The 144,179-nt window shown below is 40.1% G+C and overlaps 1 protein-coding gene and 1 long non-coding RNA gene across 2 annotated transcripts; one reads left to right on the top strand and one right to left on the bottom strand.

The window, feature by feature from the left end:
* Positions 1-24,446: 24,446 nt before the first annotated feature.
* LOC149187115 (vesicle-associated membrane protein 721-like) lies at positions 24,447-139,414 on the bottom strand. Its single transcript, XM_089411289.1, has 5 exons — positions 138,966-139,414; positions 136,616-136,757; positions 136,396-136,516; positions 24,880-24,942; positions 24,447-24,727 (listed from the first exon to the last, which is right to left on the bottom strand). Exons 1-5 carry the CDS (start codon positions 139,153-139,155, stop codon positions 24,578-24,580), a joined length of 666 nt encoding a protein of 221 aa, XP_089267415.1. The 5' UTR covers positions 139,156-139,414; the 3' UTR covers positions 24,447-24,577.
* On the top strand, positions 47,325-48,844 carry LOC149187116 (uncharacterized). The gene is made up of 3 exons (XR_016256182.1): positions 47,325-47,481; positions 47,705-47,846; positions 48,398-48,844. It is a non-coding gene; the product is annotated as an uncharacterized LOC149187116 (long non-coding RNA).
* Positions 139,415-144,179: the final 4,765 nt, after the last annotated feature.

The raw sequence follows: 144,179 nt of genomic DNA, 5'->3' as shown, positions 1-144,179 counted from the left end.
ATTCTTGTTCAAGTATTAATCTCATCATTAGCATGTTTTGAGCTCCTTTGAAGTGTTAAGTTCTGGAAGTCATCATAAAGGACATAATTGCCTTAAAATCTATACCCATACTTGCCTTCTAAAGTATTATTAAAACTTAGGAATAGGATTTCCATTTGCATTAGGAGACAAACCAAGATAAAACCCCCAAAAACATGATAAAATTGAAAACAATAAAAAGTAAGAAAGAGGTTGTCTTGCACATATAGTGTGCCACACTTCATCAGTTTACGACTCCCAAATTGATAATTAATGTAGCAATTTAGGACATACTAAATTGACTAAACACAAGCCTCCTATTTCCTTGCGCAGTTTTCCCTGGGTCCTCCAACTGTAACCTGTGTGATACTCACCTCAAACACTGCTCTGACCTCTGTAGAAACTACACAATCTTTAAGGAATGAATTCCTTTTGCATGTAAGAGATCTCCTCATGGGAATATTCTTGCAACTAATAGTACACTGTCCCTGCCTTTAATCTCAACTGGGTCTTTGTTTGAACTGACATGCATGAGTTATTTATGAGAGAATATTCAGTTATTTGGACTACACTAGTTTCATGCATGCATACATTAACTGATTGAACTCACAATTAGTTCCATAAATTGTTTGGAACTAATTTAAGTGGACTTAACTCAGTTAACTGAGCTAACTAATTACAACTCAAATACAACTCATCCTTATCTCCTTAATTAAGGGATAACTTCCTCAATCAAAGGGATAATTGTTGCATGTCTTCTTATTTTGCTAAGGCAAGAGCAGATCCTTCTATTCAGTTGGAAAAAAAGAAATAGTGTACAAATGGTTTAACCCACAACTAGTTGTTAGATCCTGAGCTAAAGATCCAACGGAAGAGAAACATTTCGAGTGGCCAAAAAGCGCACCGTTTAACAAGCAAAACGGACCCGATGAAATCATTAGACCATAATTGATAATTCTATCGGGTCCATTTTTGACATAACCTTTGTTCAGTTTCTCCTCTCGAAATCCGCCATATGCGTGCGATTCCAGAAAGGTCGAGCGAACAACTCGAAACTTAACCTTTGTTTCGGACCCACAAACAAGCGCGATCAATCTTGGCCATAGAATGACCGCGATTGATCCAACGGTTATGAATCATATCGCATGGCCTTAACTCACCGATGTTTACCGCGCGATGAGGGCAGTATTTCCTCCCCACTCTGAGCCATGTGTTGTGTGGTGAGTGGAATCGCATCCAAAAGAGAAAAAACTGCTTCTGGCATGAAGGTGGTGCGATACACCGGAAACTACTTCGAGGGTGGTAAAGTTACTGCAGGCAAAAAAGCGGGGTTTTGCAGCTGCCGCGAAAGACCGGATTCCAGCGCCTGGGCCAAAGGAAGGTGAAGATCCCTTCTTTCAGCGAACCCCATAAACCTTCTGGTTCGGTGTTGCCAATCAAAGACTTGCATGCCTAACTCTGCATAAAAGTCAACCAGATCCCATCTCTATGGCTCTGTTTCAGTATACCTTATTGTCCTCTTCCGCCTGACTAAAACACTGCTCCCTTAATATGTTCTGAGGCATCTCTTGCCAAATCCACTTGACCCTGTTCTTAGTGCAAACCACTCCTTGATTGGCCAGAATGTCTACCAATTTATTGGCTGTCCTACGCACATGTGTGAAACTCACTGTGCATAAGTCTAGGAGGTGAAATTGGATCCTTTGAAAGACCTAGATCAGCCTCCAATGACTAGAGACTTTTTCCGGCTCTATGCCACAGCAAATTCTTTTAACCGAGTTAATGATCAACTCAGAATCGGCTTCAATAATAATATTATGGAGATTATCCTGCTTCAGGAAATCTAAACACTGTTTAAGAGCCATTAATTCAACCATATTGTTTGTAGCTCTTCCCAAATGGCAATGGAAAATAAAAAGAATACAACCATTACCATCTCGTAGCACTCCTCCAAACCCAGCAAGACCAGGGTTGCCTTTTGAGGCCCCATCAATGTTGAATTTCATAAAACCTTGAGGGGGGGGATGCCAATAATATGGCTTATTTGTCGGATTCATAACCTTCCTATCCATTCCCTGTGGTATAAGCCCCTGCATACCTAGCTGACGAAGTATCTGCATCTCATTTTCTAAAGGTGGATTTTTTGAGGAATTTTGCCTAATAGTGCCAACCGTCTCCTTGAGCTGTCTTAATATCTTCTAAAAAATGTGTTGGGTGGTGCTGCAAACATTTTTGAAGATTCTATTGTTCCTTTCTTTCCAAACATTCCAAATTATGAAGCCTGGAATTAAAACCCAAGCCAAGCGAAGAAGCTCGTACTCAGAGAAGTTTCGTCTCCAGTTAGTCAGGGTGTTGATAATGCTTTCTTTGTCCCTGTTCGTCTGTTGGAAAATTGAGGCAAAGGTATCCCACAACCTAGAGGTAAAGATGCAGTCATTGAGAAGATGCTCCATTCTCTCCTCTTGAGTTTCATAGAGCTGGCATCTAGAAGGTCCCAGAACACCCCTCTTCTGGATATTTTCCCAAGTCAGAATTTTCTTATGATGAACCAACCACATGAAGAGTTTAATTTTCATCCAACCTTGATGCTTCCAAAGGTTTTGCCAAACCCTATCCGGTACTTAGGAATCCAGCTCAAGGAATATCTTCTTGGCTTCCTTAATATTGAAGGTACCTTCTTTATTGTTGCCCCATCTAAGTTGGTCATGCCCCTCTGAAACAAGAATCTTCCTTTGGTCCAAAATTGTCAGTAGTGCATCTGCTTTTGTTTTCAAGGGGTTGTCATCCCCAAATTCTATATTCTTCTAGGTTCTCCATTTGTCTTCTATACTGGTTTGTTCCAAAAAATCTTTAACCCTGAAAAGCCCTTTGTTATCCGTTTCTTTCTTGAGGTCTAGAAAGTCCTCTCTTAATAGTGTAGGTTCTTATTTCCATTTATCCTCCCAAAACAGAGCAAGGTCTCCTTCTCTGATTTCCTAGAAACTGTTTTTCTGCACCAAGCCTCTATTCTCCCACGCCTTATTCCAAATGTGGGATCCTTTTATGGTTTCAGTCATCCTTATGTGATCATTATCTTGCCAATTGCTGGCATATTTTTCTTTCCATACACTAGCCCACTGAGCCTGTGGATCTTTTACCCAACACCACCATAATTTTACCCCTAAAACCTTGCCGAGTACATCTGGATCATCCAATCCAAGACCCCCATGGGTTTTCGGTTTGCAAATCTTATCCTAGGCTACCAAGGCCCATTTCTTTCTCCTCCCCCTTACCCCAAAGAAAGTCTCTTTGAATGGTTTTAAATAGAGGCAGGTGATCAGGTCATAGGGATGGTCGATTCCGATGCTGGGTCACCACAACTTAGATCGCTATCTCGAAGATTGAACTACTCATATTGCAACTAGAATCAAGAATCACAAAGTTGAACAACTGAGAGGACCTTTAGGTGCTCGACCATAAGGGCCGCCATCGAGAGGGAGAGGGCTGCCATCAAGAGGGAGAGGAGAGAAAGATGTTCAAACCTCCGCCTCAGGGGATTGGGTGGGTAAATAGTGGTCGAGCATGTTGTAAAACTCCCTTTGGAGCAGGAAGTGTTGAAAGCATGAAAATGGGGATTGATTGCAAAACAACTTTTGTAAGCACCAACCTGCCTGCCAAGTTTAAAGATCTGATAGTCCATTTTCTGATTTTATCCTGCATCTTATTAATTACCGACTCCCAGATGCCTTTGTGCAATGGTTTATCAGTTAGAGGAAATCCCAGGTACTTGAAAGGAAGGACCTCCCTTTGAAAGCCCAGAATTCTGGAGATATTTCTCTAAATAGTGATATTAGTATTAAAGAAAAAAAATCTTAGATTTGGATAGATTTACCTCCATACATGTGGCCATAGCAAAGTCACACAATATTTGTTTATAAACAAGAGCTTCTTTTACCGTGGGGACTCCCTGCAACATAGCGTCATCAACAAATTGTTGATGGGATAAAGCCTGTCCAGTTTCAGAAATTTGGATACCCTTGATGTTACCCCCTTCTTTCGCATGCTTGATAGACCGCCCAAGTCTTTCCATCATGAGGATAAAGAGAAAGGGAGAGAGCGGATCTCCCTGTCTGAGACCTCTTGAAGGAGTGAAGGTCTTGGAAGGAGAACCATTGACCAAAATTGAAAAGATAGAAGAAGTGACCAGTGCCATAACCCATCTCACCCAATTGTGATCAAATCCAAAGGCTAGAAGGACCTTCCTAATATAGGTCCAATTCAACTTATCATAAGCTTTGGCAAGGTCCAATTGCATAATCATTCCCGCCTTCCTATTGCTTAACAATGAATGCACCACTTCATGTGCTTGAATGATGTTATTGAGTATTTGTCTACCCTCCACATAATCCGATTGCTCCACAAAAACTAGAGTGGGAAGAAGGGGTTTGAGTCTATTAGCTACAAATTTGGATATAATTTTATACACCACATTGCACAAATCTATGGGTCTAAACCTGTCTGGAGTTTGAGCATTATCCTGTTTGGGGATCAAGGAGATGAAGGAAGTATTGAGTGCCTTTAGAAGGGTTCTATTCAACTTGGAATCCTCCACTACATTCATAATATCTTGTTTAACAATGCTCCAACAGGCTTTAAAGAAATCCACATTGAAACCATCAGGGCCTGGCGCTTTGCCATTCTGCATTTCCTTAACTGCCTCATTGACCTCCTCTTCAGTCACTGGCCTGTTGAGATTGAAATTATTCTCTCTTGATACTAGCCTAGGTATATGCCTTGTTAAATCCCTGATAAAGTGATCTTTGTCTGCCGTACTCTCCTTTACAATACCTTGAAAGTGCTAGACTAACACAATTTCTATCTCTTCATGGGAATTGCGAAGATGACCTCCCTCATCCTTGATTGAAGAGATCCTATTATGGGATCTCTTCGCCATGGTGGATTTGTGGAAAAAACTAGTGTTTCGTTCCCCTTCTTTTAGCCATTGAACTCTAGATTTTTGTCTCCAATATAGTTCTTCTTGTTTAAATAATTTCGCCCAGTCTTGATGAAGTTTGCTGACTTGTTCCTCTCTGACTCTATCAAAGCCATCTGTAATAAGAGTTTGATTGAGTGTTTGCATTTTTCCTTCAACCTCTGTTTTCACTGCAAAAATGTTACCAAATTCCTTCTTGTTCCAGTCTTTGAGTCTGAGTTTGATGTACTTTAGTCTTTTGTGGAGCAGAAACATTCTTGTTCCCTGAATATGCAGATCTTCTTTCCACCATTTTGCTATATTGCTGATAAAATCGGGGTGGGTAAGCCATATATTCTAAAATCTGAAAGGTCTGTTCTTGGGGTACCAATGCCCTGTACCTCCATTTGTATAGGCCAATGGTTCGAGCCACCAAAGGGGGGGATTCTCACTATCGTTTCCTTGTCTGTGAGCATAAGGTCCTCTGAAATTATGAATCTATCCAACTTTGAGGCTACTTGAGACTCCCTTCCTCTCTTATTGTTCCATGTAAAGAGGCCATTATTCATTTTAGTTTCAACTAGCTTCATATTATCTATGAAAGTTTGAAATGCTATAGAATCTTTGCTTAAAGTTCTTGTACCTTTTTTTTCCCTCTTTTTTTTTTTCGAAAGTGATTTGATCATGTTGAAGTCCCCGCCCATTATCCATGGAACTCCTGCATGTCTATCTCTTAGTTCTACAAGAGAATCTAGAAATTTGAGTTTATCATCCAGTCTTTGTGGGCCATAAACATTCGTGACCAAATAAGTCTCGTTGTCTCCCACAGGTTGAATAACCACTGATAAATAATTCCTAGATGCCTCAGCATCTATTATGCCAATCTTTTGAGGGTTCCAAAGAGTGAGTATGCCTCCTGCTGTGTTATCTGCTTTAACTTCTAGAAACTCAAATCTATTGAGCCATTTTCTATGAATTTCTTTGATTTTTTGAATGGAACATTTAGTTTCCTAGATAAAGATCATATCCGGAGCTTCTTGTTTCATTTTATTGTTAAGTATTCCTTGTTTTCTTTTACTACCTAAACCTCTGATATTCCAAGATGTGAACTTCATTATTAAAGATTTGTAAAGGAGTAGCTGGATAGGTCTTTCATCTTACCTGAATCTATCATTAGCTTTCCACATTCCATCAATAGCTCATTCTGCTTTTTCCTGCCTCTTTTCTTTCCTGGGTTTCTGGGAGCTAATCCTGGTGTGGTTTTCATAGTTTTCACTCCTTCGTTGCCCTGCCTTTCATTGTTTCTTTGCTTTTCCAGCACTTTGGCCTGAGTTTTCCATAGGAACAGCTGTTGTACTTTGTTGAACTCTTCTTGAGGTAATGAGTCTACTTCTCCCATGGTTCCCCATTTCAAGAATCCTTCTAGATCTAGGTTTTCTCTATCCAGAATCTCCTGCAGTTCATGATCCTCCGTTTCCATCTCACTCTGAGTCATTTCTTGATCCATCTCAAGTTCTCCATCGCTCACCATTGTTTCTTTCTGTTTAGTAACATCCTGTGCTTGTTCCTTGTCTTCTTCTTTCTCCTTCTCCCTTGAGCTTCCTTCCATTGCCTGATCTGCTTTTGATATTCCTTCCTCTTCTTCGAGAACTTGGAATCTGTTCAGACTGGCCTTTTGCCCTTCTGTTTGTTGTTGCTTTGGCCCCTTTTTGCCCCCTTTTCCTCGATGTCCCACTTTGTGAAAGATTTCAGTGTCTTTCATTGTGGTTGCTTTACTTCTGTTCTCTATTTTGTTGAGAGAGTAGCCTCTAAAAGTGCCCATGCTCATGGCATCTGCGACATCTGAAAGGAATATGTTCATAATCTACTATTTGCACCCATTCTTCATCAAAAGCTTACAAGATGACTTCATCTGGTAGGGCTCCCGATAGGTCCATCTCCACGCATATTCGTGAGAAGGAGGTGTATTTTCCCCTTCTGGTGGCCTCAAAGGCTTTAACAAAACGCCCTAATTTATTTCCTATGGTAGATAACGATTCTGTTTGCTAGTAATCAAGAGGTAGGGAGTAGAGTCTTACCCAGGCCGGGACCGAAGTAAAATTTTCTCGCTCTGGGAAAAAATTCATCATCCACGGTGGCATTTAGAGCCCTGCTGCTGCGTAGAAGTAGGGTCCTCCTTCAAACACCCTGTCTTTGTCCTCAATATCTATACAAACCACAGTGAAGAAACCCTTTGACCCAAGGTGTAGGTCTATGATTCCTTTCGGTTTCCAATGGTATTTAATCCATGCTTGTAAATCCTTTTCAGTGGGCCACAATCCCATGAATTTACAAATGATAGCATAGGTCCGCATGTGGTCCCTATGCGCCTGCAGAGCAGGATCATTTAAAACTACTCTCGGAGTGACCTCAGCTTTGGGTTTACATGGTCCCTTGTATGCCTTGTTTTCTGCTCCCTATTTTTTGTCTTCTTCCTCATTATCTTTCATGATGTTGTCCTCCCTTGGTTTGGTAAAATCTTGATCCTCTTCCAGATTCTTTTTCCTTTTTTCTGAAGGTCCTCTGACAGATTCTATAGGTTTCTTACCTCGGCTGGCCTCTGCCTGCCTGTAGGAGGGAGTGGAGCTCCCCCCTTTGCACGCCTCCATGGAACTCAGAAACCTGAAACCCTAGTTGTTCGTCCGTTGTTCGCTCTTTTCGCTCCTGTTTGCCTCATCAATTCATGTCGAGAGAGGGGAAAGTAATTCCTAATTGTTGCATGTCTTCATAAAGACTTCATGTTTGAATTTCACCAACTAATTAACTCAAGATGAATTAATTAATTATTTTTCAAACGGCTGGTGAGACTAAATTCAAATTTTAATTCTCAATTTTAATTAAAGGAAAAATTAAAATTGGAATATATCCTGAAATGCTATCTATAACAATGTTATTTATAGCATTTCTATTTCTAGCATTTCTTGTTGCTTTTTTCAACAATCTCATCGTCGCATTTGGCCCAAAAATGTAACCCATCTTTATGCATTAACTTGTGGGTGCATATATTTTCTAGTTCCTTATTTTAATTTTGTAGTGTATTTTATTTGCGAAGAATACATCAGTGAGTTATTTGATATTTGTCGTAGACAAATAAACTGCAAATTAGTGAGGAGAACAATTTCCAGTGGTCACATTTAAGGAAATTTCACAATTCCTTGCCTAGGGTCTTGCAAAAGGTCTCTTCTAACCCTTCTAAGCCTTAGTAATCTTTTATAAGCGTTTTAATTGAATTACTGAAATGTGTATAGTTTGGGATACTCCCAATGGCATTCTATGAGTTGGCCAAAAGTGAGAGGAGAGTGTGTTTAGGCGACAATAGGTGCATCTTTTGTGTGCTTACCATTTAGCACCTTGATTGGATCATGCCAAGGCTACTAATCTGGGCAATAACACATCCCACAATTGTTTTCTACAAAATTTTGTTTATATGCACTAATAAAAACATTTATTTTTTATTTTTTATTATTATTATTATTATTTTTTTTTAACTTTTGAATTACCAACACTCTTCACTCTAATTATTGCCTTTGCTCTTAAACTTTTCTACGATAACTACTTGGATGGTTCAATGTCATGGTTATTCCCATTGCTTTTTCCGTCTATCTCACTTCAAGAGCTTAGTGCTCAGCTACTCAAATGCCAAAGCTTTATTAGCACTAGTAATGTTAAGGTTTCAATAAAAATTGCATAGAAAGAAGGCAAAATTTTCATAGTTATAAAAATCATATCTTCTTCTTTCATTGTCCCATTAATTGATCTTTAGTATTCTTGATTTTTAACAAATGATGATGCAAGGGATTTTAATTGTATGTAACATATTTTTAAGGAAAAACACTACTTTTGTATGAGGTTTCATGCATCTTTGACGATTCCCCGCATGATAAATGCATCATTACAATCTTGAGCTTCAAGAAGCATCTCATTTGTTATTGAGAGCTTTAGCAACTTCATAGACTCTCAATGCTTCACTTCATACTTTTCTTGAGCATCTACATGATTTTCACTCTATATTTCTTTGAGCATTAAATTTTTTGTTCCATCCAACATTGTATAAGATAAATTGGCCATCTCTCTAAGATTTGAATACACCAAAGAGTTTTAGAGCTTCATACCATGTAAGGAAATTAGAATGGTCAATCATCTAGATCACCCCTTTATACATGTCAGAATGCCCAAAACATTAAATAAAAGCACATGATATCAAAATGGTTAAAACACTAGCTGGGCGATGACCCACCTTCCTTCAAAAGGAATGTCAAATGATGAGAAGTGTCTGATCGGTGCAAATGGTAGAGGAATGCGACATATTATCATATACTAAGCAAATATAGGGTTGTTGGTTGTCCAAAGTAGTGTTCTTAGAACCAGTGGAACTGATTGGTCCAACTGGTTTGAGGGTCAAACTGGTTTGTTCGAGGTCTGTAACCGGAAATGGATGGTTCCGTACCAAACCGACCATTTTCCACTGAATGGGTCGATTTTGTACCGAACTAGATGGTTTCGTACAATGTGACGAAAGACATTCCAAACACGATTAAAAAAATAAAAAATTGAGTGGGGTAGCCTAATATTCAAGCCTATGGCCTTACTATCTTTCATTTTCATCCTTTTACTCGAATATTTAACATTACCATGAATTGACTTAGGATGCTTGAGAGTGGTTTTGACCTCATTGGATTTCATATGGAGAAAGTAGGATTTTACATCTCACTCAAAATCCAATAGACACTGTTTCAGGATTTCAGGATTGGGGGGTTGCAATGTTTCCATTGGATTTTGTCATGTACGAGGATGTGGAACTAGTATTTAATTGAGAGCACCAAGGCCTCTATGTACCTTGATGTTAGTGGCATTGGTTTTCGAACTTATCCATGATGATCTTACTAAAAATGTGCCCATTACTCAAACAAAATTTTGAATTGACATGCTACATTTTTTCTATCATATTTTAATGATTAGAGGGTGATATTGATACAAAGATCCCAACATAGTGAATGATTTTGATAATATGTACGCATTTGTTGTAGCATGACTTTTTTTGGATGCTATAGGCCATCTAGAGCTTGTTTTTTGATGTATTTTTAGTTCAAAGATGGATTGCCTTTAATGCTATTTTAGTTGTATACACCTTTACATGCTATATAAATGAGAACTTTTGCTTATTTGTGTATAAATGGTTTGGATTCACACACACACACACACATATATATGTTTTTATTTAAAATTTGAATATTTTATGTGCTTTTGGTTGACGAGTTTTCTGATAGAGTTTTTTCACTGGTTTTGGTTTAGTTCTGATAGGTTTGGTTCAGAGGGTTTTTCAGTTCGATCACCAGTATGGTTTTGATAACATTGGTCCAAAGTATGATTTTTTTTCCCCTATGGGGTTACCCACTTTTGGTGGGTAACAAGAATAACAAAATAACTTAATTAAGCTAAATATTAACGCGTAGTACCTTGGCCTTGAATTTTCATTAACTTTACAAAAGTTAAATAATTTGCAATGTCATAAATCACAAGATGTGTTCTCATTGAGTCCACATGAATTAACATCCAACCCAAACTTATTGCACCGAGAGACACTTTCCAACACAATATGGTAGAGGTTGTAATGTAATGTTTAACATTTTGATTAGGTCAAATTACATAAAAATAAATTAAATGTTTTAAAAATAAAATTAAATAAAAAGATTAACTTAATGTAATGTAAACATTTTAACAGGAATAAAAAATTTATCTTTAATAGTGAACTTGTTGAGCTCCCTATAATCCGGACACATGCGCCATGATCCATCCTTCTTGTGCACCAATACTACTGGAGCAGAGAAAGAACTTTGACTAGGTTGAATTATACCAGTCTCTAGCATTTTTGCAACCATACATTCAATTTTACTCTTTTGGGCATAGTGATATCTGTAAGGCCTGATGTTTGGAGGAACACTTCCTAGAATCAAATGAATAGCATGATCATGATCAAGAATAGGTGGGAGGCCTTTGAGAGTCTCAAATACCTTGGAATGATTGTCCAAGACTTTTTGAAGATATGAAGAAATAGATGATTTTGATGTGGGACCCTCTAGCGAACATAATTGTGCAATTACGCTTCGTTGTTCTTTCTTTAGAAGCTTTGTTATTCCGTTGGAGCCGATTATCTTTCTCGGTTTCCCTGCAATACCATTTAATTCAACTTCCTTTCATTCCGAACAAAATTTCATGAAAGGTTCTTGAAAATTAAAAGCTATTGTACCTAAGGATTGTAGCCATTTGACTCCTAGTACAACATCAACACCCCCCATTGGAATGGAAAACATTGGGCTATTCAATACATATACTCCCATGGATAGCTCAATATTATGGCACTTTCCAAAGCAATTTATGGTTCCTCCACTTGCAACCATCACTTGACACTCTGGTGCTGGATATATGAAGCAATTCAATTCCTTGGCTATCTTACAATGAATAAAATTATGGGTACTATCCGAATCAATCAACACTATTACCTTTTTCTTCTTGATATGTCCTTCTATCTTGATAGTTTGAGGAGTGGTAATTCCAGCCAATGCATTACAAGGTATGGTCGGATTCATTTCTTCTTTCTCTAGGGTTTGTTCTTGGTGTATATCCTCTTTTTTTGACGTTTCTTGTTCATTTTCTTCCTCCTCTTCACAATCTATGTAAAATAATTTCTTCTCAACACATTTATGACCTTTAGTGTATTTGCTATCACAATTGTAACAAATCCCCTTTGCTCTTTTTTGCTTCCAATTGTTGTGGTGTCAACCTTGTACGTTGTGGAAGGCTAGGAGAAACAACACTTCCATTTTTATAGTTGTGAGTGGTAGGCTTCCTGGTTGCCATAATTCCGCTTTCCATTTTTCTTGCCAACCTGAATGCCTTCTCCAATGAATCAAGTTCCCAAAGGTGAACCTCATGTTAGATGTTATCCTTTAAAGTCCCTATGAACACATTAATCATATGCTTATCTGGAATATTTTTTACCCTTATATTCAATTTTTGGAAGTCCTCAATGTGCTCCATCATTGAACCCTTTCGTTTGAGATTTATCAATTGGCTAAAAAAAGTGTTGATTTTGTACCCTCATAATATGCTATCATTTCTTCCGTAAAAATTGCCCAAGTGACAATTTTTCTACGAGAGCAAAGCCATCGATACCATACAAACTAATTTGGTTCCAAATATAAAATTGCAATATGTACCTTTTGTATGTTTTGCACATTACAGAGATCGAAATATTACTCCATCTGTAGTATTCATGTTACGAGATCCTTGCCATCAAACTTCCTCATATCGATCTTTCGAACATGGTGGGTCTTCAATCCGACGTTAGACTCTATGAAATCATGATTAACATTTATTTTGTTCTCATCATGAATTTCCTTTACTACTTTTTTCACCATTAGTAAACATTGCTTGTAGCAACTTTGTGAAATCTATCTTCAAAATTTTCATTTTTCCTTCCATCTTAACTTCCACGTCATCCATCTTAGCTTCCATGTCTTTCTTTAAACCATCCATCTTAGCTTCCACGCCTTTCTTTAAACCATCCATCTTAGCTTCTGTTACTTTTTGTGAAAGTGAATTTTGTTGCACTTGGTCTCGTAATTTTGATATATCATGTTGCATTTCTTCCTCTTCTTCATGAGTCATGCTAGAGATTTCAGGTTTCTTACTAGGTGTTTCCATTTTCTTTCTCTGGGGCATCAATTAATGATAATTATTCTTCACTATGCCCTTTGAATTCCTTCAAACTAATTTTTCAAACCAAACTTATGCAAAATTTAAGAAAAAAAACTACACACTTTTTTTCACTTTGTAGGAGCTCAATATTGAATATGATGTATTTCTTAAACTTCGGATCTCCAAGGTCTGAAATTATGAAATGTGGTAGCCCTTTGAGTTCTTTTTCCAACGCCACCAGTCTGATCGAAATTGGATTCCCCAAGAAAGAGTTATGCCCAATATGCCAAGATGACCTGATTATACATTTTTTCAGTAGAACAAACTTGTACGATGTGCCACGTGTTACTATTTTAACCTTGGGACCTGAAAACGATGCAAAGAAAACTACAATCCATCCTCATTCTATAACTTCTTACGAAATTTCAATTTGATACTTTGAGAGAAAGTTATGACGATTTTCCCAAGGTCACCTGTTTGGGATGTAATTCGGGAGTTTGCAAAAAGCCTAACTTCCTTCGATCATATCTCCAAAAATATAGCGAGACAAGATCTGGTATTCAGACTTGAGGATCATCGAGATTTCGGTTCAATGGGTTTTTTTTAGCTTTTGAAACGCTACAGAAATTTTTTTTATAGCAAAAATGGCACAATGCCTTGTTTGGAGCATCGAAACCCTAGAATTCAAAGCTTTGATACCAAATGTTATGAACCAGCTCACAAAAAGATAGAAAATATAGATCAACAACTTCAAAATCAACCTCTTCGAGGGGGCAACCTCCTTTACATTACACAAATGAACAATTCTTTGATGATACAAATGACTAAACCTCATTTCTGTATATAAGAGTCTAAAGGGTTCCAATATCATCAAAGCCGACATAACAATAATAATATAAGGACACAACAACAACAATAGTGGGCTTTTATGGAGCACACTCATAACAATACGTGGACAATAGGGACACAATAATAATAATAAGAGCTACAATGACAATAGTAATGGGGAATCACTAGTATTATAGGGACCTAACAAAAAATGGATTGCATTTAGTGCTATTTTGGTTGTGTGCACCCTTACATGCTATAAAAATGAGAACTTTTGCTTATATGTGTATAAATTGTTTGGATTCATATGGATGCACGTAGATATATATGTTTTTCTTTAAAATTTGAATATTTTATGTGCTTTTGCTTGACCAATTTTTTGGTCTAGTATTTTTACAAGTTTTGGTTTGGTTCTCATAGGTTCGGTTCAGAGAGTTTTCCAATTCGATCAACAGTTTGTTTTCGATAACTTTGGTCCAAAGTATGAGAATTTTTTCCTCCTATTGGGTTAACCACTTTTAGTCTGTAACAAAATAACTTAAGTAAGCTAAATATTAACTTGTAGGATCTTGACCTTGAATTTTTAGTAACTTTACAAAAGTCAAATAATTTTCAATGTCATAAATGGCAATATGTGTTCTCATAAAGTCCACATAAATTAACATCCAACCCAAACTTATTGCGCAGAGAGGCGCTCTCCAACCGAGTACGGTAGAGATGTTGTAATGTAATGTTTAACATTTTGACCAAGTCAAATTACATAAAAATAGAATAGAAGTTTTAAAAATAAAATTAGATACAAAGATTAATTTAATGTAATGTAAACATTTTAAATCGATGAAAATAAAATAAAAATAACTAAAAATAAAAATAGAAATAAAAATAACCTTATGAAAATAAAATAAAAATAAAAATGGCCCATAGTATTGAGAACCCATGGTATTCATGTGGAATGTAGCTTATTTAAAGGGGGAAATTAAATCAGTCTTGATCCATCTTAACTCTAGATACCAAGCGCCTAGAGGGATCAAATCTCTGGATATGCAAACCTATTTTAGAGTGAAAAACATTTGATCCTTCTTGAAGCTTGATAGATCTGGAATTAAAATGTATCTAGGCTAGTCTATTTACACATTAGTACATGCACAAAATAGACATAAGAAAAAATATTAACTAGATGATGGACTAAACCACGCTTCGCTCTCTTAGGGACATCGATAATAGAAGAGGAATTTATTTATTTATTTTTAAGAAGAGGATTGATCTTTTTTTTTAATATCACTAAAATGTGTTGAAATCTCCACACATTGGCTAATTGGCTTTATGCGAAGATATACCATCCAATGCCAAAAGGTTAAATGTTCAGTAGCATTATTCGATGCAAAAATATTGGTCACTCAGTAAGGTCATCAAGATTCAATGAAATCCATACCTACCTCTAGTTCAAATCTACACATTGCTCAATGCAACAGATCTTGGGTCATAATAAAATCCCTTTTCCTTGTGTTCAATTGAAAAGCAAGGGTGCCAAACCATATCAAGTTAAATGTTGTTATTGTCAAGAAGCCTATTACTTTAACTCGGTATAGGAAACTAAATTAATGCTCTAAATAGGATAACACATTACGCCCTTTCCATCGGGGTCTTGTAGACCCTAAACATTCCATAAGAACACTTTCATTGGGAGGGGATGTTCTTGTTCCTCTATTTTCATCATCCCCTGTCCTGTATTTACTCCATCCATCTCCTTTAGAAATTTGAAAGGGTTGGTCTACATGGCTAAGTCGTATAATGATGTGTGGTTTGACAGTAAGTCTACTTGGGCGAAGCCTGGGACCATAGTTCAAATCTCATTGAGTAAACTGGCCTGTTGTGGTGGATGCTCGAGAAGCAGATTCCCCATCCCCGCCTTGGTGGCACGATAGTCTCGCTTTGCTAAAACCATAGGATCTTAGTATATTGACTTGCAGGTAGTTGGATGTACTCTTGGTGTTATAGTGGCAGCTACAAGGATTGATCTTGGGTCTCCCATAGATTAGGACTGGCAATTACCGATTCACCATGTGGTTAAAAAAAAAAAGTCTACATGGCTAAGTCATTCAAGTCAGGCTTCGTGGATGCAATTTTTCCTTTTTCCGTAGGTGATGCAGTCATTTGAAGGCCATGCCCTTTGGAGCTATTGTCTCGATTTTCATGTGCCTCTTAGGATCTATTGAGCTCGGTTTGGGCTAAAAAGCAACCTATGACGGGCTCTGAGGAGTTTATTGGCATGCTAATCTACTGTGTCCCCAAATACCAACTCTCTTGGTTGGTATTTAGAGCCACAGGAACCTAATTTTCCTACGTGGCCTGAGGCTCAACTAAGGTTGGTGGTGTTTTACCCATAATTGATCCGGATTTAAACAGGGACGCAATAAAATACAGAGATAACCATAAAGACAGATATGCAGCGGAAATAATACCTCATTTCATTACTGTAAAACACTGAAATATGCTTACAAACAGAAATGGAAATAAACCAGCTAGGGTAATGGTAGCTTATCTCTGAGAAGAGATGTGGTGGCTACATGCCTCTGAACTGTCTTACAATGAGGCTCGAAGGCCTATTTATTGTTGAGAAACAATGGAAAACCCTTCACATTCCAAAACCTAACCCTAGAAGATGAAACACCAAGTTGTGGGCCTCGTTTTTGGGTAAGTTGGTACATCAACTTCCCAGGGTCGCGAATTGGTCGTACTATCTCCGTTTGACGTGCATGATAGCCCGTTGGAAAGATCTCTCCGAGGACTACGACGAGAAAGACAATTTTTAGACAGAAAAATCGTTGGCGGTAGATTTCCCAAAAAACGTCGTTTAGGGCCTCAAAACGGCTCCAAAAGTTTAGGACCCAAAAAACTGCTAAAAATAGTAAATTGTGCTATAATTAAGGAAACTAAAAAAACTGTAAGAAGCACTAGAGGGGATCCAAGTGGAATTAGCGGGTGGCCACCAATATTCACCTGGATCATTCCTCCCCCCTTAGGAAGCAATGGTCCCCATTGCGTTGAGTTCCTCCATGAGATGAGGGAACTTCTGCTGCACTTGGTCTCTGGTGAGCCACTTGCCCTGGTGAAGGAGTTGTCCTACTTTGACAACTCGATACAGTTGGATATTCTGCTAGCGAGTGTGCTTGATCTGTGTGTCCATGATCCGATCAGTTGCAACTTGTTCCATGCAAGCTGGATTTAACTCTGTGGGTGTGAGTTGTTCTGCAATGTCGGACGTGTCTAGTAATGGTGGAAAGTATGGCCGAAAGCGGTCGACATTGAACACCGGGTGCAGGCCAAGGAATGGGGGAATGCTGAGCTCAAATGCATTGTCTCCCACAGCCATGGTGATGGTGTAAGGGCCATATCGGAGTGGTCTGAGTTTCTGATAGGCTCCAATAAGGCGTTCCTTTTGCAAATGCAACCAAACTTTGTCGCCCACTTGAAACTTGTGTGGCACCCGATGTTGATCATGTCGCTGCTTGTACTTGGCATTTGATTACTCCAGAATGTCATGGACCTGCTGGCGAATATGTTGGATGCGCTCAATGAAGCTGTTTGCCTTATCTGTTTCGGACTGGACATGAGCAAAATCTGCGTGAGTAGCTGCAAATGGCATGGCCACATCGATGGGACATAGTGGCTGGAATCCCAATCCCACCTGAAAAGGGCTGTGGCCAGTCGAGCTGTGGAGAGCCCGGTTGTAGCTGTGCTGAACATAGGGGAGGCTCTCGTCCCATGTGCGTGGATGCTTTGAGTTGTACATGTGCAGAATGTGTACGATCATCCTGTTGACGACCTCAGTCTGGCCATTAGTTTGAGGATGGAAGGCTGTGGACTTAGTGAGTTTGGTGTCCAGCATCGACCAGAGGCTAGACCAAAATGCACTGAGGAACCCGCTGTCCCGATCTGAAATGATAGACTGTGGGATCCCAAAGTGTACCCATACTCGTTCAAAGAAGAGTTTAGCAGTGGCTTCTGCTGTGATATTCTTCTTGCAGGCCACCATAATGGCCATCTTCGAGAACCTGTCGACGACCACAAAAACACAGTCATTTCCATGCCTAGTGGAAGGGAGGCCTGACATGTAATCCATGGAGATGGATTCCCAAGGTCGACTAGGGGTAGGCAGCGGGGTATAGAGGCCTTGCTTCTTGATGGTCGGTTTGGCAATGGCGCAAGCAGTGCATGATCTGATGTACTTCCCGACATCCTGTCGAAGATTCGGCCAATAGAAATATTTCTGCAGTACTGCCACCGTTTTTTCGACCCCAAAATGCCCAATGGCCCGACTGTAGTGTGCTTCCCAGATCATCTTGGCACGCTCGCTTGAAGGAACAAAAAGGTGACCCAAGTGGCATAATAGGTCGTCCTGGAGGTGAAAATCTGGAACATGCTGACCCTCCAAGAGTGTCTAGTATGTGTGGCTGAATTCCGGGTCGCTTTTGTAGAGCAGTGGCCAATCAGAAGTCTCGTGCCCACAAGAGTTGAGCACGGTGGTTAACGCCATGATCGGTGGTCGACTGAGGCAATCTGCAACATTATTGGTGCTGCCCTTCTTATACTTGATATTCAAATGGAACTATTGCAGGTATGTGGACCACTTCTGATGGCGATCATTCTGCAATTTCCCTTGGGTCTGTATGAACTGCAGGGGTCGGTGGTCTGTGTGGATGACCGTTTCCTTCCCCAAAATGTAATGCTTCCATTGTCGGCAGGCCTGCACAATGGAATACATCTCTTTGTCATAAGTGGGATACTTCCGGACTGTGTCTGAAAGTGTCTCACTGTGATATGCCACTGGATGCCCGTGTTGAGTAAGGACTGCCCCAATAGCATAGTCAGAGGCATCTGTCTCGACCTCAAATGGTTGTTGCAAGTTTGGTAATGCAAGAACTGGTGCTGTGCAGAGTCGATCTTTCAACTCTGTGAATGCCTTCTGTTGAGATTCAGACCAAATTTTTTTTGCTTTCGCTCCTCCCTTGGTGACCTGACTCAAGGGCCAAGTGATATGAGAAAATCCCAACACGAACCTGCGGTAGAAGTTGGCAAGGCCTAGAAAGCTGTGAAGCTCTGTCAGAGTGGTTGGAGATGGCCAATCCCGAATGACTTGGATCTTGGCTGGATCCACATGCACCCCCCGTTCATCAATAATGTATCCCAGATACTGAACCTGGGTCATGCCAAAAGTGCATTTCTCCAAATTGGCACATAACTTGTGTTGTCGCAGTGTTTGGAGAACCTATCGGATGTGGTGGAGGTGCTCTTCCCAAGTCTTGCTAAAGATCAAGATGTCATCCAAGTATACCACTACAAATGAGTTGGTGAATGGCCGCAAGATGTCGTCCATTAGCCTCATGAAGGTTGCAGGAGCATTCGTCAATAAGAAAGGTATAACCAACCATTCGAAAAGGCCCTCCGTTCGATTGGTACCTGGTGATATCCTGACTTCAAATCGATCTTGCTGAAATATTTTTCCCCCTCGAGTTGGTCCAGGAGGTCATCAATCCGTGGGATTGGGTACCTATTACAGACAGTGATCTTGTTCAGCGCCCGATAGTCAATACAGAGTCTCCAAGTCCCATCCTTCTTTTGTACCAGCACGATCGGGCTCCCACAGGGCGATGAACTCGGACGGATGTGACCTTTTTGCCGCAGCTCCTGAATCTGCCTCTTGATTTCATCGTTCTCCAGAACAGAGCGCCGATAGATTGGTCCATTGGGCAGCGGCGAACCTGGGGTCAGATCAATGGAGTGCTTGACCTGACAGTACAGAGGAACCCCTGTGGGGGAGGTGAAGATGTCCTCATACTCCTCCACGACCTTGTCCATCTGTAGTTGTCGTGCGGAGTGGCCCTGTCTGGAGGTCGTGGCCACCGTCTTCTTCTTTTCTTGAGGGTGTATCATCAGGAAAACAAACTTCCCGGTTTTGGAAATAAGCTTACTGCATTGTTTTACAGTAACCAAAGAGATGGCGGTAGGCGGTGCTACCTCTGGTATCCTGTACAACTTATTTCCTAAAGTAACAATAACAGCACGGGGCCTTGACTCATACACAGCATGTCGCTTCCACAAGTATGGTTGTCCTAATAACACATCACAAACTTCAAGGGGAGCAATGTCACACAATACCTCATCCGTGAAGGGCTTGATGTTGTATGGAAGGCGACACTGTTGGCTCACGCGAAGATCCCGTCCTTGGTGCAGCCACCCAATGGTGTATGGTTGTGGATGTGCTGTGGTCGGTAAGCCCAGCCGTTTCATGACCTCTGTCGAAATGAGGTTCTTTTGGCTCCCGCTGTCGACAATGAACTGTAGCGGGGAGCCCTTTACCCACATCTAGGAGTGGAAGAGACGCTCCTCCTCCTCTGGATCTTCAGGTTCCTCCTTCTGGATCTTCGTGGTGGCAACGGCAGCGTTGGGCTCCGCATCGATAATCTGCTTCCCTTTGTCATTCCCCTTATTGGGTTCTGACTCAGAGTCAGAACATGCATCTGATTCTGAAACCTTTAGCTCGGCCACCAGTGACTGCTTGGCCCGACACTCACTTGTGTTGTGAGTGGAGCTCTTATGGAACTCACACCACTTTCCGGTGTCCTTTTTTGGCTTCGCGGCGCTGTTCTTTGCTTGCAGCTTTGGCGGGTTGTCTTGGGCCGACCCGCCTTGGCTTTGTCCTTTGTTCTGCGGTTTGGGGGCACCTTTCCCTTGTTTCCGATTCGCAGACCCAAAGTCTCGCTTCTTCTGTTTAAACTTTTGCTTGACCTTGACGGCATATCGATATGCCGTGCCGAGCGAGGAGATGTTCAGGAATTCTATTTCTTCTTGGATGTACTTGTGCAGGCAGCCACGGTATTTGAGTACCAAATGCTGCTCTGTATCCTTGAGATACCCAACTTTGTGCGAAGGGTATGGAAAATATTGGTAAACTCTGGTACGTCTTGGTCCCTTCCCTGCCGTAGTGTGGTCCACTTTATGTATTGATCCTCATAGCTTCCGACAGGGTAGTATTGCTCCTTGATGGCATCTCGGAATGAATCCCAAGTCGGTGCGACTGAAAATAGTGAGCCTGTACTTTCATCCTTCTGCTTGCAGTAGGTTTCCTACCAATCCTTTGACGTGGGGGGCTGCTTTGAGAAGAGCGAAAATAATCTTTTCCCGACTGGAAAAATCATGAACAGAAAAATAACCCTCTAGCACCTTTAACCATTTATCGACAACATCTGCGTCTATCTGACCCTCGAATATGGGGATTTCAAAATTAACTTGTACCTTAAATGGTGTGGCGTTTCCAGAGTTGTTGTTGGAAGCCGATGCGTCGCCCCTGGGTAGTCACTGAAGGATTTGGGCAAAGTTGTCCATCATCGCGTTCCTTTGTCGCTCGAGGGCTTCTTCAAGCAAGATTTTGATAAAATCCCCTGCCCCGTCGTCTTTTTTTTCATCCGCCATGGGAGGCCGTCGGGATTTGCAACGCTGGTCTTGCAAAGGTTCGACCAGTTCAAGCCCTAACTCCTTATATCCCGACCTCGTTGGGGACATGCAAAGAAAAACAGAGAAGAAAAGCAGACTGCTCTGATACCACTGATCCGGATTTAAACAGGAACGCAATAAAATACAGAGATAACCATAAAGACAGATATGCAGCGGAAATAATACCTCATTTCATTACTGTAAAATACTGAAATATGCTTACAAACAGAAATGGAAATAAACCAGCTAGGGCGATGGTAGCTTATCTCTGAGAAGAGATGTGGTGGCTACATGCCTCTGAACTGTCTTACAATGAGGCTCGAAGGCCTATTTATTGTTGAGAAACAATGGAAAACCCTTCACATTCCAAAACCTAACCCTAGAAGATGAAACGCCAAGTTGTGGGCCCCGTTTTTGGGTAAGTTGGTACATCAACTTCCCGAGGTCGCAAATTGGTCGTACTATCTCCGTTTGACGTGCATGATAGCCCGTTGGAAAGATCTCTCCGAGGACTACGACGGGAAAGATGATTTTTAGATAGAAAAATCTGGCGGTAGATTTCCCAAAAAACGTCGTTTAGGGCCTCAAAACGGCTCCGGAAATTTAGGACCCAAAAAACTGCTAAAAATAGTAAACTGTGCTATAATTAAGGAAACTGAAAAAACTGTAAGAAGCACTAGAGGGGATCCAAGTGGAATTAGCGGGTGGCCACCAATATCCACCTGGATCAATAATGGGACAATTCATGATCCAATAATCAAGACTCTGACAATGGAAGCACATACACAAGATGTTAATAAACTGATACAACTTGGCTGATAATCTATTTCTGACCTAAAATTCTATGAATTCCTTCAAGTCATATGACAAGTTAACTTGCACACACATTCTCCAGGCCTTTGTTGAAACATTCTCCCGAAAACATGGAAAACATATTTTTCTATTGTCTAAGCTAAGCTCTCTAAAAGGGGCCAGAATTGGACTAGCAAACCTAGGAATTCCCCCCACACGGGGCAATGAAACTCAATAGATTTCTCTATTGAGAAGTTTTCAATCCAATGAGGACACAACCAATGGATTGTGGTAGACACTTAGGTGGGGCTGCATAACAGTTATGCAGCTCACAACTTCCTTGAACGTAAACATAAAGTCCATTTGGTCATATTTCAGATTCACTTTACATGCCAACCACAGGACTCCCGTCTCGTCACTCTCTAAACCAAGCCCTAGTTGATTATCAAACGAGATTCAGCCCACAAAATAGTCCACTAAAGCATGCTTGTCATCAGAACAAGCGTTGCTCAGAAACAGATTCAAAACCATTACTTCGTGGTAAACTTTTGGAACAAAGTTTCTAGCCATTTCCAGTGCCATTATTGGGCAGTTAGGTTGCCTAACTCATAACGGTAACATCTAATGAGGAAGGAAACATCTAGGCCTAGGCAACTTATATCATGATACAACAAAGGAGGCAAGTTCTAAATAAATATTTGTAAATCTTTTTAAAAGGTTATCAAGCCTCGTGATAATAAAAGTGGAGATTAGAGTCTTTTATCTCATCTTGTGTGATTGTGTGTGATTCATTTGTTTCTGAGTCGAGTTTTTGGAAAATCCAACTGGGAGGTGAGGCTTAGAGAGCCTCACCTCTGATCAATTGTAGATCAATTGGTATCAGAGCAAGTCGCTCCTTGGGGTCTGATCTAAAAAAGAAATTATGCTCTAAATTTTTGCTTTTAGCATCGTCAATTTTCAGTGGCTACATGTTCTTATTTTCTAGCCATTCTACATTCACCTTCTTTCTTAATATTTATCTTTTTCTTCACACATTTCCTAGCTATGATGTCTCAGTTCCTCTGCTTCATCACAACATCTACAACATCCATGGTCACTTTTGTTACAAATTCTGCAATACATTTATAGTTCAGGTATATCTCTGGTGTGGCTTGGTTCCGTATCCTACCTAGAATCCATGAGTTTTTATATCAGGAGCAACATTCGGAACAGGTTTCTTTTGGAGACGTGTCATCCCACCCCGCTTTAGTAGGCCCCTGATTCACATTTATCAGTTCAACAAAGTAGCATCCGGCTTGAACTCATTTGGAGATGTGCCCTCCCACCCTAGGCTATGTAGCCACCTACTACTTCATCAACAGTGAGCATCACAACACATCAACTCTAGCATCTAAAATATTTCAGCGATGGCTTCACACTTAAACCAGGAGACGGAACGCAGGGGACACTTTCCATCTAAACTGGGAGGAATTGGGCAACCAGGCTGCCTGACTCATAACGGTAACATCTAATGAGAAAGGAAACATCTAGTCCTAGGCAGCTTATATCATGAAAGGCAATATTTAAATAATGTATTTAGCTTTTTCCTGTTTGGTAACTGACAAGAAAGGAGACAAGTTCTAAATAAGTATTTGTAAATCTCTTTAAAAGTTTATCAAGTCTCATGATAATACAAATGAACATTAGAGTCTTTTATCTTATCTTGTGTGATTGTGTGTGATTCATTTGTTTCTGAGTTGAGCGTTTGGAAGATCCAGCTGCGGGGTGAGACTCTCTAAGCCTCACCTCTGATCAATTGCAGATCAATTATCCTCCAAGGTCACTCGTAGAATGAGCAATATTCAGAGCATGGGCTATTTTTAGGCCCTAATTTACTTGTAGGAAAAGTCAAATATGCAAAATAGGGAACTAAATGCTGACTGTAATGCATTAGATATAGCATAAGAGAACTTAGTTCCCATAGAGAAGCTTTAAGGTCACAGGACATCATGCAACCGCTCAAAACCCCGACATCTGCTTTGTCTAACTGGGATGCATTTATAAATTCAATGCATAATGAATCTATCTATTTTTCCAATTCAAGAACCAAAGACAAATAGCAAAGATCAATGTATTGAATTCTAGCAGGCCATCAAAGTTAAATTCAAACTTCTAATGGCATAAATCACAATCTACACTGAAGAGGATAAAATGCAATACATAGGAATCAAGGTGTCCCAAAAAGGTTTTTAAACTCAAATTATTATTAGCATTAAATGGATTCCCTAGAAGACTGAAAACCAAAACATGGTATATAAATATTTAATTTGTGTGTTCATTTTCATTCATCATCTGGAAAAGGTCATTTCAAATAGTTCTCACCCTTCAAAATTGAGAAATACAAATAAAATGGACGTTCTTGCAATGTGCTCCACTATAGCATTTGAACTTTTACAGCGAGCAGGCAATGATAAAACTTAACCACCTCTTAACCAACTACATTATTAACGCCAAATGAAACTAGAAACAAGGCCTTAACCATGATAAAATACAGTGCATCTAAGCAATCTAATCATGAGAATATAAAACCACTTGCCCCCAACCACCATGTAACACAAATTTTGAAATAAAGAGTGATACTCTGAAGAAACAGGAAAAAGAATTACCTTTCCAGCAAACACCATTTACATGTAGAGAGAACAACAATAGAAGAATAAAGATGCATTGTATAGCCCTTCACTAAAGGTTAGTCATGTTGATAGCTACAAACTTATTAGTTCAGACATGGCATTTGAATCCACGGCATAGAGAGATCCATATCATGAGAACTACAAAAAGCAAGAAACTAAGACAAATTAGCTTGACTTTTGTATTCCGGAACCACATTTTCCTGCGTATCTTAGTACCCTGATTCTGAAAATCCTGAGCCTGCAAAAGTCATGAAATACTAAGTTTTGAGATCTTTTGAATCTTAATTAAATCATATCAGAGCACAGAGACTTTTTCCCTTCATAACCAAAACAGATAACACTGTAAAATCATTAAATCTTGTAGAATGCTAGGTTAAACTGATATTGAACCTGGAATTGAAGTTGCTCTGTTTTATCAACCATCAGTTCTATCTTCTCACCACGATCAAGGATCTGCAACTCAAAGATGTTACATCAAATTTAGCAGTGGAACTCACAGGAAGAAAGGGAAAAAATGCAACCCTTACAATTTGCCAGCCCTCAGAAACATTTTACTTCAAAATATTTTTCCCAAGGACGTTAGCCTCCCCTAATAAAAATCAACCATGAAAATACCATTTGCACAAGAATACTGGTTGCTTGCACACCTAGGTATACTGTAGTTTTCAAAGTAAAAGTAGCACAAAATCTCTGATAAGTAACAAATTATACCCAGATTTGGAGCAGAAATGACAATATGTTTTTCAAGACATCCCATTAAATTGCTTTTACTTCTTTATATAGTTCTGTCTACTTCCTAGGAACATTCTAAAGGAAATTTATAGTAGGAAGAACCTTCTAATAAGCCTTATTACAAATAACTCTCACACCATATCTACTACATGGGCCTTATTTACTAGAGATGGTCTAAATGCATAGCAACCTATCTATCTACTTAAAGGAGTTGGAGTAGGACCCTTAAATGCCCTCCTGTTTATAAAGTAGCACTATCCTCAAGGCTGGAGATGAGGGAATTGTCGAGGGATCTCTGTTGGTTCCTGTTACCCACCAAAAAGTGGGTAACCCCTAGGAGAATTTTTTTTCTTTTCTTTGGACAGCCAGCTAGTTAGCAGCCCTATATGATCAGCACATAACATTATGTTAGGATCCTCCACTTCTTGCTCCAGTCAGATTTCTCTCCCGTCTGGCATTCCTTCTTGAAGGAAGGTGGGTCATCCATTGGAAAATACTTTAACCATTTTTGCAATCATGTGATTTCACTTAATGTTATGGGCATAGTAATATGGATCAAGTGGCAAACTGCATAATTGACCAATCTTGACTGTATTCTTGTTCCCTCACTTCACCTGAGGGGCTAGCCTTTGACTCTAGTCCTGTGGGACCTCCCCTAAGGTCTTAGGAAGGATACTACTGGAGAAGCACTGATTGATGTAGCATGTCCAAGGCAATACAAACTTACCACTTTCCATCTTTCCTTGTTATTCATCTCCATTCTCAGGGCTAGTGATCAATGGTCATTGGGATTGGCACCATTCATCCGCATCCATGAATTTGGGCCTAGAAACCTAGCCCTAGAGGTTGTTGCAGCTAAAAGAAAGGCAAAAGCGTAAGAAAGGCACAATGAAAGAAAAATGTAAAATGCAAAAGATGGCTGGGACATTTGTTTAGCGCATGGGGAAAAGCCTAGCATGAACTCTACCTCTCTCATTAGCCATCACCTAGTTCCTCAAGCATTTAATGCTTCATCTGTAGAAAGGAACTTTTGTTTGTTCCAACCCTAATGAGCAATAATCTGCCTCATCTTAAAGGGGTAATGAAAAATCTCAGAAAGCAAGCTTGGGCCCCTAAGCTATGCATCTTATAAAAACAAATCATAGAAAATAAAAGGTGCACTAGGGTGGAAAAAGCTGGATGCAGAAAGGGGTAACCCATGCCTCCACGATTGCTCCTTACATCTATACACTTAGGATGTTAAAACTCCATTAGCTGGTCACATGGCTATGGCACCTTGCCTCGAAGTCCTTCCCATTCTACAACCATCATTATCACACACACCTATAGATTGATGGGCTAACCTGAGACATGCCACTCCCCTTGGGAGCTGGAAGCACTTAATAAGGTTGTTGATTTAATCATCCCTACTATAACTGAGATAACTTGTTTATATGTCCTAATCTAATTAGACATTTGAAGGTTTTGTGTGAAGTATATTATTGTGCCCCCAACATTACGTATGGTCCACTATGATGCATATATGATTATTATCCCTAATGATTGATGATTTCACTTGATCCTGACAAGGTTTTTTCAAGTAGTGTTGTTACAGCAACACAGGTCTCTTGAGAGATGATTCTCATCCCATTCAGAAACACTCCAAGAGGCGTTTTACCCAATCCAAAGAGTAATTATGACTTTGATGATGCAACGTTTCCCATCAAGAGGTGAGCACTGGGTTATGAGATGCTTCCACATGGTACTTGACTCACTTGAGTACCCCTAAATGCAGAAAAGTTGAACTACTAAGGTTTGGAGTTGGATTTATTGATGATGTGCCCCCCACAACCACCACTAGTTAATGATATGCCATATATCTCCACTACTTGCATCAACCATTTTCTTCTCACTCATCTGGCAGAGCACAGGGATGAAGGTGGGCTTCCACTCAAAAGGTACTTTGGTCATTTTGCAATCAGGTGCTTATATTTGTTTGTTCTTGGGCATTTAGTATGGATTATGGGGTGATCTGGAAGCATGATGGGATTTGATCATGCTCTTCTTCTCTCACCTTAATTGGGGGGTTAACCTTTGACCCTAGTCCAGTGGGACCTCCCTTAAGACCCAATGGGTATAGGAGGGGCACTACTTGAGAAGCCCTGATTGAGATAGTGTAGTTCCATCTTCCCATATGTCATACTTAGAACTTACCATCTTACATTACAAGCCCAAATATCACCTCCATTCTTCGAGGTCAACTTGTCATTGGTACTCTGGGATTTGGCACTCATCTATCCACATACACAAATCTAAATAAAGAAGAATCAAAATGCAAAAGATGGCCAGGGACCTAAAGATTAACATGTGGGAAAAAGCCTAGCATGAGCTCTACCTAACCCATTATGGCCATCACCCAATTCTTGAGCATTCATTCCTCCATCAAATCAAAAGAAGGAACCCTTGCATGTCCCAACTCTGATCAACGATAAACTGACTCATCATTAAGGGGTAATACAATGCTACATCATTCAAACCAAGCTTTAACCCTTGAGCTATAAGTAGTAATACAAAGAAAAATCAAGAAGAAGTAAAAGGCACACAAGAGGGGTGGAAAAACAAAGGCCGAGTTGGTAACTCATGCATCCACGAATGCTCCCTCCTCACATCTATACACTCAAGATGTGGACTCCCACATTAGTTTGCCTCTTTCACCATGGCACTTGGCCATGAATTATTATCCCCTCCATTACCATCATTATTATTCACAAACACCTATCAATTGAAGGGTGGAAAAGGGAAATGTTACTTCCCCTTAGGGGTTGGAAACACCTAATAGTGTTGACCTTTAGCCACACCTACCAAGGGAGAAAACACCATTGCAAGACAGGGTCTTGATTTTGGAAGGGGATCCTTGTTTGAAGTATTAAATAGCCCATGACATTCAAGTTTGGTTCACTTAGATGCACTAATGATCTTTGTCCCTAATGATTGGTTGCTTTCACTAGAATTCATGTTGTTCTTGTCAGGTGGTTCAGTAGCCTAGGTCTTGGGCACCTTCTCCATAAGTACCCAAGTCCTCCAGAAAAGCATATTGGCACAAACAGGTGAAGCGTTGAGACTCTTGGGCCCCATAGCAACAACATCAAATGACATGTATCCTGGGACACTTCCTGCACCCAAGATGTTGGATGACTTTGTACCAGATTTGATGATTCTTCAAGAAGACACAGTTGGATCCAATTTGCCCTAGGTTGGCCTTGACACCAATTGATGGATGATAATTGATTCAGAGCCTAGATGAGGTTGGCCTCACCATAAGAGACTATGGAGGGCTTGTTGCACTTGAAAAGCCCTCAACACTGGAGTAGAGGAGGTCACTTTGAGTAGTTGAAGACCCATGGAGACCACTTTGTGGTGCCCCAATTGGATCTTAGGACACCACAAGAGGCAATGAGGTAGATTTGAGGGCCAACCCTCAAATTATGGACTTGATGTGTTTCTACACCACTTTGGACACCTCATCACCTTTAGATGTGCTATTTGGAGCCTTTTCATTGGATGACGTCAACCCTAAAGAGCTTACGGCTCACACGTGTGGGCTAATTAGGGCGTATTTACATCAAGTTAGTGTATTGGCTTGTAACCCAAGTACATTGTGGCATCAAACTTGTTTTAGAGGTGTTATTAGGCTAACTAGAATTCATCCTCTTCATATAAATAGATGAGACTATCATTGTATCTCATTATCATCACTTGTGACATAAATTCGACCCTATTAGATATTACAACATCTTGGATTCTTGTGGAGATGTGACTCTATGGTGTATTTTGGCATATTGGAGCTATTCCTTGGCATTGAAGATATTATCTTGGATCAATAAAGGATTGTTCATGCATTTTGTCTTGTGAGTAAGCCTTGTATTGGATAATTTTTTTGATTCTATGTCTAATGTATGGAATGAATTGATTATATAGGGTTTCTCTATTGTGCTATTTATTATTGAAGATCAATTATATAGAATCTAGACACTGTAGATCTTTATGTAGATTCAACAGCTCATGTGATATACTTAAACATAAGACAAGAATCTACTCCACTCTTTACAACAGAAACCAATAATGATCGATGAAAACAATAATCAGAAAGAGGAAGAATATCAATTGCACACAACACAATATTTCTCTGGGGAAAGCAAATGCTCAAAACCCTGACCATCTATATTGCATTAACCAAAAGATCTGAGATTCACACTAGAACAATCCTCGCACAAGTGTGATCTAACTCGCTGCCTCACAAGCCCTCTATAGCCAACACTTAGCCAATTCTGCTGCCTGCTAAGCCCCTACTTCCTTGTGCAATTCTTGAGAGAATCAACCCATCTTTAATTGGGAAATCCTTCCTCCATAACTACGCAATCCAAACTTAGTTCCTCAACTGATTGCATGCACCATCTGTATAACTCGAAAAATTATACAACTAATAGTACATTGTCCCTGCACTCTAGTCTCAACTAGGTCTTCCTCTGAACTAACATGCATGAGTTATTATTGAGTGAATCTTCAGTTAGTTGGTGTGGCACTGAGGATGCACTGACTCACTACTAAACCTCTACTAGTTCCTCCAACAGTTAGAACTAGTTTAACTGACTATAACTCAGTTAGACTGAGTTATCTAATTACAAATCCAATAAACTCAATCTGGACCCCTAAAATTTAGGGATCACACTTACATGACTCCAAATAGACTTCCAACTCGAAATTCCTAAGTCAATTAAGTCAATTTAACTTAATTAACTATTTACAAGTTGCTATGAGAATAGAATTCGATTTTAATTCACAATTTAATTCAAGGACAAATTAAATTGAAATTTCTTGTTGCTATTTTTAACACCCTCTCAGCAAGAAAGGGATTATCAGCTACCCCAATCCTATCTCTGTGAAACTCAAATTTACATCTTGACAATGCCTTTGTCAAGATATCTGCATCTTGCTCCTCTGTGGGAATGTACTCCAACAACATAATCTGCCTCTGCACACAATCTTGAAGATGATGATACCAGATATCAATATGCTTGGACCGATCATGAAAAACTGGATTTTCAGAGAGTTTGATACAACTCTGATTGTCACAGTAAATCACAGTTGGATCCATTTGCTGACCAAACAAACCAACCAAAATCTTCCTCATCCAGATGGCCTCACAAGCTGCTTGACTAGCAACCATGTACTCTGCCTCTGCTGAACTGAGTGCAACTGATCTCTGTTTCCTGTTGTACCAAGAAACAACTGCTGAACCAATACTGAAGATCCCTCCTGATGTGTTCTTCCTGTTGGATGGACTCCCTGCCCAATCTGCATCAGTGAAGCCTTGAAGCTTCGCTCCCTCGTCCGTCTGTACCACAATCCATACTGAGTAGTGCCTATGAGGTATCCCAACACATGCTTGGCCACCTTCCAATACAGCTTGGTCGACCAAACCATTGCTTGACTAAGCCGGTTAACTGCATAGCACATGTTCGGTCGTGTGTTCACCAAATACATGAGTGAACCCACAAGCTGCCTATAAATAGTAGCTTCCACTACTTCACCCAAAGTAGCATCCTCATTCGTCTAGTTACTTGCTAGAGGAGTCTCCATGGGTTTATTGCTCGCCATGTGGAACCTTTTCAGTATCTTGTTGGCATACTTTCCCTCAGAGACAAAATGTTCCCCATCACCTTGCCGTACTTCCATGCCCAAAAAGTAGTGCATGAGGCCCAAGTCCTTCATTTCGAACTCTTTTGCAAGATCCTCTTTGCAAGACTTGATCAGCTTATCATCACCTGTTAGAATCAAATCGTCGACATATAAAACAATAATCAACAATTTACCTTCCACCACAATATGGTACAGGTTCGCATTCGCTTCACTTTTGGTGAAGCCCAACCCGGTGAAGTAGTTATCAATCTTGGTGTACCAAGCACGGGGTGCTTGCTTCAACCCATACAACGCTCGCTTGAGTCGAAACACATGCGACTCATGGTCAAAGGTCTCAAAACCTTCAGGTTTCTCAATATACACCTCTTCCTCAATCATGCCATTAAGGAAGGTTGTCTTTACATCCATCTGATGTATCTTCCAACCCATTTGCATTGATAGTGCCAAAATGGATCTAATTGATGAGTACCTTGCAACAGGAGCAAAGGTCTCATCGTAATCAATCCCCTCTACCTGAGAAAATCCTCGGGCCACAAACCTGGCCTTATGTTTCTCCACACTACCATTTGCTACTTGTTTTACCTTGTAAATCCATCGGGAACTCACCACTAACTTGTCTGCCAGTCTTGGGACCACATCCCAAACATTGTTATGAACAATGGAGTCATACTCCTCCACCATGGCATCAACCCAAATCGGTTGCTGCACTGCCTCCTCAAAAGAAGATGGCTTTGTCTCAACACATCTGCTCATAAGAGCCATGTATCCAGTGTACCTCTCAGGTGACCTCCTCTGCCTGCGTTGTGATGTGGGTGCTCCCACATTCTCTCTCGCATCTTGCAATAACCTGTCAGCCTCTCTAGTGTGCTTTCTCCCATCTCTAGAAGACTCTGCCTGAGTGGATGTCTCCACTCCCAGATCCTCTACATGTGGTTGCTCCACATCAATCTGAGGCTCCTCCTTAGGAGCTAAAAGCTCCTCAACTGCATGTAGCTGAAGCTCCCTCTCAAGGGAACATCTCATGGCCTTCTCTTCATCAAATTTGACATCCTTGCGAACCACTGTCATCCTGTTGGTCGGTAGATACACCCAATAGTTGTGAGGTGTATCAGTGTACCCCACAAATATCCCCAACTCTGTTGTCGGCTCAAGCTTCTTCCATGCATCTTTGGTCACATGGCAATATATTGATGACCCAAAAATCCTGAAGTGACCCACATCTGGTCTCTTCCTTGAGAAAGCCTCCTTTGGTGTACTCATCCCAAGAATCCGATGAGGGCTTCCATTACGCAAATAAACAGTTGTGTTGCATGCCTCAGCCCACAAGTGTAGTGATAGGCCCTAATCATGCAACATCGACCGTGCTGCCCCTACAATGCTTCTATTCTTCCTTTCAACCACCCCATTCTGTTGTGGGTTATGGGGTGTTGTCAACTCCCGTTTAATCCCTTCTACCACACATAAGTTTTTAAACTCATTTAACACATACTCTCCACTGTCATCACTCTTGAGAGCTTTAACCTTCCTTCCAGTATCTTTCTCAACCAGTACTTTAAATTCACAAAACTTTGCAAAAGTCTGAACTTTCTTCTGCATGAAAAGGATAAAGTATTTACGAGAAGAATTGTCAACAAATATAACATAATACCTATGTTTGGTCATGGATGTTATCGAGAATGATCCACAGACATCTGAATGGACTCGATCGAGGATCGCATGAGCTCGACTGTCTTTGTCGTGAAAGGAAGCCTAGGTAAATTTTCCCAAAGTACACCCTTTGCATGTGTCAACTTGCTCTAGTGTACCTTTGGGAAGACCGGTAGAAATTTGCTGCATGATTTTCAAAGCGCCATGATGCAAGTGACCCAACCGCCTGTGCCACAACTCACCTATGTATTGGCTCTGCACCTTCTCTTCTTTCGTGCTCAAGGCAACACAATCTTCTACCTCTAACTTGTAGAGATTCTTCACCCGAATCCCTATCCTCTTTACCTGTCTTGTGGCTATGTGATGAAGGAACGCCTTTCCTTGCTAAATATCACATCATAGCCTCTATCCTCCAACATGGCAACAGATACCAAGTTCTTCTTCAAACCAGGAACATACATAACATCTCGCAAGGTGAGAGGAGCACCCGACTCCCTTTGAAATGTAACTGTACGCAACCCGGTAGCACTATACCTCCCGTCATCACCCATCTCAATATGCATCTGGAGATTCTTCTCTTCAAAGTCACTGAAGAGCTCCTTGTTACCAGTCATGTGGAAAGAAGCTTCAGTGTCTAGGTATCATACACTACCCATCATCGATGACACCATGCATGCAATGAGGGTAAAGTCAAATTTGAGTTGTGAGGCAAGAGCCTCACCTGCCACGCCTCTTGAGGACTTCTTGAATGGACAATTTGTAGCAAAACGTCCCAGCTCGTGACAATGAAAGCACTTGACTTTCGACATGTCCTTCTTCTTGCATCCATGACAAGAGTCCGATTTGGAATGGTATGCCTTCCCTTTCCCTTTCTTTGGCTTACTCGCTAAGGCACAATTTTTCTCATCATCAGTCTTTGATGAGAATCCGTCTCTGGTGTTCCTCTGAATCTCTTCCTGCACCAAATCCGACCATAATCGTTCCCAATCTGGCAACTTCTGCCTCCCATTGACAGAGTCCTAATAACTATGCCAACTCTTAGGGAGTCCTAGAAGAGCTAGGTTCACCATATCATCCTCAACAACAGTAATCCCAACACTTCCAAGTTCATCACGACAATGAGTGAACTTGGTCAAGTATTTCGGAATAGAGTCGCCCTTCTCCATCTTGATCTTTCTAAGTTTGTCCTTCATGTTGAGTTTGTCCCAAAATTTGCAGGGAGGCTTGGACACATGTATTCCTCAATACCTAGAAATCGTTTTGGGAAATTCCACTCGGAGACAGTTTTATTAAAATAATTAATTATTTTTAATGGGTGTCGAAGCCTAAACTTAGGAAATTAAAATAATTCAACAGTATTAATCTAACTGTGGGTGAAACTTCTAGAAGAAGACGAGGATCAAGCCAAAATGATCTGAGCCATTGATTAAAATCTAATCTGGGTCGTTGGTTCTCAACTGGGGGATTATAAGAGGAGGCTTGATGGGCGTTTGGAAAAAAATTCGAGTGGGAGATCAGAGATCAAATTTCTGAAGAGAGCAGCGCTGCAATTGTTGGAGAGAAGTTTGAAGTGATTTCTTGTAGAGAGGGGTAGGGATAGTTTCGGTTGGAGATTTCTCTTGATCCAAGAATACTCAGCAGAGGAGGCAGAAAGAGATCCGGGAGAGGCAACGCAGAGGAGGCAGAGAGAGATCCGGGAGAGGCAACGCAGAGGAGGCAGAGAGAGATCCGGGAGAGGCAGTACAGAGACTACGCTAGCCAGCTAGGCTAACACAAAGGAGGCGCAAATCCTTGTGTAGATATGTATTTTTTTTGGAGAGATCGATTTCTGAAGCCGGAAGCCGGGGTGTGAGATCGAGAGGATATAATTGAAGTCTCAGAGAGGCAAATCGATCAACAAAGGGAGTGACGCAGCCCTTAGGAGCTATGACGCTGGGCTTACATAGTGATTGCGCAGAGGCAGCAAGGGACTAGCCATTATGTGGTTGAATTAGTCAGGATCGCCAATGATAGTGTGAGGTATTTCTCACTAATCTTCTGTCAGTGATATTCTTTGTACTTGATAGTCATCAAGGCATCCAGAGATTGTATTCAGAAAAACTATTGCTTAATAATACAAACCCTCAGCTGCTGCACCGATTTTCCCGAATTGGGTTTTTCTGGGGACTTTTGTCCAAAAACAATGGTGTAATGTGTCGTGTATTTCTTTTTTGCTCAGTTTCTTGTTTCCGCTTATAATTTTAATTGGTGAAGACCGCAGTGTATAAGTTTCGGTGTTTACTATAGAAAATAATAAATAATTTGTTCAGTAATTAACCAATTGAAGGAACTTAATCAGTTGTTGCAGTGGTGATTCGGCTAATCGAATTTTCACATGGTATCAGAGCTGCAGGTGAAGCAAGAGAACAACGCCAGAAGAGCCCAACACTGAAGAGAAGGAGGGTTGAAGTGCTGAGTAGGCAGCAAATCGAATCCCCAGAAGGATTGAGCAATCCAAGCCAGGAGGGCAAAATTTTCGAGGAAGGTCTCTCTCTGAGTGAGTCGACAGAGAGGTAAGGCTTCTAGATCAAAGTTTGCTAGTGTCAGAGGGAGAAGCGCAGAAGCTTCAGCGAAGAGGTGGTTTCTAGTGTGACGCAGTTTTCTACAACAGTTGCTGGGGCAGAAAATCATCAGAAGGAAGAAGGGAGACATTGTTGGGGGAATTATTCTTCAGAGCATTTCCAGCCAAAAAGTCCAAATTCTCATTTGCTGAGTAGCTACAAGGAGCAACAGATCTACTAACTCCAGCTGGGAGTGCATAGGCCAGCTTAGTGTTGCGCATAGGAGAGAGGAAGCAGTTCGACACTTTCGTTGGCAGAGATGGCAGCTAGTGAGTTACGAGATCAGGATCGGTTGGATGGTGCATCCAACTATGTGATCTGGAAGGCGAGGATGTCATGCCTTCTGGATGAACATTTTCTCAAGATCTACATCGACAGTGTGGTAGTTGTACCCGCGAATCCAGATCTGCTCAAAAAGTACAGAGGAGAGATGGCAAAGGCCAAGCGGATGATCCTCGATGGAGTGAAGGATCATGTAGTATGTCACATCTCTGGCAAAGGGACTACCAAGGAGATGTGGGATGCCTTTCCACGCTATACAAAGGATCTTCCGAGCAGTGGAAGATGTACTTGGAGTAGAAGATGAGATCCACACAGATGCAAAAAGGGGAACGCATTGATCTGTTCGTTATGAAGCTTCAAGAGATCTGAGACTCATCGGTAGCTGTGGGGTCAACACTTCAGCCTATCGAGATGGTGAGGCTGGCCCTAAATTCAGTCTCAGAAGAATGGCAAGTGTTTGTCTAGAGTATCCTGGGTAGAGAGAGATTGCCAGATTTGGAAGGAATGTGGGCCGCTCTTCAGCAGGAAGAGATGAGGATAGACTTAGTCAAGTGCAAACTTAATAGTAGCGGCAACAGCAGTGGGACAAAGCCAAAGGAGGAGGATGAGAATGCAACCCTCGCATCTAAGGGGCAACAGGAGCAGCAGAAGGAAAATAAAGTTGTTTCAAAGATCAAGTGCTTCCGGTGTGGTGAACTTGGTCACTACGCTACACAGTGTCCTCTCAAGAAGAAGGACGAGGGCGAGAAGCATGATTCAAAGGCTGCATCCGCACAGATCGAGGAGGAGGAGTTTGCCCAGAGGTGGGGTGATATAGAACTGTAGTTCGAAAGAACTGCAAATGGGCAAAATCTTTGAGGAGTCCACCTCTTAGATCAATACCTTGCTACGGGAGCCCAGATTAGAAGTAGTAAGATGGACCAGTGTCAGTTGGTGCAAAGGGGTGCCAGAGTGACAGTTGCAGTGGCTAGGAGTGCCAGAGACTGAGCAACGCAGAGCTATAGTTGGTAGCAGTTGAATTGGCACAGAGCAGAGTCAGCAACAGCGCAGAGGCTTCAGAGGGTCAGTGCAAAGACTAGCAGCAGTCAGAACTCTAGCAAAAGATGCATCATGTTGAACACCTATTTAGTAATTTTGGATGATTTTCCGTTGTTGATGCAGTAGCAACAATAGTTGTAGAAGGCTGCAGTGCAAATGCAGTATTGGCAGTGGTAGCGACAGCAACAACACGGATGCAGAATTTGAGAGAGAGTTGCAGTACATATACAGTGTTGGCAGTGGCAGGGTTAGCAGCAATACAGATGCAACATTTGCGCGGTAGTTGATGGTCAGTGATCTCAGACATCAACAATGCAGAGGGAGATGTTACAGAGTCTCGGTGATGCTTCAACAGGTTGCATTACTAGAGCACATTCCTCGCTAAGAGGGAGCGTTGATTTCTGGTAGCATAGGATGTGCTCTAAGCCTCAAAATTTGTAGGGAGGCTTAGACGCATGTATTCCACAATATCCAAAAATCGTTTTAGGAAATTCCACTCAGAGACAGTTTTATTAAAATAATTAATTATTTTTAATGGGTGCCTAAGTTTAAACTTAGGAAAATAAAATAATTAAAGGGTATTAATCTAACTATGGGTGAAACTTCTAGAAGAAGATGAGGATCAAGCCAAAATGATCTGAGCCATTGATGAGAATCTAATTTGGGTCGTTGGTTCTCAACCGGAGGATTATAAGAGGAGGCTTGATGGGCATTTGGAAAACAAATCGAGTAGGAGATCAAAGATTGAATTTCTAAAGAGAGCAGCATAGCAGTTGCTGGAAAGAAGTTCGAAGTGATTTCTTACAGAGAGGTGCAAGGATAGTTCTGGTTGGAGATTTCTCCTGATCCGAGAATACTCAGTGGAGGAGGCAGAGAGAGATCCAGGTGAGGTAGCACAGAGGCTATGCTGGCCAGCTTAGGTTGACGAAGAGCCTTGTGGAGATTTGTATTTTTGCTGGAGAGATCGATTTATGAAGCTGGAAGCCGGAAGCCGGGGTGTGAGATTGGGAGGACAAAATCTAAGTCTCAGAGAGGCAAATTGATCAACAGAGGGAGTGACGCAGTCCCTAGGAGCTGTGATGTTGGGCATATGCAGTGACTACGCAGAGGCAACAAGGGACTAGCCATTCTGTGGTTGAATCAGTCAGGATCGCCAGTGATAGTGTGAGGTATTTCTCACTAATCTTCTATCTGTGATATTCTCTGTACTGGATAGCTAGCAAGGCATCCAGAGATTATATTAAGAAAAGCTATTGCTTAATAATACAAACCCTTAGCCGATGCAATGATTTTCCCGCATTGGATTTTTCTGGGGACTTCCGTCCAAAATCAACGGTGTAATGTCTTGTGTGTTTCTTTTTTGCTCAGTTTCTTGTTTCTGCTTATAATTTTAATTGGTGAAGACTGTAGTGTATTAGTTTCGGTGTTTACTGTAGGAAACAATAATTAACAAATAGAAGGAACTTAATCAATTGCTGCAGTGGTGATTCGGGTAATCAAATTTTCACACTTTAGTGCCAACTTCCTATGGTCATTGCTATTTGAAATAGGTTCGTCAATGTCTTCCACATAGCATACATAGTTTCCTTGCCATGGAGACTTGAGACAATGTGGTCTCGAACTCCCTCAAGAATAATCCGCGTTGCCTTTGCCACACACTTTCTTCATTCAGCCATATCATTAGCATCCATTGTTGGAGGCTTAGGAATGTCTTGATCAATGAATTCTTTGAGGCCATTGTCTTCCAGCATTGCTTCCATCCTATCCTTCTAGGCTATGTAATTCGAGTTGTCTTCCAAGGCATACTCAAATCTCAAACCGTAGAAAGCCATTTGCCGACTCTAAAGTATGAAATGCAAATTTGAATATAACAACCTCGAAATCTCCTCTTCTATACTATCTTCAGCTCTCATACCATGTAGATTTTTTTATAGATTCAACAGCTCATGTGATATACTAAAATATAAGACAAGAATCTACTCTACTTTTTACAATAGAAACCAATAATGATCGATAAAAACAATAATCAGGAAGAGGAAGAATATCAATCGCACATAACACAATATTTCTCTAGGGAAAGCAACTGCTCAAAACCCCGACTATCTATATTGCATTAACCAGAAGATCTGAGAAGAAAATACAATGCTTGTTCACACTAGAACAATCCCTGCACAAGTATGATCTAACTCTTTGCCTCACAAGCCCGCTCTAGCCAACACTTAGCCAATTTTGCTGCCTGCCAAGCCCCTACTTCCTTGCGCAATTCCTGAGAGAATCAACCCATATTTAATTGGGAAATCCTTCCTCCATAACTGCGCAATCCAAACTTAGGTCCTCAATTGATTGCATGCACCATCTGTACAACTCAGAAAATTATACAACTGATAGTACACTGTCCCTGCACTCTAGTCTCAACTGGGTCTTCCTCTGAACTAACATGCATGAGTTATTATTGAGTGAATCTTTAGTTAGTTGGTGTGGCACTGAGGATGCATTGGTGCAATGACTCACTACTAAACCTCCAGTTCCTCCAACAATTAGAACTAGTTTAACTGACTATAACTCAGTTACACTGGGTTATCTAATTACAACTCCAATAAACTCAATCTAGACCCCTAAAATCTAGGGATCCCACTTACATGACTCCAGATAGACTTCTAACTCGAAATTCCTAATTCAATTAAGTCAATTTAACTTAATTAACTATTTACAAGTTGCTATGAGAATAGAATTCGATTTTAATTCAAGGACAAATTAAATTGGAATTTATTGTTGCTATTTTTAACAAATACATCATTGTATGGCTACTCATGTATGAAATGTGAATGGAAATGCCCTTGGTGAATATTTGGAATAACTCTCCAAGTGACCTTGATCCCTCACAAATATAATAGCTAGGGTTTTGAGCTAGGGCATCAAAATTCCCTTACACCTTACCAAGATTTAGCAAATATTTCACCTCCATAGACTCTATCATGCCAAGGACTAGGCACTGGCCTTGTCATTTTGGTGATCACTCACAAATTTATCCCCAAACACATGTTCATTCTCCCTTTTCTGATTTCGGCCCTCTTAAGGTCAAGTCACTAGCTAGGGCTAGGGTGCAAGTTGACTTAGAGGTGGAATTTTAACTTGTGGAAAGATTCAACATTGAGGGGAGATTTGATTTCCTCAAAATCAACTTCCTTTAGTGGCTAATCTATCCATCTTAAGGCCTAATTCTCTTGCCCTAGGTACACTTTACCCTAGGAAACCCTAGTTAACCCTAGGTTTCTACTTGGGTGCGTATTTGAGGTTTCTTGTTCATTTGGTTGATGGTATTCATTGTTGAAAACCTTTTCTTGGCCTCTTGATTCTAGGCTAGTTCATTTGTCTTGCTATCTCTCAAGCCCTAGATCAATTATGCCCTAATAAGGCCTTGTTAGAGGATGTGAGTTACCTTTCTTTGCTTGTTTGAGCCTTGTACTTAAGAAGAGACATCCTCTATTAGCCTATCTTGTCACCTTGATCCTTAAACCTAGCATACCTCTCATAGGTGACTTATCTAAAGGGAAGTCGCCCATTGGTGAAAGTTCATAAGGAGCAGAAGGTAGTGGTTGTGGTGACAGTGGACCACACCTCATTGTTGTCCCTTAGTCTAGTTTTTGCCTTTTAGGTTATCCTCTACAAGACCTTCTGATTTTGAGGCAAAAGTTCCGAAGATCGATTGTGATCCTTCTTCAGCCATTGACCCAGTGTTACTTGGGAGCAGGAGCGAAAACGGGTGCGGGAGCACATTTTCAGAAGCTCTCGGTTTGGGAGTGAATCCCTAAGCGTTATATATATATATATATATATATATATATATATATATATATTATATTTTGATACATGTATGTCAACAAAAACATGTAGAATGATGAATTAGATATAAAAAACATAAAAAAACATAGATTGAACCATATAACAACAATCATCTAGAAGTTATAATCTTCATCAACCACGTCCACAAGTTAGTAACATAGTAACATACAACATATTGAGTCTCATGATTCATCAATCTTAAAGTTTCAAGCTTTCAAAATTCAATATATAACATTTATCATCATTGATCACCAAGTTTCTACTTGTAAGCTAAATGTAACCATTACAACAAATAATATCTAACATGAAATGAAATGTTATAAAATGAAATGAAATGGAACAACCTTCAACTTTCATGAAGCATCATATTCATAATTCATTACTAATGAGTTATAATTGCCAACTTCAAACTTAAATTGTCATATATTGTTTAAAAAAATATCATAATAAATATGAAAGAGTCAATGGTTATAAAAACTACTAGAAACTAGAAAAGACAAGTAAATCTATTATCTATTTCTTATGCTTGGGCCTCTTGCCACCACAAGAAATGTCTAATTTTTTTAGTCTTGTTGGAAAATCAGGATCTTTGTCATTAATATCACCCTCTACGCATTAATATCCAGAGGTATCTTTGTCATTACCTCTGTATCTATATAGGGATCTTTGTCATTAATATCACCCTCTAAGCATTAACATATGATAGAAAAAGCATAGCATGTCAAGTCTAGATTTTGTTTGAGTGATGCGTACATTTTTAGGAGGGTCCTGATAGAGGAGTTCGACAACCAATGTCACTAACATCAAGGTACATAAAGGGATTCATGTTCTTGATTAAATACGAGTTCCATACCCTAATACACGACAAAATTCAATGGAAACATTGCGATCCACCAATCCTGAAATCCTGAAAAACTGGTAAGTCTGCTGGATTTTGAATGAAATCTAAAATTCTACTTTCTCCATATGAAATCCAATGAGGTCGGAACCACTCTCAAACATCCTGAGTCATTTCATGGTAATGTTAAAAATTTAAGTAAAAGGATGAAAATGAAGATTAAGGAGAATTAATCTTCATTTTCACCATTTTACTTTAAGAATTTAACATTACCATGAACCGCATATCAATACTAGGGCCATAGGCTTGATCATTAAGCTGCCCCACTCAAAACTTATTTGTTTCTTTGAAAACAAACTGCATTTGGAACATTACTGCAAAAAAAAATACAAAAAAGGCTAAACGCTCCCGAGTCACTCCCGCCCAGAGTGTCGATTGGAGGGGGGTGGGCGCTCCCCCGCAACACTGATTGACCATGTGGTAAAATTCAAGCATGCTTCAGGGATCAAGATGGTTCATGAGAATGCTCTAATGACGTTGTTCATCAATTCTCTTGGGAAATATCAAAGTGAATAGGTTAAATACTCTTGTGAACCAAAAAGTAACTTTTCTATTAAGGTATTTATTGAAAAGTTTCTTGAGTATTAAGGGGCAATGTTTCAGAGTTGTGAAGATACCCTTAAAGATTTGGCCAAGGCCCCTCAAAAAAGTGTCTTTTAGATTCTTTTGAAGATGTAAAGGAGGAAGTTGAAGAAGAAGATCACAGTGATCAAGAGAAGACCTTTCTTGATAATCAAATGAAGCATGTTGAAGAAAATCATGATCTTTTTATCTATGAAAAAAGTCATGGTAGTGATGAAGAGGATCCTATTAAAGATTCACCTGCACATAATAAGATGATCAAGAAGATGATTGCTAATTTGTTTAAGCCATTTTCATTTCATTTTGTTATCATTCCTCAATCATATTCAGATTCCATGGATTATGAACGTGATGAATCGACTTTGGCTGCCCCTTTTGAATGTGATTTTTGTGACGAGCAGTGTGTTTCTGGAGACCTAATCCTTTAGTCATCTCTCTCCACATGCCACTCTCAGCATGTCCCGAGTGACATCAATGAGAGTTGTACGCCTGAGATAGCCATTGGACAAGAATGTTTAGAATTGATCATTGATTAGTCCATACTTAGGTTGCAAGAGAGGATCCAGTGGTGTGGGCAAAGCTTTTCTTTTCCCTTTTCATCTTCAAGCAAGGGTGAGCAATGTTTGTTTTATGACAATTTTCCCACAAGCCACCCTTATTTCTTTAGCTTAGCATTTAAGTATTATAAGATAATGTTTGTTGATTGTGATATTTCCTTGTTCTATCTCATGATTAAGCATAGGGGAGAAAGGTTGTCAAGGTGACAATGGCAACCCTTTATCTTGTTGCCATAAGGTCTCGTTCTACCCACTGGAGCTTTGCACTAGGCCTCTTAGATTTTGCAAAAACAGTTCCCATGTGACATCCTTAGGCAATGTATCCTTCCATTGTATTAGGATCCCTTGGATAGTGTGTTGGTAGAAATGAAACTCTATTTTATCAAGGACAACCTCAGGCTACCACTAAATGGAACCTTATTTTTCTAGTTATGGAAGGTTAGTATGAAAATGGTAATAAGATCCAACCACTTTTTTTAAGCAAGGGACATGAAATATTGGATGAATTTTTGAGTGGCTAGGAAGCGCTAATTTATAAGCCATTGGCCCAATAAGTTTAAGGATCTTACAGGGACCATAAAACTTGGAAGCAAACTTTTAGTGGTCGTTGTCTTTGAGGGAGGTCTACTTATAATGTTGTAGATAAAGGAACACTTGATTCCTGTTACCATGATACATTGTGATAATCAGAGTTGCATTAAGGTCTCTGAGAATCCAGTGTTTCATGATCGCTCAAAGCATATCGAGATCCAGTATCACCATCTTAGAGATTGTGTGCAGAAGGGGATAGTCAAGCAACCGTACATTCTAACAAGGGAGCAGACAATATACATCTTGACCAAGGCATTGGCAAGACACAATTATGTAAACACACAGATAAATTGGGAGTTGTATAGAATCCATTCTTCGCTAAGAGTGATTGTTGAAAAGTAGTGAAGGAATGGATTCCTTGATCTATGCCTTGATTCAAGGAATCGATTTGGAGATCTTCTTAGTCATGTATGAGTTCCAATGATGAGGACGAGTTCAAGAAGCAGTTTGACTAGTGCAAGTTTGTGGAAGACCAAGTTAATTATCTTCTAGTGTGAGTTAAATTGGGAACTGAGTGAACAAGTGGAGTTAGCCTCCTAAATTTTAGGAGGATCTAGTTAACTAAGTGTGTTGACTTTTGTTAACTAGAAAAGCTCCAATTCAACTCCTAATTTAGAAAACTCACTAACAATAGCCTAATCGAAAAGCTTATAAGGAGATCGAAGACACACAATTGATCATAATTCTTGAGCACGAGTTTGTGAGCAAGAGAGCTTGTGAGAGGAGCAAGCAAGAGGATTTATCTTGTGCGAATTGTTGGAGGAGAATTTCCCTTGGGAAGTAGATTAATATTCTTGCAGAGTTGTTTCAATCCTACTCCAAGGCTCATATTGCATTCTCTATTGAAGCAGGGTTATCTGTAAGAGATCTATAGCCTATTTTTCTTCAATAAAATTCTCAAGCAAGCAAGGGTTTTACCTGTTAGGTTACCTAGAAAAATTGTATTGTTTTTGTGTGAATTTTGTGACATTATTTCTGTTCTATTCGGCTGCTATTTAGTAGAGAAATTTTGTGTTTATGTGAAAATAAAAATTAGTTTCAGATTGTTCATAACAACAGATCAGAATTTCGTGGAAATTCTACACATCCTCCTCCAATCTGGAAAGTGCTCTCTGGCCACAATGCCATGAATGAATCCATCCCATTTCTTGGTGAACCCATCTAATGCAATCTTGACCAACTGGTTCTTTGGGATAGCCTCTTCCACGGCAGCCAACTCATCCTTCACCTGTGAGATCCTAGTGAGGTATGAGGTCACATTGTCAATCTTGGTCATCTTGGTGTTTCCTAGCTTTTGCCTCAACACCATCTTCCTGTTCTCATTGGAACTTTGGTGTAATGTGACCAAGGACTCCCACATTTGGTAGGCAAATCTCATCTTGGTCACATGAGGGAATAAATGGTCCTTGATGGCATCTAGAAGGATCCTCTTAGCCTTCACATTTTTCTTGTTGAAGTCCACTAATTGAGTTGGATCAGTAGGTGGTTGCACAGGAGCCTCTACAATGTCCCACACTTCAACTTCCTCCAGTAAAAGCATCATTCTCTCCTTCCAAGGGCCAAAATTATCAGCCCCTGCGATTCTGTCCTCTACCCTCAATGTTGTTGCCATGACCTTCACACCAACAAAATGGAGCAAATATGATACTAGGCAATCTCCTCCCTCTTAACCAACAACACTTTGGGTTTCTGACTGAGGTTTAATGACTGTTGTTCACTGAATATGCAGAAGTATTGCTTGCTGGTCTTTGTATCAGCTGATGAAAACTTTCATATCTCACTACTATCAAGTTCTGATACCATGTAGAAAATAAATGACCTGCACCCTTTCCCAAATTTCAAATTTTGCTAGTGTTTTTCAAGCCCAACCCACATGTTTTGACATGCTGATATAAAATCTCTAAGCATTCATTTGAAACATAAAAGAGTGCTTCTACTATTTACTTTTGCACAACCAATACTAGAGAAAATAGCAAGCACACACAATGATTTAACACACTTTGTTTTGGTCAACTTGACCCTAGAAAAACCCAACAGTGGGGAAAACCATTGCTGAAGGAGGATTTTTATTTTGCTTCTTTAGAGAAATTTTCACAACAAGAGATTAACTTATCTCTCCCCTTTAAACTTCTTCTCGGAGATTGCTTATGCATTGAGTTCATTCACTGATGATTTGATGCACCCTCAGTCTTCTCTCCTTAGCGAAATACATAGCCTCTTATCAGCTTTTCATATAGAGGAATCAAACCACAAATTAATGTCTCTTTTCCTTGAGACTCGATCTTACATCACTACTTTTATACATAGGTTGAACAGGTTGTTGCTTCCCAAAATTTACACTGTTACACACTCAGACAGACTGCACAATACTCACGGCTTCCCTCGCTGACAAACCCAAGATTATGGTTGTGTGTAACGCGAGAATATCACTGGCAAACATAGGAACTCCAGTTGGCTTGTTGAGATAAAAAAATGTGAGCTTCTAAACCCTGGCTCATGTTGAGAAATCACTGGAACAACCTTCGACCTGTGTGCCACAGTGGTGCTTAAGTTTTAAAAAACCGCTGAATCGAATCCGAAACGGCCGAGTTGATCCGAGTCATTGGGATTTTTTGTGACCCGGCAGAAAAAACGGAACGGGAGGCCGAGTCATGATTGACTTGGCCGAGTTATTGCATGACTCGGTCAACCCGGCCGATTCTACAATAACTCGGCCGAGTCAATAAATGCTGCTTGTAACCCCAAAAAAATGCGATTTTTCATATTTTTTTTTTTTAATTTTAACTGTTCGCTGAGTGTTGGGGACTCCAAGGTGTTTTCTAAATTAGTTAAATACTATTTGGGGTCCATTCCCCTCTCCTAGTATTGATATGCTATTCAAATTTCATGATAATGTTAAGTAAAAGTGATATTCTCCTTAATCTTCATTTTCATCCTTTTACTTAAATTTTTAACATTACCATGAAATGACTCAGGATGTTTGAGAGTGGTTCTGGCCTCATTGGATTTCATATGGAGAAAGTAGAATTTTAGATTTCATTCAAAATCCAACAGACTTATCAGTTTTTCAAGATTTCAGGATTGGAGGATTGCAATGTTTCCATTGAATTTTGTCATGTATTAGGGTATGGAACTCGTATTTAATCAAGAGCACCAATCCCTCTATGTACCTTGATGTTAGTGACATTGGTTGTCGAACTCCTTTGGGATTAGCTCCCAAACCAGGAGCTTCTGAAAATGTCGCTCCCACTCCCGTTTTTGCTCTCGCTCCCCACTTTCGCTCCCGCTCCCAAGTAACACTGAGCCAGACGATGTTGGCAACTCTAGCAATAGCCAGTAGTACTGGTCACATACTTTTGTTTTAGAGGCCATTTATAGCCTCCTTGGTTATGTGTTTTTGTTTTGATCTCTATATCATCATCGTGTATGTATTGGACAGTGCACTGGGTGCCATTTTGATATAATGGATATATTCATGAGCCTACTTTGATCATATGTTGTCTTCTATCTATATTCTAATGATGTGTGCTTGGAAACATGAATGAAAATCTTTAAAATTATGTGTTTTTATAAAAAATAAATATTTAATGTATTTTTTACAATGACCGAGTCATTGAAATCGAGCCGGCCGAGTCGATACGGAGTCGACCCTCGACCGAGTCGGAGTCGGAGTCAGAGTTTTAAAACATTGCTACCTTAAATTTCATGCTCCCTGTCTCAGCGTTAACTCTACCTTCTAGGGAATCAACTGTTGTAGCTTCCTTATCTTTTGTTGTAGTCTAATTTATTCATAAATCCTTCCTCCTCCTTTCTCTTAGCTCCTCTCCTCTTTTCTCAATACTCTCATGAGAATAATGAGCCTCCAAAAACTCTTTTTCTCCTTTTTTTTCTTCCATAAATGTGGAGAACCCTAACCCTTGAAATTAATGGCTGAGTTAAATCTCAACTTAATGAAATCAATGGATGAGATCAAGCCCCTACTTGATGCCTTCCTCATGTGGTACCCCTATCTATTAATGAGCCTCTCTAGTACTTTTTAATGTTTTAGTACCATGGTCACTTTTCCTCATAACGTAACTTTTAGAATATAAAAGTTACTTCAATAATATAATGTGTATTTTAGTACTTTACACATAAGTCACGTTTAGAAACATGTGATTTTAATAACTTAAAAGTACCTAGTACATCTCCCCGTAAACAGTACTTTAGCCCCTTTGATATTAATAAATTCATAATATCACTTAGACAAAAGGTATTAATGTGTCTCCCTAGGCCAAAAGGAGAAATGCCTAGGAAACACTTCCTTGGTACCATTTTCAACAGTTGATATATATTTTTGCCATTTGGATATTTTTTTAACATTTTTCTCCATTTGTGTTTCTAGGGTATTAGAGGTTTCCCTTTCTTTCGAAAATTTTTGTTGAATTTCCCTTCAAAACACTCTTGCAGACGGTTTTGTTCTGGGTAACAATCTACCCTGGCTCGAATAGTATTTGGTTACAGGGTCACGATGCTCTTTAATCTCCATATGCAGATAACCCAGGTGAGCTTTTCACTTGTTTTTTCTTAATTTCCACAGTTGATATGATTCAATCACGAAGGTTTTCCTTTACTAAGGTTAGCATAAAGCCATTTAACTGTTTATGGTTCCTTTGGTAGATTGTTTCCTGATGTTATAATCGGAAAAGGTTTTCAAACCCTTAATGATATGTTCTTTTTGGTATTTTTTTAATTTACCCTGAACCCATTTGGAATATTTTTATCAGGTAATACTATAGAAGGAAAACGTGTTGACCTCGAGGTCTTTGGTTCAACTATAACCTAGTTCTTTTTCCACTTCGCTTTATTTTACAGTCAGTTTGCAAGGGTTTATACCCTTATCATCTTCTGCTATAAAATCAGTTGGCGGTAAGAAGCCATTCCGCATCCACTGTCCCTAAAAAAAATCGACAGGATTCTTTTAACACTTCTGTTCATTACTATAAATCTCTCTTTATAGCCTAACTGGGTTTTAGTCTAACGCTTGATTTATAGAACGAAATTATTGAATTTGCTATAATTTCCGGTTTTCTTTTAAACCCTAAGCGTCGAATGTAACAATGTGCTTTTGTAGTTGTGAATATTGTTCTTTTGCGTGGCATGCTTTAATCTTTAGATGGAGTTTCTCTAGCTCTGATTTCCATCTACAAGACTCATTTCTCTCAGATGACACTGTAGCTATCTACAAGGGTTTAACAGTGGATAGATTTTGACATTGAAATTGACATTTACTTTCTCAATAATGAACTACTATATTGGATTTACATTCACCTGTAATTCTATACTTACAAAGTTACATATATAGTTATTCATTTCATAGCTTCCTCCGATACGCTGTAATTGTCTTAATCTATTAAGAAAAATACTTGTGCACATTTTTAAGTACAGTGGCTAATTTTATTTTTATTTCCACTGTGCAGGCAAAGCGAACGACTGAACCTTCAAATCTGGACTCAGGGATTTTACTCTTACTCCTTTGTGTTGATTCTCTCAAACTCAAGTCTCTTTTAAGTTTTCGGTACAAATTTTTTTTTAATGTTGGTCACTTATTCTATTTGCGTTTCATTTCACAGGTACCGATACCAACTCAATCATAGCATATTCTTTGAATATTTACAAATTGGACGAGGTCTTGTTTTTCGACTTACTCATTTCATTTACAGGTTGTGGTCTCCCAACCCTTGGTTTCTTCTCTGCATGGACGAGATTTCCTCCATTTGAAGACCAAACTCTGAGTTGTTTATTCTAGACTTGTGTTTATGCATGTATTCTTTAATGCCATTCCTGGCATGTAGTTCCTCCAAAACTAAGATTACTTGGACAGGCCACGAGCCGACCAAACTCTGAGTTGTTTATTCTAGACTTGTGTTTATGCATGTATTCTTTAATGCCATTCCTGGCATGTAGTTCCTCCAAAACTAAGATTACTTGGACAGGCCACGAGCCTCTTTTTTTGTTTGTAAAATTGTTATATAATGAATGGAAATTTTCTATTTTCTAATTTAAATTTATATTTGATACAATTGCCATGAAATGAAATTTAGATGTTTCTTGTTTCAGTTGGTTTTTCTTACACTTTGGTATTGCAGAACATCCAAAATTTCCTTGTATGATTATTTTGAATAATTAACACTATAAGGTTCGATACCATTTTGTCTATATTTCGAAGTGTCTAAATAAAATTTATAATAACACAAAAGTTTTACATGGATTCTCAGTTTACTTTTACTCATTCAGAAATATTTCTGTGGTCTTTGTAACAAATCTAATATTTAGCTATATTTACATTTACTTTCACAATTCCTTTCTATTTGAAAAATCCTATTTCAATTTATCATTACAAAATAAAATTTTACTCTATAAATTTAACACTTTATAGCACAGTCTCCCTCCCCTTTTTTTTCGTTTTTTATGAATCAGTTTTCAAATGGAATATAATATTATTTATTTTTCTTCCTTCTACCAATTCATGCATTTTGTTAAATTTTATGTTGTACAGTGTAGGAAAATAAAATATAATATCTAAAAACTCCAATAAAATTCATTTTTATTTTTCTAATGCATAAAGACTATAAGTAACACAACCAATTCCATTCTCTTGATAAACAAATAAGTACAAAAGCTAAAGATACCAACTTGAAACAATAATTTATTTTCAGGAAAATTAATAGTCAAGTACTTGGCTCCTCCCAACCTTGATACTGCAAAACAACCAATGTCCCCCTGAGCATACCAAGCCTACAAATTTTTCTTTCTGTTTGCTATTGTTTGTTTCTCTTTAGTCTCCTTTGTTTTCAGAGTGAGACAAAAGCAACTAAAAACAAAAGATATTATCCATCCCATCTACCACTCTTTTGGTGGTTAATAGTTGCCTCCACCTCACCAAGAGGTGTCAGGGGAATAATATGCTCATTAATGAGCTCCTGTTTCCCACTCTTGAGGACAACTCCCTGTCTTCTAAGAAACAATTAATTGGCCAATATCATAATTCCTCAATTAAATCTAATCATCCAGATTAGATGCCTAGGACTTATTGATGGGCAATAAATATTCCACAATAATTTGCAACCTCATCTCATTCAACCCTTTGTACTCAACAATTAATTTTCTAGATTTTCTTTATTAACAAATATAAAACATCATCAATTACAAACTTATAAATAGTTACTATCAGTAATAAATTACTGATAATTAAAATTTCAAATGTTTTTCAAACCAACATACTTTAACAGGAAATACAAATATATACATTTAGTTACATAATTTATCAATCCAAGGGATATCACATTTCCCTCGGGCAAACCCTAGTTTGGTTATAGATTCAACTTGGGGGATTCTTGAGGGTTTCATGTGCCATAACCTTGTTTGAATACATTGTGGGAAACCCTTTTTTTGTACCTAGACCTTTGGTCATTCCAACTCTCAACCTATCAATCAAATCCTAGGTCTTGGGTTGCCCTAATTTGGCCTCTTTCAAGGAAAGTGAATTGCCTCCTCTTGAAGCCTTGTACCTAAATTGTGATTTTACCTTGGAAGTCTTCTTGTCACATTGCACCTTTAAGCTTAGAATGCCTATTAGGTGATCTATATACATACGGTGTGGGAATTTACAAGGTAAGTTCCTCAGATAGAACACCGAAGGACACCGCTCACAAACAGATCACAGATCAATACACCAATATTCTTGATGTGGTTAAAACCCTCAAAGAGGGAAACAGTCCACGGCTTGAGCCAACACAACCACTTCAGGCAATTTATTAATAAAAGAAAGAAAATTTACATAAGCTTCTCTCATGAACGGTCACCCTACAAATGACCCTCCATGCTCTTTAAATATAGATAATGGACCAATAAGGTGTTAAGCCACGGATCAAGTGTCAGTAATACCAAGGAAAGAATGAACCGTCAGATCACTTATGCCTAGAACATATCATGATCATCAGATTGTAAGTTACAAATGTACATAATAAAGAAATACATTTTACCTAACTCTACACTAGACCAAGTTATACTTAACTATTTCCTATGTGTTGAAATAACCTAACACCCCCCCAAGAACAACTTGGGATAGGATTGAAGGATGTACAAATATGACACAATAGGAGAAAAAAGGCGGCGTTAGAACATATCCCCCTCTTAGTGACAACTTCCTGAACTCCAACCATAAATCGAAGTTTAATAAAATTCGCCTTTGTGAGAGCCTTTGTAAAGATGTCTGCAACTTGATCATCAGTTGAACAATATTGCACTTCAAGAACATGGTCATGAATGACCTTTCTGATGAAGTGCATGTGTAGTTCAATGTGTTTGTTGCGCTGATGTTGGACTGGATCTTTGCATAGTTGAATGGCACTTTGATTATCACACCAAAGTGTAGTCGGATGTTGCTGCTAAAAGCCAAACTCTGACAGGATCTGACGAAGCCACAGGGCTTCCTTACTAGCTTCTATGGTGCCACGATACTCTGCTTCTGCTGAAGAAATAGAAATGGCACTTTGTTTCTTGCAAGCCCATGTAATAGGTCCAGAATCAAGAGTGAAGACATAACCTGCAGTAGACTTCCGATCATCAGGGTCACCAGCCCAATCGGAATCAGTGAAACGAACCAATAGAGGAGATGCTTCTGCACTATAATGAATCCCAAACTGAACTGTACTTCGAACATAACGAAGTATTCTTTTAGCTGCTTTCCAAGGACTTTCATGTGGGTTTTGCATACACCGAGCAATAAGGCCAACAAAAAAGGAAAGGTCAGGATGAGTATGGGTCAGCTACAAAAGTTTTCCTACAAGTTGACGGTATAAGGTAGCATCAACTTCAGGTTAAGTACAAGTGACTGAAAGTTTGGCTCCAGACTGAAAGGGAGAAGGGGTTGTCTTACAGTCTTCCATGTGAAAATGGCGTAGAAGATCACAGGCATACTTGGATTGGGAAAGGGAAATACCTTCCTTGGTTTGGAAGACTTGAAGACCAACAAAATAATGCAAGTGTCCTAAGTTTGTCATTTCAAACTTCTTTTTAAGGTTGGACTTGACATGGTTTATAAGGTTGGGATCACTACTAGTAAGGATAAGATCATCAACATAAAGAACAAGAATCATAAGATACCCACTTTCTTGGTGTAGATAGTATTGTCAGAATGACACTTAGAAAAGCCAGTATCTAAAAAAAAGCTTCCATTTTGCAATACCAAGCCCGAGGGGCTTGCTTGAGACCATAAAGGGTTTTCTTAAGCCGACATACAAGGCTGGAGTCAGTTTGTATAAAGCTAGGAGGTTGTTCCATATAGATTTATTCATGCAAGTCCCCATGCAAGAAGGCAGATTTAACATCCATCTGATGGATTCCCATTTGAAAGAGGCAGCAAGGGAAAGAACAAGGTGGATAGAGTTCATTTTGGCAACAGGGGAGAAGGTTCCAGTATATTCAATGCCTTCAACTTGTGAAAAACCCTTAGCAACAAGACGAGATTTATGTTTATCAACTTTTCCATCTGGTCCAAACTTGGTTCTGTAAACCCATTTGCATCTAACAAGTTTTCGCCCCTTTGGAAGAGGAACAAGATCCCATGTATCATTTGCCGATAATGAACGATCTTCTTCATTCTTTGCGGTGTCCCAATCTGGATGGCTAAAGCTTTTGCAAAGGTGTCAGGATCATGATTCGCTGAAGCTTGAGCTAGTAAAGAAGAGGCTCTATCAAACTGAGAACATGTACGTCGCTGATCTGTAGGATCACCTACAAGAGCACCTGCTGCATCCCGAATAGCACAAACCCATTTTGGAAGATGAGGAGCTGAAGGAGGATCCTGAGAAGGTGGGGGAGGATTGTCATCCTCACTGTCATAATCTGAAGAAGAAATATTTTCAGAAATAGAAGGGATAGAGAGACGTGGCACATTTGTCGAACTAGGCTCGTAGGCCGATATATTTTCAACAAACTTTACATCTCTTCTAATCATAACATTTTTGGACTTAAGTGGAATAAGCCTATATCCATTGACATCTTCAGAATATCCAACAAAAATAATTTTTTCACTCTTAGGTTCTACGGTTTTATGTTTCTCATGGGGAATGTGGGCCTATGCTTCACTTCCAAAAACACGAAAGTGACTTACATATGGTTTAATTGAGCTCCATGCTTCTTCTGGAGTGATATTCTTTAAAACCTTAGTAGGAGTGCGGTTTACTATGTAATTTGCACAGTTAATTGCTTCTGCCCAAAAATTAAGACCAAGTCCTTTAGATGGAAGCATACAATTAGCCATTTCCTTTAAGGTGCGATTATTCCTTTCAGCTACACCATTTTGTTGTGGAGTATATGGAACAATATGTTGCATTTGAATTCCATGCTCAGTGCAAAAGTTGATGAATTTGTTGTTAACATATTCTCTGCAATATCAGATCTTAGCTTAAGAATTTGATGTCCAGATTATTTCTCAACAAATGCCTTAAACGCCAAGAACATGTTAAATACTTCACTCTTGAGTTTTAAGAAGTATACCCAAGTGCGTCTAGAGAAATCATCAATGAAAGTTAAGAAATACTTGTAGCCAAAAAATGAAACAACTGGAAGTGGACCACATAAATCACTATGCACACGATGTAAAGGGGCTGAAGCGTGCCAAGCGAAATGTTTTTCAAAACTATCACGATGATGTTTTCCAAGTACACATTCAGAACAGACACCATCTCTGCAAGATATCATAGGAAGACTTATCACCATATTTTATTTACATAGATTTTGAAGGTAGCGATAGTTTAAGTGACCAAATCACTCATCCCAAAGTTTGCTCACTTCATTATCAGTGACAAATACCGAGGGAAGAGTTGATGACCCAAAGTTGTTAAAATTATACAACCTTGTAGAATCATTAGCAATGCCAGTAGCTAAAATTTGTTTAGGATCTCTTAGGTCTTTAATTACAACATCATGAGGTGAAAATTCAACGGTTTTACCTTCACCTGAATGAGTTATCTGATATATAGATAGAAGGTTGCAAGATAAGGTTGGAACACATAATACATCATTAAATTGACCATTGTCTAGATGAACAGTTCCAGTCCCTACAACACTAAGAGATCTATCATCACCAACATATATATTTTTGGTGTTACAATCATTTAAAGAAGAAAACATGGCTTTGTTTTTGGCCATGTGATAAGAAGCTCCAGAATCAATGAGCCACTCATGAGAATGAGAAGAAGAAGATACATTTAGTGCATAACCAGACCAAGATGCTTGACAACCACATGCAGAAAGTGCTATTCTTGAAGATGAAGTTGAAGTTGAAGAATGCTCCAAATGGATGCTATGCTTCTTCATTGTTGCTTCTAAGGCTTCCATCTTTTTCTTAAAGCATTTGGATTCTAAGTGGCCATCTCGATTACGAAAGTTGCAATGCCTATCAATCTTCTACCCTTTGCTTTTATTTGCCTTATCATTTTGTTGAATTGATTTTTCATTTTGAGACTAAAATTGCTTAGGACCTTTGTTTGGTTTAGGACCATTCTTTTTAGGATACTGCTTTTTAGGATTCTTTGAATTTGGTTGTTGTTGGGCGGCTAAGGCTTTCTTAGAAGAGTTTCCAAGATTAAGAAGACAAAGATGTAAGAGTTTTTCTTGTGCTCTTATTAAAGAATCACAAAAGGCATCAAAAGAGGGGGACTTGTAGTCTTGTCCTTGAGAAATAAAGGCTTCTCTAATAGAATGGAAAGTGGAAACAAACACAGAGTAGGCTGGTCCCAACTTAGTAAGAATGGAATAAATAAGGCTACCATCTTCTTCCTTAATCTTAACACCTTCCAAGAGAAGTCTAAAGGTTTTGAACTTGGACAAAAAATCTTCAATGGAAAAAAAATTATTGGAGTCCAACGTAAGCAACTTATTTTAGAGTTAATGAGCTCTAATTTCATTTTTAATTCCAAAAACTTTAGTGAGTTGTTTCATTGCTTCATTAGGGGTATCAGGTTCTACGATATGGAATCTAAGGTCTGGAGAAATAGACATCCCTATTAACTCACGTGCTTGATCTTGCCTATTTTCCCATTTGGTTTTCTTATCTTCATATTTAGGTTTAGTTTCTTGGCTTGAGGCTATTCTATAAAGACCTTTACTTCTAAGTAAATCCACAATGTAGGACCACCATTGGAAGTAGTTGGTGCTGTCAAGAATAACTTGACATGGACTTTCCATTTTAACAGAAACTGAAGTTGTAAATGCTGAAACTAAGTGTTCTAATGGAAAGATCTCAAAAAATTACACTGATTAGAAAAAAACGGCTCTGAAAACGACTTCCAAATGAAGAAGTTATGGCTTTTTGAAGAAAAGTTGTTGAAGATGCCGACGAAATGCGTGAATGTGCGGAAGTGAATGATAATGTTATATTTAAAAAAAAATCCTCCCCCTTTCCAAACTTAATCTAATTAGCTCACTTTAAAAAAATTATGTGACCCACTTTTATAAATAAGTGAAAGTCACTTTTACAATGGTACTTTGTGAGCTATCCATTAAATTGTAACTTAAATAAAAGATAAAGAGACTTTAGAATTATAAGTGACTCACTTTTTATAATGGGTGAGAACATATTTATATAAAGTAACTTTAAAACATAAGTTACATGTGTTTTTTGAAAAAGTAACTCAACAAAAAGAAAGACTTGAACTCAAGACCTCTATTCTCATAAAGTAACTTTGGACCAAGTGAGCTAGTTTACAAAGTCAGTAATTTTTGGAAAAGAGGAAGGGTTTTTCTTTTTTAAGTCACTGAAGCTTTGGGGTGCGTGCTTACTTGAAAAAACGCTTTTTGCCTACAAAACAAAAAAACACACAACCCAACGCAAACATACAAAAAAAACCAAACCTTATGGCGTGAAGTTAGCTTTCGTCGGAAACTAAATATTTTCCTCAATGTTTTTAATTTTCCGAGATCACATTGAGACGCGGCGGAAAAAAGCATGCGCATGAGAAAAATCCTTCCTTTATGTTTTTTATTTGCCTAGATCACACAGAGTCGTGGGGCAAAGAGCATACGCAGAAATGAAAGGTATAGATCCGGTAATAAAAAAACAAAGAGATAAATAAATTGAAATAAACAAAGAGATAAATAACTAAAACTGCAAATAAACACTGTATACCTCTAGATCTTAAAAATGACGTAGCTAGGGCTACCAGAAACCTTTTCGCGTGAAACAAAATGGGTTCCTCACTGGAACAGATGCTTCTAATACAATAGAGTAGTCCACTCGGCCCAAAAGCAGTAAAAAATAGTAGATCTAGGAAACGACAGTCGGATACAGTTGTATCGGCTTCTGATTTGGATCACTAGCGGATGCGGCCCTCAAATAGCTCTGATACCATGTAAGAATTTACAGGGTAAGTTCCTTAAATAGAACAACAAAGGACACCGCTCACAAACAGATCACAGATCAATACACCAGTATTATTGACGTGGTTAAAATCCTCAAAGAGAGAAACAGTCAACGGCCTGAGCCAACGTGGCTACTTCAGACAATTTATTAATAAAAAAAGAAAATTTACATAAGCTTCTCTCATGAATGGTCACCCTACAAGTGACCCTCCATGCTCTTTAAATAGAGATCATGGACCAATCAGGTGTTAAGCCATAGATCAAGTGTCGGTAATACCGAGAAGAGAATGAACCGTTGGATCACTTTATGTCTAGAACATATCGTGACTGTCGGATTGTAAGTTACAAAATTACATAGTAAAGAAACACACTTTACCTAACTCTACACTAGACCAAGTTATACTTAACTATTTCCTATGTGTCAGAATATCCTAACATACGGGGATTCCTCCCATTAGTGAAAATCCGTAAAGAGCAGGGAGTTTTGATTGTGGTGATAGTGGGCCATTACCCCATTGTTGTCACTTAGTCTAGTAATAGCCTTGGCCCTTGTAGGGTACCCCTCTCCAAGGCCTGCTAGATTTTGTGACAACAGGGCATTAAGATGATTCCACATGATGTTATATCCCTTGATGAGCCTCCGGATGTTGGAATGTTGAGCCTAAAGGCTTGGGTGTTCAACTATTTGATGATGTGCCTAGATGGACCCACGATGCCCCCAGGCTAGCCTTGACCCTATTTGATGGACGATACCTTGCTTCAGAACCTAGATTCAAATGATTATCATTGAGATGACTTAGGAGGGCTAACACATCCCTCTTTGATGCCAACGCTTGCCCTTGAAGATGCCACATCACTCCCACATGCTTGTAATGGGTGACGTAGTTCCTCCCTTGGATGACATCATGGTGGAGGAGGCACCATCTGAGATGTACATGCACTTTGGGAATTTCTTGGAATGAGGGGCACTCTTGGACCTGTTGACCATGCTTTGTCAACAATCCAAGGAAGTAGGGTACAAAGCAGTGAAGAAAATTTTTCGAAGATCAAAGTCATCAGCCAACATTATTGTATCATTATAAACCCAATTTCTGCAGATTTTATTGTAAATGATGCTAGTATGACCATTTAAATATGTAACAACACCTAGGTAAGCCTTTGATTTTGGAAAAGAATTTCATCCTAGGAAGTTTTTTAACCTCCCCGAATCATGTGTGCTTCTAAACATAAATAATTGGCAAAGTTTTTCTTCCAACTTAAACCCCAAAGCTAGGGAGGAATTCCTTGACAAAGTCTTAGGTGAGTCCTAGTGTTATATAAAGTCTTTGCAAAAATGTGTTTGGGAATAATTTAAGCATATTTGGCTAAATTATTTTATTACAAACACACTTGGTCTATACTAGATCATATTGTGTTGCAGAATTAAGTAATTTCATGAGGGTCTATAAAAAAGGTGTATTCTCTCTTTGAGAGTTGAATTAATTGTAATATCTTGACGTAAAAAATATTTTAATGCATGGTCCCTCATACTTAGACACCATGGTTAAAATATTTGAAGGGGGGAACAATTAATCCCCTCTAGTATCAATTAATTATTTTTTTTCTGGCAAAAATAAATTAAAATCCTAAGCCATAAAATTAATTAATCTTGAGTCTAAAATGATTATAGAGAAATCAATCTCTCCAAGTGGAAAATAATAAAAAATTCGTGGGTCAAAGGAAAGTCAATTTTTGGAGGTTCACCTCCAACGCAAAAATGGATATTTTAAGAAAAATTGAGCCCTTGGACCTTGGTGGTTAAGTCAAAGTCAATTTTTTTAGGAAATTAATCCAAAATATTAATTTTGGATTAATTAAAAATGGGTTTTAAGAAAAAGTCGAATTTTTCCTTAAATTAAAATTTTGATGGTGGAGATTAAAATATCATCAAGCTATTTTCAATGATCGAGATTATTTTGACGGAAATCAAACCAACTAGCCGTTATTTTTCACTTGGAAGGATTTATCTATAAATAGAAGTCATTTTGCTTCTATTGAATATCTCTTTGGATGATATAAATTTTGAACGCTGATATTGAGCTATTGCTCTGCTGGGAACATTTCTTTTTTTTTTTCCAAGGAAAAAGCGTAATTTTCATTAGAGTCTAGTGGGAGTATTTCTATATCATAATAGAAAGACTTTGGGGTTTAGTTCATGGTGTGTTTCTTCCATTGATTTGTGGTATGTGCTAGTTATGTGCTATCCTATATTGTGCTAATTTTTTTTATGAATTTGTTATTTCATTTGTCGGTGATAAGAGCATTCTATTGGTAATTTTTTAACTTAGGTGTCTGGTTCACCATATGATCTAACAATTCTACTGGAGAAATTTATAGAGATTTGCGGGTACACTGGCCCTTGGGCTCCAAGTTCACATACTGTGGGGAAGAGCCGACTATGTTTGGGCTCTAAGATTTCTATATGGTATTTTAATTTTGCAGGAGGGTTTTTGGCCAATATTCAATTTTTTTGAAAAATATATTCATCCATTGCTATTACTCAAAAAATATTTCTCCAAAATTTTTAAGTTGCAAACGTTGTATATTTATAAATTATTTGTAAATTATTTCTAACTCATTTGTTTTGCAGCGCTTGGGGTTTTATCTTTGGAGTTTTATATTTTTGTATATATTTGGGGTTTTGGGATTTTTCTATTCATTTGTGCAGGTGAATTTCAAGTTGATCAAAGGATTTCGCTGGGGTTTTGAGGTAGATCTAGGCTTAGGAAGGCAAGATCTAACCTCCAAGCTAATCGTCAACGCAAAAAGGAAGTCGTCTAGCGTTTCTGCAACAAATTTGTGGACGATTTTTCATTTGTAGGGTTTTGAATTTTTTTTTTGGCCCTAAGGCCTGTCCGACCCTCTTTCCTAGTTGTCAGCCCCTCCTCTGCCTTCTTTTCCCTTTAGCCTCCCTATTTTGGCTAGCCGCAGCACTAAAAGGGCCACAACCTCCCTTCTTTGCCCTAGTCGTCGGCTCAAAGAGGCCTCAACCTCCCTTTTCCTTGGACGACAACCCTTTTAGGGCTTGTCGTGGGCCTTTAAGGCTCCTCCCTTTAAGCACAAGCCCTAAGGGACTTTCCCTCCTAGTTGCAAGTTTAATTAGGTCAACGACTGCCCTTCTTGGGCCTTCCCTTGCCATATGTCAGCCCTATTGGGCTTGACGTCAACCCTAGAGGGCTTACTTTCCCTTGTCGTGGCCTTTCTTGCCCTCATTCCATTTATTTCTTCCCTTGTTCAGCCCTTCTAGCCTCTCATTTGCCATTTCTAGCCCTAGTTGGGGTTTTCGAGCTCTTTGGTCCGTGCCCTAGCTTTGTATTCAGTCATTTCAGATTTTTATATTATTTGAGTGAGCTAACATTGTGGTTTTGCAGCAATATTAAAGTAATTTGGTGGGTTGCAGGTATCAAAGCTCATTGGGGATCAAAATAGCTCTCAACTAGGTCTCTAGGCCTCTTGGTTTGCCTCTTTTCCCTTCACCATCTTCTCTATTTTGCTACAGCCATTTATGCAGTCATATTGTTGGGTCCCTATAATACTAGTGATTACCCCATTACTATTGTAGTTATACCCCTTATTTATATTGTTGTGCCCCTATTACCCCCATGTTATTTCTGTGCCCCATAGAATCCCTCTATTGTTATTTTTGTGGCTTTATATTATTATTGTTAGGTCGGCTGGATTATATTGTGACTCCTTAGACTCCTATATATAGAAAGGAGGTTTTCTCATTTGTATCATCCAAGAATTGTTCATTTATGTAATGTAAAGGAGGTTGCCCCCTCGAAGAGGCTGAATTCTAAGGCGTTGATCTATCTTTTCTTGAGCTGGTTTCATAACATTTGGTATCAGAGCTTTGGATTCTAGGGTTTCGCTGCTCCAAACAGGTCATCGTGGCATTTTCGCTATAACTTTTTTTCTGTGACGTTTCAGAAGTCGCAAAAAAAACCCATTTGAGAAGAAATCGCACTGAACCTTGGGTCCGAATTTCAGAGCTTTTCGCGCGATATTTGCGGAGATATGATCTGAGGAAGTTGGTCTTTTTGCATACTCCTGAATTACATTCAAAACAGGTGACCTGGGGAAAATCATCATAACTTTCTCTCTGGGGATCGGATTGAAATTTCATAAGAAGGTACAGAAATAGGACAGACTGTAGTTTCTTGTATGCATTTTTCAGATCCATAGGTCGAAACAGTGACTCGTGGCACGTTGTACAAGTTCTCTCTACTGAACTAGTCTATAATCAAGTCACTGTGGGAGATTTCGCATAACTCTTCCTTGGAGAATCCAAATTGGGTCAGACTTGTGGCATTGGAAAGAGGACACAGAAGGCTACTACAGGTAGCAATTTCAAAATTGGAGGATTTGGAATTACAGAGATACATCAGATTCAATATCAGGCTTCTACAAAGTGAAAAAAGGTGTGTAGTTTTAATTTTTTAATTTTTGTGTAAGCTGGGTTTGAAGGAATTCAAAGGGCATAGTAAAGAAATATTATCGGTAACTGATGCCCCGAGGAAAGAAAATGCAAACACCTAGTAAGGAACCTGAAAGCTCTAGCATGACTCATGAAGAAGAGGAAGAAATGCTACATGATATATCAAAATTACAAGAACAAGTGCAACAAATGTCACGCTGACAAAAGTTAACAGAAGCTAAGATAAGTGGTGTGGAAGCTAAGATGAATGGCATGGAAGCTAAGATAGACAATTCGAAGATAGATTTGAACACAAATATGAAGACAGGCATAGCAGATTTGAAGACAGATTTGAAAACAGAGATGGTAGATTTGAAGACAGATTTGACAAATTTTCTACAAGAAATACTTACTAATGGTGAAAAGGTTGTAAAGGAAACTCATGATGTGAACAAAAGCAATGTTAATCATGATTCCATAGACTCTAATATTGGAACGAAGACCCACCATATTCCAAAAATCGATATGAGTGTTGAAATTTGGTACCGGAGGATAGGTGGTTCCCTTATGCTTTGATCTTTGGCCTAGGGAAAAGTGTCCAAAAGAATTTAATTTTTCTCCTAAAGTGACTATAATTTTATAAAGTTAAATCTAATTTAAAAGTGACTTTAAGTGATAAAGTTACTAAGTCTAATTTTAAAGTAACTTTTATAAAGTAAATAAAAAATTAGAAAGGAAAAGTGACTTTGGAAATAAATGACTAAGTGGGTCTTTATTAAAGTGGGGTGAATTGACAAATAGAAAGTGAGATTTAAATGAGCATTTAATCTCAGCCATTGATCTAAATCTATTTTAGCCATTGGATTTAGAGATCACCCAAAAGTCACTTGGAGTTATATTAAAGGAGGAAAATGAGGAAAAGGTCATTCATTCTTTCATGAACAGATTGGGAGAATGAGAGCAAGAGAGCAAGAGAGATTTCTAAGCAGGGAGGAGAAGGAGACAGCAGCTTGGCACACATTCCAAGGCAGCAGTTGAGCAGATTTGTACAGCTGATTCAGCACATAGTGAAAGGCAGATTTTTGCACAAAAATCGAGGAGCAGTTTGCTGATTTTTCTGCACACAAAACGGAGGTCGTACAACATTTATTGCTGTCTTGTTTGCTGTAATTTCCAGATTGCTGTGAGGCACGGGAAAGGAGATAAGTTGTAAATTTGCTTGCTGATTTTTTGCTGAATAATTCTTACTGTAAAAAGGCAATTTTCAGAAATAAAGAAGAGCTCTCAAACTGGTTTTCCCCAAGAGTTGTAGAGGGTTTTTCCAGGGTCAAGTTGACGAAAAATATCAGTGTTTTAATGTGTTTTAATGGCTGTTTTTGATTGCTGATTTTTAATTCTGCAATTTCCAGCATTCTGAAAAATTTCCAAAATTTGTGTTTTCAGCAATATTTATTTTTTTCAGTCTGTTAAATGTATGGTTATGGGAATGTGCATTTAACTACATGGGAGAAATAAGGAGAAACTGAAAACCGGGGTGGGAAAACAGAAATTTTTACATGGTATCAGAGCTTGAGTGCTGAAGGGCAGTTTGGGACAGCAAAAGGAAAAATTACAGTTGCTGATTTTTCACTCAGAAAATTCCAGCAAGCTGATTTTTTCATAAACAGCAGTTTTATCTTTACTACAGCAGTGCTATTTTTCAGTTTTAGGACAGCAGGATGTCATTGGGATTGAGAGTGGAGGATAGGCTGGATGGGCATATAAATTACAGCGTTTGGAAGGAGAGAATGCAGAGTATATTTGAGGAGGCAGAAGTCTGGGATATCATGGTGCATACCGCACAGAACCCTGTTGTTGTGCCCACTGATGTTACTCAGTTGGCTGAATATAAAAAGAAGAACAATAAGGGTAAGAGGCTGATTCTAGACGGAATCAAAGACCATTGCATTCCTCATGTGAGAGGAAAGAGCAATGCCCATGAGATGTGGACAGCATTGTCCAATCTCTACCAGAGTACCAATGAAAACCGGAAGATGGTCCTGAAGGAGAAGCTGAAGAACATTAAGATGGGGAATGATAGTGCCGCTGGATATCTCACAAAGATTACCAATGTGAGAGATGATTTGGCAGCGATTGGAGAGGCCATTCCATCCACTGAATTGGTGCGTATTGCAGTGAATGGCCTCCCCCGTTCATGGTTGAACTTTGCTGATGGGGTTTGTGCACGTGAGACCCTTCCCACATGGGAGAGGTTTTGGGATGATTGTATTCAGACAGAGATCAGGAAAGGACAGCTTGGGGCAGCCAAGCCAGTTGAGCAGGATGAGGACGTAGCACTGGTGGCAGGAGGCAAGAAAGGCAAAGGGAAGAAGCAGGCTTCCACAAGCAGTGGTGAGGGCAAAGGCAAAGGTAAAGGTAAAGGTAAACAGGGGAACACACAGAAGGACTATTCCAAGGTGAAGTGTTGGAATTGTCAAAAGATGGGACACTATGCAGTTGTGTGTCCGGAGAAGAAGAAGAAAAAGGGGAAGAACCAGGACGTGGCAGCTTCAGCAGAGATTGAGGACTTTGCAGGTCGTTTTGACCGGGAGTTTGCGTTCACTACATGTGAGTCCTCTAGTGCAGGATCACCTGCCACACAGGTTCAGAGGGAGCATGCTTTTCCCTCGATTAGCGGAGCATCTTCAGGTATCTGGTATGTGGACAGTGGGGCTTCACGTCATATGACAGGAGTCCGTGAGTACTTCTCAGAGCTTTCAGAGAGTGGCACTGATATTGAGGTAGTACTCGGTGATGACAGAGTTGTTAGAGCAGTCGGGGTGGGGACAGTGACATTTCAGAGGGAGTCCAAACCTCCCTTGAAGGTGTCAGAGGTTCTTTATGTGCCAGGGATGAGGAAGAACCTCATATCCGTCTCAGCTTTGGAGGACAGAGGATATGAGGTACTGTTCAGGGGAGGACAGGTGTTGATGTATCCCAGGGGCACTTCAGCTGATTCAGCTAGAGTGATAGGTGTACGCCATGCAAAGGTGTACAAGTTTGCATTCCAACCCCTTTTGGCATTGAGCAGTAGTACCGACAGCAGAGCTAGCAGTTCTGAGCTGTGTGAGATTTGGCACCGCAGGATGGGACATATGTATCATGGAGCCTTGAGGACATTGCGGGAGATCACTACAGGTGTGCCAGATTTCAGTACTGATCACTTTGATACTTGCAGAGGTTGTGTGATGGGCAAGTTTGCCAAATCCCCTTTTCCCAGCAGTGACAACAGAGCGACGGGGATACTTGATTTGATTCATTCCGATGTGAGCGGTCGGATGTCTCATGTTTCCTTGAGTGGATATGAGTACTATGTGTTATTCATTGATGATCACTCCAGGAGGACCTGGATTTATTTTTTGAAGACCAAGAGTGAGGTCTTCAAGCGGTTTCAGGAGTTCAGAGCTCTTGTGGAGACTCAGACAGGTCGAAAGATCAAGTCCTTGAGGTCGGACAATGGAGGAGAGTACACCCTTGGAGAGTTTGTTGACTATTGTGCGGAGGCAGGCATTAGGAGGGAGTTCACTGTTCCTTACAACCCCCAGCAGAACGGAGTTGCAGAGAGGAAGAACAGATCCATCATAGGGGCTGCCAAAGCCATGTTACATGATCAGGGGTTGCCATTGTTCTTGTGGGCAGAAGCCTGCAACACAGCTGTTTACTTGCAGAACAGGAGTCCGCATCGTGCCTTGGGGCACATGACTCCGGAGGAGGCTTTCTCTGGGAAGAAGCCTGATATTGGTCATCTTCATATCTTTGGATGCATAACATACTCCTATATACCCAAGGAGAAGAGGACCAAACTAGAGCCCACCGCAGAGAAGGGTATCTTTGTGGGCTACAGTGAGACCTCAAAGGCCTTTCGGATTTACATTCCTGCACAGAGGAGAGTTGTTGTCAGACGGGATGTGAAGTTCGAGGAGGACAGGGCCTTTAGGAGGTCACGGGAGTTAGAGTATCTGGATCAGCCAGACCCTCAGCAGCAGTTGAGTTAGTCGCAGGGATCCATTGGGCAGGGATCAGGAGGATCCGGAGGTACATCTATGAGGATGTCAGGTCCATCAGTGAGCAGTGGCTCGCCGAGCCAGAGGGGTGGTGCTCCGAGCAGCATGCAGAGCAGTTCACAGAGCAGTTCACTAGGGAGTCCACTGATGGACAGTTCACACGGTACCTCAGCTTCTACAGGTTCAGGTGCAGGCAGGAGGACAGCAGACAGACAGTCAGGAGTTCAGGCTACTGATGATGATGAGGAGGAGTTTCATTCTCCAGTGGGAGAAGTGCGCTCAGGGAAGAGGAAGCCCAAGTGGCTTCAGGACACCTTGAGAGATGCCACATCTGTTGCTGAGCCGAAGAAGTCGGTCAGAGAGAGTAGACCACCTGAGAGGTTTTGTAGCTATATGGCGATGGTTACCAGCATCCTTGACTCTGAGCCTTCTAGCTATGAGGAGGCAGCTAGCCAGCAGGTCTGGAGAGAGGCCATGCAGGAGGAGTATTCTTCTATCATGAAGAATGATGTTTGGGAGGTGGTGCCGAGGCCTGAGGGCAAATCCGTGGTTACTTCCAGATGGCTTTACAAGGTAAAGCATGCTGCAGATGGCAGCATTGAGAAATTCAAAGCGAGGTTTGTGGCTAGAGGGTTCTCCCAGGTAGAGGGAATTGATTATGAGGAGACCTTCGCTCCCGTGGCTCGATATACTTCGATCCGCTCTATTATATCAATAGCAGCAGAGATGGGTTGGAAGATCCACCAGATGGATGTGAAGACCGCATTTCTCAATGGCTTCATACAGGAGGAGGTGTACATTGAGCAACCACAGGGCTTTGAGGTGCATGGGAAGGAGTCTCATGTGTGCAGACTAAAGAAGGCCCTTTATGGCCTGAAGCAAGCTCCCAGAGCTTGGTACTCCAGGATACATACATACTTGCAGGGGATGGGTTTCACAAAGAGTGAGGCAGATTCGAACCTTTACTTTATTGTGATTGGTGAGGAGCCTCTCATTCTGGTGCTGTATGTGGATGACTTGATCATTACAGGGGCAGAGAGACTCATAGAGCACTGCAAGAGAGATCTTGCGGCGGAGTTTGAGATGAAGGACATCGGCCTGATGCATTACTTTTTGGGTTTGGAGGTGTGGCAGGAGGAGGGGCATTTCTTCCTGGGGCAGGGGAAGTATATTGTGGACATCCTTAGCAGATTCCACATGGAGGATTGTAGACCCATGTCGACACCGATGATCACCAACTGGAAGAAACTTCATGCTTCAGATTCCGAGTTGGTGGATCCCACATTGTACAGGCAGCTGATTGGTTCCTTGATGTATTTGGTCAACACTAGACCAGATATCTGTTTTGCAGTCAACACGATGAGTCAGTTTATGTGTGAGCCTAGGAAGGTTCACTGGGTGGCTGCAAAACACATTTTGCGGTATTTGCAGGGGACAGTGGATTATGGTCTGGACTACAAGCAAGGAGATGGAGTGAGATTGGTAGGATACGCTGATTCTGATTGGGCAAGTTGTGCTTCTGATAGGAAGAGCACTTCAGGGTGTTGTTTTGGGTTGGGTTCAGCAGTAGTGTCATGGTTCAGCCGGAAGCAACAGTCAGTAGCACTGAGTTCAGCGGAAGCAGAGTATATGGCAGCCAGTCTAGCTAGTTGTGAGGCCATCTGGCTTCGCAAGATGTTGTTTGGCTTATTTGGTCAGTCGTTGAGACCTTCAGTGATTTACTGTGATAATCAGAGTTGCATTAAACTCACGGAGAATCCAGTATTTCATGACAGGTCAAAGCATATCGGGATCAGATATCATTTCATCAGAGACTATGTTCAGAAGGGAGTTGTGAAACTTGAGTATATTTCCACTGATGAGCAGGTTGCAGATATTCTTACCAAAGCCTTACCACGGGGCAAGCATGTCTACTTCAGAGACAAGATGGGTGTGGTGAGGAACACCTTCCTCGGTAAGAGGGAGTGTTGAAATTTGGTACCGGAGGACAGGTGGTTCCCTTAGGCTTTGATCTTTGGCCTAGGGAAAAGTGTCCAAAAGAATTTAATTTTTCTCCTAAAGTGACTTTATAATTTTATAAAGTTAAATCTAATTTAAAAGTGACTTTAAGTGATAAAGTTACTAAGTCTAATTTTAAAGTAACTTTTATAAAGTAAATGAAAAATTAGAAAGGAAAAGTGACTTTGGAAATAAATGACTAAGTGGGTCTTTATTAAAGTGGGGTGAATTAAAAAATAGAAAGTGAGATTTAAATGAGCATTTAATCTCAGCCATTGATCTAAATCTATTTCAGCCATTGGATTTAGAGATCACCCAAAAGTCACTTGGATCACCAAAAAGTCACTTGGAGTTATATTAAAGGAGGAAAATGAGGAAAAGGTCATTCATTCTTTCATGAGCAGATTGGGAGAAGGAGAGCAAGAGAGATTTCTGAGCAGGGAGGAGAAGGAGACAGCAGCTTGGCACACATTCCAAGGCAGCAGTTGAGCAGATTTGTACAGCTGATTCAGCACATAGTGAAAGGCAGATTTTTGCACAAAAATCGAGGAGCAGTTTGCTGATTTTTCTGCACACAAAACGGAGGCCGTACAACATTTATTGCTGTCCTGTTTGTTGTAATTTCCAGATTGCTGTGAGGCACGGGAAATGAGATAAGTTGTAAATTTGCTTGCTGATTTTTTGCTGAATAATTCTCACTGTAAAAAGGCAATTTTCAGAAATAAAGAAGAGCTCTCAAACTGGTTTTCCCCAAGAGTTGTAGGGGGTTTTTCCAGGGTCAAGTTGACCAAAAATATCAGTGTTTTAATGTGTTTTAATGGCTGTTTTTGATTGCTAATTTTTAATTCTGCAATTTCCAGCATTCTGAAAAATTCCCAGAATTTGTGTTTTCAGCAATATTTATTTTTTTCAGTCTGTTAAATGTATGGTTATGGGAATGGGCATTTAACTACATGGGAGAAATAAGGAGAAACTGAAAACCGGGGTGGGAAAACAGAAATTTTTACAATGAGGAAGTTTGATGGCAAGGATCCCGCCACATGGATATTACAGATGGAGCAGTTCTTCGATCTCAATAATGTGCAAAACACACAAAAGGTACGTATGGCAACTTTATATTTGGAACCAAATCAGTTTGTATGGTATCAATGGCTTTGCTCTCGTAAAAAATTTATCACTTGGGCAATTTTTACGGAAGAATTGATAGCACATTATGAAGATACAAAAAGCAACACTTTTTTTAGCCAATTGATAAGTCTCAAACAAAAGGGTTCAATAATGGAGCACATTGAGGAGTTCCAAAAATTGAACATAAGGGTAAAAGATATTCCAGAGGAGCATAGGATTGATGTGTTCATAGGGTCTTTAAAGGATAATATCCAACATGATGTTCGCCTTTGGGAACCTGATTCATTAGAGAAGGCATTCAGGTTAGCAAGAAAAATGGAAAGCAAAATTATGGCAACCAGGAAGCATACCACTCACAACTATAAAGACGGAAGTGTTGTTGCCCCTAGTCTTCCACAACCTATAAGGTTGACACCACAACAATTGGAAGAAAAAAGAGCAAAAGGGCTTTGTTACAGTTGTGATAGCAAATACACTAAAGGTCATAAGTGTGCTGAGAAGAAATTATTCTACATAGATTGTGAAGAGGAAGAAGAAAAGGAGCAAGAAAGGTCAAAAGAAGAAGATATACTCCAGGAACAAAGCCTAGATGAAGAACAAATAAATCCGACCATATCTTGTAATGCATTGGCGGGAATTACCACTCCTCAAACCATCAAGATAGAAGGACAAATCAAGAAGAAAAAGGTAATAGTGTTGATTGATTCAGGAAGCACCCACAATTTTATTCATTGTAGGGTAGCAAAAGAATTGAATTGCTTCCTATATCCAGCACCAGAGTGTCAAGTGATGATTGCAAATGGAGGAACAATAAATTGCTCTGGAAAGTGCCATAATATCAAGCTATCCATGGGAGAATATGTATTGACTAGCCCAATGCTTTCCATTCCAATGGGAGGTGCTGATGTTGTACTAGGAGTCCAATGGCTACAATCCTTGGGTACAATAGCTTTTAATTTTCAAGAACTTTTCATCAAATTTTCTACGGAAGGAAAGGAAGTTGAATTAAGGGGTATTGCAGGGAAACCAGGAAAGATAATCAGCTCTAATGGTATGACAAAGCTTCTAAAAAAGGAGCAAAGAGGTGTAATTGCACAATTATGTTCGCTAGATGTTTCCACATTGGAATCATCTATTTCTCCAGATCTCCAAAAAGTCCTGGACAATCATTCCAAGGTATTTGAGACTCCCAAAGGTCTCCCACCTATGCGTGATCATGATCATGCTATTCATCTGATTCCAGGAAGTGTTCCTCCAAACATCAGGCCGTACAGATATCCCTATGTCCAAAAAAGTGAAATTGAACGTATGGTTGCAGAAATGCTAGAGGCTGGTATAATTCAACCGAGTCAAAGTTCTTTCTCTGCTCCAGTAGTATTGGTGCACAAGAAGGATGGATCATGGCGCATGTGTCCGGATTATAGGGAGCTCAACAAGCTCACTATTAAAGATAAGTTCCCCATTCCTGTCATTGATGAATTACTGGATGAATTGCATGGATCAATTTACTTCACCAAGTTGGATCTTCGTTCAGGATATCATCAAATCAGAATGAAGATTGAAGACATTCCGAAAACGGCATTTAGAACTCATGAGGGTCATTATGAATTTTTGGTCATGCCTTTTGGCCTTACCAATGCACCTTCAACATTTCAAGGTTTGATGAATTCAATTTTCAAACCATTCCTTAGAAAATTTGTGTTAGTATTTTTTGATGATATACTAATCTACAGCAAGTCTTGGAAGGATCATGTTGAACATGTTGACAAGGTGCTACAACTATTGGAGGAGAAACAATTATATGCAAAAAGATCCAAATGTTTCTTTGGAGTCCAGGAGGTGGAATATTTGGGTCATATTGTATCTCATGAAGGAGTTAAGGTAGACCCTAGCAAAATTAAAGCCATTAAGGAATGGAAAATCCCCACATCCATAAAGCATCTGCGAGGATTTCTTGGGTTGACAGGGTATTATCGCAAGTTTGTTAAGAATTATGGGAGAATAGCAGCACCTCTAACAACATTATTGAAGAAAGATGCATTTTCATGGACTCCGGAAGCAACAAAGGCCTTTGAACATCTTAAAGAGGCAATGTGCCAAGCACCGGTCTTAGCTACACCGGACTTCACAAAAACCTTTATTGTGGAATGTGATGCTTCAGGAAATGGAATTGGTGTTGTTCTAATGCAAGATGAAAGACCCATTGCTTTTGAAAGTCGTCCAATCAAGGGAAAGTTTTTAAGCAAAGCTATTTATGAGAAGGAAATGTTGGCAATACTCCATGCACTTAAGAAATGGCGACCCTACCTAATGGGAAGACACTTCAAGGTAAAAACGGATCATGATAGCCTTAAATACTTTTTAGAACAAAGATTATCCTCTGAAGAGCAACAAAAGTGGGTCACAAAGATGTTGGGTTATGACTTTGAAATCATCTACAAAAAAGGGAAGCAAAATGTGGTGGCAGATGCACTCTCAAGAAAGGATGAGGATGTGGAAGCATTGTTGTGCGCCATTTCTATTATCCAACCAGATTGGATAAACGAAGCAAGGGAGGAATGGAAGAATGACGAAGAAGTGTGGGCACTTATTCGAAAGCTACAACAAGATTCCAGTACATCTGATACATTTAGCTGGCAAAATGATTCGTTATGGTACAAAGATCGCTTATACCTCTGTAAGAATTCCCAGCTAAAACAAAAGATTCTTATGGAATTGCACACTTCTCCCTTAGGAGGGCACTCAGGATTTTTAAAAACTTACCACAGGGTTAAGAAGGAATTTTTTTGGGATGGCCTTAAATCAGATATTCAAAAGTTTGTGGCGGAATGTTTGGTTTGCCAACAAAATAAAGTTGAAACAATTAAGACACCAGGTCTATTACAACCTTTATCCATTCCAAGCCAACGTTGGGAGGAGGTTTCAATGGATTTTATCACAGGTTTACCCAAGTCTGAGGGAAAGAGTGTCATCATGGTGGTAGTTGACAGACTTACCAAGTATGCACACTTTTGTGCATTATCACATCCATTTAAAGCCAGTACAGTTTCTACTGCATTTATGGAAACAATTCAAAAGCTACATGGAAACCCAAAGATTATTGTAAGTGACAGAGATCCCATTTTCACTGGAAATTTTTGGACAGAATTATTTTCTTGTCTTGGTACTCAGTTAGCTCATAGCTCATCTTATCATCCTCAATCTGATGGGCAAACTGAGATAGTAAACAAATGTTTGGAAGGATATCTTCGTTGCTTTGTATCTGATAAACAGACACAATGGGTCAAATGGTTGCCTCTGGCTGAATGGTGGTATAACACTTCCTTCCATACAGCAACAAAAATGACCCCATTTATGGCACTTTATGGGTATCAACCACCATCCATCACATCATATTTAAGAGAAAATTCTAAGGTTCAGGCAGTGGAACATCACATCGAACATCAACAACAAGTCCTCCAACTCTTAAAGGATAACCTCGTGTTGGCACAAAAGAATGAAACAACAGGCATATCAACATCGCAGTGAAAGAAGTTTTGATGTAGGTGATTGGGTATTCCTACGGCTACAACCATATAAGCAAATGTCCCTAAAGCAAGCTAAGAAGGATAATAAATTATCACCAAAGTATTATGGTCCGTACAAGGTGTTGCAAAAGATTGGTACTATGGCATACAAATTGGAGCTTCCTGCAGCTTCTCGATTGCACCCAGTTTTCCATGTTTCATGTTTAAAGAAGGTTATAGGCGACAAGCTCCCAGTTCAAACAATATTGCCAGAACTTGACGAGGAAGGAAAAATTATATTGGAACCGGAAGCAGTCACAGAAACAAGAACTCGACAGCTACGAAATCGATCAATTTCAGAGTATCTTATCAAGTGGAAGAACTTATCCGCTGAAGATTCCACATGGGAGGATGAGAATTTTATGCAGAAGTATCCAGAACTACTCAAGCGTTGAGGACAACACTTTTTTGAAGGAGAGGGGCATGTTGGGTCCCTATAATACTAGTGATTACCCCATTACTATTGTAGTTATACCCCTTATTTATATTGTTGTGCCCCTATTACCCCCATGTTGTTATTTCCGTGCCCCATAGAATCCCTCTATTGTTATTTTTGTGGCTTTATATTATTATTGTTAGGTCGGCTGGATTATATTGTGACTCTTTAGACTCCTATATATAGAAAGGAGGTTTTGTCATTTGTATCATCCAAGAATTGTTCATTTATGTAATGTAAAGGAGGTTGCCCCCTCGAAGAGGCTGAATTCTAAGGCGTTGATCTATCTTTTCTATCTTTTCTTGAGCTGGTTTCATAACACATATAAACTCAAATATAATCATCAAACTTGACTTAGGATAATCCAATAATCATTCAACCTAATTAGCTAATCATTGGAGCCATTTGGGCATTGATAATTTGGCACCTTGTTGGTTTATTAAGCATTGAATCACTGATTTTTTGAGTTGTGTTAAGTCTGATATATGCCATTTTGAAATCTGATATGAACATAATAAATCTGATCTATAGTGTTTAAGCAGTATTATAATCAAGTAAACATCATTGGAAGTTAAATGCATTGAGTTTCTAGTTTATCTTGGGCATCTTGCATCATTTCTTGACTGCTGATATAAAATTACAAACCTCTGAATACAAGGTTGTAGTAGTAATAAAACATATATAAGTCTCTAAATTGGCTAATAGGCTCTTGTAACTCATAATCATTTGTGGTTGAAGTGATTTGGGCTAAGCTTTGGTCATTGGCATTTAGTTTCATTCTTGCATCTACACACACAAGTGCTCTAATTGAATTGATAAAGTTTTGGCTAATTGCACTAATTGATATTGTGGATAAATGCTCTGAATTTTCTTATTGCCATTATTGTCATTGGATAAGTGGATTTATTGTTCATGGTTAAATTAAGTATCTCTTGTGATAAGTCATCTAATTCCTTCTCTCACATATCTAATTGGAATATTGGCGATTTGTTATAATCTTGAAGAAGCATTGATCATTAAAGCAATTGTCTATTGGTTATATTGGCTACATCTTCTGGCACTGTTAAGTTTGAGCACTTTCTCTTGTGGTTGGTATTATCATTCATATATTGTTTAAGTACTCTATGTCATTATTGAAGATCATTGTAATCTAGTACTTGAGAACATTAAGTAATCTCACCTTAAGAGCACTCATCCATATCTTGCACTTGCATACTAGGATTAGTATCTTGCATTAATTAATCTACTTCCAAGCTTAAGCTTGATCGATAGAAATATAGGCCCACCTTTCTCATCTAGCTTGAGGAGCTCAGCACTTCTTTAGTGGTTAACATGATGACCTTGTAGCCGTCAGAGCTACAGTGTCTGCAGCGCCGCAGGCATTGGGTGGTTAGAACCCCGAGGGAGGTATCGTTAACCAACCCTCATCTTGCTTCCCCCCAGTTTCTCTCTCACAACCTACTCTAGAGACTAGCTTCAAAATAGTTAAGAGGAAGGATACACTTAGAATAGGCATATAACTTAAAATAAACCAAGATTTTGCATCTCACCTAGATTGTAGGATTTGCATCTCATTTAGGATAGTGAAGCATCCTTAAGCAACAATTGTTCATCTGGTGACTTGGTAAATAAGTTACTGAAGCAAGTAATTGACTCCATTTAAGGCACTGGTCTTTCAAGTCAAATCCAATCTAATCTTCAACTTGCTAAAATTAACCAAGTTGCTAGGCCATTCAGTTGTGTCTCCCAGATTTGTTGGTTGCCAACAAATCTCCCATCTTCACATTTCATAGGGACTACCCCCCATAGCTTGTTGTAGGGAGAAAGCTAGAACAGAGAAGGAGGGGGTCAGAGTGACATCCCCCCCCCCTTTTTGTCGCATTTAAAAGTACAATTCGGGCAACAAGACCCTTGTCTCATGTTCCTTGATGCCTATTTGTGTCTTTTGGAGGATGATGTCATGGTGGAGACCATTTCTCCCATATGTGTGGGCTATTTTTGGCATTTTGTTATCCTTTAGAGTTGTTTTAAGGTCAATTTGTGGCCTTTGACCTAGTTGAATACTCAAATAAACTTTTTTAGGGGATTTGCTTATAAAATTAATGAAATAAGTCTTGGTTGCCCTCATATAAATAGGGGAAGCCTTGTCAATTGGGGCTTTTGTGAGGAGAGTTGTTTAGAGATTCTTCTTTCGGATCCATCACATTAGAATTTATTACTGTGACAGGAATAAATCCTAATGTGATGGATCCAGAAGAGGGAAGCCATATTAATTTTGGATAATCACTCATTCATCACACTTCCTTCTCTTTGGAAGTGCACACTAGCTCTTTGTCTCTTCTACTAGGACACAATGTGATTCCTATGGTGCGAATTGCTTTTGGAGGTGGATCTTTTGTTTGAAGTTTGTTTATTGGAATTGATTGAAGATATTTTTGTGTAAATTTTGTAAGTTTGTTGGATATCTTCTATATTTTGTTAGGGTTTCTACATGTGCCATGGTTAAAATTGCTAAATTTATCTAAAAATCTTGATCCTCTATGCCATGCAAAATTGTTTTCCTTGAATTCTTTAAGAGAACTCCGATTTGTGCATCTTTTAAATTTAAACTTTCCCTAATAGGGAAACCGCCATGGTCTAGGTGGTGGTACTGGTGATCAAACCTTCTATTTTTACTAATTTCTCTCTCTTCTCTCTTAAATTCAAGATATCTAGAGTTAGCATTAGGGTTTCTTGAAATATTGCTAAAAGAGTAATTATATTTTATGTCTTTTTCCCTTTTAATAGAATTGCATTAAGTAATTGATAAAAAGCAAAATCTAAATTGCATTGTAAAACACTATTTCTAAATTCTAGGGTTGACATCATCGTTATATTGTTTTGTTTTATGCATGTTTCAACCATAAAAGCTCCATTGCAAACCCTAAACTCTACATGTCTAATTGATAGTCTCAATCCTTTGTTGATTAATCATTGTAATATTATTTCCTCCAGCTGTTATATGACAATGCATGCCCTATCATTGAAAATCTATCAAACCCTAACTTATTACTACCCTCTAATTAGCTTAAGTGGTCTAGAGACATAGTACTTGTACTTTGGAAAAGATTATCTTAGCCCTCAAGGCTCCACCAATACCCTATCCCAGTCATTAGACCTCATCCATCACCTTGAACCCTTCTTATTGAATATCCTTTAGGTGAACTATATATGGAAGCCTCTCTTGTGGTATAAATACTAGAAAATAGTTGGAGAAAGGTTGTTGAGGTGACAGTGGTAACCAAGCTCTTGTTGCCGCGAGGTTTGGACCTGCCTAGTGAGGCTTTTGTTAATTTTTGGTTAACATGTTCTTTACTTAGGATAGTTACTTCAACATTCCAAATAGCCCATTTATCAATCCATTTCATTTCCATTATTAATCACATAGATCATCATCACATTGACAGTAACTGAAGAAAGAACATAAACGATAAATGTAGAAGATAAGCCAAGACAAGAGAACACAAGAACATGGCTCAAGCCAGGGAAAAACCCCAAGATGGGGAAAACACTTGATCTTTTCTTCTTATTATTAATATCAAATGCTTCGCAGAGAGAAAGTACAATAATTCATGGTCAAAATTGACTTGCCAATTTGAAGATCCAATATCATTGCCCTTAGATAAATAACTGGCCCAAAAATGCAATTCTGGAGAAGACAAATTGTGCCCTCTTAGGATCGTGTCATATTGCTATAGAAGCTTTTGCTTTTTGGTGTTCTGGTTAGGGTTTTTTGGCAAGTTGCTACAACCTTCTTCCACTGCTCCTCGACCCCTTTCGTTACTGTGGCCTCCCTCCAAGTTAATTTGCCCACATTCCTGTATTATCCTAGGTTATTTCCAACCCTCTAATATGCCTCACAACCTCCTAGCTTCAAGGGGATTACGCCTACGGTCCTTCCTGTAGCCACAAACAATCACACAACCCCTTGATCTAAGGAAAATAAGGCTTGCGGTCCACCTTGAAGTGCTCCTAAAGGATGTGGTCAGCTTCTAGGAGAAAGACTCCACCTCAAACAATCCCAAAACATCACCAAAACTACCCTCAACAGATGCGGCCTCTTCGCTGCTCTAACTTGGACTTGATCAGAGACAGAAACAAGTCAAAACGCAGTCCCAAACATACTCGAACTCCTCCTGTTGAGCTCGGTTGCTTCAAATGCATTACCCATGAGAAGTATTCATCTTTTGGATGTGACAAATGAAGTTGGAGGACACTTCTTTTTATAGGAGATGGAGAGGGGTTCAACTTGATTAATTAACTCCAAGACGACCTTGATAATTTGCAAATGTGTGGGATTTATTTCAAAAACATATTTCTCCTTGTCCAAATTTAGTGATCTTTAGGTCGATTTTGGTCCTCTCGAAAAGAGGAATTCAATGCAATAATTATCTTCATCAAATCAGCTATCCAAAGTGGAATTTGGCCTTAGTTACCAATTTTAACACTCGCTATCGACTAGGGAGAATTCCACCTGCCAATATTTGACCATCGATCATCTCCTATCATTATGTACCATCTTTGCATCTCGTCTCAACTTTGTTGAGCACTAACATAGATAATGAAGAAGAATTGATTGAGAGTGAGTCACAAGACCTTGCCACTCTCCATTGACAAGAGTCAATCCACATAACCATAGGTAGAACCCCAATCGAACTTGATCGCAGATCAAGTTGTTGAACACCATGCATCCTAGACATAGGGAGGACGGCAGTACACGATGCGTCCATTGGTAGTGTTGTGGTCCCTATCCACTTTTCCCAACTCATTGGCCAAATGAGAGGTACTTCCCATGAGTCCCAGACTACATGGGTAGCATGAATGTTGGGGTATCCGCAGGAGAAGGTGAACCACTCATCCTATGCATATCTCATCAATAGTAGGGGAAGGTGAACCACTCACACTACACACGTCACAACCATCCTAGGGAACCATCCTAGGGAAAGGATAAACCACATCCTATGCGCATGAAAATCACCAATAGTAGGGAAAGGATGAACCACGTTCTACATGCATGCTAACCAATAATCGTAGGAAAGATCCTACAAGTGGGGAAAGGATGAACCATGTCCCACCGACATGTCAACCACCAAACGTAGGGAATGACCATCCTACATGTGGGGAAAGGATGAACCACGTCCCAATGACATGTCCACATAATAACTGACAGATGCCTATATGCATCTCTTATTGGGGTAAACACGTATAAGGAAAGGATGAATCACATCCTGTACATAGCAATCACATCCTATGGTCGCACATAGCTCCAAAAAGTATCCCTAGGCTCCCAAGAGCTCCTAGAGCTCAATGTTCAACCGGGGCCCTCATATTAGGGTCTATCCACGACTTTGAACGACTTGACCTTACCAGGAGTCCATACAGAGATGACAATAATTTGCACATCCAACCAGAAATGAATAGTCTCCTTTGTACCATATCCAGAGGAACATGGATTTTCTGAAAAATAGCAATATACATGGTGGTTACCTGCACGTCCTCAAATGGCTCACTGAAGAGCTTCTTCAACCAACTGTCTTTATAATAATACATACTTGTTCCTATATACATTCAGCCTCAATAGTGCTTCTAGAGCAACCAAATTGATGCAGCAAAACTGCATCCTGAAATCAATACGTGCGTGGACATGTGGGTTATGGGCCCACGTATACATTGGAAGCATTTCAATCAGTGGACTTCACAACAAAATAAAAACTGCAACTGCAATATAACTTTACCGACCGAAACCCTTATCGCAATATAACTAGCTCGGCCAATCTCCACCGTTGATCAATCCTGCTCGATTCAACGACTATTGTGAAAATTTTATCCCTGCAGCAACTAATTTACTTTTCCTACTTATTTCATCATAAGTTATTCATAAAATTACTTCAACAAACATTAAAATAAATATTGTTGCAGATATCACACCATAATACAGAAACAAACATATGCACACATTGACAGTTATTTTGGACTACTGTCCTCGGAAAAATCCCATGTGGGAAAACCGGTGCAGCAAGGGAGGATTTTATTATTCAGCAATTTTCTTGTACAACAGGGTGCCAAAGTAGCTTACCCACAGATAGACAAACTTCTAGCACTTTTCTAAACCCAGCGTAGGCCCTTCTGACCTCTGCTATAGCCTGAAACCCTCTGCGTCAACCTACTGAAGCTCTGCGCAACCTCTCTGGGCTTCTGCGTCACTCCTGCAACCTCTGTGTGGATGACGCAGGCCCTTTTGGCTCTGCGTAGTCTCTCTGCCTCTACATGGTCTCTCTGCCTCTGCGTGGCTTCCTCTGGCTCTGCGTCTGCCTCTTCTGCGCTGGTCTCCCATCTCTCTATTCCGTACTTGCTACCCCCTGACTGCTCTCCAGACCACTGGTTCAATTTCTCAGCAAACCCCGCTCCAGAAATTGAACTAACTAGTCTCCCTCAGTGTGTTCTCCAAGTGCCCCTCAAGCCTCCTATTATACTTTTTCTATTGACATCTCAACGGCCGAGATTAAGTCCCTAATCAACGGCTAAGATTAGATCCGGCTTGATCCTTGTCTTTTAGACCATTCTAATACAGATTCATATTAATACACATTAATATTTTATTTTCCCTAAGTCTAACTCCATTAAAAATATTAATTATTTTAATATCTCATGATCTATTTAGAATGTGCCCAAACCTTTTCTGGGTATTGGAGATCTTATGTGCCCCAACCTCTCCACCAAATTTCGTGGCTAAAGCACATCCGATGCTACCCCAAATCAACACTCCCTCTTAGCGAGGACTGTGCTCTAGCAATACTCCTCACTGAGTATTGCTCTGATCATCCGGCATCGGTACCTGTGCTGATGTTAGGGCTTCCTGCCCAACATCCTCTACACTGTTGCCTCCTGTACTGCTGCCCATGACTCTATTACTGCCACTACTGCATCTGTACAACAACTCCCTCTACATCCGTGCTGCCGCTGGTCCTTTCTCCCAACACTGCATCCGCACTGCAACTCCCTCTGCATCTGTGCTGTTGTTGGTCCTTTCTCCCAACACTGCATCTACACTGCAACTCCCTCTTCCTTCGTGTTGTTAACACACTGCTTTTGAAAGGAGTTCTTTACCATCCCCATCTTCTCCCTGAAGTAGTCAAATTTTGACTTTCTAAGGGCCTTGGTGAGGTTATCTACCACTTGTTCCCCTGTAGGAGTGTAGCTCAACTGTACAGCTCGTCGTTGGACACAATCTCTGACAAAGTGACACCGGATATCAATATGCTTCGACCTATCATGAAATACTGGATTCTCAGAGAGTTTGATGCAACTTTGATTATCACACATGATCCTGGTCGCCTCCATATTTCTTCTGAATAGGTTTACCAATAGTTTTCTAAGCCATATGGCCCCACACGAAGTTATGCTTGCTACCATATATTCTGCCTCAAACGAGCTCAGAGCCACGAACTTCTGTTTCCTACTGCACCAGGAGGTTATTCCTGATCCAATGTTGAAACAGTACCCAGAGGTACTTTTCCGATCCACTGAACTTCTTGCCCAATCTGCATCAGTAAATCCACTCAACTTGATATCCTTCCCCTTGTTGTACAAGAGCCCATAATCAACTGTTCCCTGTAAATACCTGAGAACATGCTTGGTTGCTACCCAGTGAGCCCTCTTTGGTTCCACCATGAACTGACTGAGGGTGTTGACAGCGTAGCAAATATCTAGCCTGGTATTGACTAGATACATCAGGGACCCTATGAGCTATCGATATAGGGTGGGATCGACATCCTTGTCTTTTGATACATCAATCTTTTTCCAGTTGGTGATAATTGGCGTAGTCATAGGTCTACAGTGTCCCATCACGAACCTTTTTAGGATTTCTGTAGCATACCTTCCTTGCCCAAGGAAGATTTCTACTTTCTGCTGCGAAACTTCCAACCTTAGGAAATAGTGCATTCGTCCCAGATCCTTCATATCAAAATCTGTGGCTAGATTCTTCTTGCAGTCTTCAATGAGTCTGGATGATCCTATCAGGAAGAGATCATCCACATATAATACTAAGTTAAGTGGCTCGCTCTTTATGACCAGATAGTAGAGATTCGGATCCACGTCACTCTTGACAAACCCCATCTTCTGCAAGTAGCCATCTATTCGACCATACCATGCTCTTGGTGCCTGCTTCAGCCCATACAAGGATTTTTTCAGTCTGCATACATGAGACTTCTTCTCATGAGTTTCAAAGCTCTCTGGTTGTTCAATGTATACTTCTTCTATTACCCCGTTCAAAAATGTCGTCTTGACATCCATCTGATGGATCTCCCATCCCATCTGGGCTGCAAGAGATATCACGGTCCTAATAGATGTATACCTTGTTACTAGGGCGAAGGATTCCTCATAGTCAATCCCTTCCTTTTGAGCATACCCCTTAGCCACAAACCTAGCCTTGTATTTTTCAATACTGTCGTCCGCAGCATATTTGATCTTGTAGATCCATCTTGAACCTACCACAGATCTGTCTTGAGGTCTTAACACCACCTCCCAGACATCATTTACCATTATGGAGTTATACTCCTCCACCATCACATCTAGCCAGACCTGATGCTAAGCTGCCTCCTTGAAGCTAGCAGGCTCTCCATCTTGAGCTACTAACGTCTAATACCTTTCTGGCTGTTTTCGCTCCCTTTTACTATTCCTTGGCTCTCTGATGAAGTTCTCTGCATCACGCAGAATCTGACGAAGTTCCCTGTTGGTTCTTCCTCTTGCCAAAATGTGCTTTTGTTCGCTCCTCTTCCTCATCCTGAGAATCTTCTTGATCTGAGGAAGGATTCTTCACTTCCATTGGTTGAAGAGGCATGACCAACGGATCCTCTTTCGACTGCTCCTTGGAAGGCATTTTGCGAGATCTTCTGAAAGCTCCGTCCTCCATGAACTTTACATCTCGTCATACTACTACCTTCCTGCTCCTTGGAAGATAGATCCTGTATGCCTTGGCGTTCTCGCTTTATCCTACCAGATACCCCTTTTCTGCAGTGTGATCCAGCTTCTTCCTCTTTTCTTCGGGTATGCAACAATATGCCAAACTCCCAAATATCCTGAAATGACGGACTTCAGGTATCTTCCCAGTGAAGACTTTCTCTGGAGTAATCTTGCCCAATGCCCGATGAGAAGTCCTGTTCTAAATGTAGACAGTTGTGTTGCATGCCTCTGCCCACAGGAATTTTGGCACATCCTGATCATACAACACGGCCCTAGCTGCTTCTACAATAGTCCTGTTTTTCCTTTCTGCCACCCCATTCTGCTCCGGATTGTAGGGAGTTGTCCACTCTCTTCTGATGCCCTCCTTAGCGCAATAATCAGTGAAGTCCTTATTGACATATTCTCCACCATTATCTGAGCACAAGACTTTTGTTTTCTTACTTGTCAGATTCTCCACTAGAGCCTTGAACTCCTTGAATCGACAGAAAACCTCATCCTTGGTTTTCAGAAAATAGATCCAAGTTTTCCTCGAGTGGTCATTAATGAAGGTAAGGAAATACTCGGCACCGCTGAGAGATTTGACGGACAAGTCCGCAGATATCTGTGTGTATCCATCCTAGTACACTCTTGGCCCTGCGGTTTCTCCTAGGAAATGTTGCCTTGACATACTTTCCTAGAGCACATCCCCTGCACACATCATCTCATTCCGTACTCAGGTCTGGAACTCCTGTTACAGTGATCCTGGGAATTCTTAGAGCTCCATGGTGCAAGTGATCCATCCTTCTGTGCCATAGTTCGTTCAAGTCTTTGTCCCCATGACTACCTATTAGTGCCATTAGAGATTCTAGTTGTAATTTGTACAACCGATTACTTTTGATCTCGATCTACACTTTCTTTTTCTAGCTCGGGTGTTTGACGTATACCTTTTCCTTGATGAAGTAGACATCATAGGCCTTGTCTTGTAGTTGTGACAGGGAAAGTAAGTTCATCCTCAATCCTGGCACATGCGGCACATTTGTGGCACGGAACCGTTCTGTTGATTCTGTCTGAAAAACTATGGTACCCTTTCCTACTGGAGTACACTTTGCCTTGTTCCCCATGGTTATCTGAAATTTCATCTTCTCTTCTCAGTATTTTGAGAAACACTCCCTGATTCCTGTCATATGCCACGAGGCTCCACTGTCTATATACCATACTTCTGATGATGCAGCACTAGTCATGCACGCCACTTCTTCTTCCAACTTGGAAGCCAACATAGAGAAATCAAAATCTCTTTCTCTTGTGCAATATTCTGAAAATCTGCGTGAGTCCCCTGAGGTGGATGCCTCTGCATCATGGTCTCAACCCATAACTAATTTTCCCTTTCTATCTCTGATTACTTGCTCTGATACCATGTGAAAATTCTATCACTGCAGCAACTGATTTACTTTTCCTACTTATTTCATCATAAGTTATTCATGAAATTACTTCAACAAACATTAAAATAAATATTGTTGCAGATATCACACCGTAATACAGAAACAAACATATGCACACATTGACATAGTTATTTTGGACTAATGTCCCCGGAAAAACCCAATGTGGGAAAATTGGTGCAGCAAGGGAGGATTTTATTATTCAGCAATTTTCTTGTACAATAGGGTGCCAAACTGGTTTACCCACAGATAGACAAACTTCCAACACTTTTCTAAACCCAGCATAGGCCCTTCTGACCTTTGCTACAGCCTAAAACCCTTTGTGTCAGCCTACTAAAGCTCTGCGCAGCCTCTTTAGGCTTCTGCGTCACTCCTGCAACCTCTGCGTGGATGACGCAAGCCCTTCTGGCTCTACGCAGTCTCTCTGCCACTGCATGGCTTCCTCTGGCTCTGCATCTGCCTCTTTTGCGCTGGTCTCCCATCTCTTTGTTCTGTACTTGCAGCCTCCTGACTGCTCTCCAGACCACTGGTTCAATTTCTTAGCAAACCCCGCTCCAGAAATTGAACTGACTAGTCTCCCTCAGTGTGTGCTCCAAGTGGCCCTCAAGCCTCTTCTTATACTTTTTCTGTTGACATCTCAACGGTCGAGATTAAGTCCCTAATCAACAGCTAAGATTAGATCTGGCTTGATCCATGTCTTTTGGACCATTCTAACGCAGATTCATATTAATCCACATTAATATTTTATTTTCCCTAAGTTTAGACTTAGGGACTCCATTAAAAATATTAATTATTTTAATATCTCCTAATCTGTTTAGAATTTACCCAAACCCCTTCTGGGTATTGGAGATTTTATGTGCCCCAACCTCTCCACCAAATTTCGTGGCTAGAGCACATCCGATGCTACCCCAAATCAATAGCTATCGCGTCGTCCACTCGCCAACTAGCCCGGACAATCTCCACCGTCGATGTGACCCGTCCAATCAAACGGCTATCGCGCAATTTCGCGAAGATTCTTGCACGACCGATATCAAGTCGAGAGCGCGCGAGAAAAGTAGTTTTCTAGTGCTACGTGTCACCTGCTAAGGTTAATCACGTGAATTCTAGAAATATTGTTTACCACTTTGAGACCATGCGATATACTACTTATTGTCTTTGTAGACCGCTCCATCCTTCCGCTAACACGTGGTTTTAATCTCCGCCATTCCTCTTTCGTCGATATTATCCGTCGATCTTGCCAATCCGACGAATCTCTTGTACGCTTATTGGTGGAATTTTTATTACAACACAAATTTATCTCTGCCATACTTTGTCTAAGGCGAAGTTCATAGGAACTTCGTCCTTTACACTCACACACACAATTTATCAATTTACAGTAAAGAATGTATATGTAAACAATACAAAGACACACGAAATCCAAATTTCACCTAGATGTATAATAACACACATATTTCAACATAATTCGATTACACGCTAAGGCCTCACGGCCCGCGTCACAAATTGCCTTGCGGCTCCATTGCATACTCTATCTATCCCTTTCACAAAACACAGACTCTCTTATATAGGAAATTACAAAGGGAGGAATCGTTTAATATTCATGAGTTTCTCCCACAACCGCTCAATCAAACCCCTAAATCTCTCTATTTACGTGCATGGCAGATAATTACATTTAATCAAGCCTTCTAAAGACTTATCAATTCCATCAATTTAGCTTTGTTTAAACAGAATTTGCCCTGGTTTACAATGATTGTCCACGTTTCCCCTTTCACAGCTTTGAATTTAAATTTTGATTAAGGGTGTTCCAATGCTCCTGCATCAGACTCTCGAGGTACAAAACTTTTCTATGACCTCCTGGTCATATGCCTTGATGTAGGAAGTTGACGAAAATGAGGTGGTAGTCTAGAATTCGACTACTGGTTAATCGCGCAAACTTGGAACAATACCATTTACCTCTTCTTAAGCGCACGAGATATTGTTTACCACTTGGGAATACTGCCCACGTGCTTAATACATAACTTTAAGAAACACGGTTTAATAGAGGTTTAGCTTAATCTCATAATAAAGCCTTAACGCTAATTGACAACGATTAACAATAAAACACATAAATGGAAATTAATACCCGATTAGGGTCCAGAATGCTGATACACAGCTACAAATGAATTTCTGCACCAGAATAGTGCATCCACACCACACTTCAATCAATTATTCAACAAAATGGAAATTATAGAGTCTTGGCCCTCTCGGCTCGATTACAACAGTTTGTCTGACCTCTGTTTCAATCTCAAACCCTATCTCTCACTCAAAATCTCGCTTACTCACTCTATTCTCGATCATCTAATCTCTCTATCATTACATTCTTTCCTCTTTTATGAATCAAATCCTATCCTAACTGCATTGACAACTCAATCTCTATTTTTATCAACTCAACCATTAAATCCCTATTCTCAAGCTCTGATACACACCTATACTAACAACTTATCTCCTATTCTAAAAATAATACAATATTCTAATTATTACAATAATTGAAATAAAGATCAATTCGAGAGATCCAACCCTCTCTACTAGAACTGATTTTGACCACTCAGGTCAATGAAATTCATCTCCTATTAGCCACAACATGTGAACATACAATCACATTGTTGGCTAAGTCCGGATGCTCTTGCATCAGACTCCCGGGGAAGAAAATAATTCTTCATCAAACTTTTAGGATTTACTCCATACTTCTGTAATTTTGTTGTTGTTATCCAACTAGCATCCTCCACTAGCTGTCCCTTCCATTTGACTAGATACTGAAAATAAACCTGTCCTCTGGTTCTTTTGGATACTCTTTTCTCCAAAACAGCTTCCACCTCTTTCTTGACTATCTTTGGCATTTGTTCTTCCCAATTTAAAGTTTGAACTTCATCTCCTGTAGGTTCCTTCTGTAGCTCCGACTCTGTCTCCTTGTATGGATACAAATCTGCAACATTGAAGATAGGTGATATTCCAATTCCTTCTGGCAATTCAATTTCATAAGCATTAGTTGAAAACTTCCTCACAATTCTGCATGGTCCTATCTTTTTCATCTTTAGTTTATTGTAAGTCCCAACAGGAAATCTTTCTTTTCTCAAGTATACCATCACTAGATCTCCCACTTGGAATTCTTTTTCTCTCCTCCTCATATCAGCTCTCTGTTTGTATTTGCCACTCCCTGTAATCTGTCTTTGACATCTTCTTGTAGTCTCTGTATCTGCTCTGCAAACTCTTTAGCTTTTGCACTTCTTGTCTCCTGTTTACCCAAATTTTTGAGTTCATACACACCTCTTGGATTCATTCCAAAAACAATTTGAAATGGACTCATCCCAGTACTTCGGTTTGGAGTGTCATTATAAGCAAACTCAGCTTGAGCAAGTGCTAAATCCCACTGCTTAGGATTGTCATACACTAAACTTTTCAATATGTTTCCCAAGCTTCTGTTTACCACTTCGGTCTATCCATCTGTTTGAGGGTGATATGCTGAACTGAAACTAAGGTTGGCACCTAGTTTCTTCCAAAGAGTTCTCCAAAAATGCCCAACAAACTTTGTATCCCTATCAGACACAATACTTACAGGCAATCCATGTAACCTTACAACCTCTGAAAAAAACAAATTAGCAATATGTGTTGCATCACTAGTCTTTTTACATGCAATGAAATGTACCATTTTGGAAAATCTATCTACCACAACATAAATAGAATCATTCCCTCTTTGAGTTCTAGGTAACCCCAAATCAAAGTCCATACTAATTGCATCCCAGTCTGGTATTGGAAATGGCTAGTACAATCTTGTATTTTGGCTTTTCCCTTTAGCATGTTGACAAATTCTGCACTTCTCAACAAATTTCTTAACATCAGTTTGCATCTTTGGCCAATAGTAAAAAGCATTTACCTGAGCAAAGGTTTTGTCTTGTCCAAAGTGACCAGATAATCCTCCACTATGTTTCTCCTTGATTATGTTTTCCCTCATAGAACATTTGGTGATGCCAGCAGAATGACATACCTTCATAAATCCCATGTGGACCTATGAGCTATTGAATCCAACCTTCAGTCTAATTGTTCCTTTATCTATCAATATCATTGTCTTCAACAATTCTTTATGCAATCCTCAATCATTCTCAGTTTTCACAAAATTCTTCAAATCATTTAAATGACTTCAATGCCATAGCAAACCACTCTTCTATTTAACTTTAACTTCTAAACCTTTCATTTCAATTTACCTTTTAAATTAAACCAATCATTCAATCGACTTACATGGAAATTTCATTTTCCTGAAAGGAAAACATCTTCTCCTTTGAAATTTCAATCCCTTGTTGCTCTTTAGACGTTCAAAACACATCTTTGCAAAACCATCAAAATAAACATTCTTACCAGACCTTCATCAGAGATTCACTGCTTCCCCCATTCTGATATCAGTGTCCTTTGTAGTCTGATCGCCATTTGTGTCAAATTCACTTCAGTGAAATTATACTTATGCTGGAATTAAAATTCAGTCTCTCAACCAATCTCTACAGAGCGTTGAACTAGCTCTGATACCAAAATGATGCCAACAGAATGACATCCCTTCATAAATCCCATGTGGACCTATGAGATAAGGCCACATTTGCATTGGAAGTGTTGTTATAAGCATAATTCACATAAAAACCCAAACCATACAAAAACTCGGAATACATAGGAAATACACGGGAAACCCGCTCCGAACACACTAGTCGAACTTCAAATGGAATTAAACCTGCGTTGATAACTTATCAGATCCGCTCAACCATTAACTCGCGCGCACATTCTCATGCAATCACCATCCGATCCAGCATCCAACGAATGGTTTGGATGGTCGGACTTCAACGACGATTAAACCTTATTATATAGAACCCATCGGGTCCGAAATCTGAATTAACCTCCTTGCTTGTTCGCACCCGATATCTGTCCGATCATCCATTCAACGGACGGTCCGATCACCTCCAGATTTCAACTCAAATAAATCTCGGCTCATAACCTCATCGGGTCCGTTTTCTGGAAACTGCTTACGGCTTTTGAGGCCGCTTGATAATTCACTTACCACCTTTGGGAAATCGCTCTCCTGGTTAATACGTGCACATCTTCTTTAAACCCATCAATGAAACATTCTGATGCGAATTAATCTTCGTTGTTGATCAAGTATATGATCCAACGGTCCACGTTATATCGCAATGTCGCAATCGGAGTTGGCAAGTGGTTAGGGTCTGATCCATCCACACAGACTTCCGCCGATGCAATATATTGGCGATCGCTCATCGCATAGGCTTAAGGCCTGAAGTCTGCCATACACATGAATTTCGTCGATGCGATAAAGTGGCTCTGCTCGGCCCGATTAGATCTGGTCCGTTGATCTTAGAGATCCAACAGCCACTGTGCCTTCCCTTTATCCTTTCATCTACCTCTTTACTTTGGGTTTTTTTGTTGTTTCTTCAATGGTTCCTCTGTTTACTCTTGGATCAACGACTGGTTTTAAAAGCGGCTCAAACATTGTTCTTTACACTAAGGACCCCAATTATACTTTGAACACTACGATTTATAACTTCAGGGCGTAAAAACAGAGAAGAATGCTTAATTTGTTCCGCAGGCAAATGTACAGAGAAAAGCAAAGGATTTCAATACAAACGGCCCATTAACACACACACTGAATCATTTATTCAATATAGTAATATTTACAGAGTCTCGCCCTCTGGCTTGACTACAGCAATAAAAGGACCCTGTTCTATCTTGAATCCTTGCTTTCTCTTACTCGACTCTAACTTAGCTAACCTCTCTATCCTCTCTCTCGCTAGCTTCTGAATTATGAAAATAAATCATATTTTATACAAGAATGGATTCATGAACCAATTTTGGTTCAGATCTAGAAATCTCTCACTCTCTCCTAAAGAATCTCTTCAACTCCACTCTTTTCTAAAACAAATCCTAAATTAAGCTTTCAAATCCCTCATATCCTATTCAAAACCAAATAAATCTAATTGCTTGGCCTGATCTCCAAATAGGGAGGATCACTCAACCATTATACCCTTTTTCTCATATTCGACAATAAATAAACACTCTCACACATTTAAATAAATAAAATTAACTAATCTCTCATCTTCCAACTCCTTGTTAGTCACAACATGTGATCATTCCATCACATTTTTGACTAGATCTAAATGCTCTTGCATCATTTGGGAATGCACAATTTGTTACCTTTAAACAATATTCTTGGTGAAGATAATCTAACCATTGACTTCTGTTACGAACTATTGGATTTTGTACAACTGCATAAATATCTTTGAATTCTGCATCATCTTTATACATATCGACCATTTCTTCAAATCCTACAACACCAACTCTTAATTCTTGTACGATGAAATTTACCTGCTCAAAGCATCAACAACTTTGTTCAACTTACTACTTGTGTGTTTTATCACAAAAGTAAAACTCTGTAAAAACTCTACCCACTTGGCATGTTTCTGGTTCAATTTTCGCTGGTTGTTTATGAACTGTAATGCATGATTGTCAGAATATAATACAAACTCCTTTGGTAGCAAATAATGTCTCCATTTTTTTAAAGCTTGCACAATAGCATAAAATTCTTTATCATAAGAAGAATACTTCTTCTTAGCTTCATTTAGTTTCTCACTAAAGTAGGCTATTGGTCTTTGTTCCTGACTCAAAACTGCTCCAATTGCAACTCCACTAGCATCAGTTTCAACTTGGAAAACTTTCCCAAAATCAGGTAAAGCTAAAACTGGTTTCTCTGTAATTTTCTTCTTCAGCAACTTAAAATTTTGGTTTGTTGCTTCTGTCCACTTGAATGGCTGATTAGTCTCTTTGATTGTTTCAATAATTGGTGCACAAATCTGACCAAAACTTCTGATAAATTTTATATAAAAACTTGCAGGACCATGAAAGCTTCTTACCTCAAATATGTTTCTTGGAGTAGGCCAGTTCCAAATTTCTTGGAATTTCTCTGGATCCATTTTCAAACCTTCTTTAGAAAATACAAATCCCAAATAGATTAATACTTCTTTCATGAAGCTACATTTCTTCAGATTTATCAGCAGTCTCTTTCTGCAAAGTTCTTAAAACCAACTTAGGATGCTCCAAATGTTCTTCTTTGCTTCTACTGAAAACTAGAATATCATCAAAATAAACAATGACAAACTTGCTCGCATATTCCTTCAAAAATTCATTCATTAATCTCATGAATGTGCTAGGTGCATTAGTGAGTCCAAAAGGCATCACTAACCATTCATACAACCCACTATTTGTTTTAAATGCAGTCTTCCATTCATCTCCTTCTCTAATCCTTATTTGATGATATCCACTCTTCAGATCTATTTTAGAAAAATACTTTGACCCACTTAAACAATCCATCAAATCATCCATGCGTGGTAAAGGAAATCTATACCTGATAGTAATCTTGTTTATGGCTCTGGAATCTATACACATACACCATTCACCACCTTTCTTTGGACTGAGTACTATTGGTACAACACATGGACTAAGACTCTCTCTGATTAATCCCTTATCCATCAGTTCTTGTACTTGTCTTCCAACTTCTGCATTTTCTTGAGGAGTTAACCTGTATGTTGCTTTGTTTGGCAAACTTGCTCTAGGTATTAGATCAATATGATGACTAATACTCCTGATGGGTGGTAATGCATTTGGCAACTCATCCACAATAATATCAACAAAATCATTCAACAGAGTTTTGATTTCTTTAGATAAATCATCTAAGTTTGTGGAAGTTAAAATTACCTTAGGTCTCCTTATGACAACAAAATGCATCTGTTCATCCTTCTTGACTTCTTGTAGCAATTCTTTCCCACTCATCAGCATAACACTGTTTCCAGGCGCTTCTTTGCCTGCTTCATCCTTCAATGGCAGCAGTGTGTGTTTATTTCCATCCTTCTCTAGAGTGTAAGTATTTCTTCTCCCATCATGAATAGCTTTCTGATCAAACTGCCAAGTCTTCCCAGCAACACATGGCATACATCCATTGGCATTACATCACACAATATCACATCCTTATAAGTACCAATTTGTATCTCTACCTTGCATTGTTCTGTCACAATAAGTTGATGTCCTTTTTGCAGCCATGATACTTTGTAAGGAGTAGGGTGTATTGTTTTCACTAGTCCTAACTTGTCCACCATTTCTGTAGAAACAAGGTTATCAGTGCTTCCACTATCAATTATCACTTTATAGCATTTTCCTTTGGACTTGCATGTAGTTCTGAATAAAAATTTTCTCTGAGTTGGTTCTCCTGTCTCTTTCTCTGCCTTAAGCAATACCCTTTTCAACAAGAAGGATTCTCCTACTTCAGGTTATTCTTCATTGTTTGCAATTTGAGGTTTTTCTTCCCTGGCCTCAGCCACATTCACATTCCTTTGATTTGTTACTTTATTATGAGGACACTCCCATGATCCATGTCCCCATTCTCCACATGTGTAACATCGAATTTCTCTTCCTCGGCCTCTTCTTCTGGGTGCGAATCTTACTCTACTAAATTCTCCTCTTTGTGTTGGTCTACTGCTTGAACTTCCTGCCTCACCTTGAGGACACTGAAATCTTGATCTGGTAGCTCCTCTACCTTATGCTAAACTTTTTCCTCTATTCCTCTAATTTTGCTTCCTCAACATCTTCTCTTTTGCCTTCAAAGCTACTTGATAAACATCTTCAATTGTCTTCAGACTCAGCAAGCTGATTTCATCCTGTATGTCATACCTCAACCCATTGATATATCTGGCTACCTTCTCTTCATCGTCCTCTGCATGTCCTACTCTAATGCTCAACTTATAAAACTCTTCTGTGTATTCTTTAACAATCATTCCTTTTTGCCTCGAATTTTGTAACTGTCTGAAAAGATTTAACTGATAATCTTTTGGCATAAATTTGGCTTTCAATCTACTTACCATTTTATCCCATTGTTTGATCTTGGACTTCCATTTTCTTGCTCTAGATGTTTGTAGTTCATCCCACCAGATCGCTGCATGACCCTTCAATCTGGTAACTGCAAATTTCACCTTCTTTTTGTCATCAACCTCCTCATAGTCAAAATACTTGTCTAATGAACTGATCCAGTCCATCAATTCTTCTACATTGAGATTTTCGTCATACAAAGGTATTTCCACCTTTGGTCTTCCACTTGCTTTGGCCAATATCTTGATAAATTTGGCAGCTTCACTTTCATCCTCTTCTTCTTCCTCAGAAGATTCTTCTACAACATTGGCATCTCCTTCATCAGGTGCTCTCCTCTGAGTAGTCTCCATTGTCTCCATCTTTGTACACAGATTTCAGATCTCATCCAGCAGAACGGCATTCGCTACAAGTCTCCCCCGACCTATGCCTCCTTCTCTCCTCGGTGGCATCTTTACTGTGACAAAACTTAATCTTTGTGCTCTAATACCAAAATGACATAGGAGGTTGACGAAAATGAGGTGGTAGTCTGGAATTCGACTACTGGTTAGCTTTAGAGCCAATCAACTGTGCACTAACAGATTCTATACGTGGATTTTCCCCTTGAGGGTCCCGCTTATCTGACCAATCACTGTCGATCCCTCGTTGACTTCTCCTTTTATCAAGCGCTTCAATCCGCGCCATTGATCTCACTTCTCCAGATCCAATGGATATCGCATCGTTTGCTCACCAACTAACCCGGACGATCTCCACCGTTGATGTGACCCGTCCAATCGAACGGCTGTCGCGCAATCTCGCGCAGATTCTTGCACGACCAATATCAAGTCGAGAGCATGCGAGAAAAGTGGTTTTCCCGTGCTATGTGTCGACCGCTAAGGTTAATCACGCGAACTTGGAACAATACCATTTACCTCTTCTTAAGCGCGCGAGATACCGTTTACCACTTGGGAATACTGCCCACGTGCTTAATATATAACTTTAAGAAACACGGTTTAATAGAGGTTTAGCTTAATCTCAAAATAAAGCCTTAACACTAATTGACAACGATTAACAATAAAACACATAAACGGAAATTAATACCCGATTAGGGTCCAGAACGCCGATACACAGCTACAAATGAATTTCTACACCAGAACAATGCGTCCACACCACACTTCAATCAATTATTCAACAAAATGGAAATTACAGAGTCTTGGCCCTCTCAACTCAATTACAATAGTTTGTCTGACCTCTGTTTCAATCTCAAACCCTATCTCTCACTCAAACTCTCGCTTACTCACTCTATTCTCGATCATCTAATCTCTTTGTCATTACATTCTTTTCTCTTTTATGAATCAAATCCTATCCTAACTGCATTGATAACGCAATCTCTATTTTTATCAACTCGACCATTAAATCCCTATTCTCAAGCTTTGATACACACCTATACTAACAACTTATTTCCTATTCTAAAAATAATACAATATTCTAATTATTACAATAATTGAAATAAATATCAATTCGAGAGATCCAACCCTCTCTACTAGAACTGATTTTGACCACTCAGGTCAATGAAATTCATCTCCTGTTAGCCACAACATGTGAACATACAATCACATTGTTGGCTAAGTCTGAATGCTCCTGCATCATGCCTTCTTCATCCCTTAGCAATTCTACCCACATCCTCTGTGGAATTGCCTTTATGATATTTCCGTGAGCTGCAATAAAACCTCTGCAGTAACCAAGCTTCTCTCCTCTAAACTTAGTCTTTCGACATCTCTCTGGTTCTCTCTTCTAGAACCAATTGAGCACTCCTTGCTCTAGGTTGTTGCAATCTTCTCACCTTCTTCTGCAGCTACCTGTGCGACAATATAAAGACCACAAACTCTCCAATATTCAACATAATTGTACCTCCTCCTTTTGCATGCAAACTGTTCTCGCAGGAAACCTTTCCCTACTTTGATACCACTTTGATGCAGCAAAACTGCATCTTGAAATCACTACGCGCGTGGCCCTGTGGGTTATGGACCCATGTATACATCGGAAGCATTTCAATCAGCGAACTTCACAACAAAATAAAAACCACAACTGCAATATAACTTTACCGATCGAAACCTTTATCGCAATATAACTAGCTCAGTCGATCTCCACTGTTGATCAACCCTACTCGATCCAACAGCTATCGCGTCGTTCGCTCGCCAACTAGCCCGGACGATCTCCACCGTCGATGTGACCCGTCTGATCGAACGACTATTGCACAATCTCGCGCAAATTCTTGCACGACTGATATCAGGTCAAGAGCGCGCGAGAAAAGTAGTTTTCTCGTGCTACATGTCGCCCGCTAAGGTTAATCGCATGAATTTTAGAACTACCGTTTACCACTTTGAGACCACGCGATATACCACTTACCGTCTTCGTAGACCGCTCCATCCTTCTGCTAACACGTGGTTTTAATCTCCGCCATTCCTCTTCCGTCGATATTATCTATCGAACTGGCCAATCCGACGAATCTCTAGTTCGCTTATCAGTGGAATTTGTATTACAACACAAATTTATCTCTACCATACTTTGTCTAAGGCGAAGTTCATAGGAACTTCACCCCTTACACTCGCACACGCAATTTATCAATTACAATAAAGAATGTATATGTAAACAATACAAAGACACACAAAATCCAAATTTCGCCTAGATGTATAATAACACGCATATTTCAACAAAACTCGATTACACGCTAAGGCCTCACGACCTGCGTCACAAATTGCCCTGCGGCTACATTGCATACTCTATCTATCCCTTTCACACAACACAGACTGTCTTATATAGGAAATTACAAAGGGAGGAATCGTTTAAGATCCATGAGTTACTCCCACAACCGCCCAATCAAACCCCTAAATCTCTCTATTTGCATGCATGGCAGATAATTACATGTAATCAAGCCTTCTAGAGACTTATCAATTCCATCAATTTAGCTCTATTTAAATAGAATTTGCCCCAGTTTACAATGATTGTCCACGTTTCCCCTTTCACAACGTTGAATTTAAATTTTGATTAAGGGTTTTTCGATGCTCTCGCATCAGACTCTCGAGGTACAAAACTTTTCTATGACCTTCTGGTCATATGTCTTCTTCATCCTTAGCAATTCTACCCACATCCTCTATGGAATTGCCTTTATGATCTTTCCGTGAGCTGCAACAAAACCTTTGCAGTAACAAGTCCTCCCTACTACACGATACCTCACCAAGCTTCTCTCCTCTGAGCTTAGTCTTTCGGCATCTCTCTAGTTCTCTCTTCTGGAACCAATTGAGCACTCCTAGCTCTAGGTTGCTGCAATCTTCTCACCTTCTTCTACCGCTACCTGTACGACAATATAAAGACCACAAACTCTCCAATCTTCAACATAATTGTACCTCCTTTTGCATGCAAACTCTTTCTCGTGGGAAACCTTTCCCTGCTCTAATACCACTTTGATGCAGCAAAACTGCATCCTGAAATCAATACGCACGTGGACCTGTGGGTTATGGGCCCACGTATACATCGGAAGCATTTCAATCAACGGACTTCACAACAAAATAAAAACCGCAACCGCAATATAACTTTACCGACCGAAACCCTTATCACAATATAACTAACTCGGTCGATCTCCACCATCGATCAATCCTGCTCGATCCAACGGCTATGGCGTCGTTCACTTGCCAACTAGCCTGGACGATCTCCACCGTCGATGTGACCCGTCTAACCGAACGGCTAGCGCGCAGCCTCGCGCAAATTCTTGCACGACCGATATCAGGTTGGCGCGCGAGAAAAGTAGTTTTCTCGTGCTACGTGTCGACTGCTAAGGTTAATTGTGTGAATTTTAGAAATACCGTTTACCACTTTGAGACCACGCGATATACCACTTATCGTCTTCGTAGACCACTCCATCTTTCTGCTAACACATGGTTTTAATCTCTGCCATTCCTCTTCCGTCGATCTGGCCAATCCAACGAATCTCTCATTCGCTTATTGGTGGAATTTGTATTACAACACAAATTTATCTCTGCCATACTTTGTCTAAGGTGAAATTCATAGGAACTTCGTCCCTTACACTCACACATGCAATTTATCAATTTACAGTAAAGAATGTATATGTAAACAATACAAAGACACACGAAACCCAGATTTCGCCTAGATGTATAATAACACGCATATTCAAACAGAACTCGATTACAAGCTAAGGCCCCACGGCCCGCGTCACAAATTGCCCTGTGGCTACATTGCATACTCTATCTATCCCTTTCACACAACACAGAGTCTCTTATATAGGAAATTACAAAGGGAGGAATCGTTTAAGATCCATGAGTTTCTCCCACAACCGCTCAATCAAACCCCTAAATCTCTCTATTTGCATGCATGGCAGATAATTACATTTAATCAAGCCTTCTAGAGACTTATCAATTCCATCAATTTAGCTCTGTTTAAACAGAATTTGCCCCGGTTTACAATGATTGTCCACGTTTCTCCTTTCACAACTTTTAATTTAAATTTCAATTAAGGGTGTTCCGATGCTTCTGCATCACAAATAAAAAAAATATAGCACTAGATGTGCTCTTTCCATCCATCACACTACCAACTTAGCCAGCATCAGAATATCCATGGAATCTTAGATTCTGTTAGTGTATCTCAGATTATAGATAATAGAATCACAAAGATCTCAATAAGCAGTTATCCAATATATGAGGTTTATCCATAGATCGACTCAGAGTCTTCATAGCGAGGCATATGACTAATAGGGTGTTTATCAAGAACACTAGGGATCCCACAAGATATACATATGCAAACCAGCAACTTCTCCATCCCATCAGACCTTTAATTGCAGGGAATAATGCATCAAGGCTAGGTCTTCCATCTTGACTTTAAAAGTCAACTCCCTCTTACATTGATAAACGAGAGGGTCATCAGTCAGACATCATCAATAATTGTATCTTTACAATCCAATCAACATGGCTCGTCCATAACTCCCTTTTAATGTAGGGAAAGTGACCTTGCCAGAACATAATCATAGAGCCACCTGTAATCTGTCCCTTTTCCTGCTATAGACCCTTAGGTCCATGTGCCAAAGTCATTAATCATAATCATGCAGCCTCTCAAGTAACAGGGATATATTTAGGCATCATCACAGTCATAATAATCATAATCAGCTACCATGACTTGCCTTCATCAATAAACATCGAGCAAGAAGAGTCATTAGGTCATACTGCCAGGGATTTCTATAGCTCCCTCTGAAGTGTTATTCCAGTTGGAAATCTAGCCTTCATCAATCTGCTCCTCTAATTTATTATGCAGCAAACTTCCAATTACCAAATCCCAGCAATACACATGCACTAGCAATCTCTTTTACATGCTCTGCCCGTTCAACTGATAAACCATATGTTGTTGTTGCTACAAGGTTTGTTATCAAGATAGGGATAGTATGCTTCTTTGTCACATATCATTATCACAAATTCTTTCATGCAAGGATTACCTACCATGCCATGTCAAGGGTTACAGTCGTACACGAAGAGTGTTGTCATGATCATGTATTGAGAGAATATCATGAATAAATCTCTATATTGCCATCTTCCAATTCGGCTGTGTCATATATCAAGGTTAGAGTCACTGCCACATTTGTCCACTGCCATTAGAGATGCAATTATACTGTCATAATAAAGGTCATAGTCAAGTTTGAAGGTTATGATCAAAGTCACTCCCAAGGTCACTGTACATCAAGATGTCTGAAAACATTTAGTCATGTATCATCAGTATTGCTACTGCACAACTTTCATTATCACCAAACTTTGCTGACACATAGACCAACTAATGTGGCTGCTATAGAAGATCTGAGTTTTCAAGTGCCCATCCACAAGCCAAACATTTAAACCTTAAGAACTCCTGGAATAATAACGATTAATTACTAGAGTATACCATAGTGGAGAACAAGACCAAGGTTTTCTGAAATTATCCTTGGCTCAACATGTTTCATGGACTGAATCCTTCACAAAAGAAGGATAAAGTATATTTCCTTCCACTGATGTAAACTTCAAATGAGGACAATTCTAATTAGACTGATTTCAAGAACCAAACTAATAGATATCTGTTGCAGGTTTACTGAATGCAAGAGTCCATTTCTGAGTTTGTTTTAGGTCACACGCAGTTTGAAACCAAACTGCTGTGCAAAGTAATCTTCAGGACAGATTGACACCTCAACAACTTGGATCTCTTAATTTCCACAGAAATATGTCTGTATAGAGTCAACATTGCTTTCAGAACAAATTGAAGATATCAAAGATTCAATCAAGCTTCAGATTTGCCAAAATCGTTTGGTAGACCTTAGATCAAATCTCCACATGAAGATGATTGCACAGAATGTTGTGCTAATGCCTAGAAACAATCAATGAAAAACACCATGTATAATGACCAATATTTTGCCCAAAATCCCATTGTTGTTTAAGCCTTAACTCAGAGTTTGTTAGCTCCTGTAGCATTCAACATTATCATACATTGCCAAGTGTTCCACAGATCCGCATGAGGATAGCTTTAGATAATGTTACAAAGGTTGCCAAACATATCATAAAACAAAACCCTAATTCGCATTGTTCTCAAGCCTTGTTGATGATAATAGATCTTTCAAAATATACTTCATTGTTTTAGAAAAGGTACTGAAACCCTTCCACTCAGACTTGATGCCCTAGACAGAGGTTAAAGTGCCTCATCAAACAAGTCTTGCTTCAAGAATGAGTTGGACGGAAGTCATTGCCTTATAACATGCCTTGCCAAAAAGGAAACCCTTTTCCGGTTGCTTTAGAAATGACCACAGGCAGCAGATAGAATACGTGTTTCCTTGATATGATAAGAGCGGAAACAAAAAGAATTTCAGATCAACTAAAGAGCCATCACGTCAAGCATCTCAGGGCTGCAGATCAGATTTTCAATGCTGCAGGGTCATATTTTAATCACATCATTTGAAGAATGCTGCAAATGTGACCAATCAAATCATAAAAGAAAGACAAGACTTCGATCTCCTCAAAAGATTCACTTGGTCGCAGTCCTTCACGAAACCTTTGACAACTCAACCTTCAGATCTCTTTAATTACCAAGCCGAATTTCAGAAGCCCATTCGTATCTTTTTCTCGGTTCTATTGTGAAAGTGACCTTCTTTCCAGCCCTCTCTGAAACTCTGAGAAACCACAGGTCTGAAACCAACTGTGGCTACTTCGATAAGACCAGTGAACCTCTTTTCCTTCCATACTGTTGTAGTGGCTACAATCACCCTCTAAAATTTTGCTTATGCTTTAATTTTGGAGCCTTCCTTTCTGTTGGCATGAGCTTACCTTTGACTATTGTCACGTATTCATGTTTTGATTGAGACTTATCCCTTTCATCTGTGCTTGTGTTTGCTTGTTTTTACACTTAGCTGATCTTTCTAAGTCACAAGCTAACCCCCTGACTTGGCCTTACAGCAGTTCTGGGCTTGCCTCCAGAAACTGCGCAATCCATGAGGGCAAGCCAGCCTTAATGAGTGGAATCGCGCAATCCAGACTGGCAGTGTTGCCTTGAACTCAGAAACTGCAGAGTCATGGAAGGCAGCCCAGCATTGAGCCTGGAAATTGCGCAATCCATCACTGAGCTCAGAAATTGCACAGTGCACTGAGCCAAAAAGTTGCCCAATTCCCCAAAATTGTGCAATCTTTCTCGGCAGTGTGCATGGCGAGTTTCCTAAAAAAGCAAAAAAGCAATCCCTAGAAAGTAGGGATTCATCATTAGTTTCCCGAAGGTGGCACAGACCCTATTTTTACAAATTTCCACCAAGTGTCGTTTTTTCCTTGATTTTAGGCATGTGCGTCATAAACCCCAATCTGCCCAAATCTATTTAATAGATGCCTTTAGAGCTTATTTGTGCATTTGATCTTGGAGCTCTTGCATTCCCAAGGAGATTAAGGAACCTTTGGTGGAGTTGTCGTCGCTTGTCTAGGTGAGTTTTTCTTTTGTCGTCTTTTGCCGCTTTTTGTCTTTTCACTTCTATGGGTGTTGTTTTGCTTGTTTCTCCTCATGGCTATTGGCGTTTTAACTTGTATTAGCTTGTAGAAGTGTTGTTTAAATTGGTCGTTCATCTTTCATAAGTGTCGCATTGATTTTCTTGTTTTTGCACACCGACGATCATCATTTCGACGACTCTCCTCATACATTTGTTTTTCCTTCCGTTTGTTAAGTTTTTGCACTTGATTCACTATATTAAGTCATATCTACACTCAAAATCACATCATCACTTAGATTTGCTTGTTTCCCACACTTCCACCAGGCAGATCCACACTTTCCTTAGCCAGTTTTCACATTGCTCGGCTAGGCATTCCACAATCCATAAGCTCAAGTTGAGGCTTGGCCTCTGAGACTGCGCAATGCTCGGTACAGGCTGGACCAACTGCGCATTGCACAATTCCAGGGCTCAGTCTACCCCTTGGTCACTAAGACTGCACAATGCGCAGTCTCTCCCAGTCACTGCCCAGGCTGGATTACGCATTGCGTAGTCTCAAGCCTCAGGCTGCACCTTGGCTGCTGGGACTGCGCAATGCATAGTTCCCACTGCCAGTCTCCCTCACTTGCCCAAGAAAATTGCGCAATTTTTCTCACTAGTGCACCGATTTGCTGCCTGATCTTGCTGTGAAGATAGATTTGCAAAAGGCTAATGTTTGCTTGCCATGAGTGTCTTTTCTGTCCCACAGGTACCACAATTGTTGAGCACTTCTCTCCAACAGTCACTGTTACCATGGCACCCAAGAGAACTGCTTCAAAAGATACCACTAAGAGCAGTATCGAGGAAGCAATTGAGCAAATGCCAGTAAACTTGCCAGTATACTCAAACACTCAACTATATGTAGAAAAGGACTCAGATCTTACATGGAAGAAAGTAAATGAAGCTTTTTCAGCAAAGGAATTCGCAACAGATCTAGAGGACCAACAGGTATACATTAATGTCCAGAGATCAGGGCTACACAAGGTTGCATGCAGATATCCAACCTTCCCATGTGCAGATGTCATTAGTTGGATTGTCTCACATATTGATGTGAAGACCATGACTTTGAGCAGTGCCAGCGGACGGAGGCTTGCTACTTTTCTGGCAGTAGATTACCAACGTATGTACCATTTTCCTGAGCCAAAAACACGCATGGATTCACTCTTCTATGCCACCAACAACTATGTGGTCACGAGGGATGTTGTTAAGAGTTGGGTGAAGGAGCCATCAAAGTTTCGACAGACACCCACCAACACATATAAGACAAGGTCTCTCAGGAGGGCCTATCAGTTGTTGATCATCTTAGCTTGCAGAATCCACAATCAGCAGAACACAGAGACCTTTCCAGAAGGGTGGGAAGTCCTTCTGAACCAAGTTGTGAACAATGGGAAGTCGTTCAACTGGTGAAATTTGTTGGCTCAACAATTAAGGATCCATGTAGGTAATGCCCTAAATCCTCCCAACGACAGGCAAGCGAGATCCTATATGTCTCTGCATATTTACTGGATGCAATTTGTGCACATAAGCATTCCCTAGTATGAACTGGGCTTGGTCACCTTGAGAACTTATCATGCACATCCACTGCACGCTGCTCTTGGATTGCAGCCATCGAGGGGTTATGGAGAAGCTAACCACTTCCTCATCCCGCTATACAGGATGATCTTTGAGGAAGAACCACCTTGCATGTCGCTTGCAGCAATGGAGGCAATATCAAAGATTACAGAATGGTTTGCCTCACTGAATGGCACCTTCCTTAGAGTGTTCGGCGGAGAGAAGTCGCCGCATGTTTTGCCAAGGTATGCCACCAACAAGCTCGTCATGCAAGAAGTGTCATATCATCTCGCCACATGGTTGTCAGCTGCTTTGCACAGGAAGAAGAAAGCACCTTGGCCAACTCTTCCTATGCAAATTGGATTGTACGAGATAAAGAACCTGAAAGTCACAGATACCAAAGGAAAGGCGATAGAGAAATTTGCATTCGGTACTCAAGACTTTAATCCGTACGATCTCAGTGGTATTTGCAAGAACCACTGTGCAAGGATTCACTTTAGTGGCTCAGCGGTACATTTCATTGGTAGGAGGAGGATCCATGGAAGAATTGCTATAATGCCTCCAAGAACCACGAGTCGTTCAGTTTTGTAGGAACTTCACAGGTCACTCCACAGAAGGCAACTACTCCAGAAGTAGTGCTAGCAAAAGGGAGCAACCCTGTGCAAGGTAAAGGAAAGAGAAAGGTTGCTCACAGTCCAGGGGGAGACCTACAAGATGAAAGCAGATCCAGTTGTTATGAAAGCGGCTTTAGCAATTGAGGCAACAAGAAAATAGAGAATGCAGAGAGCGGAACGAAAGAAGAGGGAAGAGCAGTGGAGGAGATTAGAGGAAGAAAAGCAGAAGCAAGAACAAGAAGAGAAGCAGAAGCAGGAAGAAGAAGAAAGGAAACGCACAATCGCAGAAGAAATAGTGCAAAAACAAGTTGAAGAGCAAGAACAAAACTCACAACCAACAAAAGAGGGCGAACAGATGCAGGATCAGGAGCTTGCTCAGCAAATTGAACAATTGATATAGATCGATGACATAGAGGCGAAACTGGAGCTACAGAATCAATATCTCGACCTGATGCCTAGCACACAACAGGTCACTATTCAGTCTCCACCACCTCCGGTCCCAGAGTCAACTCCAGGCGAGGAAGGGGAAGTTGTTCCTCTTGACAATGATTTGGTTATGGACACGTACAATCTGTCGTACAATGAACTCCAGAAGAAGATTGTACAAGCGTGTAAGAAGCATTTTCCGGATGATCTCGCATCTCCTGCTTTTATGAGAGAAAGGGTGATTGTGGCCGACACCAGGAGAGATCCCAAAGCCATTGCCTCAACCAACTTGGCCTTCGCAAGTGCAACAAAGTCAAACACTCGGTGTTTGATGGCCGAGAATAAGCAATTGGCAAAGAGATTGCAGGTTGTTAGGCAAGAGGTTGAACAGCGTCGCACAACAGCTCAGAAAGCAGCTTCCGCACAAGTCCACTTGGAGGAAATGAAGGAAGCGATACTTAATGAAGTGTCAGCACTAGGAGAGACCATGCAGAATCTCTATGAGGAGTTTGTAACTGCGCATAAGGCAGTTGTCTGTGTGCTTGGCTTGCAGCGGCAGTGTAAAGACGTTGTCAAAACCCTCAGAAATATGCAAGCTTCAATCACTGTCGTGCATGAATGGACAATGCGATACAAAGGGGCACCACTTGACTTCGGTAAAAAAATGAAGCCACAGGCAGAGCTAGAGAAAGCAAGAGTGCGTATGTTGACATAGAACAGCAAGCAGTTCACCTCATTCATTGGCAACATTCAAGCCTCATATGCACGGATTGGTCCGAACTTAAACAGGAACACAACAAATTACAGATATAACCATGAATACAGAGATGCAACAGAAATAACACTTCATTTCATTAATATTAGAAAGCTGAAATATTCTTACAAACATAATGGAAATAAACTAGCTCGGGCAATGCTAGCTTATCTCTGAGAAGAGATGTGGCGACTACATGCCTCTGAACTGTGTTACAATGAGGCTCAAAGGCCTATTTATTGTTGAACAACCAAAACCCAAACCCCAGGAGATGGAATGCCAAGAGTTTATGGGCCCTGTTGAGATTAGTTGGGCAACCAACTTCACGGGGTCGTAACTTGGTCATATTATCTCTATTTTGCGCGTATGATACCTTGTTGGAAAGGTCTCTCCGAGTACTACAGGATTTGTAGCAAGTCCCTGCCTATGGCTATGAGCCTGCTGCAGACCTCAAAAAAACGTCGTTTAGGGGATCAAAACTGCTCTGGAAGTTCAGGACCTGAAAAATTGCTAAAAATAGTAAATGTTGAAATAAACAAGGAAATAGATGAAACTAACTGGAGGTCTAGGTGGAATAGGCGGGTGGCCACCAATATCCACCTAGATCAATCCTCCCTCCTTAGGAAGCAATGGTCCCCATTGCGTGCAGAGCCTCCATGAGGTGAGGAAATTTTTGTTGAACCCGGTCCACGATGAACCACCTGCAGTAGTGAAGGAGTTGGCCTGCTTTGACAACTCGATATAGTTGGATCCTTTGTTGGCGAGTGTTCTTGATCTGCGTGTCCATGAGCTGATCAGTTGTGGCTTGTTCCATGCAGTCTGGGTTTAGCTTTGTTGGTGTGAGTTGTTCTGCAATGTCAAATGTGTCCAACAATGGTGGAAAGTATGGCCGAAGGCGATCTACATTGAACACTGGGTGCAGACCAAGAAACGGTGGGATGCTGAGCTCGAAGGCATTGTCCCCTACAGCCTTAGTGATGGTGTATGGCCCATATCGGAGCAAGCGAAGCTTGCGATGGGGTCTAGTGAGGCGCTCCTTCTGCAAATGTAGCCAAACTTTGTCGCCCACCTGGAACTTGTGCGACACTCGATGCTGATCATGGCACTGCTTGTACTTAGCATTAGCTCTGTCCAATATATCATGGACCTGCTAGCGGATGTGTTGAATGCGCTCAATGAAGTTGTTAGCCCTATCGGATTCGGACTAGACGTGAGCTAAATCTGCCTAAGTAGCTGCAAATGGTATGGCCACATCAATGGGACATAATGGCTGAAATCCCAGCCCTACCTAAAAGGGGCTATGGCCCGTTGAGCTATGGAGAGCTCTGTTGTAGCTGTGTTGGACATAGGGGAGGCTTTCATCCCATGTGCGTGGATGTTTTGAGTTGTACATGCGCAGAATGTGTACAATCATCCTGTTGACGACCTCTGTTTGGCCATCAATTTGGGGGTGGAACGCCATGGACTTAGTAAGTTTGGTATCCAACATCGACCAAAGACTTGACCAAAATGCACTTAGGAATATGTTTTCCCGATCTAAGATAATGGACTGTGGAATCCCAAAGTGTACCCACATTGGCTCAAAGAAGAGCTTAGCAGTGGCCTCTGTTGTGATACTCTTCTTGCAGGCCGCCATGATGGCCATCTTAGAGAATCTGTCAACGACCATGAAAACACAGTCGTTGTCGTGCTTAGTAGAAGGAAGGCCCGACATGTAATCCATGGAGATGGATTCCCAAGGTCGACTAGGAGTAGGTAGAGGAGTATATACACCTTGCTTCTTGATGGTAGGTTTGGCAATGGTGCAGGTGGTGCAAGATCTAATGTACTTTCCAACATCCTGACGAAGTTTTGGCCAATAAAAATACTTCTGCAGTACTGCCTCTGTTTTCTCTACTCTGAAATGTCTAGCAACCCGACTGTAATGCGCCTCCCAAATCATCTTTGTGAAAATTTCTGAATCTACACATCATAAATCCTATTGCAATCATTGATTTATCATCTCCTACTTGTTCTTTGCATTCAACAAGTTATTTAATTTTAAATATCGATGAAAAACACTATTGCAGCCTACACATACATACAGATCATGAACAGAAATAAGCCGAGACAATCACACAAGGGACATCGGCATTTTTGGACAATCATCCCCAGAAAAACCCGATGCGGGAAAACCGGTGCAGCATATAGAGGGTTTGTATTATTAAGCAAATTTCTAAATACAACTAGGGTGCCAAATCCAGCTCACCCAACAGAGAATAAACCCGGCAGAAGTACCTCTATCCGGAGATAAATATTTCGACAATTCCAACAATTGGATGATCAAACCCCATAGATGACAATTGTTGTTCCCAGTGCTGGGCAGCGATGGCTACTCCAAGATTTGTGCTAGAACTGTGTCACCTCCTCTAGTAGCTAGGTCACCCTCCCTTGCTCAGAAGTCGATATGTTGCATTGTTTCTCTCTCTGCCCCACAGAAAACCCCAGCGTTGTCTCTAAGGGACTGTGTCAGCCCCTCTAGCTTCTACGTCACCTCTGGAGCTGTGCTATCTCTCTTGCTGCTGCTCTGCCTCTCTGCTATATATTCTCGGCCTTGGACTGAAGTCCCTCTGCCAAATTGCCCCTCTCACTGCAACTCAGATCACTTAGCTCGACTTTCTCAGCAAACCACGCCCCAGAAAAATCAAACTCTTTGATCTCTTGGTGTATCTCCAACTGACCCTCAAGCCTCCTCTTATACTTTTCCTATTGATGAATCAACAACCGTGATCTAATCTCTAATCAACGACTAAGATTAAAACAGGCTTGATCCTCGTCACTTAGAACCTTCTCACCCATATTTTTATTAATACACATTAATATTTTTATTTTCCTAAGTTTAGACTTAGGAACCCATTAAAAATATTAATTATTTTAATAACTCCTCATCCGAGTGGAATTTCTCCAAACGATTTCTGGGTTCTAGAGATCTCATGTGTTCTAGCCCCTCCACAAAATTTCAAAGCTAGAGCACATCCAATGCTACCCAAAATCAACACTCCCTCTTAGTGAGGAATGTGCTCTAGCAATACTTCTCAATGGAAGTATTACACTAATCCACTGCATCGGTCCTCTTTGCTGCTGATGCTTGGCCTGCTTCCTTCATCCACTGCACTACTTCATTTTGTACTGTTGCCCATAACTCTGCCACTGTCACTGCTACATCTGTACTGCAGCTCCCTCTCAAAATGTTGCATCATGCTGCCCATAGCACTGCCATTGCTAAGTGTTGCACTGCAACTCAGTTACTGAGAAGTAAGTAACTGAACTTCATCCAAAAACTGACATGCTAGTCAGTATGGATGCCTTGTGATGCTGAAGCTACCTCTGCTGCTAATCTATGCTAACCCTTTGTTGCTATTGCGCTGCTGCAATCTGCCCTGTGCCTCTAGTGCTACTAGAACATTGTTGCTCCATCACACCTCGTACCAACCGACACCAGTCATTTTGGTACTGTTGTTAAGGGCTCACGTAGCCGTATGTAATCCAAGAGTTTGGGCACCTCAAGGATCCTGCCCCTATGTAGTCCTCTCGACTACAACTCCATGTCGCCCCACCTCTTCTCGACTACAACTCCATGTCGCCCCACCTCTTCTCCAAAGGTGTATGAGCACTCATGGCACAATCATCATCCTCGCCTTCCTTGTCAGCTTTCGCTGGAGCAGAAAAGCTCTTCTTGTCAAAGAGCTACCCACATCTTCTCCCAACTGGGGAGAGTCGCTCTGCCCAAGATACTTTAGACAAAAGTCTCCCAGTCCTCGATGACTGCATTTAGGGCAGTCCCGACCATGAACTCAGGATCTAGTATAGACCCCACAAAAGTCAACTGGTCGCAAATCCCTTGCAACCTGAGAAGGAAGGGATCGATCTCTTCTCCCTTCTACATATAGTACTGTCTCAGCTGATTTTCTAATAGCATCTTCCGTTGGATGGAAGATCCTTGATACAAGGTGGTCAACGCCTCCCACATCTCCCTTGTTGTGTTCTTCTCAACAATGTGTGGTACTACATGATCTTTGACCCCATCTAGGATCATGCACTTGGCCTTAACCTGAGCCTACTCGTACTTCTTCAACGGATCAGCGTCGACCAGTTCAGCAACTACCTTCAAGGCATAGTCCTTAATGTGATGTTTGTCTAGGATTGCCAGGATCTTGGCCTTCCAAATCACAAAATTGGATGCTCCATCCAATCTGTCCTGATCCCTCAACCCATTAATTGCCATCTCTGCTCAAAAATAGGATTGGTTCTCTTCTCCCTCTCCTATTGTCAATCTAGCGAGACTTGGATCTGGATTTCTTTGGCGTAAGAAACCCTAAGGAACGAGCTCCTCTAGACTCCCTCTGAGTCTTGATTTCCTTCACAGAAATCCTCCCGCCAATTGTGGAATCACTTCCTCTCCAATCCTCCTTTGCTGCTGCAACTCAGATCTAGATTTCTTTGGCTAGAAATCTATCAAGGCAGTGACTCCCTCTACCTGGGCTCTGTCTCCACAAACATTGTTTGGCACCAACAGAAACAACATCCCACCAGCTCCACTAATTGAATCTGTACTGCTTCTCCAGCTCCAACAACTGACTGAATTGAGCCTCTCAGGCTTTGCGCTGGCCCAGAGAGCTGACACAATCAATGCGTGGGCTCCTCTCTGGCTCTGCATCACTCCTGCAGTTGCTCCTCTGCCTCTGAAACAACACTGTCACTCAGGACAACTACTTCTCTGCAACAAATTCTCTGGATCTTCTCGGCTGGTGTCTTCAGTCTCCTATGATCTGCAATGCTCTGATACCATGTGAAAATTTTTGAATCTACACATCAGAAATCCTACTGCAATCACTGGTTTATCATCGCCTACTTATTCTTTACATTCAACAAGTTATTTAATTTTAAATATTGATGAAAAACACTATTGCAGCCTACAGATACATATAAATCATGAACTGAAATAAACTGAGACAATCACACAAGGGACACTGTTATTTTTGGACAATCGTCCCCAGAAAAACTCGATGCGGGAAAACCGATGCAGCATATAGAGGGTTTATAGTATTAAGAAGATTTCTGAATACAACTAGGGTGCCAAATCCGGCTCACCCAACAAAGAATAAACTTGGCAAAAGTACCTCTATCCAAAGACAAATATTTCGATAATTCCAACAATTGGATGATCAAACCCCATAGATGACAATTGTTGTTCCCAGTGCTAGGCATTGATGGCTCCAAGTTGTGCGCTGGAACTGCGTCACCCTCCCAGTGAGTCTCCCTTGCTCAGAAGTCGATATGTTGAACTGCTGCTCTCTCTGCCCCACAGAAAACCCCAACGTTGTCTCTAAGGGACTGTGTCATCCCCTCTAGCTTCTGCGTCACCCTCTCTGGAGTTGTGTTGTCTCTCTTGCTGTTGCTCTGCCTCTTTGCTATATATTCTCGGCCTTGGACTGAAGTCCCTCTGCCGAACTGCCCCTCTGCTATATATTCTCGGCCTTGGACTGAAGTCCCTCTACCGAACTGCTCCTCTGCTATATATTCTTCGCCTTGGACTGAAGTCCCTCTACCGAACTGCCCCTCTCACTGCAACTCAAATCACTTAGCTCGACTTTCTTAGCAAACCACGCCCCAAAAAAATCGCACTCTTTCATCTCTTGGTGTATCTCCAACTGACCCTCAAGCCTCCTCTTATAATTTTCCTATTGATGAATCAACGGCCATGATCTAATCTCTAATCAATGGCTAAGATTAAAACAGTCTTGATCCTTGTCACTTAGAACCTTCTCACCCATACTTGTATTAACACCCATTAATATTTTTATTTTCCTAAGTTTAGCTTTACGAACCCATTAAAAATATTAATTATTTCAATAACTCCTCATTCGGGTGGAATTTCTCCAAACGATTTATGGGTTCTGGAGATCTCATGTGTTCTAGCCCCTCCACAAAATTTCGGAGCTAGAGCACATCCGATGTTACCCAAAATCAACAATCTTGGCACGCTTGCTTGAAGGAACACAGATGTGTCCCAGGTGGCATAACAATGCATCCTGGAGATGAAAATTTGGAACTTGCTTCCCTTCCAAGAGTGTTTGGTATGTGTTGCCGAATTCTGGATCGCTCTTATAAAGATGCAGCCGCCCCGAAGTCTCATAACCACAAGAGTCGAGCACAATGATCAACGCCATGACTAGGGGTTGGTTGAGGCAGTCTGCAACAGTATTGGTGTTGCCCTTCTTGTAGTTAATGTTCAAATGGAATTGTTGCATGTATGTGGACCATTTCTGATGGTGATCGTTTTGCAACTTCCCTTATGTTTGTATGAACTGCAGGGGTCGGTGGTCTGTGTGGATGACCATTCCTTCCCCAAGATGTAATCTTCCATTGACAGCAGGCTTGCACAATGGAATACATTTCTTTGTCATAAGTGGGATACTTTCGGACTGTGTCTGAAAGTGTCTCACTGTGGTAAGCCACTGGATGCCCCTGCTAAGTAAGAACTGCACCAATAGCATAGTCGGAGGTGTCTGTCTCAATCTTAAATGGTTGTTGCAAGTCTAGTAATGTGAGCACTGGTGCAGAGCAAAAGCAATGCTTCAACTCGGTAAACGCCTTCTGTTGGGTTTCAGACCAAAAAAACTTTGCTTTCGCTCCGCCATTAGTGACTTGACTTAAAGGCCAAGTGATATGAGAGAACCCCAACACGAACTTGCAGTAGAAATTGGAAAAACCCAGAAAGCTGCGGAACTCTGTTAAAGTGGTTGGGCCTGGCCAATCTCAAAAGATTTGTATCTTGGCTGGGTCCACATCCACACCCTGCTCATTAATGATGTGCCCTAGATATTGAACACGAGTCATGCCAAAAGTGCATTTCTCCAAATTGGCACACAGCTTGTGTTGTCGCAGGGTTTGAAGGACCTGTCGAATATAGTGGAGGTGCTCTTCCCAACTCTGGTTGAAGATCAAGATGTGATCTAAATACACCACCACGAATGCATTTGTGAAGGGTCACAAGATGTCGCCCATCAATCTCATGAAAGTTGTGGGGGCATTCGTCAACTCGAAAGGCATGACCAACCATTCAAAAAGGCCCTCCTTGGATTTGAAGGCAGTCTTCCACACATCAGAGGGTTTGATAGGCATCTGGTGATAACCAAACTTCAAGTCAATCTTGCTGAAATATTTGACCCCATTGAGCTGGTCTAGAAGGTCATCAATCTATGGGATTGGGTACCTATTCTAGACAATGATGTTGTTCAGCGCCCGATAGTCAATACAAAGTCTCTAGGTCCTGTCCTTCTTTTATACCAATACAATCAGGCTCCCACACGGTGATGAGTTTTGCCTGATGTGCCCTTTCTGAAATGGGCCCTAAATCTGCCTCTTGATCTCATCATTGTCCATAACAGAGTGTCGATAGATTGGTCCATTAGGTAGTGGCACGCTCGGGATCAGATCGATGGAGTGCTTGACTTGACAATACAGGTACCCCTGCAGGTAAGGCGAAAATGCCTGTGTACTCCTCCACGACTTTGTCCATCTGTTGTTGCTGTGTGGAGGAGCCCTCTCTGGAAGCCGTGGCCACAACCTTCTTCTTGCCCTAAGGGCGAATCATAAGGAAAACAAATTTCCTGGTCTAGGAAATGATCTTACTGCGTTGCTTGGCAGTGATCAAAGAGATGGCGGTAGGCGAGGCTACCTCCATTTCCTGTACAACTTATTGCCCAAAGTAATAATCACAGAACGAGGTTTAGACTCATATACAACATGTCGCTTCCACAAATATGGTTGTCCTAATAACACATCACAAACTTCAAGAGGGTCAGCATCACACAGTGCCTCATCCATGAAGGGCTTGATGCTATAGGGAAGGCGACACTGTTGGCTAACGCGGAGATCTCGTCCTTGATGAAATTACCTGATGGTGTACGGCTACAGATGTGTTTTCGTCGGTAGGCCCAACCGCTTCACGACCTCTGCTGAAATGAGGTTCTTTTGGTTCGCACTGTCGATAATGAACTGCAGCAGAGAACCCTTCACCCACATTTGTGAGTGGAAGAGGGGTTCCCCCTCTAGATCTTCAAGCTCATTCTTCTAGATCTTGGTGGTGGTCACGGTGGCACTGGGCTCCACATCAATGATATGCTTCCCTTTGTCATTCCCCTTGTCAGGTTTTAACTCAGAATCGAAACCTGCGTCTAATTCAGAAGCCTTCAGTCGGCCACCAATGACTGCTTGGCCCGACACTCACTTATGTTGTGAGTGGAGCTCTTATGGAACTCACACCATTTTCCCGTGTCCTTATTTGTCTTCGTGGTGTTTTTCTTTGCTTGTGGCTTCGACGGGTTGTCCTGGGTCGCCCCGCCTTAGCTTTGGCCTTTGCTCTGTGGTTTGGGGGTGCCCTTTCCCTGCTTCGGATTTGCAGATCCAAAGTCTTACTTCTTCTGTTTAAACTTCTCCTCAATCTTGGCAAGGTATTGGTATGTCGTGCTGAGCAAGGAGATGTCCAAGAAGTCCATCTCATCCTGGATGTACTTGTGTAGGCAGCCACGGTACTTGAGTACCAAATGGCGCTCAGAATCCTTGATACTCAATTTTGTGCGAAGGGTATGGAAAAAATTTGTGAACTCCGACACATCTTGGTCCCTTCCCTACCGTAGCATGGTCCAATTTATGTATTTAACTTCATAGCTCCCAACATGGTAATATTGTTCCTTGATGACACCTCGAAAAGAATCCCAAGTGGGTGCCACTGAAAACAGTGAGGATTCCCTTGTCCTTTTGTTCACAGTAAGTTTCCCACCAGTCCTTGACATGTGGAACGACTTTGAGAAGTACAAAAGTAATCTTTTCCCGATTGGAAAAGTCATGAACTGAAAAATATCCTTCCAACAAATTCAACCATTTATCTATGGCGTCTGCATCTATCTGGCCCTCAAATATGGGAATGTCAAAGTTAACTTGTACCTTAAAAGGAGTAGCGCCTCCAGAGTGGTTGCTAGATGAAGATGCGTCGCTTGTAGGTAGTTGTCGAAGGATCTGGGCAAATTTATCCATCATCGCATTCCTTTGTCGCTCAAGGGCTTTCTCGAGCAATATTTTGATAGGATCTCCTGCCCCCTTATCTTTCTTTTTTTTCACCATAGGAGGCCATTGGGGTTTGCGAGGTTGGTCTTGCAAAGGTTCAACCACACCGAGACCTAACTCCTTATACCTTGACCTCGTTGGGGGCATACAAAGAAAAACAGAGAAATAGCAGACCCCTCTGATACCATTGATCCAAACTTAAACAGGAACGCAACAAATTACAGATATAACCATGAATATAGAGATGTCACAGAAGTAACACTTCATTTCATTAATATCAGAATATTGAAATATGCTTACAAACAGAATGGAAATAAATTAGCTCAAGCGATGGTAGCTTATCTCTAAGAAGAGATGTGGCGGCCACATGCCTCTGAACTGTGTTTCAATAAGGCTCAAGGGCCTATTTATTATTGAACTGTTAGCTCTGCTATGCACTTGTGTGTTTCGAAGACCAAATGACTACCGTGGCTGTGTGTCTTTACAAGGAGGGAGCTCACAGCAGTTTATTTCATCCTTTTACCTTTGTTTGCTTTATACCCTCGTAACCCCTTTATCTCTATTTTCTTCTAAAACCTTGTGTAAACTCGTTTTCGGCCAAAGCCCCTCTAAAGTCTAAACCCATGCGACTGTTTTCACGGGACTGCGCGCCTGTACCGCCCCTTTCCCGTCAAATCAATGTAAATCCGTGCATTTAACTCCGCGCCATCCGATCTTACCCCGCCGCGATCCGACGATATACGCTACTCCCGCCACTGCAAGCTGCACGCTTGATAGCCCGCGGGGAGAGCGGTTTCCCTGTCGTCCCATCCGCCACGCGTCGCTATTATACTGGATCGCTCCTCCGCATATGGATACCGCCCGCCTCTGGTAAGCGGTGCGGGGAAACTGCTTACCGCCGTCCTGTAAGATCCCCGCGCATTATCTCCCGCGTTGTTTTACCTCTCGATAGCCATCGGATCTGCCCGATCATGATCCGACGGCCCACATTTCTCCATTTACGTATCTCCCGATAGACTCCATAAACTAATCTCGGTGGTTCGTATATGTGATCCGACGGTTCATAGTTGCTCCGCCCCGCGTCTTCCCATCGCCTTCCGCCATGAGATCGCAGCCATCTGTCAGCTCTATCCAGGCTAGAATTCACTACCAGGCCCTCGTCCATTTTCATTGCGGTTTTCGTGTTCTTGGCCTGCCCTGTGCACTCGAAGGAGGAAGGAGGCCATGATCCAGCACTCTGCGCATTAAATCCGCAACAACGCATTCAACCAACAGCACGGCCAAGGAAGGAAAGTACAACCTCGAGCAGTTAAACGCCTTAAGCAGTTATGGAATTCCTTCAATCTAGCACTCCACTGGTTCATGAAGTACAACTGAGTACCAAACAGGGTCATTTTGTCCATTAAAACAATCAGAGTGTATCAGAGACCCATATCAAACAGTTAATGTGGTTGGTGGTCCATTATGACCCCTCCACGCATAGGATAGCAGATATTTTGTAATCAACCTCCATATATACCCAGAAACAAAATATAATGGGGGTTGATGAACGTTATTTGGATGTAAAGTTCAACTTCTGGAGACTGTAACTACTATGATGCCTGCAACGTCTAGTGTTCATTTTCAACTAATGCAAGCTTCTTTTGCTGTTAATTGCTCACTTTCTACTTCTTCTTTGTTCCAGGATGTGCCTGTTATGCACTTTTCATGTGGTCTTGATGTTTAACATTAGAGGAGCTGTCATCCCACCTTTGTGTTAGAATCTAATATGTATTATTGAATGTGTATGCAGGTTTCTGTTGTTTTAATGTCAGAGAGCTGTCATCCTGTCTGTGCATTAGGAAGTAGATTTACAGACCTTTTAACTGGTTGCAGTTGGTCATCACAGGGTCCTGTGCATCTATTGGTGTGATCAATATTCTCCATTTCCACTTAATCCTCAAATTGTGAGTAATTGGTGGTCTAAAGCCTTGTAGTCTGGGGATGTTCACCCATGTCTGGGGTTAAGCATAGTAGAAGTGGTTATCTGGCTTGAATATGCATCATTTCTTCCATTCATTCACCATTTTCCAACTTTTTTGTTGAGTTTGTAATGTTTCCGAGCATCTCTGATATACAACCTAGGAGAGTTTCTTGGGGTGATAACATTAATTGGCGTCGTTGCCGGGGAGAGGAGATTGAAGCTCAGCTTCCCTGGGGAACGACACAGTTCCAAGCTTTGATGATAGACAAGGATTGGGCACATATTCTGGTTGTAATCATCTATCTGGCGACTCCACTGGAGGAAGACCAACCTTTGGCGACTCCGCATTGAAGTTCTGGCTCAGTTTGTGAGGCATACTCGAAGAAGTCCTCAGAAATCACCAGCTGAACCAGTCCCTGACCCTGAGAGGACTGTCAAATCGAAGAAAACATCACAGAAAGCGGCATCAGGATCAGGTAAGCCTAAGAAATCTCATGCATCTCTGAAAGATAAAGTTATAGCTGAAGATATACAGTGTGAAGATTTAGAGCCCAGCATTGTTGATAAGGAAATTCCTTCAGAGATTAATACAGCCCCTTGTGCAGTTAGTTCCCCTTTGAATCTCAGTCCAAAGAAAACTTCCCATACAGTCCATAACATCCCTTTGTCTCTGCCATCCATCACATTACTTCCTACCATTCAATCTGCTAGTATCCTTCCACATATCCCAATCATGGCAGGCCAGCAAGCACCTACGAAGATAGAGAGAATTGTTGTTGCTAGATATGGACCTTTGGTCTTGCATGTTCCTTTAAATCCCATGCATGTGGGAGAATATCAGAAATATATGCCTAAGTTCACTGGCACAGAGGGAGTAACAGCAGAAGAACATCTAGAAGCTTTTTACAGTTATGCTGATAATTTAGATATAAGTGAAAATGATGCGTGGATGAGAGTTTTGTACAGAGCCTTGATGGAGAGGCTAGGAAGTGGTTCAGAGAATTACCCCAGAGATCTATAACAAATATTGAAGCCTTAGATGATGCATTTTTGAAGCACTGGGAAGATAAAAAATACTTGTTGTATTATCATAGTGAGTTTGGTAATCTGAAGAAGGAAAATGGGGAATCATTGCCTGATTTTAATAAAAGATTCAATCGTATGTATAGTAAAATACCAGCTGAGGTAAAGCCTACCCCCACCTCTGCCAAACTCACCTATGCCAATGCTTTTGACTATGATTTCTGCTTGTTATTGAGAGAAAGAAGATTTGCCACTCTAGCTGATATGCAGGATGCAGCTCTAGAAGTAGAGTCTAATATTATGGCTGCAGAAAAGCTCAAAGGTCAAGCTGACAGAAGGAGGCAGAGAGGTCAGGCTTCTACTTCCTCTGCATCATCTTCAGAGCCTAAATTAGACAAAATGACTAAGATGATAGAGTCATTGGCTGCTGAAATTTCTAAGCTAAAGGTTGAGCAAAATTCAGGGAAGACAAGGCAGCAAAACACATTTGCTCCAAGAAATCCAAATCCATTCAGAAGAGCAAATGAGCAGTTACAAATAATTCAGAGGGGTGAAGAATCAAAATAAGAACAGAAGGTTAAAGCTCCTTTCCAAAATGTAGTCATGGAGGAGGAACAGTTTGAAGATGAGGATGAAATTCACTGCATGGAAGATAAAGGCAGTGCTGCTTTTTTGACATTGGCTGCGTATGAAGAATCTTTGCTGCAGGAACAAGATAGTCAAGAATGGGACAGAGAGGCTGTTCTACAAACTGGTGAACAGCAAAGATACAATCTGAGGTCAAATGCAAAAAATGTCAAGGAGAATGCTGCCCAAAGAGCTGTTGTCCAAACAGAGTCACAGAATATTAGACAGAGAAGACCAGCAGTTGACCCAGTCATCCTCAAAGCACCAGTTCAAGAGGTAAAAGGTTCTGATAAGTTACCTTCCTCTTTCAGCTTTGAGTCAGAAGTTCAGAAGTTGAAAATATTTGTGCCCCTGATAGAGTTGGTGAAGAGTGAAGTATTTAGAAAGCCTATCCTTGAAGCTCTTGAGCTGGAAATCACACAAACCCCCACTGACTCTGTCAATCTACAATATGACGAGCCTGCTATTGTGCTTAGCCCCATGATTGAACCTGCTGATAATAATTTTCCATCTTTTTATGTCTCCTTGACCATTCATGACAAAATCCTCCACAATTGCCTGCTAGATACAGGGGCCAGCCACTATTTAATGCCTAAAGCTGTCATGGAAGAGTTGAGCCTTGATATCATCAAACCATACCATGATTTATTCTCTTTTGATTCAAGGAAAGTGAAATGCCTAGGATTGATTAAGGATCTGGCCATTACCTTAACTCAGCTGCCCATGAAGAGTATGATGATGGATATTGTGGCAACAGATGTCCCTCCTAAGTTTGGCATGCTGTTGTCTAGAGGATGGATTAAGAGACTAGGAGGGACATTACAGAATAATCTATCTTATGCCACTGTCCCAGTTTTTGGAGGAGAGAGCAAGAGATTGTATAGAGAAGCACAGTTGGCATACATCATCAGTGATGAAAAGAATCCTACTAATCATCCCATATATGCTGTGGACACTGATTTTGGAGCATGTATTCTCCAAATAGAAGAATCTCAGAAGGCCTCAATGCAGATCTGAAAACCAACAGTTCAGGCCGAAGAAGGGCAAGGAAGTCAATTTTGAGAGATGTTCTTTGATGAAGCATGTTCCAGGGAGGCTGCAGGAGCAGGGGTGGTGCTAGTATCTCCAAAACAAGAAAGCATTCAGCTGTCTTTTAAACTAGTTTTTCAAGTCACAAACAATATAGCAGAATATGAGGCTCTGTTGTTGGGCCTTAATGCAGCAAAAGATAGAGGAATCAAGAATCTGAAGGTATTTGGAGATGCTGATTTGATCATCCAACAAGTAAATAAAACATTTCAGGCAAAGCACCCAAGGTTGAAAGCATACAGAGATGAGGTATGGAGAATCAGATATTCTTTTGATTATTTCTGTATTTCATATATTTCTAGAGCCCAAAATCAGCTTGCCAATTCCCTTGCTGTTTCTGCCAGTCTATTTATCCCTCCAATGCCTCCCAGACTAGTTTATGAAGTGCAAATGAAATATAGACCATCCTTGTCTGATAATGTCCACCATTGGAAATTTTTGAAGATGATAATGAATTAAATAGGTTTTTGCAAGTCATTGATGAATTTTCTGAAATGCAAATTGACCAAGAAAATGAAGTCTTGGAAGAAAAACCCCAGTCCCAGCTTAGAAATAAAATTGGTTAAAGTAGCATTGTCCAGCTTCCTAGTAATCATATTCCAAGGGTCTAATTCCTCTTGAGAGATTGTTTGACCAAAATGATGTACCTTACAAGGCTGCCCAAAAAGAAGATCAATCTGCAGTCTGTAAGCATGATATAGGAAGTCCAGATCAGCCTAGATACATAAATTTGTCCACTCATCTATCTGTTGATCAAAGTGCTGAATACTGCAATTTAATGAGGCAATTTGCTGATGTGTTTGCCTAGGAGTATAGTGATCTGAAAACGTATGATAAGAAGATAATCCAGCATAAAATCCCTCTGGAGAAAGACACCATTCCTTTTAAACAGAAGCTGAGACCAATAAATCCTATGCTTCTTCCTCTAATTGAAAAAGAAATTAAAAAAATGTTCGCTGCCAACATTATAGTTCCTCTTAGATATTCAAAATGGGTAGCCAACCTAGTAGTGGTGAGGAAGAAAAGTGGAGAAATCAGACTGTGTGTTGATTTCAGAAACTTAAACAAATGCTCTAAGAAAGACAACTATCCTCTACCAAAGATGGAGCATTTGCTGCAAAAGGTCTCAGGAGCCAAAGTAATGTCTTTCTTGGATGGTTTTTCAGGCTTTAATCAGATTGTTGTGCATCCAGATGACCAAGAGAAGACTGCATTTACCACTCCTTGGGGCACTTTTATGTATGCCAAGATGCCTTTTGGGTTGATGAATGCTGGAGCCACCTTTCAGAGAGCTATGGATATAGCATTTGTGGGAGAGAAGGATAAATTTGTCCTTATCTACCTTGATGACATAACAGTTTACTCCAGCAGCCATCTAAAAGATGTCTTAACACAACCTGATGCTGATGGAAGAAGGGCAAAATGGATTGCAAAGATGATAGAATTTAATATAGAATTAAAACCCACCAAACTTGTCAGAGGTCAAGGTCTTGCCAGGTTGTTAGCTGAAGAAAATTGCAGATCTTTGGATATTGATTCCCTGTGCACAATTGCAGAAATTGGTCAGATAGATAAAGAAGAGGAAGCAGCTGAACCAGACAGAGAGCAGTCAGTGGCAGAAAATATAGCTTCTTGTGAGTGGTATTCTGCAATAATTAATTTATTGTTGAAGCAATAAATCCCTTCAGGATTTAGTCAAAGTCAAGCCAAGACTATAAAGCTTAGGGCAGCTAAATATTGCATTAATCAAAATCCGCTTTACTGGAGGGATCCATCTGGAGTGCTTTTAAGGTGTCTGGAGAAAGAAAAGTCAATAAAAGTCATGCAGCAATTTCATTCCAGCATGTGTGGAGGGCACCATTATTGGAAAACTACAACCCACAAAATTCTCAGAGCTGGGTACTATTGGCCCACTTTATTTTCTGATGTATTTTCTTTTGTTAAATCTTGTGACAGGTGCCAAAGATTTGAAGGAAAACAACAGTTGAAGTCCCTGCCCTTAAAACCAATACATGCAAAAGGTCATTTTCAACAGTGGGGCTTGGATTTCATTGGAGAAATCAATCCACATTCCAGTGGCCAACACAGATGGATATTAGTAGCCACTAATTATTTCACTAAGTGGATTGAAGCAATTCCTACCAGAAAGGCTGATCATAATGTGGTCATGAAGTTTTTGACAGAGAATATCTTCAGCAGATTTGGTTGTCCACATAAATTAGTCACAGACAATGCAGCAGCCTTCAGGGCAAAGGAATTGGTGGAAATGTGTGATTCAATGGGTATTAAACTTGTTCATTCCACCTCATACTATCCTCAAGGTAATGGTCTAGCAGAATCCTCTAATAAAAGCCTGATAAGGATAATTAAGAAGCTGTTAGAGGACAACAAAAAGAATTGGGATTCAAAGCTCAAGTATGCACTGTGGGCTGACAGAGTGACCATTAAAAAATCCACAGGGAATTCTCCTTTCAAGCTGGTATATGGCACTGAAGCTATATTCCCAATTCAGTTAACTCTCCCTGTGGCAAAATTCCTTCAAGAAGAGCAGAATGAGGAAGAAGAAATGGCAAAGAGGATCACTGATTTAGCAAAAGTACATCAGATTAGAGAACGATTGAAAAGACTGCAGCACATCAGAGAAAGATCAAGGAAGTTTTTGACAGGAAGGCAAAAACACATAATTTTCAGGTTGGTTACTTGGTTTTGAAGTGGGATGCATTGAAAGAAAAGAAAGGCAAGCATGGAAAGTTTGATGCTTTCTGGATAGGCCCTTTTATTATTTCACAGATTCAAGAGAACAACACCTTCATACTGAAAAGTATGGGAAGAGATACAGTTTTTGATGGCCTAGTTAATGAGCGTTTTCTGAAAAATTATGTTGTTTAAGGTCTTTGGCCTTAAAGATTGTAAATATTTTGTTTTTATCAGTTTTGTATAGGCAAAGTAGACTCCATGCCTAATGGAACACTAGGAATTTTGTTAATTTGTTTTCATCAGGAAGGCATTGATCTGCAGGTTCTTGAGACCTCACAGGGAGGATCTCATCCCTAGAAGGAGCCAGTGTTAGCTCTGCTATGCACTTGTGTGTTTGGAGGACCAAATGACTACCGTGGCCGTGTGTCTTTACAAGGAGGGAGCTCACAGCAGTTTATTTCATCCTTTCACCTTTGTTTGCTTTATACCCTCGTAACCCCTTTATCTCTATTTTCTTCTAAAACCTTGTGTAAACCCGTTTTCGGCCAAAGCCCCTCAGTACTAAAGTCTAAACCCATGCGACCGTTTTCACGGGACTGCGCGCCTGTACCGCCCCTTTCTCGTCAAATCAATGTAAATCCATGTATTTAACTCCGCGCCGTCCGATCTTACCCCGCCGCGATCCGACGATATACACTACTCCCGCCACTGCAAACTGCACGCTTGATAGCCCGCGGGGAAAGCGGTTTCCCCGTCGTCCCATCCGCCACGCGTCGCTATTATACTGGATCGCTCCTCTGCATACGGATACCGCCCGCCTCCGATAAGCGGTGCGGGGAAACCGCTTACCGCCGTCCTGTACAATCCCCGCGCATTATCTCCCGCGTTGTTTGACCTCCCGATAGCCGTCGGATCTGCCCAATCATGATCCGACGACCCACATTTCTCCATTCACGTATCTCCCAATAGACTCCATAAACTAATCTCGGTCGTCCGTATATGTGATCCGACGGTTCATAGTTGCTCTGCCCCGCGTCTTCCCATCGCCTCCCGCCATGAGATCGCAGCCATCCGTCAGTTCTATCCAACGGCTAGCATTCACTCCCAGGCCCTCGTCCATTTTCCATGCGGTTTTCATGTTTTTGGCCTGCCCTGTGCACCCGAAGGAGGAAGGAGGCCATGATCCAGCACTCTGCGCATTAAATCTGCAACAACTGCATTCAACCAGCAGCACGGCCAAGGAAGGAAAGTACAGCCTCGAGCAGTTAAACGCCTTCAACAGTTATGGAATTCCTTCAATCTAGCACTCCACCGGTTCATGAAGTACAACAGAGTACCAGACAGGGTCATTTTGTCCATTAAAACAATCAGAGTGTATCAGAGACCCATATCAAACAGTTAATGTGGTTGGTGGTCCATTATGACCCCTCCACGCATAGGATAGTAGACATTTTGTAATCAACCTCCATATATACCCAGAAACAAAATGTAATGGGGGTTGATGAATGTTATTTGGATGTAAGGTTCAACTTCTGGAGACTGTAACTACTGTGATACCTGCAGCGTCTAGTCTTCATTTTCAGCTAATGCAAGCTTCTTTTGCTGTTAATTGCTCACTTTCCACTTCTTCTTTGTTCCAGGTTGTGCCTGTTATGCACTTTTCATGTGGTCTTGATGTTTAGAATTAGAGGGGCTATCATCCCACCTCTGTGTTAGAATCTAGTATGTATTATTGAATGTGTATGCAGGTTTCTATTGTTTTAATGCTAGAGAGCTGTCATCCTGTCTGTGCATTAGGAAATAGATTTACAGACCTTTTAACTGATTGCAGCTGGCCATCACAAGGTCCTGTGCATCTGCTGGTGTGATCAGTATTCTCCATTTCCACTTAATCCTCAAACTGTGAGTAATTAGTGGTCTAAAGCCTTGTAGTCTGGGGATGTTCCCCATGTCTGGGGTTAAGCATAGTAGAAGTGGTTATCTGGCTTGAATATGCATCATTTCTTCCATTCATTCACCATTTTCCAACATTTTGGTTGAGTTTGTAATGTTCCCGAGCATCTCTGATATACAACCTAGTAGAGTTTCTTGGGGTGATAACATGAACAACACGGGAAAACCCTAAACAACCAAAACCCTAACCCCAGGAGATGGAACACCAAGAGTTTGTGGGCCCCGTTGGGCTTAGTTGGGTAACCAACTTCCCGGGGTCGTAACTTGGTCATATTATCTCTATTTGGCGTGTACGATACTTTGTTGGAAAGATCTCTTCGAGTACTACAGGATTTGCGACAAGCCCTTTCTTATGACTACGGGTTTGCTGCGGACCTCAAAAAAATGTCGTTTAAGGGGTCAAAACTACTCTGGAAGTTCAGGACCTGAAAAACTGCTAAAAAAAATGCTAAAATAAACAAGGAAACAGATGAAACTGACTGGAGGTCTAGGTGGAATAGGCGGTTGGCCACCAATATCCACCTAGATCACGGATATACAACAATTTGGATTCCTTGGTGAGGACCCACAAGATCCCATCAGTTGGCTCACTCATTGAAGCCAAACCCAGGAACCATGTCAGAAAGGAGATAGGGTAATACTTGGAGCAACTGAGACAGATTACCACCAAGGAGGGCTTGGAGGTGGATAGACAGATAATGCACAACTACATTGGTGGCCCTATCCAAATGCGGACAATGTTGATCATGCTTCAGAAGGAAGTAGAAATTGGTTCCAAATCATTGTACCCAGATGCCATGGAGGCTAGAGTTCGCTTCAAGCCAAACACCATCACACAGTTTGGGGATGTCATTGCACAGTACCAGGCTTGGCACCGCTACATGACCGACAAACATCAAGTGGAAGTTGTTGAGCTAGAGTTTCCCCAAACTCAAGCATCATAGTGTTTTTGTCTTGTTAGGCTGTCAAGTTGTCTCTAGTCTCATATGGGTACTAGTGTAAATTGTAATATTATTTGTAATTAATTTGTAAGTGGAATTCCAAGAGTCAATATTGGAATGCGAACAGTCATGATGTCATGTAATGAGTTATTTTGTAAAGAAGTTGAAGAGTCATGATGTCATGTAATGAGTTATTTTGTAAAGAAGTTGAAGAGTAATGAGGGTAGTCCAAAAGTCACAGAGGGGAGTTGAAGGGTCACCCCCTCTTGTTATAAATAGAACCTCATAACTCATGTAAAGGGTTTTTGGGAGGCAAGTTTTTGGCTAGGCTTAGGCTTAGAAAGAGCTTGGGAGTTTTGTGAGAGCCTTGGCTTCTCTACAGCATAGAGGGAGTATACTTCTTTGGAGGAGCAGGAGCTTGGATGTCATTATGCTCGTGTGTTCCTTTCAAGTTGCATAGAAAGAGCTTAGGCTTAGAAAGAGTTGCCTAGGCTTAGAAAGAGTTGCTTAGGCTTAGAAAGAGCTTGGGAGTTTTGTGAGAGCCTTGGCTTCTCTACAGCATAGAGGGAGTATACTTCTTTGGAGGAGCAGGTGTTTTTGACTTCACGTTCCACTATTGGGGCTAATGGTTCGTCAATGGTGTATGTATGATTGGAACTTTCACTTTTAATAAAAGCTCAAAGCCGACATGCTTTCATGCATATGTTGTGAATATAGTAGGACTATTCTTGTTGTATTTGCAATGTATGTTATTTAACTTACACTTATGCTTATGAACTATTTCGTTTGCATTTGTATGAATCTTGTTGAATGCGTGTTGTTGTATTAATTTGTCACTGTTAACTTGTGGACTATTTTGCATATTATCTTGTGATGTCATTATGCTCGTGTGTTCCTTTCAAGTTGCATACTATTATAGGCTTCTAAGGGGCTCACTTCTTTTTCCCTTCGTGTGTTGGAACCTTCATGCATCGCACTTGACCTTTTACAGGGTCACACACTTGTTCTCACCAAAGATATCGTGCACCACTTTATGTGTATTCGTAACCAAGTCATATCATTAACACCCCACTATTGGGACTCCTACTCCAAACGGTGTGAGGTCTAGTTGGGAGTTCATATCGAGGAGATCCCCTGAATATTGGTGGGTCCAACACTGTCAACACATACCTTACCTCATTCCTTCCACGCATATTCTTCAAGTGTAGGAGCCCTAAAACAAACCTTCTTGTGTCAGTCTAGCACAAGGTTTCCTACATGACTCAATTTCTGATCCACATCAGATCTGAGGTAAGACAAAATACTTATCCTTAGAACAAAGATTCTGAACTCGATATCATTACAGCTAAAGACTATATAAGAACTTAGTAATTTGTGCGAAAATCAATACCTAAAACAAAGGAATCCATCCTTCTTTCTATTGTTGATCAATCAGGCAGTCTGCACTCATAGTCCACTTCATTTTGTCTTACCTTCAAACTTTCAGAGGGAGTAGATCATGGAGACTTATCAACAAACTTCTCCCAGTGATTTCTTTCACTTTCACTCTTGCTTGGGCTTATCCTCACCTAAGCTCTGATACCATGTTAATTTTAGGTTAACATGTTCTTTGCTTAGGATGGTTACTTCAACATTCCATATAGCCCATTTATCAATCCATTTCATTTCCATTATTAATCACATTGACAGTGACTGAAGAAATAACATAAATGATAAATGCAGGAGAGAGTACAATAATTCATTGTCAAAATTGACTTGCCAATTTGAAGATCCAATATCACTGCTCTTAGATAAATAGCTGGCCCAAAAATCCAATTATAGAGAAGACAAATTGTGCCCTCTTAGGCTTGTGTCATACTGCTGTAGAAGCTTCTAGTTTCTAGTGTTCTAGTTAGGGTTTGTTGGCAAGCTGCTACAACCCTCTTCCACTACTCCTAGACCCCTTTCTTTACTGTGGCCTCCCTTCAAGCTAATATTCCCACATTCCTCTATTGTCCTGGGCTATTTCCAACCCTCTAATATGCCACATGACCTCCTAGCTTCAAGGGGATTAGGCATGTGGTCCTTCCTCTAGCCACAAACAGTCACACGACCTCCAGACCTAAGGAAAATAAGGCCTGTGGTCCACCTGGAGGTGCTCCTGAAGAATGCAGCCTGCTCATGATCCGAAGTCTATAACTTGTTGCAAATGTGGAGGGATGTCATCAATTGCTAAAGGCTATACTCCCATAGTCAACCCCTCCACGTTGTGCGTGAACTCGCGCAACTCATCATGTTACTCCCCCTCCTCCTAGGAGACTTCTCATTGTAATGTCCCCTATGGATTAATTGCCCAAGGGAGGATGAAGTAGCTTATCCAACCCTATAGGTTATAGTCTTTCATAAAGGGGGAAAGCCATTATCCAATGTTTTGGGGCAACATTGGGTAAATTTTGGGGCAACTGGGGCAAAAAGCCCAAATTAGGGGCTACAATTGTAACCTCTCACATTAATTTAAGGATACAAACCCCCACAAGGAAATCTATAAATATGAGAGAGTTAGAATCATTTTTTCATCATTGAATTGGATTAAATTGTCTCTATTGTTTATTGAGCCTAAGGCTCTGAGGGTCTTAACACCCCTTTCTTCTTGATTAGTTTTGGTGAAGGCGATCCCTCCCTAGCTAATCCCGTCTAGTTTCAGTGGAGTTGATGCCACAATACCTAGACACCTCTTTTCTTTGTTTTGGCACAACATCTCTTCTTGGAAACCACTCGGTTTTGTTTGGTTAGCAACGAAACTACTCTACGATTTGTTTAAAGTAGTGGAAGTCTACCCTACAAAGAGTTTGTTGTGGCAACAGATTTTTTGAGATCTCTTGGAAGGCACTGAGGGAAAATAGAGGCCAATGAGGCCCTATCCTAGGAGAGGAGACCCCTTTTTATTGTTTATACGATCACTGAGCTCTGGTCCAGAAAGAAAAGGATTCTTATCTGAAGTTGACAAAAAGGACTGAGGCCATTGTGGCCTACAACAGTAGGAACAAAAGTTGCGGAAACTCGCTCTGAGGCATCCAGACAGCAAATAACCCCCCCAAACAATATTAGAATATATCTCTATATCTCTATTTAGTAATGCTCAGTCTTTTAGATGTTTCTATTCTTATTCTTTTAGCAGTTTCTTAGATGAAACTGTTTGTTCGATATTCTACATAGAAACCTGATGTTTCTATTCTTGTAAATATCTTTGTATTATCATTGAGCTGTTTGCTCCATGTGAATTAATTCATTGAACATTCTTTTATGGTATCAGAGCAAGGTTAAGAGATTCTTCTTGAAACAGTAATTCTCTTTGCATTGTAATCTCTTGAGTCCTTTCTAAGGTCGAGCCCTCTGTAAGCCAGGCAGCCTTCACTGAGTCTTAGCCTCGGCTTTGCTCGCTGTGATAAAAGCTTACAGTCGTCCATCTCGATACAGAATTGGATTCTTCTCTTGCATGATCATTTTACTAAGGAAATAACTTTGTGGCGGCGACTGTTTTCGTGGAAGCGGAATTTTTTTTTGGCTGGCCAGTTTGCTTGGAATATTGAATCCAGCTATTTTCTTCGACCACATCGTGGAATCCCTCAGCAATCATCAGCAATCGTGATCCAGGTGTTTTCTCTCGGTTTATAACTTATTTGTTTTTTAAAAATCGGAGTCGTGGTCTGAAAATTTGATCTGCGGGCAACTGTCTATTTTTTTATTTTCAAACGCTGTGCAAACAAGTGATATACGCTTGTGATATTTTCAAACGCTGTCAAACTTGTGATATACGCTTTGAAACCCGAGGATATTTGAAACCCGTGGATGGTATTACAGTTAAAACTCGTGGATATATATATATTTCAGAACTCTTAGATATATATCTGAAAACCCGTGGATATTTGAAACCCTGTAATTCGCGTGTAACCTCAAACCCGTGGATATACGCGTGTGCTGTGAAACCCGTGGCTCTAGATCTGAAACCCGTGGTTCATTGTAACCTGTGCAAACGCCGTTATATTATCTCAGTCAAACCCGTGGATCTGAAACCCGTGTTTTTAACCTGATTTACGTAATACGTAACCTGATGTAATACGTAATACGTAACCTGTCATCCGCGTGTTATAAAAATCCGTGGTTCATTGTAATAGCTGAGACGGAATCGTAACCCGTGTTTATAAAACACATATGCGTGGTTATATTCACCTGTGGGTTTTTCGTATATAAAATAGCTGAGACGGAACGTGCAGTTTTGATAACTCACGTGGTTCAAACTTCAAAACATATGACCAGTCGCTGAGCTGAGACGGAACGTGCATAGCTCACGTGGTCCTTTTTTCAAAAGCATATGACCTGTAGCTGAGATGTTTTTGTGTGGGCCATTTTGATACCTGAGACGTGTATATATATATATCCGTGGTGTTTGCTGACAGTGGGTTACCATTCAGCAGAAGTGTGAATCTGAGACAGCACATGTGGGTCCATTTTTCATCATTTATATTTGCTGTATTTGTGGTTCTGGTTGCCGGCAGTGGGTTACCAATCAGCGGAATTTTTTTTCTTGTGATCCTGGCAGTCTTCATTACAAACTCAGACCTGTGACATCTGTTTATTGCATCAGTATACTCTTATGGTAGACCGGCATTTTCTTGTGGAAAACTGTATTCTCAGAACTGTATTAGCAGTATTACTATTGTTTTAGACAGCTGAAAGTCTGTTCTTTAAATCTTCACCAGCATAAGCAGTCAGCTACATTGTTCTTGTGTGTCTTACTTTTTCTCTTTGTGAAAATGGCCACACTTACCAATCTGATGTTAGAAGGAAATCAACGGTTTAATGGCAGCAACTATAACATTTGGAAACAAAGACTGCTGACCATTTTTGAGTACAGGCGTCTTGATCAACTCATTTTGGGCAAAGAGCTTCGTCCAGGTACAGCCGGGACCGATCAAGATAAATTTGATGATCGAAATCGAGAGGCTGTTATGCTTCTCAAGCTCTCTGTCGCTGATGATCAGTTACCACAGATCCCTTCTGGCAAGACAGCTGCTGAAATCTGGCAACAGTTGAAAGAATTGCATGAGACATCTGATAAAAGCAGAGCTTTTTTTCTCAAAAATCAGTTGTTCTCCATCATGATGGATGAACATATGTCTTTACAGGAACATCTCAACAAAATTAAAGACATTCGAGATCAGCTCGACGCCATTGGTCGGACCATGGAGGAAGAAGATATGGTAGTCATTACCCTGAAGAGTCTACCAAAATCTTATGAACACTTCATTGAAACACTCAACATTACAACCACAAATGTTGATCTGAAGTTTTCAGATTTATGTACCAAACTTCTGCAGCAAGATAGGTGGAAACAGCAGTTTGGTAGTGGTACTGCATCAGTGCCCTTGGAGAATGCATTTGCTGCAAAATATCAGTCCTCTCAGTCTTTTCAGCAGAGAGGATCATCTCAGTCTTTTGATCCTAACAGGAAGAAAAGTGTACAGTGTAATTACTGTCACAAGTTCGGTCACATGAAGAAAGACTGCAGGCAGAGGATTGCTGCTGAACAAAAGAAACAGGGAGGGTCACATCAGACAGCGAATGTTGCAGAACATTCCGAGCAGACAGATTCGGCCTTTTACGCCTTTATGGCTAAAAGGTCTTCAGAACATGTTCCTTCCTCTGCATGGTACATTGATTCTGGTGCATCACGCCACTTCTCTCACAGGCGTGACTGGTTTATTGACTTTTCACCTTTCAGTGATTCAGTTGTATTTGGTGGAGGTGAAAAGTACACTGTTGCTGGCAGGGGTACAGTTCAAATTCAGTCTGGTGGACGCACGCTCATATTTCTAAATGTATACTATGTTCCTGGTATGGAGATTAATCTGCTCTCTGTCAGTCAGATTATGAGGAATTCTCCTCAGCTTGATGTTGTGTTCAGTGCACACAAGTGTTCCATCATTGACAGGGAGACCAGTCTGACAGTTGCTACTGGCCTCGAGGACCATGGTCTATACAGGCTACTTGACACCGGTGACTTTCCAGAAGTGGCACTAGCAGCTCGTGTCTCTCCCATCAGTACTCTATGGCATCAGCGATATGGGCATCTCAATATGCAGTATCTCTCTCAGCTCTCTCGGGAGGGACTTGTGTCAGGATTACCTGATATTCAGACTCAGCAGTTGGGGGTATGCAGCGCCTGTCAAGCAGGAAAGCAACATCGGTCGTCATTCAAAAATGGCGAATCTTGGCGCGCATCCCAGGTACTTCAGTTACTTCATGCTGATATTTGTGGTCCTATGAATACAGCTTCTATAACTGCTTGCAAATACTTTTTACTTATTGTAGATGACTTCAGTCGAAAGATGTGGGTGTATTTTTTAAAAAATAAATCTGATGCTCTTAGTACCTTTCAGAAGTTTAAAACTTTAGTTGAAAACGAATCTGGTTGTAATATCATGACCCTTAGGACCGACAATGGGGGGGAATTTTGTTCCTCAGCTTTTGCCAACTTCTGTGATATTCATGGCATCAAACGTCAATTCACCACACCTTACACTCCCCAGCAGAACAGTGTTGTCGAGCGTCGCAATCGCACGGTTGTTGAAATGGCTCGTTCCATGTTACAACACCGGAGTGTTCCAAACAAATTCTGGGCTGAAGCAGTATTTACTGTTGTTTACCTTCTTAACCGATCCCCTACTCAGGCTGTTAAAGGGAAGACTCCTGAAGAAGTGTGGTCTGGTCGTAAGCCTAAGATCAGTCATCTCAAAGTTTTTGGCTCAGTTGCATATGTTTGGATTCCATCTGCTAAGCGATCTAAGTTGGATTCCAAAAGTCAGAAACTCATGATGACAGGTTACAGTGATCATCACAAGGCTTATAGGCTGATAGATATAGCCACTGGTCGACTTAGCTTCAGTCGAGATGTAGTATTTGATGAAGACAGAGGATTCTTTCAGTCTTCTTCTTCTGAGCAGCGTTCTGAGGATCCGCCTCACAGTGTTCTTCTTCCAGTCAGTCCATCTGATGGGAGGGATGATGTAGCATCAAGATTTGATACTACTCTATCTGAGCTTCCTCCAGAAGCTAATCCCCCTCTTGCTGTCCCTATTGCTCTTGAGCCTGCCTCTCTTCCTCCTGATATTGGTCCCTCTAATCCTGATATTGGTTCTTCTTCTCTTCGGCCAAAATGGTGGGCTAAAACCATAGGTGATCTCCGGGATGATGAGCTCCTTGAAGGTAGAACTTCTAGGCATAAGAACAGACAACAGTCTACAGTCAATTTTGCTCTTATGGCTAACCTTCACAGTACTTTTGAGCCTCAAACATACTCAGAAGCTAAGGGTATATCTGAGTGGGAACAGGCTATGAAAGCAGAATTTCAGAGTCTTCAGAAGAATCACACATGGACTCTTTCTGATCTTCCTGCAGACAAAAAACCCATAGGCTGCAAATGGGTGTATAAAGTCAAATACAAAGCTGATGGAACCTTAGACAAGTATAAAGCTCGGCTTGTGGCTCGAGGATTTTCACAGCAGGAAGGCATCGACTATGAGGAGACTTTTGCTCCTACAGCCAAGATGAGTACTATCAGGCTTGTGCTTGCCCTAGCAGCTCAGTTCAATTGGAAAGTTCATCAGATGGATGTCAAAAGTGCTTTCCTAAATGGTGATCTCCAAGAAGAAGTCTACATGACGCAGCCTCCAGGATTCAAGGTTGCTGGTCAAGAACAGAAAGTGTGTCGGTTAGTTAAAGCAATCTATGGATTGAAACAAGCTCCTCGGGCTTGGTACATAAAAATTGATCAGTATCTGACAGATCAGGGTTTTCAGCGGAGTCCATCTGATGCAAACCTGTATATCAAGCATACTGATGATGATATCTTGTTTGTAGTTGTCTATGTGGATGATCTTATCATTACTGGCAGCTCTGCACATTTGATCCATGGGATCAAACAAGATCTATGCAGAACTTTTGAGATGACAGACTTGGGACTTCTTCATTACTGTCTGGGGGTTGAAGTGTGGCAGTCTGAAAATCAGATCTTTCTTTCTCAGTCCAAGTATGCCAAAAATCTTGTGGAAAGGTTCAGAATGCAGGATTGCAAACCGGCCACGACTCCTATGGAACCAGGGCTCAAACTTTCAGCACAGTCATCCTCTCCTCTTGTGGATGAAACTTTATTCAGGCAATTAGTGGGCAGTCTCATCTATCTTACTGCTACCAGACCTGACATCAGTTTTGCAGTAAGCTACATTTCTCGCTTTATGTCAGCTCCTAAAGCTGATCATTGGATAGCAGCAAAGCGGGTGCTACGATATGTGCGTGGTACTTCTGATTATGGCCTCTTATATACTCACAGCTCCACTCCTATTCTCAGTGGCTACACTGACTCTGACTGGGCCGGTTCGGTTGATGACCGTAAATCTACAGCTGGGTATGTGTTTAGTCTAGGATCTGGAGCTGTTACTTGGACTAGTAAGAAGCAACAGGTAGTGGCTCTCTCCTCAACAGAAGCAGAGTATCGGGGAGCAGTTAAGGCCGCCTGTGAGGCAGTTTGGCTTCGTCGTATGCTTGCAGATATGCATGTTTTTCAGACAGGGCCTACTTCTTTGTTTTGTGATAATCAGGGAGTGCTCAAACTTGCCAAGAATCCTGTCTTTCATGAACGAACAAAGCATGTGGAAACTCACTGCCACTACATTCGACAGCTGGTTGAAGACGGCTCAGTTCAGTTGCACTATGTTCCCACCACAGAGCAGCCCGCCGATATTTTTACCAAGCCTCTTGGTCCTGATAAATTTGTAAAATTTCGCGGGTCTATTGGTGTTGTAAATAGATTGAGCATTAAGGGAGGGTATTAGAATATATCTCTATATCTCTATTTAGTAATGCTCAGTCTTTTAGATGTTTTTATTCTTATTCTTTTAGCAGTTTCTTAGATGAAACTGTTTGTTCGATATTCTACATAGAAACCTGATGTTTCTATTCTTGTAAATATCTTTGTATTATCATTGAGCTGTTTGCTCCATGTGAATTAATTCATTGAACATTCTTTTAAACAAAGCGGATACATCTGGGAGCAACAAACAACCCAATCGATGGTAGTGAGGCCCTAACCAAGGTCATCTGGAGCAGAAAAGGTTCTTTGCAGGTATTATTAAGAGACTACGAACGATACCTTGTCCCACAGTGGCAAGTCCAAGCACCAATCCGTAGTAGGGAATCAACCAAATTAGCAGTGGGTCAGCAGCTGTCTTTATACCAAATTTGAACCAGCGACCAACAACAGTGAGTTATCACAAGGCATCAGCTTGTGGACTGATTTCTGAGGCCAACTATAAGGACGAGTCAATGGTAGCAAACGACTATGGCACAGTGAGGGAACTGATCTATAAAATTGGTTATGAAGTCGGGATAAATTAGTAATCTAGCAAAGCAATAGCTGATAGTGTTAGGTGGTCTTCATAATTTGTCATTACAATCAAAGGCGTATTGGTGAATTTTTGGTGAATTGGATCTATTGTTCTTTGGGCAATCAACCCTAACTCATTGTGTTTGTTGAAGAATTGTATCACTATTGGATATATTTATTATTGTTGGAAATATTATGTTATTCAATGATACCTAGTGTTGAATGAATGAATAAATGTGCATTGTTGTTGTATCATCTTTTGATATATTGGGAACCCTAGCCAATATAGAAACCCTAAAGGCAATAAAATTCCCTTGGGATATTAGACTCGTTCTATTCTCATGGGCGTTGCTCCTCTATGATAGTAAGGGGACTAACCTTGGGGATGGGTTGGTGCCAAGTTTGTGTTCACAAAACCATAATGTGTCAGTGACTGAGCACCCATAAAAACAACAAAAATATCATATATGACAAAAACCTAAAAACACTAAAAAAATTCAGAAAACCAAAATTTTCTTACCAATGGCACTTCATCGAGCACCTTGGGGTAGGGCTAACTCAACATCATCTCAGAAATTTGTGCCTGAGTAAGCATAATCGTCAATCACAACATATTGTTCTCCAAACTAGGAGAAGAACACTTGATCAAACCAACACACTACATGCCCCCCTCAAGTCTCCCCATCAACTATATCCAATGCATCATACATGGATTAGAGGGTAGTGGGAAAGGAGCGATCACTCTTGGCCACATAATCGACACTCTCTCCAAGAAAGAGGACATAAGAATACTTCCATAGCCAAATTACTTTTGCCTTCTGGTCCTGCATTTTGTGAGTTGGTCCTTCATATTGGCCAACAACTCTTCACACCAATTGAGAAGTGTAGGCTTTAGGCATCTCACTGTGATATCCATCTGTGCTCTAGAGGCCAATTGAGACCTTGTTGAACTTCCTACATGGGTAATAGTAAACAAAATGGTTTGGAGAGTGAGTTCAATCACCTCCTTGATTGGTACTTTACTGCTCACTTTCCTTTCCCCGTGCACAAAATATCAGACCACATAATCGTTCATGCTTTCCTCACCTGTATTCCTCGCTCCTGCCACAACCATCGAGGCTCCCCGCCTCGATAAGTCAGTAAGGAACATATATCTCCAACCTCTAGGACCAAAGGTTGGTCTTGTACCATAAGTGTTGCTCAGCGAGATCCCACAACCCGATTAGTCTTTGAAGGACCCAACTTGACCCTTCATATTCTGTGTTTTGAAAAAATTGAGCAAGCCACACTGTCGCAATGCTTTCACTATGGGTGGATGCATAAGAGCCCTCATATCATCTTCTTGGTGCTCTCTTTCTTTTCACTCAATCATCCTTCTTGAATACCTGTCATAATAACATGCAAACAAGTCAGCATTTTACCCTATTTGTTGTTGGCCCTAGATCTAAGAATTATATGCCTTATTGCTCCCTAGGAGAACCACACAAGGTGGCCATCGCCCCCAAGCATAAGCTTACAAGGCGACCTACTTTATCGAAGTTGCTCCCAAGCCTCTAGATTGGGGGCAATGGCACCCTCGAGCTCAAAAAGAGGTTTGTTAGGGGTCAAATCTTAGACAAATTCAAGCAAAAACTACTAAAATGATGAGGAAGGGCAAGAGAAATACCCGGTGAAAGCGAAAAGTTGATTGGTGCCCTATGCACACTAGGATATTGATCCAAAGTTTAAGGGGTAGGGTTGGGTTTTCTCCATTAATCTAGTTTTGTAAAGAGCGATTGTGCAAATGAATCCAATTTGGCCCAATTTCTCTTATAGTAGGGCCTAAATCACTTGAAAGTGGGTGCTCTCCGCTTAAACAATTTTTGTGATTCGGATCTCATTTTTATGCATATTTTATGTTCAATTGACCCTTTTGTGAGATGTTATGGATCAAGTTTGCAATGGTTCTTTTTGGAGCTTTTTTGTGCCACCGTCATCATGGATTCTAGGTGTGTTTTTCTTGACCTTGGCAGATAGGGGTACGTCTCTCCCTATCATTTGCAATGCATTATTAACTGTTGTTGCCATCTTCATTGTGCCTTAGGTCTGATCTCGTTAGGTTGCGACGGTAACTCTTCTTTATTTGCACATCTTAACGTGTACAATAGAGCCTTCCTATATATGGATGCCCTACTTTAGCACCTGCTTTCCATTTTGGTGTCCATGTTGTGTCTTTTGATAGGTTCGAAATCCTTCCTTCAGACCTGCCATGAGTTTGAATTTGAGCCTCATTTTCTCTCTTTTGCCTCAGATCCTAGCCATACCCTGAGAGAATCCCAATTTTTTTGTACCTTACGATTGTTGATTTGCATTGCCTCTTATGCTTACACATGTCAATTCATCCCAGCCTCACTTATAGTCATTCCAGTCACATTGTCATTGGCCCTATTGTTAGCTTTTGCTTGGTGTTTTTACCCTTTCTGGAGAGACTACTACAATGAGTGGGTTTCTTTTGCTAGCCTTTCTACTTCACATTGCTTAAGGTGGTGCCATTAGCTTGGAACAATTTGTTACCCTCTATATCACTCGTTTCTCTAGGGTGTGCTTCCTTTGTATTCTTCTCATGCTCGTTAAACACTAAAGGGTAGCAAGCATCCATGTATCTCTTTCTTAGGCTCGTTAAAACCTCATGAAAAAGACACCTTGTATCAAGCATACTACTACCTCTTCTTCAAGCTCGTTAAACAATGAAGAAGACACCTTATCAAGTATCCCTTGATCTCTTTTGCAGGCTCATTAAAACTAAATGAAAAAGACACTTTCAAGCTTACTTTTCTCTTTCAATGCTCATTAGACTATGGAGATACAAAAAAAAAAAGACGGGGAGTATTTTGGTAATCTATCATTCAAAATGGCAGCATCAGTCGCATCGCCCTTGAACATGGAGCCTGTTTGCGTCAGTATCTTATAGATGGGTTTTAGCTTGCCTAGGAGTCTTTTTACTCCTCCGACTAGTTACACTTCTAATCATTATCAAGTGTGCTTCAATGTCTCCTATGTTGTTGCATGATATCATGTGGTGCTCATTAATCAATGATGTCAAGTCACTTTTGTGTCATGCCACTATATGTTCAAGGGAAGTTTAAACCTTAGTCAACCATTTGCAATCCTCGTTGACCTTTTATGTTGACCATTCCTGTGTTAGTTGTACTTGGTGAATTCATCCGTTCACATCATCCCTCGTCTATTCCGTGTCAATTGATGGGGAATACTTTAAGACCCTCCTTCGATTGATCTTCTCCTATCGACTTCAACTCATTATCCAAGAGATAGATCTAGGAACCACTAGTACCTTGGAGCTTGTAGTCCTAAGTGGTAGGCTTCCCCGTGAAGCATAATGGGTTTACCTGATTGACTCCTAATTGATCAAGTCCATGAATGTTTGACATCAGCTCATTTATTCATACTCAGTGGATTGTGCTATGTACCTTAGGGTCCATTTACATCATTGGTGGGTTCCCTCACGTTTGTTAATGGTATATCTCAATAATCAACAATAAGATAATTTCTACCATGCTTGACATCAAACCATTTTATCAGATGTTGTAAATTGGTACCATCAAGGTTGAGTAGAAGACCTTGGCTATGGGGACATCTCACTCTTATATGTATTGAAAATGGTTGTTATTGATGTAAAAGGCTGTCCAAATGAAAGAGGAAATTACATAGTCAAATAGCATATTTTGAGACCTTTCCAACGATATATGGCATTCCCTCTAATTCCATAGGAATGAGGAGATATGAAATATTTTGTCAAGATGACCCAACCAAAGTATAAGAAGGCCCCATTTGGATACCCTATCTTTGAAGGCATTTTTACTCCAATTACCTAGCTCAAATGGGAGCATAGAATATATGGTTAGAAAGATTATTCCGAGACCTTTCCAATGACATATGACACACCTTCTAACTCTACATGGTTGAGGAGAAATGAATTTTTGAATATTCACTATACATTCTACCAATTGCATCAGTTGGTCCAGCTAGTGGACAAATCGGCCCTAACCAAACAACTCAGTTATTTGGTGATTGACCAGGTCATATTGCTTCTAGGCTTAAGCAACCTATGGAGGCCTCCTTGCAAACTTTGATTAGGGAATGAAACACTGATTTAGAAGAGGAAATCATCTGTACATGTGTATTAATCTATGCTTCTGCTATTCACTGTTTTCCAGTTATTATGTGGTTGCTGCAGTGTTCAGAATTTATATTTTTATGTTAATTAAATTCTGCAATTAATTTGTTTGATTGAGAACATAAGGACAACAGTCACCTAAGGCAGGAAAATTTAAGGTTTTCACGTCTAGAAACTATTATTTGGTTTAATATTCAATGTTTATTATCATACACCCTGAGAGGAGAGGAGGTCCCACTGTTTATGACCTTGGAACATTCCAGACACAGCATCCGATTGTTTATTATTTTGTTTAGTATTCGTGATGTATGACATATCGGACCAAACCTCCAAACCACCGTGCGATATCATACAAGAAGAGAGGAGGTTTTAACGTCACAGGAGGCCAACCAAGCACATATTCATGAGCAACCAATCAGCAGAATGAAAGGCTACTACCTCTGCGGACATCCTATAACTAGAAAGGAACTAAATCATTCTCCCTGTATTAATTTGATATCATAAACATAGTCCTTACGATTCATAATTACACTATCAGATATGTTCACAATGCCCTCCTTAATGGCGAATCCATACAGGGGATGAAGGGACACACACACACACATATATATGTGTGTGTGAGAGATCTATGGAAAACACTCTTTACAATAATAAATTATATCCAAAGTGTCCGAAGATATAGCAACCATGATACCTAAATAGTAAACATTAAACCAGAAATATACCTTTTCAATATTGTCCATCATAACGCCTTTGACCTCTGCAACCTGAGCCTTGGTTTTGGCTAACTTATTGATCTGTTCTGGATGCTGTGCACAATAGTCCATGTGCTCTTTCAATTTTGGCCTGCATGGTTGATCAACATGACAATATATCAACAAGAAATTCCCTTGGTGTTAATTAACCCAACTGGAATATATCCAAACAATGCGAGCACACACCTACCCAAATTCCTGGTTAAGACCGTTGGCAATAGCTACTTCAGCTCTTCCATCACTATATGTCTTCTTAAACTCATCTTTAATGCGCTCCAGGAAGGCCATCGGTACTTGTCTTCCAGCTGATTCATCTGCCACGACACAATATGCTGCAAAATCCAGAGAAAAAGAACGTATTTAATCCCAAATAATGAAACAGCACAACTGTTAAACTACTCAACCAACTAACCTCGCTGTCCTTGACTCCATTACAGGTTTGTGTGCATGCTCTAATAAAACGCCAAAGGAAACTATAACATCTCTAACATTGTGTCTAACATCCATTAGCCATTACCGTACCCAACCCACTACATTCACTACCCTGGGATCATTCATTGCAGGTTTCTATACGTGCTCTAAAACTGTCAACTATGATACCAACAACAACTTGATCCTCTGATAACCTGTAAGCCCATTAGATGGATGCCAAACATTGGCTAAACCCGCCCCAAGTAATATGATACCAATAGAAAAAGCAGAGGGGAAGTCCAGCATTGAAGAAATGTACAAGGTTTTCTATAGGGTGCACTCGACAGTATCCTGAGAGCAGAGATTCATCTAAACTAGGGTATGACATAAATTTAGAGGTTGCAAACCTCTATACAGTAACAGCCATCCATCTTAAACCTCTCCAATCTGTGAAGTATCAACAGGTGGTTCAATATATCCAGACTTCTACCTATTTGCATAGATCCCTCTCCTATACATTTAGAGGGTGCATATTTTCAAATTTCTATAGATTAACATATATCCATCTTAAACTTTCTCCAATCTAGTTACATAAATCTCTTGGAAATATCAACTGTAAAGAAGATTAAAAACGTTGAATTTAATTATCTACGATAATAAAAATAACATTAAATTTATCGACAATCCATTTATTTAAAACAAATTTACAAACAACCAAAATATAGCACTTTGCAAGATGTGAAATGTCAACATCATGAAATAGCTATAGCAAATGACACTGCGCCAAACCAAAATCATTGGCAATATGGCAGGATGCAAGATGTCAACCTCGTGACATAGCTATGACCAAATGGTGATTTGTCAAGCTGCCTAAACCGCACACAGAGTGGGTATAAGCCTTCACTTAAACTTGAAATATGCATCTTCGAACTTTGCAACTAACATGTACAGAAATATGTCATGTGAAATTGAAATATGGATTCCCACATATTACAACTTCCATGTACAGAAAGACAAACACAGACGCAAAGAATCAATGAATGAAACAATGGTTTGAAGGACCATTCCTCCCCTTTTCTTAGTCAAGGTTTTTTTGGATAACTAATACATATATGTCAACCAACTTTTCTTGGTCCAACCATTTCAGATAACTAATATCATATATGTCGATTCAGTCCTGAAAGAATATAATGTGCATATAAAATTGGTAAGCAATTCATGTGAACCATGCTACTTTCATGCACATAAATACAAGGACATACAAATTCGAAAAATTGAAGCACACAAAGTGCTAAAGGATCAATCCCAAACTATAAAATGCAGCCCACTTTTCTTATTACAAATATCTTGGAAGCGCTACAAAGTGAAAGTAACAAATTATAGCTATTGACAGATATTTATGGCTTTCAAACGATAACCCTGGCAAGACGCTAACTCCAGAGGTAATAATAAATATAATACGATTGGAATTAAATTAAAGGTGCCCAGTTCATGATTTATCCACAACATTAAATACAATAATAGTAATATTTTTCCATGACATTAAATATAATAATAATCATATTTTTAAGATAATATTTTACTTGTCTCGACCCTGTATCAGGCTTAATATTCATTAAGGATGACGGATCTGTTGGCATATGCGTACTAGTATTACCCGTTGAAGGGAATAAGCATCAAGAAAGCTCAAAGGCCGCTTCAAACGTAGTGCTTCTAGGTAATGCTAACAGCATTTGCCGGTTATCGGTTAGCATTTCAACTCCAAGAGCCTCATTTAACTTTGGTCTGCTTCGACAGAAACCAAGAAGACAGATTACAAAGAAGGCTACAGGAAAATTGATCTAGAGTATTTTCCCTTCAACGACATCGAATATATATGAGATAAAGATTATTAACACTACAGTAATTCATGTTGGCAATTTATATCAAGAAACAATAACCAAAAGGAAAAAAGAAAAGTTCATAATAGGCCAGAACAGGCCGCCGCCAATATTCACCGATTGAAATTTCCCCTCTTATTTAAAACAACTACAACTAATGCAGACTGGAGCTGGAAGTATTACTGAAAATATTATCCGATCTAGGGAAAAATGGGCCTCAAATTTAAAAGCAATTCAACGGACACTTACTAAATCCATCTTCAACGAGATAATTAAAGGTGTGGTGTTGACAGTCAAATGTGAACTTATTGCTGGTGGCCGGGAGCTTCTGGAGGCACTGGAAAGCTATAGTGGTAAAATTCCCATTAAATTCTGTGTACTCGGCCAATATGACCGTCCCTCTCGAAACAAAACCGTAAATGAGCGACTGATCGACCATTCTTTTGGCCCGATTTTGAACGAAGCCGTTGCCTGTGCTGGCCCTCAATAACAGGAAAAGAGCAAGTCTACAGAAGAATTCAGCGGGCTGATGAGTAAAGTGGTCAGGATATCGAATCCCGAAGCAAACAAGAAGATGGGAGAAGCACGGAAAAAGTTTCCTGCTGCTCACGACCGTACTGACGTTATGGACACTGCTCCAGGCATGCGTTACGGTTTGTAGTTATGTATGTAACGTTGGCTTACATTTGCATGAAGTGGGAACGCTCTTATTGCACTTATTTATCGTGATGGCGTAGGATAATAACCGCACCATGGTTAGGTTTAAAGAGTACTATAGCATAGTATAGCGAGGGTATAATTTTGTTTAGAAAATAATAGAAATTTTGGTAAGATTTTCATAAATCAAGTAATATTTTGGAAATTTGGTTTTTAAATTTGATTTTGGGTGTTTTAGGGGTTTTTGATGGTGCCAAATCCATTTCTATTATTAAAAAACAATTCAAACACTCTTTGGGTCATATTTTTTGAAAATTTTCTTGTCTCATTCTAATTCCCGCTTGAAATTTGTTATTTGGTCTAAATTGTGGCTTCCGCTTAGTGGGTTTCATTGACTTTTGAGTTTTATTCACATGTCCATAGATATCAATCCATGATGAGCACCAAAACACTTATCTTATTTATTTTATAATACATTTCACATTACCAAGATTAAAATAATATCATTAAAATCAATCAAATTATAATTTTATTTTAAATTAATATCATTAAAATTAATTAAATTATAATTTTATTTTAAATTATTATGGTTATTTATAAAAAGAATTAATATAAAAGTTGAACATATATATGTTTTAAAAAACATGTAACAATCTTTTTAACTATGGAGATTTAACTCTATTTTACTATGGAAATTATTAACTTGTAAATAAATGTTGTTATAATATTATGGCTTATCAATCTCACATGGGCAATATAATACATGTTGTTATGACATTCTTTTTAATCAATTAATTTGTAAATCTTAATCTTTGATTTGTTAATATAACTACAAGCATGGATCCATCTTAAGTACAGATCTAACATGAGCCGAGAAAGATCAAATTTCTTCACATGCAAACTTTTTTAGAGTGCAAAATACAATGTGTTATTTTTCATTGTTTAAATTGTATTTTTTAATGCTAAATAGTATATATGTAGGACTAAATTAAAAATTTTAACCATAAAAACTTAATTTATTTTCTATATAGATATATATGAAGTTGATATAAACATAGATAGTTAAAATAAATCTTCAAATAATTTATATAAATCTCTTTTTAAAATATTTTGAAAAATATAAAACCTAAACCTCTCATTAACACATTTTTTTTACTTCTAATTACTTTACAACATACTATTTTTGAATTATAACCAATATTATTTTTTTATTTAGAACATATTTTTTATTTTAAAAAGGCACATGGACAAACTTAGATATCCCCTTATATTAACTTGTAGAATGAGCTTCTAGACTCAATGAATATTTTAGCATATTCTATAAAAATTAAATTTCTACTATTTATCTAATATTTAAATTAAATTCTAAAATAAACATATTTATCAACATAATTAAAATAAATATTATAAAAATATAAAATAAATAAATAAATTTTCTCTAATATTCCATCCCATATATATATATATAGATATATAGATATATATATAGTGATTAGTTTTTGCCAAAGGATCAATAATATCTATAAAATTAATGACTAGTTTTTGCCAAATGATCAATAATATCTATTTCAACATTTTAAGTGCCGCTGATGCAAGAGCATCTAGCTCACCATGACCGGTTCAGTCTCTGTCAGGTTAGAAGGTTGATTATCTGGATTGTTTTTTTTATTATTATAGTTTATGAGTCATGAGACAGGAGTTTGATTTGTTTTTTGTTTTTAAGTTGTTATGACTAATTCAAGGTTAAATAGACAGTTAGGGTTGTCATGGTCTAAACAATAATAAAGCCGTAGTTACGAATTGATCTGTTAATTTAGAAGAGAAAAGACAAAACTGTCTAATCAGAATCTTGTAATGTCAACCATAGCATGACTGTCTAACCGAAATCCATGACAGTTTAACTAACTGTAATCTCAATGTATAAGAGCAGAAATGTAAGACAAAGACAGGGTTCATCAATTCGAGAATAGAGAGAAATAAAGAAGAGAAAAACAGATCTTATTTGCAGAAATAATCTATCTGGTTCATTCATTTGTTCCTGTAATGTAATGTTATATTCTGTACATCTATTGTGTAATGTAGAATAGTTCCAGCATACTATTATCGACCACTGCAGGTCGCATTTTCAGTCATTTCCCACAAACAGAAATTCTCAAGTGCATTCGCATAATACGGCAGAGCAAGAGCGTGCAAAACTGGAGAATGAAAAGAGAATAGCCAAATCACAATGAGTCCTCTAACGAATTACTGTGGAGCAGAGTATCGAAGGAGATAAAAACCAACACAGGTAACCCGATAACCTTTCCAAGCTTTCACGATTTAACAAAAATATACAGAACAGTAGCCATAGTCATTGTTATTCAAACATATTTACAATACAGCTGTTATAAGCAAAAGACGGGTATCAGTGTCCTAGAAGGACAAACCCCAAGTTAGGGTTTTACCACAGAGTTCAGTTCTTTTTGTTGAAGCATAACAGAAAATTCAACCAGAAGTCGAAACCAAACCAAATTACATTCTACAGACAGCATTTCGGGCAAAGCGTGATTGCCAGAAAGCGAACAACAGACCTTCCAAGAAACCCTACCAAACCCTAACAATAAACCAACGGGACTCAAGCATCAGAGCCTACCGGACAAGGTTTTGTAGCATTGGAAAGTTGAATTGTAGAAGAGTCCATGTGCCCAGGTCGAACCACAGACCTGCATGACCAAACAAAGTTCTGTTAGCCATATTCACAGTGAAACCCGAAGTAAAAAGTTGAAACAGAGGACAAAGGGAAGTCCCAACATACCTGAGCAAACCGGACCGAGAGTTGCAGAACAAAGCCGCTGATAAGTCGATAAAGCCTGTGACAGAAGGAGCAGTTCATGGTTAGACTCCACTCCAGACGAGGGAAAGATTAAATCAAGGAAAAGAGTGATTACCTGCGCGCCTTTGTCGAGGTTGTTTGTCCCGTTAACTGTGTTCATAATCACCAACTAGCTTGTAAATCGAACAGTGGCCAAGGGTAATGAGAGTAACAGTAAAAAGGAAAACCACAGATGGGAAGCCACATGCAAGAGACTAGTGATTGAACAGAACTGAAAGACTTACATTCAAAGGAGAGCCCGCGCACATACATTTCCAGGACTCCGACAGACTCGCGCCACAGAAGTAAACCACAAACAACCACATTGTCAAGCTTAGGAAACCAGTAGGCGTTTGCAACCATAGCAGGGACAGGAACAGAGACCGCTACATGCGCTTGAGGAGGAGCCATACAGGGTAGCTCCCAAACCCTCGCCAGACCGCACAACAGCAAGGAAAGATCGCGAAAGACCAGACCGCCAAAGCATTTTGGCAAAGGGTGCACGGAGGAAACAAGCCTGAGGCTGGTAGCTGGGCAATAAATGACTCATTAACACATTCCAATTACCAACGAAAATATCCATTGCCACCCTACATACAACCGCCAGCGCAATAGATCAAAATCCGCCATGTCACAAAAGCCGAGACCAAGTGTAAAGCGAAACTTAAGTGTAAAGTGCGGACCCGTGTGGGTTGGGCCACATCAGCGGCCCATCAAACCCTTAATCATAATGTGTAATGGGAAAATAAATAATGCAATGCAAAGGAAAGGATTGGTTATGTTGGTAGCCATTATGTATCTATGAGTGTTCCATTCATCTCAAGTTGTATTGATATTGTATATCTTTAAGTTATTATATTGGTATCCATTTTGTATTTATCACTATTTGTATCGTAGTTATTTGGAAACCAAGTAATTGGGTTAAGTTAATAAAATTTATTAAATTTAAAATTTATTGAATTTTATTTTTAAGTAAATTTACTTGGTGAAGTTTGTAAATTTTAAAATCATAAAAATTAAAATTTATTGGTTTAAAGTTTAAAAAAGTAGTTTCAATTAATTGAATGTTGTTTCTTAATGTCAAATTTAAAAGTTAAAAATGTTAGAGAATAATGTTATTAATTTAGATACATCTTGATTCTTTTAAATAATATTTTTTATTTTTATTTGTTTATCTTTATCTTCACAATTTTGATATGTTAATTTTTTTATTTATACTGTAAAGACTTAAATTATATAAATTTATATATTTATAGATAATTATAATAGAAGTGTAATATTTCAATAACATATAAAAGTTAAATATATAAAAAAACAATACACATTAAAAATATATATATCAGTTTTTAAATTGTGTTGTAGTTCATTATTTTTTAATATATATGTATGTATTAATTTTATATTTATACTATACACATTTAAATTATATAAATTTATATATTTATAAAAGTCATAATAGAAGTGTAATATTTCAATAAAATATAAAAATTAAATATGTGAAAATAATATATGTAAATTACAAAAATCTTTAAATCTTTAAATTATATATATAATAACATACACACTTAAATTATATAAATTTATATATTTATAAATCATCATAATGGAAATATAATATATTAAAGAAATATATGTATATTAAAAAATATATTTTAAATTTTAATTTTTGTTGTCATACTTACCTCAAAGATTAATTCATACATGTGTAAGCATAAACTAATTAAAACTATAAAATTGTAAATGACTGATTAAATTAATTATATATAAGTTACAATAAGTCTTAGCATTATATATAAAAATGTTACATATTATAATTTTCAAATTAATTTTTTAATACATTGTATTTAACATATAATTTTAATTTTCAAATTTTTAATTATTTATTTTTTTCCAATTTTAAAATCTTGGATTTCTTACACTCACATAACCATGTAACTTAGTTTGGAAGTAATTGC

This window comes from Pinus tabuliformis, chromosome 3_1 (assembly GCF_031772625.1).
Source record: "Pinus tabuliformis cultivar Carrire ecotype Pingquan chromosome 3_1, CPIR1, whole genome shotgun sequence".
Taxonomy (NCBI): domain Eukaryota; kingdom Viridiplantae; phylum Streptophyta; class Pinopsida; order Pinales; family Pinaceae; genus Pinus; species Pinus tabuliformis.
This window is presented reverse-complemented; position numbering and strand designations above follow the sequence as displayed.

Excerpts from the sequence above, each read along its gene's own strand:
- LOC149187115 (XM_089411289.1), bottom strand. The coding sequence starts at position 139,155 with ATGGTCGATCAGTCGCTCATTTACGGTTTTGTTTCGAGAGGGACGGTC. Across the intron at positions 24,943-136,395 it reads TGATGGACAATATTGAAAAG|ATCCTTGATCGTGGTGAGAA; the intron begins GTATATTTCTGG and ends TTTGAGTTGCAG. Across the intron at positions 24,728-24,879 it reads CAGAGCAACTTCAATTCCAG|GCTCAGGATTTTCAGAATCA; the intron begins GTTCAATATCAG and ends TGACTTTTGCAG.